The following is a 106,477-nucleotide window of genomic DNA, read 5'->3' on the forward strand; positions in this document are numbered from 1 at the left end:
TCAATGAAGAATGTTCAATTTTCAATAAATCATTTTGCAATAAAAATTTATATAGTTTATTGATATGAATTGGCATTAATTTGCAATATGAGAGATATTATTGGATGCCATGATTGATCCACCATATACTCCCTAGTTGCATCTGATTTTTTTTTTTTTTTTTTAATTATAGCTTAAGCATAAAGCATTGGTAAAGTCGTTTTTTCCAATTAGCGTGTATTTGCAATTAGTGTTTTTTTAATTATAGATCATATTTGATCATGATCACCACTTTATTTTTGAAATAGTTTCCTCAGAATAAAAAAAAAAATTGTATCCTAGTTATAAATTAATGGAAATCTATGCATATTAGGACCAATCTATATAAAAATTGGGAATCTAATTTCATCTTAATCTTATTATATACTTTCACTCTAATCTACTATATATTTTAATCTTATTATATACTTTCACTCTAATCTACTATATATTTTATTCATATTCAGATCCTAAAATCTTAAAAAAAAAAAAAATTGCTATCATAATACAAGGTATTTATTATTTTAGAGAATATTTTGTACAACATTTTATACATAGCACCGTGAAAAGCTATGAAAAATGTTGTGGTCTCGTGTTCATTTTATATCATCTTGATAATTGCCTCCCTCTTTTGGAGTTTTCATATTTGTTTATTGTAGTATAGACACCATGAAAGCATTGCATCTTCAGCCAATTTCACAAAATGAAATAGTAGTTTTCTGAGTAGACTATTCAAATTATTTGGATTAAATTATTTCAATTTTGATTTAATTAAATTGTATCATTTGTTTATTAAAATAAATTGAATTAATTATTTTAAATTTTATCCAATCATATTACATATAATTTAAAATTGATTAGATTAAATTTTTTTAAAAAATAATTCAATTCAATTTAATCCAATTCCATTCAAAGTTATATGTAAAATGGAATTTTATTGAACGTTTGATTTATATGTAATTTAAGCCGTGAGGAGAGAAAATTTTCGGATCTCGACTTTTTATTTTATTTTATTTATTTGGATGAGAAGGTTTGCATCGTCATTTGATAGTGACTTTCTTTGACATTTGAACATTTAAGAGACGAGGTTTTTTAATATGATGCATCAAAGGCAATGTTGGTGTGTAAAAATTTATACATCACAATGATAACGTTAAGACAATTTTATTGTTCACCAAAAAAGGGCAAAAAAAAAAAAAAAAAGATAATTTTCATAGGGTGATTATTATATCTATCAAATAGGATGGAAGCATGTGAACCACCGCTGGCAGATAATAACAAAAAAATAAATAAATAAATAAATAAAATCATAAAACGACAGGCAAAAATGTGAAAATTGGACACTCTTGTGGTGTACTGTGTGAGTGACCGCAAAAGAAATAATATTATAATATATTTAATTCTTTAATAAAATAAAATATAAAAAAAAGGAAAAGGTTAAACATGAAGACCAAATAGTGTGGAATCTATTGATTCTAGATAGCTTTTTATGGGTGCATGATGTTTGATGTAGATAGAGTGGGACCTCGAACCTAAGGCTATATAGGCCCACCTCAAGGAATCGTCTTACTCTCGAAAATTTCAAGGATCCAATTATCTATTATAGAATCTTTTTCACGGATATGACATCGTCAATTTATAACTTTAAAATTATAAAAAAAAAAAAAAAAAAAGCTAATTAATCTCAATTATGCAAATGGACAATGTTTGGGGTTGGTACTTTACAGTTTACTCATGCCCTTTGCCATGGCAATTTTCCTCTTTCCTTCCATATCCAGTATAACAGCCTCTTTGGTTTGTAAGCCAAAAATTTTAAAAAATAAAGAGAATGAGGTTTAAAAACACTGCCTTGATTTTCCAAGATGAGGTTTACTAATCCTTACATTAATTTTCTCTTGTAATCAATCAGTTGGAATGATTCAGTTTCAGATGACACTTCTAATTAATTGGAAAGATCGTGTTTCACATGACTTCTTCATTTAAAAAACTGAATCATTCCAATGAACAATCACCTTCATTTTCTATATCATTCTTTTACATTTAATTCTTTTTTCTATTTTAATTCCATCCTTTCCCATCCTTTTCTCAAAACCCCATTAATACCAAACTGTAATGTCCTGCATGATTTCCTCATGGGTATAGGGTAGAAGAAAGAGTGAGAAAGGCTGGAATTTATTGCAATTTTTTGTTTTTTGTTTTTTATTAGACATGGGGTATATACACTACGGTTGAATGAACAGGGTACATCTTTGTTTTGGATAAAATATGAGAAATTATTCTCCAAAGAAAAAAGGTTACTTATTGTATCTGCTAATCTTATTTGACTTCCTTGGGAAAAAAGATACTTAGAAGGTTAAGAAACTTTCAACTGCAATTAATACTACAATGCATTGCTTTGAAGAGAATAAAAAGATGCTGATCCGTTACTATCTCGATGGCATACAGTCAAACTACAAATTATATTTTTATTCTAATTTATCAATGTTATTTGTCATTTTTGTTGTCAAATATTCCATATAATGCAATTTGCAGCACAAACTAATGATATATAAGTTTATCTAAAGATGCCAAGAGAATATGGGTTGAGTTTATAAATGGTTTAGCTCCCACTATCCATGTTTAAAGAGCAAAGATGCTAAGAGAGCATCGATTTAGCATATAAGTGGTTTAGCTCCGTTGATCGAATATTACTATCCATATTAAAAGAGAGTGAGAAAAAAAAAAAAAAATCTAAACATTACTATAGTCTACTTTTATTGTTTCAATTATCTCAAATTTTTCGACGGTTAAAAATAAATTTATTGCATGCCTTTCATTTATTATTTTACCTCTTCTATGTCTAATTAGCAATTCTATGGATACAAGTGTACTATTTTTATGGTGCCATTTCCTTAGCATAATCCTTCCTATCCAAACATACATGAAATTTAAATTTAGTAAAATAAATAAATGAGACAATTTTGATAATACCTCTTTAATCCGAAGTGTTGTTTTAGAAAATTGAATGTCAATTATTATTATTATTCTTATTATTTTAATAAGAACTTGAAATGTGATTACTGTTTGAAAATATATGGCTTATTATTAGTATTATTATTATATTTTTTTGACAATTTTGTACTCCTCTTTCTAAACCACCCCCCCCCCCCAAAAAAAAAAAAAACAAAACAAAAACAAAAAGAAAATGCTTTAACCAACATGCATAAACTAATAATTAAAATTTCTTTTTGTCAAGTAATAGCAATAATTATATGTCTAAAAATATAAACCATCATTTTTTTCTTTTAAGCCAGCATTATTAAAAGAAAAAAAGAAAAAAAAGAAAAGAAAAGAAAACAGGAGTTTAAGAAATAAAAATTCAGAGATTTTAATGGGTACCCTTAGATACAATTTACAAATGGACGGTACAGATTAAATTTCATCTGGTTTTGCGCTACTACTACCGCTCCAAGACTGACACAGTTCGAATCCCACAGACACACAGAGAACGCGCCAACCCCTTCTTTCCCACTCGCCCACGCGCCGATCGGACTTGGGCTTCGGGTTCTCACCGGCAAGCTCTGATCCAACCGCCGGCGAAAAAAATTACCGAAAGCACCAAACTTGGTAAATTTATTATTTTTTTTTTCTGTTTTTTTTCTCATCCTCTTAATTTGTCAAGTTTAATTTGGGTATTTCGGGTTCTGCGGCCTTTGGGGTTTGTACCAGATTTTTAGGATGATATTTAAACTGTTTAACGTAACACGCCCAGCCTTTGTAATATATGCCTCATCGATAACGACAACATTTTGCGACAAACAAGATTGAAAAATGAAAATTCCACACTGGAAATAGAAATTTTTTTTTTCTTTTTTTTTATATTGACAAATTTTACTGAAAGTGATACAAACTTAGTAATTTATTTTTATATACCATCAACTAATGGCTCTTTTGGGCACTTTTAATATTTAGCTGCAACATCTTGGAATATAGTGAGACATTATTTCAAATGTCAATATAACTATAATAAGTAAAATGCAAATAGTCATGGTCAGGAAACAAAGAGTATTGGATGAATTAATATGCTAGTTTCATATTGGAAGCAATTGACAATGTACATTATTGATTGATAACATGTAACTACATTGCACAACGAAGAAATTAAACCCGAAAAGTCATACAATCATAATAACAGTTAAAAAAAAAAAAAAAAAAACCATTTGGAGGGAAAGTTTGGAATTGACCATAAGCAGCAGCAGGAAAATTCAAATTATTTGATTAATAGTAGTTTGCTGCCTGAAAAATAAGAAACACGAATGAAAACTTCATTTCAAATGAGATCATACAAAATTTTAACTATATTTTGTCGTCTGGACATTAATATGACCATTTTGTTTCTTTTCTTCTTCTTTGTTTCCCTGTTATTGCATGTATATTGTATTGAAACCAGAAGTAAATGAATTCAAATCTGCAGTTTCGTTAGTTTTAAATCCAATTACCTAAGATGTCATGTGTTTCTTGTATTTATTTGTTTTTGCTAATTTACATGAAGTGCATTGCTCATTGACTCATGCTTTGGTTGTTTTAGTTTTCGCTATGGATGATGTTGAACATGTAGGAGATCATTCTAAAGGAATGTCAGAACACTTCTAATAAGGTATATAATCCTCAAGTATTAGATGATCACAAACCAAGGATAGGTCAAGAATTTGAATCACTGGATGATGTTCATGAATTTTATAATAAATATGCGAAAGAAGGTTCTAGCAAAACGAATAGAGATAATGAAATTGTAAGAAAGGAGTATGTATGCTCTAAAGAAGGAAGAGCTTGTAAAGACGAGGATAGTGGGAAGAAAAGGCATCGTGGGACAGTACGGGAGGGTTGCAAAGCAAAACTAGCTACTGTGAAATTGAAGTCCAGAGCCTATGCAATTAGCATCTTCGCTGAAAGTCACTATCATCCTTTGGCAATCCTGCAAAGAGTACATTTATTAAGATCTCATCGAAGAGCTTCAAAAACTAAAAAAACCATTAATTGAAGAGCTTTCTGCAGTAAGTTTTCCAACAAAAAAGGATAAAGGGGGCATAGAAAATATTGGATGTGCACAAAAAGATATCGATAACTTTGAGAGAATTTTGCATAATGAGATGAAAGCGCATGATGTAGAGATGCTTCATGAACATTTTGAGTTTGAACAAGAAAAAAAAAAAAAAAAATTCATCATTCACTTTTCGAATGGAGGTTGATAATGAAAATTGTTAAACTCACTGTTTTTGGGCAGACTTATACATATTTGGTATGTTGTTGTGTTTGATACCACATACAACGCCAATCGAGATTACATGATATTTGTACCTGTTATGGGGGTAAATAACTATGGTCAGACAATTATTTTTGCATGTGCACTCTTTGAGTGATGAGACTGCCGATTCTTGTATTTGGTTGTTTGAACAATTTAAGAAAGCCATGTCCATCAGTTGACCCAAAATGGTAATTACTTGTGAAAATCCAGCAATGTCAAGAGCTATTTCTCATACCTTCCCGAATTCATTAAATATATTTTGTGTTTGGCACATATTGGACAAACTTTCAAAGAAGTTAAATGCTGTTATATACAGAGATCGTTATGAAGACTTTCAAAAGTGTATTCTGTAATCAGAAATTTCTGTGGAGTTTGACATCAAGTGGATAGAGATTGTTGAAAAAAACCGTTTACATGATGATAGTTGGTTGCAACTAATGTATGAAATGCGTTCGAAATGGGTGCCTGTATATGTCAAAACTCTTTTCTAAGCTGGAATGTCTACTGGTCAATGTGCAGAGAGTTCTCACATGTTCTTCAAAAGATATGTTTCCAACAAAAATTCTTTAATAGATTTTGTAACAAGGTTTAATGGAGCACTTGCTCACCAATGTACTAAAGAATTAAGCGCCTTTCACAGTGATCTGAATGAAAAGCCCGTGTTGAGATTGCCATTGGAGCTAAGCCAATGGCTGATTTTTATACATGTATAATTTTTTATAAATTTCAAGATGACTTGTGGGATAGCTTATTACATGTAGTTGAACTCACCAGGGAGGATGCCAATCAATATGTTTATAAAGTTGGGAAGAGAAGTGAAAAGGGCTGCAAGGTACTGGATATTGTTCTTGATATTAAAAATAAATAAATAAATAAAAAATAGATTTTCATCATGTAGTTGGAAGAAATTTGAGATTGAAGGAATCCTGCGTAGACATATTTTGGCAAATTTAAGGAATAAGCAAATTGTTTATCTGCCAAACCAATACATTTTGAATAGATGGGCTAAGGATGCAAAATCTAAGGAAGTCTGAGATGATGGGGGAATGAAGAAAAATGATTCCCATGATAACTCATTACTTTTAAGGCGAAATAGGTTGCTCCAACTTGCTTTGGATGTGATTGACAATGTAACAAGTGAGGAGGCAGGCATTCACATTCTTGACTAATAGCTCGGAAGCTGTGCTTGAGAAGGTTAGACCACTGTTTGAAAATTGTAAGAGTGAAAGAGGTTTGAAAAAAAGAGATTCTGGAAAGGACGGTAACCCTAGCGATCAAAGTTGCAATGAGCAACTCCAACTTGGAGTGAAAAAGTGTGGAAAGAGACTGAAGGCAGTAAGAGAAAGAGCTTAAAAGCTAAGCAAGGGACTGCTCAATGAACGGTATGCCATGAAAGTTATGAGTAATGTTTGTGCAGTGTTTTGTTCTTTTAAATGTTTCATACATATACATATTTATATATATATATATATATTTTTTTTTTATCAGAGCTTCAAATTCTTGTATATTACCTCAATTTTTGTACAGAATGGCATGTGGGATCTGTTTTGAGGTGTATTCTCATGTTAGGATGCTTACTGCTGCTGTGGCAATCCCTTTTGCAATTCATGCTGGTAAAGTTTGATCCATTATGATTTTGTCAATTATGGGCTATGATGTTTGGCTTGACAATAAATAATGATGGTTTATGATAAAATCATCATCTTTTTGAGAATTCAGAATTGCATATAAAAAAACACCTCTTTAAAGAGAGTGGCAGCAGCAATTACTGAGCCAATTTGGTTTTTGTTTTTATCGATAGTTCGGATATCTAGATTGGAAAGCAAAGAGTATTTCTTTATTTTGATCCAGTTTTGGGGTAATCAAATTGATTATTCACTAGATCTCAATATATTCATGGAAACTTTAGTCAGGTAAATTAGATGTGTGGTTTCTTTTTCTTGCTTAGAAGCTATCTTTCGCTTTCTTCTTGATATGAATGTTGCATCCTACTTGTGGATTTTCATTTCAGTATGGGTTTGAAATGTTGGTAGCATTTCCTTTTATAGTTTCTTAAGCCAAGGGAATGTAGAAAAGGGCCTTTGATTTAACTAGGCTTGTTTGGTTTTGGTGTAGGACTTTTCATTGGCACCGCTGCTTGGCAATACTGTTTAAATAAACTGAGGCTTTTGCTGTTTTCTGTCTAATTTACAACTTGTGACCGTTTCTGTAAGAACCAAATACCCATTCCAATGTTTTAAAAATGATAATCCATTAAATAAGCAACTATGGTCTTTGTCAAATGTTTACCATGCTTCAAACAAAAAACTGCAAATCTTTCGCCATTATTTTTGTCCAGTCGGAAAAATCATGGAATGATGACACAAATAAACAAAAAATAATGGGATAGTAAGTATTTAGAAATTAAATTAAACAAAGTATTTTGAGCGTTTTGGGGATGAAACAAGCTGTCCAACTTCACAAAATTGTCCATGAATTTGAACCTTTTAGTGTTCTAAATCTTGAAGCTTACCAGGGTTTTTCAATTTATTTTAGTATTAAAAAAATTAATTTAAAAAAAAAAAACACACACACACACACACATTCAAAACTTAGTATTCCAATACATTGACCCTAAGAGCGAACAGCCCAAAATATTTTTATCAGATCCTAATAAGCCCATTAATGAAAACCCAACTTGAAAGCCCGTTTAGAGCACCAACGGCTATAAAATTCCGAAACAAAAAAGCGTAACCAGCAAACAAGGAAAGGCTTCGATGCCGCTGGATTAGACAGCCATCCAACGGTCGAAATTTGATTAAAATACGACCGTTGGGAGAAGCGTCGGTTCTCTAGCTCTAAACAGGGACTATACTACACTTTCTTATAAATATTCCACAAAATCCAAAATATAACCCAGAGAAAGTGACTGTTATACAACAGCAAGAAATTCCCGAGAAAAAAAAAGATTGATTTACGAACAAAGGAAAGTGAGAGAGAGAGCGAAAGAGAGAGAGCTTGAAAGATTGCGGTGAGAGAACCATTGGCTGAAGGTGGCGAACAAAGACTCTGAAGGGGCAGAGACGCTCAACGGTCGTCTCCAAGTATTCTTCTCGTCTTTGTTTTCAAGCATCGGTGGAGTTTTTGGTAGTACCGCCCAAGATCGAAATTCACTTATGGCTTCCAGAGCTATTGCGCCTCAGCAACAACAACAACCCAGAGGTCTGTACCATCCCTGTCCCTCGCTTGTTCATTTTCTTTCCTCTTGTGGGTTTCTGTGAATTTATCTTTGATTTTTGATTTTTTTTTTTTCCGATCTGGGTTTCAGTTTTTCCTTGATTTGAGTAATTTATTCTTTGATGGGTTTTTATTCTTTGGTTTCTTTAATTCTTTTTTACATCCTTTAATATCATTTTATATCAATCCCTTTTCGAATTTACTTTCTGTTTATCTTTTTAAATCCTGCTAGGCATTGTTCTTCATAGATCATTTAAATTCTAGTGCTTTTTTTTTTTCATGGATATGTTAGATTTGTTCTGTGTGTCTATGTTATAACATCTTGTCATTTTCTGTATAATTCTAGTGCTATTTTCTTTTTTATTTTTTTTTATGGCCCTGAACCTTTCTTTGTTTCTTTAGAAGGAGTTAGGCAGAAGAAGTTACCTGTAGAAGGAAGAAACAATAGGCGAGTTCTCCAAGACATTGGTAACTTGGTTAGCAGAAAAGCCGCAGAAGGGAAACAAGAAGCCCCAATAGACAAGAACAAGGTAGAAATTCTACAAATAGATTATAGTTTTTTCGTTTTTAAGCCATTTTGTGGGTTAGATCTCAGATTTTGTATTCTTTCCTCAAAACAACATAATCGAAACATTAATGTCTGTCAATTTTGCAGAAGTCAATCGCAGAAGATGCAGTAACTTTGTTGCAGATCGGTGTAGGGAAAGTCAGCGTTGCAGCAAAGCCTGCAGAGACAGCAAAGATTGCTTGTGAGAATCCAAAACCTGAAGGATTTCAAGGGAGCTCAAGGAAATCAAAACAAGTGACCTCCTCAAGGAAGGATTGCAAGGCCTTTTCTTCTGTTCTCAGTGCCCGGAGCAAGGTAATAATTTTTATTTTATTTTAAATTGCCTCTTTTCATCTTTAATTGTTGCCCCTTTTGTTTTTTCTTCAATGTAATCTTTTCTATTTTCAGGCTGCTTCTGCAATCGCCAGTGAGCCAAAAGATCTAGTAGTGAACATTGATGCAGAGGATACTGATAATGAACTTGCAGTGATCGAGTACATCGATGAACTCTATGAGTTTTACAAGCTTTCCGAGGAAGAGAATCAAGTGAAAGACTACATGGGTTCACAGTCAGATATCAATGCTAAAATGAGATCAATACTCGTAGATTGGTTGATAGAAGTTCATCACAAATTCGAGCTCAATCCAGAGACACTCTACCTTACCATCAACATTGTTGACCGGTTCCTCTCAATGAAGGTTGTACCAAGAAGGGAGCTTCAGTTGGTTGGTATTAGCTCAATGCTACTGGCTAGCAAGTACGAAGAAATTTGGTCGCCTGAGGTAATTTTCTCTCTCTTCTCTCTCTCTCTCTCTCTCTCTCTCTCTCTCAAAGTCACAAACTCCCTTTTTGGTTTGTGAGGATTCTAAACTCCCTTTTGGGTTTGTGAAATTTGGCAGGTTAATGACTTTGTCTGCATTTCAGACAATGCTTATGCTAAAGAACAGATTTTGGCAATGGAAAAGGCAATTTTGGGGAAGCTTGAATGGTTCTTAACAGTTCCAACACCATATGTCTTCCTTGTTCGTTATGCTAAAGCCTCTTTGCCATTTGATGAGCAGGTAAGGAAAAAAAAAAAAAAAAAGAAAAAAAGAAAAAAAAAAAACACTCATCAGGGTTTTCTAGGATAAACCCAGATCATGATTTAATTTTGATTATATAATGATTGTTTGTTCTGTGTTTTTGTGTGCAGATGGAGAACATGGTGTTCTTCCTTGCTGAACTTGGTCTGATGAATTACACTACGATAACCAATTTCAGCCCTTCAATTCTAGCTGCATCAGCTGTTTATGCTGCAAGATGTACACTTGAAATAAGCCCCTTCTGGACTGAAACTTTGAAGCATAACACAGGCTACTCTGAAGATCAGCTTATGTAAATCCATCTCTATTTCTTTTTTAACCAATTCTAGTTTCTGTTTGATTAGAGCATTGCTGATTTTGGTGTTGTTTTTGTTTGTTTTACAGGGATTGTGCAGAGCTGTTGGTAAGCCTTCATTCTACAGCAGCAGAGAGTAGACTTAGAGCAGTTTACAAGAAATTCTCAAGTGAAGATCGTAATGCTGTTGCTCTTCTTCTGCCAGCTTCGAGCCTTTTATCCGAATCATCACCATGATTGGCTTTAGTTATCCTTTCATGGAGATTTTTTTTTTTTTTTTTTTAAAAAAATTTTATTTTATTTTATTTTTTTTGTGTGGAATTAATTTTTCAGGGGGGTTTGATCATTTAGCTATAATGATCTAGATGGTATTTTGTTATTATTAGTCCTTCTTGTCTAACGGGGGTATGGTGTGTGCTAACCATTCTTGGTGATTGTTCTAGACTGGAAAATCTTTCTTGACATTGTTTTAAATCTGATTGTTCTTGTAATATAAAAAAGAATTATGCTCCTTTTCTCTTATTTTGGGGCGGGGCGGGGTGGGGGAAGGGGGGGGGAAAGAACCATGCTTATTTTTTAACAACATTGCAAAAGCATTGACCCATTTCAATCGGACAGAAATCCAACTATTGCAAAAGCATCAGATATTGTGATTTTTTGGCATGAAATCAGATATTATATAGTCGACATTTTGATATATGAAAATTAAAATTTAATTTTACTCATAAATATTAAAAAAAAAAAAAAAAAAAAGCCTTATAAATTTCATATAATGTAAATTAGAAAAATTAATATTAAAATAATATTTGGGCCTTCAGTATCTGGGCCATGGACCTCTAAGCCTGTGCCAGAAATCAAGAATGAAATAAATAGTCAACGGCCTCAATTCACTAGCCGTTGGATTTATAATGTCGGACGACCATGGACTTTTCGATTTGCAAAGATCTAACGGCCCCAATTTACTAGCCGTTGGTTTTTCTTTCTTTCTTTCTTTCTTTCGCATAGAATCAGAGATCACTGAGGGTGAGCGTGAAACAGCAAGACTCTGAGAGAGAGAGAGAGAGAGAGAGAGAGGTCGTTTATGATGGAGTGTTTCTCTGAAGGTAATTCCTGTTGTTATTGCTTGTGTTTATGGATTTTTTTCATTTGGAAATCTGGGTGTCGTGTGGGTTCTTTGAAAGGTGGAGTGGTGCTTCGTTTTGATTTTTTTCGAATTTAATTTTATTACGATTTCGATTAAATTTCCATTGATGGTGGATTGGAAAGTTTCGCTTTTTGTTTTTTTTTTTTTGTAATATTTTTTTTATCCTCAGCTCTGGTTCAGAAAGGATTCTGATTTTTACTCTGATTGGAAATAACTAGATCGGACGGGAACAATCCGGGCGGGATTGGATCGGCGAATGTTCAAGGTAACTAACTTAAAATTTGACAGAAATGAAGTATAGTTTGAATTTATAAATCAGCGACTAAACCATAATTTAATGGTCTGAATTTATAAATTAGCGACGAAACCCTAATTTAAGCCCCAATTCGAGAATTGTATTCTCGAATTTTTTTTATTTTTTTTTAAAATTTTTAAATTGGAAGGGGGAAATTCGCTTTGGAGTTGGGACACTACCGGAGAGTATTGGGCGACACTAACCAGAACGTAATCGGACCTCTTTCATTCCTCTTCTGCAGTCAACAAGAGAGAGGCATTTTCGGTGTAATTATCTGTAGGCTCCGAAAATGAAAATTTTCGAGTGTTGTGTAAGTAGCTTTTTTGTGTCAAGAAAAAATGATTGATTTAACTCAACTGGGTCTAGTCTAATAGGTGCATTTTCTTTTTGGGTAGTAGTTCTAGTAGCTCTGCAAAATGGAGTTTCTGATTTATTATTATTTTTCAATTGTTTCTCTTATTATATTATTTTGAAATTTTTGAATATTTTCCTTGTCTTCCACAGCAACCAAATGGATAGTCTTAAATAAGGTCAATGCATACTGTGCGATAACAAAATCTACCCTAGGTACCATTATTGTGAAAAAGAAGAGGACTTTAATTATTCAAAATTATTCTTCTGGTCATATAGATGCATATAGGTTCAATGTGGTATTTGACCGATGTGTATAATTGCTTTAACAAGAAACTGAGAAATCAGTCTTTATCTGATCCCTAACACAATTGAATCTGAAGATTGTATGTACCAGCACAGAGACAATGAGGAAAATGGCATATAGGTTCAATGAAATATTTGACTGGTGTATAATTGCTTTAACAAGAAACTGAGAAACCAGTCTCTATCTGATCCCTAATACAATTGAATCTGAAGATTGTATGCACAATGATGGAACAGATTGATCAAATGGTATTTACTTACCCATCCCCAGTTTTGCTTAAAAATTTATATGGACAATTCTTAAAAGAATTTAACGATAACAAAACTTCTGAATAGATTGCCATAATAGATTGCCATTGTTATTTGTTTTCCTGCAGGAGGAAGTGGAAATGGGAGTTCATATTCTTGCTTCTTCTTCTTCTTCTTTTAATTATATTCTGAACAAATGTGAAGTTTTGGGAACTAAACATCAGATATTTGCTTTTTGATCTTTTAAGTTTTTCCAATGGTGTTTCTCCTTTCTTAATTTTCCAGGATCAAATTGGTCCAAATCGCCAAGTTTAGTCTAGTTCTACTATTTCTACCATATCTCTTTCTGCTGATGTTGGTTCTTTCACTCTGTTAAAATGCTTCTTTTTTTGGACTGTGTATATGATGAAACATGCTGGACTAACTGTGTAGATTACCAAGAAAGTATTTGTATATGCATTATTTGATTTCTTTTGTAAAATGAACGAAAAGCATCATTGCTTTCTTTTAGAGGACATAAGATCTGGGAAGCAATTATGCAAGATTTTCTATCTAAAAGCAAATGGTAGGCATGTAAGGCGAAAGTCCACTGCTTATATGTTTATCAGTTTTTTGTCCATGTTGATTTATATTTCTGTCATATATATGATCCTCCATGACTTTGCACGGTTTTATTTAATTTTACAAGGCAATGGATATTTTAATTTATTGAATTTAGATGGTTGTATTTAATTTTACAAGGCAATGGATATTTTACTTCATTCTATCTCTTCCTTAGGCCTTGCACAGGTTGCTCTGCTGGGGGCTTATCATCATTTTTGCGTTATGACAACTTCAAGAAGTATATTTATCAAGAAAGCTAGTGTCAAATGCTCGAGAATGACACAGTTATTTTATTTTATTTATTTTATTTTTTTTTTGTGGCGAGTAGATTCTTTCTTCTAATACACTTTTGATCTTACTGTCTTTAATATTTTTGTTGTTATATGAGAGACATAAGTTTGAACCACACTATGAGGTTTTTCTATAAAGATCTAGTTTCTCTAGGTACTTTCTCTTTTCACAAGTTATATTGTGAGGCATTCCTTTTGTTCTGAAAAATTTCAGTGAGCTTTTCTAGCTTGCTTTTAAAACAACACCATTCTTCATTTTGAAATCAGCTCCAAGTCGACAAATATTTTTCCATGCTAGATTTATCCAAGTTAAGCTAACAAAAACTTCCATTTTGAAGTTGAAACAACTATGAATAATTTCTTAGGACCATAATTTTTTATCTGTGACTCAGACTTTGGCGTGCCACCAGTCTATGAACTCGTATCGATGAGCTCTACACAATGGTAACTAATAAAGTTCTAATGTTTACAGTTCCTTCATGCATTGGTGCCTCTTATCCTCCTGAATATAGATCTATCCAGATAAGTATATTGTTAAGGTTGCAAGGGCCTTAGCTTTCAAGAATTTCGTACTTCTAACTTCATGATTTCTTTGACCAAGCCTAAGATTTGTTGATATATCAGAAATTGGATTTATTTCTTAATATGCCAGATTATTATGACTCCTTTCCTTGATGTGCAATTGCTTTTTACAGGTTTTTGGTGGCATTAGCTTCTTGCTTTTGTCATTCTTCAATTCCTCAAGAAGAGAGGGGGGGATGTTTGGTAAGGTACGATAATTTTATGCAAAATATTGTTTACCAAGTACTGTTGCATTAGACAATTGCATGCTATGTTTTCATTTGGAAACTGAAAATTTGTGAATTTTGAAGTTTTGCTGAAGTACATAGTAATGTCACTCATGAATTTATGTATAATACATTATGTATCTGATCCTCTACTCTCACATGAGGTTGTTAAACTGAAATGAGTGCTCTATATGTTTATTTTTGACACAATTAAAATATTATTTATGTACTAGTTCTTTAGATCATTAGCCAGCATTTATCTATCTGCATGCGGATAAATATTTTCCACCACATTTATGAGCAGTTGTAACTATGCACTAGTTCTCTCAGAGTGAGAGCATACTGCTTCTACAAGTGGGGCATATCAATTAATTCTCAACATATTCAATTGGACTTCTCCTTGTTTTTGACTGATCTTCTCGTTGGTTATGCATATTCTTTACTAATTGTTGCTTTTACAAAACAGAGAAATTTTGTGAATTCTATTTAGTATGGACCACTGCCCTGTAGCAGAACATGAGTATCCTTCTACTATGTTTTATTATTATTTTTTATCATATCTGATCGTCAAATTAAACCTTAGGTAACATTTTAGACCAAAATCCTCTTGAAGGTCTATAGGATGAAGCATTGTAAGTTCAGAAGATTTAAGGCAGCCAAGAAGTTTTCGCTTTTCTGCTTTCTATTTTTTAGGAAGTTTGAAGGTTAATATATTTGAAGGTCTTGCTTTCTTCCATTTTTTTATTTATTTTATTTTATTTTTTTTGTTCTTGGTGCTTTTAAAGAGTATATGTTAGATGTATGTGTATGCAAATAATCAAACCACAATCTCACCTCAAAGAATATGGTACAATAGTGTCAGTAACTAACTTTTCCATATATATTTAACTAATGATTTATGTTAAAAAGGTATAAAATATGAATATATTCACGAGACCAAATAGAAAATTTAAAATACTGTTAGAAAGAGCGAAAGTTTTCAACATTAGTGAAATGATTTAGTGTTTAATAATTTGCTCGTTTTAGATATAATGTGTTTTATGATACTGGTATGTGCTTGCTTGGCCATCTAATTTTTTATGCTAGCTGTTTTCTTTTATTTACATTATTTAGTTTTGTTATTATGGAGGACTCTCATCTTTAGTTTTGTTATTAATACATGATTGTTATGTGTATTTATGAATTATTTCTCCTACCAGGTAAAAAGGATAAAAGTGAAGACAAAGAGGCAAACTGCGTTTTATAAAGAATAAAGTGATATAATTAGAGCTGTAAACATATATATTTTTCACCAAATAAATATTTTTGACGTTAATTTTTTTTTTCTTTTTTCTTGACGTATTTTTTTTTAAAAATAAAAAAGTATGATGATATTAAAATAGTTTCAAACAAATAAAAATTAGAGGAAAAAATTTTTCACTGCAAGGAAATATAGTTAGAGTTATGAACATATATATAATTTTCACCAAATAAATATTTTTGAGGTTAAATATTTATATGTTTGTTATAAAGATCTTTTCTTGACGAAACAAAATAGAAAAATATTGTCTAACACAGAATAACAAAAAAGTTGGATTAAAGTATAAATATTGTATATTGATATGAATGTATAATAATTAGTAAACTTTAAAAATCATTTTATGAATACAAAAAATGAGGAATCGTGCCAAAAGCTAATTATTTTTTATTAATTTTAATTTTATAATTAAATGATTAATGGTGTGAACGATTTTTTTTTTTTTCCACCTGAAACTGTTTTTGATGTTTTTATAGTAATAAATATGCAAAACTTGAATTATTTAAGAGACTTCTTTGTCAACTAACACTCTTAACCTTCTTATATCTACTAAAAATTGTAATAATATAGTGCAATTTCATAATATTGTAAGATATTAAGTCATAATACCAAAATATTGTAAAAATTGTATGTGTCATTGTGAATAAACTAACAAAATACTAGATATACAAAATGATCTAATTAAGAGAAGTATTTCAATTTTTAGTATGTTAACAAATGTACATTAGACTTTTTTCCTATTTTAAAGATGATAGGCCTCTAGATTAATGAAGCTGATTAAAGTTAACGAACGAAAAAGAAAATATAGTGTGTTGGCATAAAATTAGAGACACGCACCGTAGGGGTTGGACATTGTTGCATGCATGTACATATAATTTTTTGTACAATTTTTTCATATATTTTCTGTCCAAGCTACATTTAAGGTCGCCACCTACTATGAGATCGTCTTGCCGAAGAGAAGCTGAAGCTGGGTGGAAATTGGTAGAAATTGAGAAGCATGGCTAATGTAATTTTTGCTATTATTATGTAATATAGCATTATGTAGTGTTATGGAAAATGTTATATGTAAAATTTTTTTTTTTTTTGGGCAATAGAAAATGTCACATATAATTTGAGTTTATGTTATTTATATATGTGATTATTATTATTTTATTAAAGGGCAATATGTAATGTAAAAACATGTAATATAAAAAACGTCAAATTGCAAATCAATAGTCATTAAGTGTAAAATTTGATTATGACCACTAAAAATTATGTTCATGGAAAATGAAAACGCCTAAACCACCAACCCAATTTCTGACTTTTTTATTATTATTATTATTATTATTTTTCTTTTTTGTATGGTAATTAATTTCTCGCTCATGAAGTCTAATTCACTAATTGACTACACAATTAGAGGTCAAGCAAGAGGGCTTTCAATTTGATTACACGACCAAGCAGACTACCTAATTTTCTTCAATTGCATAAAATCAAGAGGGCTCTACTTGGTTTAAATTGATTAAATTTAGTGATCATATAACATACTAAAAGCTAAAAGTAAATAAACAATTTAATGAATACTAACCATATAATTTGGACACACCCCCAATTTCGAAATAAAATTTCACACATAGACGAGGATGTTTACTTACATAAAGCTCTAAAAATATAAAATCAAATAGACACCCTCGAAAAAAAAAAAAAAAAAGAATTTGTTTTTATTAAGTGAATTTTAAGTGCTTTATTTATTTATTTATTTTATTCATTCATTCATTCATTATTAGTATTGCTGCAATTACAGAGTACAATTCCTACACAGAAAATAAAATAAAAAAGAAGATAAACTTGGAAAGAAACACTAGGAAATCTTCTTCCAACTCAATTTCATTGATCACTAATACGAGCATCTCCTTCATTGTTCACCTTAACCTTTGCTCCACAACAGCTCTTCCTATCATGCGCATCATTTCCTTCATTGTTCACCTTAACCTTGGTTCCACAACAGCTCTTCCTGTCATGCGCATCATCTCCTTCATTGTTCACCTTAACCTTAGCTCCACAACAGCTCTTCCTATCATGCACATGGTTAGCCTTAACCTTTTCCCCACAGAAGCTCCCATCCTTCCCAAGATCCAATCTCCTCTCCAAAAACTCTGAGTTCTCTTTCCAAACCTCTCCATTTGCATACACCTCCTTCTTCCAAATGGGCACCGATGCCTTCAACTCATCAATAAGATACTTGCAGGCATCCAATGCATCCACTCGATGCACAGCCGAGACTGCAATGAAGACACTTGTTTCACCAACTGGAACTGGACCCAACCGGTGGGCTACCGCTATGGAGTGGAGATTCCAAGATGATCTCGCAGATGAAGATATTGATTTGATGCATCTTATTGCCATTGGTACATATGCTTCATACCGCAGCTCCATGACCACCTTTCCATCGAATGTATCGCGGGTTGTGCCAGCAAATGTTGCTATAGCACCAGCCTGTGGGGCACTGACATAATTGATATATTTAGCAAGGTCAATTGGGTTGTGCTCCTCTAAGATTTCTACTAGAGTTTTCTCCTCATCAGCCATAGCTGTGTTGAGCGGGTGTGCAAATTGTACAGTAAAAGTTAGCCTTCCTTTATTAGCTAATGTTTCAGAATAAAAGCTAGTCCAAACTCATATCATCCACATCTTTGCATTGCATGGAATGGACCCCCTGCTGTATAAAATAAAATCTGATCATCAGTTTATATATGCATAAGAGTATCTATATGGGACCAATAGGCAAAAAAGTTAATGCAAATATCACAATCAAATAAAGTTTGACCCTTGGAAGATTGGAAGAGGCAGTTCTCAGCTTGGTTTACAATTATGGCTCATATGCTTTGCCAGATTGTTGGTTCAACCATTCACAACAAACAATAAAATCCATTTCCTTGTTCACTAAGACAATTTCACAAACACATACCCAACAAACGCTGAATCCATAACTTTTTTTACCGTCTTTCGCGTTATTTTATTTTTTTTTCCGCTCGTGACACATAACCCATTTAGATTTTTGGCAGGACCAAATTACTTCATCTGGTTTGTTCACCACCATAAAAAATGTTCAAATTGATATAAAATAAGGTGCCACAGCCATAGAAAAGAAAAGCCTCGGTTGGCCATAATAATAAAACAGTGAACTTTAACCATAAATCTAAAAAAAAAAATGGAAAAGAGATAGAGAAATTAAAGAGGAATAACAGTCTCACATTATAAGCCGGAAGATTTGCCGGGATCGAAAGAAGCTTTGGCAGGCAAATGAAAACCCAGTTGAGGAAGACTTTCAGATATCTCCGTCGGCGAAATTAGATGTCAAACCCATGGAGATATATAATATAGACACGCATATGCTTATTCTTGTCAACTGCCAAGTGCACACTTTGGCGGGTCCCATATTGCCACGCAGTATCAAATGTGGGACCCACCGACATGCTGACCCAGCAAAAAAGTTTCAGTCTTTTGAATTTCTTTTTGGTAGAAATCTATGAGAAAGAAAAGCTGCGAACGAAAATGGAATGGCCGCCTCATTCGATTCCTTGTTACTGAAATGCAGTTGTCTCTCTCACATCAAGCAGCTCCAAGCCCACCTCCTGATCACCGGCCAGTTCCAGTTTTGCCCCTCCCGCACCACCAAGCTTCTCGACCTCTGCGCCGTCTCTTCCGCCGGCGACCTTTCTTATGCGGCTTCCATCTTCCGGCGACTTCTAACTCCTTCCACCAATGACTGGAACGCCATGGTTCGTGGGCTTGCTCAGAGCCCCGAGCCCACCAAGGCCATCTCATGGTTCAAGTCCATGTGTGGTGGGCCGCAGAAGGTGGACGCCCTCTCTTGTTCCTTCGCTTTGAAAGCGTGTGCGCGCGCATTGGCGCGGACCGAGGCAAAGCAAATTCATTCTCGGATAACGCGGTCTGGGTTCGGACCCGACGTACTGTTGCAGACCACTCTGCTCGACGTGTACGCGAAAGTTGGCGATCTTGATTGTGCGGAGAAAGTGTTTGATGAAATGGGTAGGAGAGATATCGCTGCTTGGAACGCCTTGATTGCTGGGTTGGCTCAGGGTAGTCGACCCACTGAGGCTATAGCTTTGTTCAAGAGGATGAAAGAGGAAGAGGGTCTGAGACCTAATGAAGTAACCGTTCTTGGTGCTCTTTCGGCATGTTCGCAGCTGGGTGCTTTGAAAGAAGGTGAAAAGATTCACAGTTACATAACGGATGAACACCTAGACATGAATACAATAGTTTGCAATGCGGTTATTGATATGTATGGAAAGTGTGGGTTTGTGGATAAAGCACATTCGGTTTTTGATAATATGAAATGTAGAAAGTGTCTTGTGACATGGAATACAATGATCGTGGTATTTGCTATGCATGGTGAAGCATCTAAAGCTCTTGAGCTTTTTGATCAAATGACCAAAGCTGGGGTGAACCCTGATGCGGTATCCTATCTTGGTGCCCTGTGTGCTTGCAATCATGCAGGACTAGTGGAAGATGGTGTTAGGCTGTTTGATTCAATGAGGGATTGTGGGCTGGTACCTAATGTGAAGCATTATGGGAGTGTAGTTGATTTGTTAGGTCGGGCCGGGAGGCTAAAAGAGGCATATGAGATTATAAACTCTATGCCTATGTTCCCTGATGTGGTGCTTTGGCAGAGTTTGCTTGGGGCTTGCAAGACTTATGGGAATGTGGAAATGGCGGAATTGGCATCAAGGAAACTTGTAGAGATGGGGTCTAATCATTGTGGAGATTTCGTGCTGTTATCAAATGTTTATGCATCTTATGAGAGATGGGATGATGTAGGGAGGGTGAGGGAAGCCATGAGGAAAAGGGATGTGAAGAAGATCCCGGGATTTAGCTACATTGAAGTGGACGGCGTTATACACAAGTTTATAAATGGAGATCAAAACCATGTGGAATGGCGGCAGATTTATGCAAAGCTAGATGAGATTAAGTTCAAGATGAAAGCCTATGGATACGTGGCCAAGACAAGTATCGTGTTGCATGATATAGGAGAAGAGGACAAAGAAAATGTTTTGTACTATCACAGCGAGAAGTTAGCTGTGGCATTCGGTTTGATTAGCACAAGTGAGGGTACCCCAATTCAAGTGATCAAGAACCTTAGGATTTGTGGGGATTGTCATGTTGTAATCAAACTGATATCGAAGATTTATAACCGGGAAATTGTTGTGAGGGATCGAGCTCGATTTCACAGATTTAAACAAGGTTTTTGTTCTTGCGGAGATTATTGGTGATACAATTATTCTTTTTGAAGAGGTGTAGGTACAATTTTTCCCTTTTGAAAACAAAATTTGAACCTTCATTGAGAGGGGAAAAAATAAAATAAAAATGATTTTAAAAAAAAGGAACCGAAGGATTTTTTCTTCTATCATTGGATTAACTATCTGTAACCTTGAAGATATCTTACTTGATCAACTCGTTTCTATTAAAGGAGTATATATATATTCAATCACCTAAAAAAGAAGCGGAAGTTGTAGCGTGCATGTGATCCTAAAGTTCATAAAGGGAACACGATGCCAATGGGATAAGAGAAGTATGAGTGAGTTATAAAAATTCTCTGCTCAGGTAAATCACAAACAAAGGTCTTCCTATTTAAGTTTAAAAAACTATGTCAGAATGAGATGAATTTGATTAATTCAAATATCAATATGCACAGAAATTATAAAGGCTCCGAACTTAAGGAATAAATAAATAAAACAAAATAAAACCTTTAAATGAGGAGAAAAAAAGGATAATTATGGAAACTGATGTAGTTTTTTGAAAATCTTTCATAAATATATATATATATATATATATATATATATATATTTTGGTTTTATCTAAAAACTTATGTTTTCATTTTCCTTTTGAGTAATTTTTTTAACCTAAAATATTTAATCTAATATAAAATCAACAAATGAAAAGACAACAACCCCATTTAATCTAAATCCATTATTTCATTCATAATTTAGTCACTCAAATAGAATAGTATAAACCGATTGCCAAACAAGCAAAAATGAAACTAATAAAAGAAAAGAAAAGCACAAAAGGGAATTGAATGAACATTGAAAAAAAATCCTCCCGGACCATCTCCCCACATATTGAAACAATTTAATTAAGAATTTAAAAACCAATAAAAGCAAACTAGAACTTCATTTACTTAACCACTAGTGGATGTGCTAGATCAAGAACAATGCCAAAAAAAACCAACCAAGCTTAAAGGTTATGTGAAGGATTGTCTTCAACAACCTACTTAATCCAAGAAACAATAAAGAAGAAAGTCAGATTTCTCTTAGCGTATGTGAAGGTATTTTGCCAATCATGTGCTTGTTCAGAGTTGCTCAAAATCATAGATGAAATGTTGCATTTAGGTTAAATGGGTATTGCTGTCTTTTCATTTATTGATTTTATATTAGATTATTTATATTTTACATTAAAAAATAGCTATCTGAATAGAAAATGAAACTACAACTAAGTTTTTAAAAAGAACCAAAATAGAAGGATAATTATGCAAAATTCTCAAACGAGGAGGCAGGTTTTTGTAGTCATCACCAGAAAAAATATATATGTAACAGGATATGTAGGAGAGTTTTTTGGGTTGTGTGGTTATAGGTATGTATTTTGGAGGTTTTTAAAAATCTTTTAGGATCTGTAAGACTCTTTCAATTGAAACAGAAAAAGGGAGAATATTTAAAGAGTTCACCAAGTGAGAAGCTGTTAAGATCTCATCAAAAACAAAGATCACACTTGGACTCGGTGCAAAGGAGATAAATATATATATATATATATATATATATAATTAAAAAAGAAAAAAGAAAAAAGAAAAGTAAAACAGAGACAAATCACTAGGACATCAAATTAATGGCAGAGCAATTCACACAGGAAAAGAATTCCAACTTTGCAAGAACTTGCTTCAATGGAATCAATGCCTTGTCAGGTCCTACTCTCTATGGTTTAAGTCTTTATGATCTTTTTATTGAAGTTAGAAATAATATGGCATTACTAAAACCATGCTTTGAATTATTATTATTATTATTATTTTTTTTTTTTTGTAGGAATTGGGTTAATCACAATTCCGTATACATTTTCAAAAGCTGGATGGTGTGGGCTTGTGCTTCTTTTAGCAAAAGCGATTGTAAGTTGCCATACAGGAATACTGTTAAAGGAGTGTTTGAAATCAAACCAAACACTAAAAACATATTCTGATATTGGGTTTCATGCATTTGGAAAAAGAGGCAGAATTATAGTATCTACATTTGTGTATTTAGATTCATATCTAATCCCAATAGGATTTCTCATAATGGAAGGTGATCATTTGAATAAATTGTTTCCAAGTGTTCATCTCCAAATGGGAGCTGTATATATTGGAGGGAAACAATTATTTATAATCCTTATAGGGATTGTTATTTTGCCTTCAATGTGGCTCAAAGAATTAAAGTTTCTTTCATTTATATCAGCAGGAGGTGTTGTAGCATCTAGTGTCATCAGTCTTTGTATTTTGTGGACTGGTGCTGCTGAAGGGGTAGGATTCCATAATAAAGGAGAGATATTGCATATGGGTGGAACTCCCACTGCCCTTGGCTTTTATGCACTCAGTTTTACTGCTCATTCGTTCCTTGCTTCCTTATACTCTTCTATGGAAGACAAAACTCAATTTTATAAGGTAACTTCTCTATATCCTATCTCAACTACTTGTTCTACATTTTAATTGATAATTTCAAACATAATAACCAATTGATTAGCATCTTTCTATTCCAATGGAATTATTTTTTTGCAGGTTTTGATCATCAGCTTCAGTTTGAGCACCTTTGGTTATATTTCTATTGGAATTATGGGGTACTTGATGCATGGCAAAGATGTCTCATCACAAGTAACATTGAATCTGTCCAAAAACAAAATTAGCTCAAAAATTGCAATATACACTATTCTTATAATTCCCACAGCAAAGTTTGCGCTAATAATGTCACCTGTTGTAGATTCCATTGAGAGAAATCTTCTTACCCATTACAATGTTGTGGTTCTCCGACCACTTTAGAGAAGAAATATGAGAAAAATAAAAAGAATTCTATTACTCTCTTGGAAATAGAATACAAAAATAAAAAACTTCTCTCGTGGAGATTCTCACGTGGAACCTCTCTCTACACTGTCAAATTCTCTCTGGAATTGCTCACTCTTCTCTCAAGCTCTCTCTGGAACTTAAACACACTCTCTCTCGGAGTTTACTCTCAATACTCCTCACTTGGGATGATATTAAGCTTGCTCTCTTGGATTTTTTTGCATGCAACGGGATGAACCTATTTATAGGCTTACAAGGTCGGTTGCATGGCCACAATCTTCAACAGCTTCTAACAGTAGCCCACAATTGTTGAGCAAGTTGGAGTTCGTTGTTAAATGCAGCAACCATTGTCAACAATGATGGCTGAGCAGTCTTCACACTGTCGGTGCAGTGATGGTGCAGCTGGACTTCACAATTCTCCCCCTCCAGCCGCATTTAAACTGATGGTCATCTGCCATCCATACCGGCTATGTCTCTGCATAGCTTCAACTTCTCTTGAGCAACAACTTTTGTTAGCATATCTGTTGAATTCTCTTTTGTGTGGATCTTCATCAGTTTCAGCAACTGTTGATCTATTACTTCGCGTATCCAATGATAGCGGATGTCAATGTGCTTTGTACGGGAATGATACATTGAGTTTTTGCTCAAATCCATGGCACTTTGGTTATCACAATGTATCTTGTAGTCTTCTTGCTTGATACCCAATTCTGTGAGAAAACGCTTTAACCACAACATTTCTTTACCTGCTTCCGCTGCGGCAATGTACTCTGCTTCAGTAGTGGATAAAGCAACACACTTCTGCAATCTTGACTGCCATGACACAGCTCCCCCAGCAAAAGTGTAGAGATAACTTGATGTAGACTTTTTATTATCAGGGTCTCCAGCCATATCTGAGAATCCATTTGACTGCTTTCCAGTGTTTCTTTCCAGGATTTGAAAGAAATCTGCTCACAACACCTATTGCGTGAGCAATGTCTAGTCTGGTACACACCATTGCATACATCAGACTTCCTACCGCTGAAGAATATGGTACTGAAGCCATCTCCTCTATCTCTTCTTTGGATGAGGGGTACAATCTCTTGCTCAACTTGAAATGATTTGCAAGTGGAAGGCTGACCGGTTTGGCTTTATCCATGTTAAATCTCTTTATCACCCGTTCAACATACTTCTCTTGAGATAGCCATAACCTTCTATTCTTCCTGTCTCGGATTATTTGCATTCCCAAAATTTGTTCAGCTGGTCCTAAGTCTTTCATATCAAAGGACTTAGACAATTCTTTCTTCAGCTGACTAATCTTCATTGCATCTTGTCCAACGATCAACATGTCGTCAACATATAGCAAAAGTGCAATGAAGTTTCCACCTGAAAATTTTTAAATATAAACACACTGGTCTGCTGCAGTCCTTTTATAGCCTTGACTCACCATAAACAAGTCAAACTTCTTGTACCATTGTCTTGGTACTTGCTTGAGGCCATACAAGCTCTTCTTCAGCTTGCATACTAGGTTTTCTTTCCCTGAAACCTCAAATCCTTCTGGCTGCTCCATGTAGATTTCCTCATGTAAATCACCGTGAAGAAATGCTGTCTTCACATCCATCTGTTCAAGCTCTAAGTTTAGACTTGCTACTAAACCAAAAATGACTCGAATTGAAGTCATTTTTACCACTGGTGAAAAAATCTCATCAAAGTCAATTCCTTTCTTCTGAAGAAATCTTTTGACCACCAATCGGGCTTTGTGTTTCACCACCCTTCCACTGCCATCTTTCTTGAGCTTGAACACCCATTTATTCTTTAGTGCCTTCTTTCCTGTTGGAAGCTCAATCAACTCATAAGTATGATTTTTCTGCAAGGATTCCATCTCATCTTGTATTGCTTGCAGCCACTTTTCCTTCTCTTGATGAGAAACAGCTTTCTGGAAACTCTCTGGCTCCCCCTCTTCAGTAAGCAGAATATACTCAGATTCTGGAAATCTCTTTGATGGAATTCGGTCTCGCTCAGATCTCTGAACTTGTAAACCACTGGTTTCAGGAGGTGTACCATCATCTGATCGCTGTGATGGCCCTGCTGCTGCTTGAGAGGATTGAGTCTCCCCCTGCTCAATATCCTCTTCTTCCTTCTGGTCTGCTTCTGGTATATCTTCATGCACCTCATTATCCTCTGTGGCTATTTGTGCTGGTGCTGGATTAGGACCAAAATTCTCGATACTAGAACTACAATTAGGAGACATTTTGGGCTTTTCAATGTCTTCCATTGTTTGGTTTTCATAAAATACTACATCCCTTCTAATAACCTTCTTTGTTTTCGGGTCCCATAACCTGTATCCGAATTCTTCATCTCCATATCCTATAAAGATGCATGGAATAGATCTTGCATCAAGCTTCTGTCTGAGCTCCTTGGATACATGTACATAAGCTAAACAACCAAACACTCTTAAATGAGAGTAGGAGGGAATCTTACCCGACCACACTTTCTCTGGAATTTCAAAATTCAACGGTACTGACAGTGATCTGTTGATTAAATAGCAGGCGGCACGAACAGCTTCTTTCCAGAATGGCTTTGGCAGCTTAGCCATACTGATCATACTTCTGACCTTTTTCATAATGGTTCGGTTCATTCTTTCAGCTATTCCATTATGTTGTGGGGTGCGAGGGACCGTCTTCTCATGTCGAATGTCGTGCCTTCTACAGTAGGCATCGAACTCCTTAAAAGTATACTCGCCTCCATTATCTGAATGGAGACATTTCAGCTTCTTTCCTGTTTCATGCTCTACCATGGTATGAAACAGTTTGAAGTAATCCAATACTTGGTCCTTTGTCTTCAAGAAATATACCCATACCTTCCGAGAAACATCATCAATGAAGGTCAGGAAATACTTGTTGCCACCTAATGATTCCACCTCCATGGGACCACAAACATCAGAGTGCACCAGACTAAGCAACTCTGATCTTCTCGATGCAGAGGAACTGAAGGAGATTCTATGTTGCTTACCAAACAAGCAGTGATTACAAGAATTTAGCGCAGCATCCTTGCAAACAATGATAAGCTTCTTCCTTGCCAAAGTGAACAATCCTTTTTCACTCATGTGACGAGTCTCTGGTGCCACAGATTTGAGACGCCTTTCCTTCTGTAATATTGAGGCTATCTCCACATATCTTCACATGAGTTTTGTACAACATTCCACAAATATGTCCTTGGGCGACAACTATGGCACCTTTCGTCATTTTCCATGTGCCTTTGCTGAAGTAGTTGTCATAGCCTTGCTTGTCTAAGGCTGCTCCCGAAAGTAGATTAAGCCGAAGGTCTGGAACATGACGGACATCCTTCAAAGTGATTGTACAACCAACATTCGTTTTTACTTGAATATCACCAGTTCCCATAATCTTTGCAAAACTGGAATTTCCCATCTTTACCGTACCAAAGTCTCCTGCTTTGTACGTTTTGAAGAAATCTCTGTGTGGAGTGACATGGTAGGCTGCTGCAGTATCGACTACCCACTCAACATCTTGGGTTGATATATAAAGGCATGTCTCTTCTTCGGTGGAGCAGAGCGCCACTTCTCCTGTAACAGTGACTAGTGTCTCTCCATCCTTCTTCGGCTGATTATCTTGGAGTCTCTGCTCTCTTAACAACTTTCTGCTGTTCTTCTTCATGTGACCCTCCAGGCCACAATGATAACACTTATATGATAATTTTCTACCGTCTGTGGATTTGACTCTGCTCTTGCTCCTGCCTCTCCCCCTATCTCGACCACCTCTTTGATGTCTTCCTCTCTCTATGACGAGGGCATGTGACTGATCCATGCCAATGTCCTTTCTCCTGGCCTCTTCATTAAATAAGGCATCCTTAACCATAGACATAGTAAGTTTTCCATTCGGGACCGAATTGCTGAGAGAGACTACCAATGTCTCCCAACTGTCTGGAAGAGAGCTTAGAAGTAGGAGGGCCTGATCCTCATCCCCTAGTTGGTAATCCACAGCAGATAGTTGATTTACCAAGCTCTGGAACTCACTGGTATGCTCGGCTACAGAAGTTCCACTCTGTAATTTTAGATTTACCAATCGCTTAAGCAACAGGGCTTTGTTCCGAGCAGTCTTGGCCTGGTACATGTCCTCCAATTTTTTTCAGAGGGCATATGCATCTGTTTCCTTTGCTACATGATGGAAGACACTGTGATCGATCCATTGCCTGATCTGACCGATCGTTTTCTTGTTTAATTTCTTCCATTCTGCTTCTTTGCTGGGATCGGGGTTTTCTCCTTTAGCTTCTATAGGATCAAACAGATCCTTACAATTGAGGAGATCTTCCATCCGAGGTCTCCAAAGTGTATAATTTGTGGCAGTGAGCTTAACCATAGCTCCCGAAGATGATTCTTCCATTGACATTATGGCTTGACCAATAAATAGAGCCGAATTTGGCAAAACGGAGTTAATCGTTGAGTCCGGAACGGCCCTAAAATGGTGGACTTGACTCTTCCAGGGTCAAAATATAATTACCAGAATTTTTGGGGCAAAAACATAATTTCACAAAAATTCTGGGTCAACCTGTAAATACAGAAACTACAGGGGTCAATCTATAATTTCCAACAATTTAGGGGCTATTCCATAATTTCATAAACTTCTGATGACGTGCTAGATTATGTTGACGTGTCAACATGTGGTAGATGATGTGGCGATTGCATGGCTGACGACATGTCGGGTCGCGTGGCAGATGATGTGGTTGAGTGCGCTGACGTGTCTGCTGACGTGGTCGTCTTCAACCTCCAGACGGCACATGCGGCGTGTGAGCGCGTGAACTGCTGCAGAAAATTTCAGACGGCGTGTGAGAGCGAGTGAGATTCTGCATTTCTCTCCGGCGAACTTGGTTGTTCTCGTCTCGTTAAGTACTTTCACCTGGTATTGTCAAATTAATTATTTGAGCAACTTTTCGAAACACTAACTTGAAGAACAGAGGCTCTGTTTCTTCAAATTTTGAACCCAAGCTCTCGACCTGGAGCTCTGATACCACTTGTTGTGGTTCTCCGACCACTTTAGAGAAGAAATATGAGAAGAAAAATAAAAATAATTCTATTAATCTCTTGGAAATAGAATACAAAAATAAAAAACTTCTCTTGTGGAGATTCTCACGTGGAATCTCTCTCTACACTGTCAAATTGTCTCTGGAATTGCTCACTCTTCTCTCAAGCTCTCTTTGGAACTTAAACACTCTCTCTCTCGGAGTTTACTCTCAATACTCCTCACTTGGGATGATATTGAGCTTGCTCTCTTGGCTTTTTTTGCATGCAACAGGATGAACCTATTTATAGGCTTACAAGGTCGGTTGCATGGCCACAATCTTCAACAGCTTCTAATAGTAGCCCACAATTGTTGAGCAAGTTGGAGTTCAGTGTTAAATGCAGCAACCATTGTCAACAATGGTGGCTGAGCAGTCTTCACACTATCGGTGCAGTGATGGTGCGGCTGGACTTCACATACAAGACTAAACTGATATTGATCCTCATAAGAACATTGTTGTTGATCAGTGCAGTTATGGTGGTGTTTTTATTTCCATATTTCTCTGTACTCATGGCACTGGTTGGAGCTATTATCAATATGGGTGTTTCCATTGTACTTCCTTGCATTTGCTATATGAAGATTTTTGAACTCCATCAAAAGTGGGGACGCAAACTAATGATCATTGCAGGGCTTATAGTTATTGGAATTTCAATTGGAATTCTGGGGACTTACTCAGCTTTCAAAGAGATGATAAGGCAATTGTATGATCACAAATTTGAATTACTTACTATTATCGTGTATGATACATGTGTAACTTTAGGATTACAAGGGATTAGCAGCCTAGACAAAACTGTTTGCAATTTTTCAGCCAGCTCTGTTTTTTGACAGATTCAGTGTTCTTGTGATAAAACATCTTTGCTGTACATCAAAGTTAAAGAGTGAACACCGAATTAGAATAAGCGGTGAAACTGAATGCATAAAAGCTAAAAAGCAGTAAGAATTTTACCCAAAATGCAATCTTTCCCCTTCATTATCAAATCCTACGCCTTCAGCATAACCAACCCACAAAATAAAAACGGCAAATGCTGTAAAACCTCCTGCTGATGTAAACAAAGAAACTTTTAAGTCTTTGAGCCACATTGAAGCCAAAATTACAATCCCTGTAACCACTATAAATAATTGTTTCCTTTTAACGTGTAGAGCTGCCACATATATTATTTTTCTTCCCATAAAACTTTACCTTTATTTGGTAACTAGCATATATAGTAATTTTCTTGTCTAGGCAAATAATATGCATGGAATTATTAATGAAATCCCCACTTTATATTAAAGTTATCAATTTAATGCAAAGTTATAACACATTTGAGCAATAAAAATTTTACTGAGTTATAATAATAATAATAATAATAATAATATTTAACAAGCAACTGTAAACAGAAAATAGAAAAATATTAGTGAGGAAATAACAATATATATACATATGATGTTTTTTTATGTTGGGCTTTGTACTAATTAAACCTTGTGGAAAAATGAAATGCAATCAAATTTTGAAACTAATCCGAGGGATATGTATAGCGTGGGAGTAATATTAGAGGTGCCAAAATCTATCATCAAAATTATGTCAAGTAGTATATGTCAATATTTTATTAATTAACATATTAATATAATTTTATTATAAAAAAAGACATATTAATATAATTTAGTTACAGAAAAATAAGCACTGAATTTTGAAAAGATAACTATAATTAAATATATAAGTCAATTAAATATTAATACATAACATTTAATGTATTTACTTAATACCTCTAGTATTATTTATAGTTAAATAAAATCAAACAAAACCCATAAAAGGATGTGAAAAAGCCTAACTGATAGGTGTTCAAACACTTCTTTTTTGTGTGCTTTTTTCTTCTTTTGATCAATTTTTTTAGGTCAAGCTCTTTTGATGAATTGTTCAAACATTTTTTATATAAAAAGAGCAAAAGCAAACGGTTTCAATTTTATGATCAATTAGAAAACCCAATATGATTAGGGCCATATTTGGCACGACACACCTCCAACGATGTTAATTCACTTTCGGGTGGTGCGAAGACATAGAGCCTTCGTATTAAGTTTAATGGGCCTCTAAATGGGCCAGTGAAGTGGAGTCCATAAAAGACAAATATATATACCCACACATTGTCCAAGGTGAAAAATAATAATAACAATTAAATAAAGAAAATAAAAATATGCTTCCTGTTTTTCATGTCAAATTATGTCAATCTTAAACCAAAGAAGCAAAATGTTGATAATTATGTTAAATGACTTATGTATCTTTTTTAATAAATATAAATATTATTGAAGAATAACACAAAATTCGGTTACACCATGTCAACAAAAAAAAAAAAAAAAAAAAAAAAATCCGTTATACTTATTTGTGTCACAATTAGAAAAATTTATAAAACTACCTAATTTCAAGTCATTTACCGGTTGTACAACACAAATTGTTAAAAATCAAATTTGAATTTAGTTTACCAACCTAACAACATCTCTTATATCTTATTTTATATTAGCATTTAGCAAACTAATAAATCATTTAAATTCACACTATGTTGCCAAAATAAATAAATTTGCATTATATCTTTCAAGCAAACCCAAAACCTTATTTTCTTCCCAATATTAGGCGTTAAAGTCCATGTTTGAGCTTTCTTACTTCTCCTACAAGTACATTAAATTCAATTCACATTCAATTATATTAAACTAACGTTTATCTATTTTCTCTTTTCCTTTTAATTAACAGGGCTTTTCAATTCCATTGCACTTTTCAAAATGATTTTCAAAAATCGACCCAAAACCAAAACCTACAAAGGTATATTGCCACATTGACACAATAATGTTGTTGTAAAGAAATCTAAAATTTAAAATCTAAAAAACCGCAAGTTGTTGATCAAGTTAATAAAAATATAAAGCAGGAATAAAAGGGACACAGTTAGATTTTTTCGGAAGTAAAATAGTTTAAAAAAAAGAAAAAGAAAAAGAAAAGTTAAGTTATTAAAAATATAAAATAGGAAAATAAAAATGAAGATTCGTAATAAATAGACCAAACTGCATAGTTAATTTTAACCTAGAGACATTTAGAGAGAGAGAGAGAGAGAGAGAGAGAGAGAGAGTGAAGGAAATTAAAAAAAAAAAAAAAGGGGGAAAAGAGCTTCAATCCGTGTTATATATATATATATATATATATATATATATATCAGAGAGCCGCAATGTAACTTCAGCTCTGTCGGAGAAGCTAATCATGATGAAGGCGAATTTGCTTCATGGTCGTCGATCCCGAGTACGGAACAACAAGAAGGTAAAATAAAATCTATCAGGCGTATATATATATATATATATATATATACATACCTATAATTTTTATTTTTATTTTATTTTTACTATGCAGACATCTGACAAAACCATAAGTGTTTACATATTAGACGACGTATTGATTGAAAAAAATAAAATAAAATAAAAAAGAATCTCATAAAACATAGTATGTTGCCTGATGTGCATCTGCACCATAGATAGATTATACATATATGTATCTTTACTCCTTGTAACGATCTGTTGCTGATTTTTTTTTTTTTTCTTATTGATATATTTTGTTTTACAGAAAAAGAAGAAAGATAAGCAATTTAATAATGAGGATGATGATAGAATCAGTGAATTGCCAGAGGATATAATGGTGAGGATAGTTTCATTGTTGCCGCTGAAAGAGGCAGCGGCTACAAGTATCCTTTCCAAGCGATGGCGCAACATCTGGACCTTTACAACGAATCTCGACTTCCATGATGAACAAACTGTCAACTACTTGTTTAATTTACCAAGAGAAGATTATCATACACTAATCAACCACGCGAGGCTAAAATACATCGACGGAGTAAATAGAGTAATTACAAAGCTCAGCAGCAAAACCAACAACACGTTGGTAGGCGGCCTCATCAATCGGTTTAGGATCAATTTCGATCTGTGTCGTAGCTTTTCATATTCCATTGATAATTGGATTGAGTTTGCTATGAAAAACAGAGTTCAAGTTCTTGAGTTGCTGTTTTATAGATATGGTGGCCTTGCAAGAATGCCCGACAGCTTGTATACTCTTGGCAAAAATCACTTTGATCCCAAGACTCTTAAGTCCCTCAGAGTTCTTAACTTAGCATCCGTTGACATCAGTGGAGAGGTTTTGGAGTGGTTGTTGTCTAATTGTCCTCTTCTTGAACGATTACAAGTTGCTGGTTCTGACGGTAATTTGGTCAATTTAAGGATTCTGGGAGTGCCTTTGAAGCATTTAGAGATTCGGGGATGTTGTATCAGAAAGCTTGAAATCCTTGATGCTCAAAACCTTGTTTCATTACACATCCAAACCACTTATTGTTTTCGTACATTCGTCTTGAAGAATGTACCTAAGCTTGTTGACCTATTCTTTGATATCAATTTCAGTCTGGACGGCGAACATCTTGGCCGTAACTTCTCCTTACTTTCATCTTGTCTCTCTCAGCTGCAGATTCTCCACCTAGATCTTAGTATATACGTAATTAACTATCTATGATTTTGTTTTTCTTTTATTATTATTTCTTTAAAATATAATAACAATAATAATATTTCTTTTCAGAAACATTTAAGGAATGTCGTATATCCTGTCTTATCAAATCTCAAGCAGCTGAAGTTGATATTTGGTGCAACTAAAAATCTCACTAGCTTGCTTTCTGTAATTATTTCTTTTCTCAATGCGTCTCCTCGCTTGCAGAGACTTGAGTTAATGGTGTGTATGTATTCTTACTTGATTAATTTTTGTAGTATTTTTTTTTTCTTTTTATGCTTTTTGGATGATAATGAACATTATTCTTGTTATTCTTGTTATTATTATCATTATTTTTTTTTTTTTTCTCGATGCAGATGCTGTCGCAGAAATATTATGATCAAATGCGTAGATTTAAAATTGAACCAACAAATTGCCCTCTCAAAGAAGTGGAAATATTAGGCTATTCAGGTAGTCCAACTCACGATCAACTTATCATGTACCTTGCAGAGAATTTGGTTGCATTACAGAAAATCATTGTCCATCCTTCTGAATTTGATATCAACCAAGTCTTCAAACTAAACAAGGATGACAAAACCATAAGGGAGGAAGAGAAGGTCAGAGATCATGCTATGCAACATATTAAACAAGAGATTCCTACTACTATAGAATTCGTTTGCCTTTAATCTATTTTTAATTTATCAAGAGATTATATTAGTGATTAGAAACTACTATGGGGAAAAAAATTATTTTATATTAAGGTGTTTCTTAATTTTATTAAAAATAGTTACTTTATTTTAGTTATTTATGTTTCATACAAAAAATTATGCTAATTACCTATATATGAAAAAATATAAATTCTTTTATTGTTTTGGATATGTTATAGATAGGAAGCTAGATTCTTCCCAAAAAAAAAAAAAAAAAAAAAAAAAAAAAAGTAAGAAAGAGAATAAACATATGTAAATTATGAGTTTTATATTTAAATAATAGAATGACAACATTGTAATAAATTCAGAAGAGAATGTCAAATTCTTGTTTGAATTGTGCTTCGGTTTTGACAAAAGTTGGAGGAACATATCAGCTATAGAAGTTAGAAAGTGTGTGTTAGCAGATGTGCAAATTGAGTGTTACTGGGTCCGTAAATTTGATAATCCGGACAATAGAACGTCCATATATATATATATATATATATGATAACAACAAAAACAACAAAATATATATATATTTATATATGTAGAAATTTTATGGTGAGAACAGTCCGCATGAGGACCGCAGTATTAGTGATGGTTTTTCATAGTATTAATGATGGTTTCTTAGAAAATCGTCACAAATATTATGAAATACGGTCACCAATACTGTGGTCCGTATGAGGACCGTCCGCACCGTAGAAGGAATGCATATATATGCATATTAACATACATATATATAAATATATTAAAACAATTGATTTTTATTTGTGATGGCTAATTTCCAAATCTAGGCTCTTGGCCATATTGTACATGTAGCTAATGCATGTCTCTAGCAGGCTGTTTGTGTCTATGCCTTTTTTTCTTCTCTTTGGATTCATGGTCAAGAAGATCAAACCTTAGATCTCTGGCAATTTTCTTGAATATCTCATAGCATCCTTTAACGGCTGAAATCAATGGTGTCGGAAAAACTAAATTGCCTTAAATTGGTCAACTTGTTTATCATGTATATACACCATAACATCAGTATTCAACTAACCACCACAGGCATAATTAAGATCCACCTGGCCATGACTATTTCAAGCACTTCCAGAACCGGTGCATAATATTCTGTGGGAAATTTGGCCCTTTTGGTTGCTACTAAAAGCCAACAACATCATGCAAATCAAAAGGATATAGGTCACAAAACACAAAATTTGAAATTTATTATTAGCAATAGAAGATTAAAGGAATAGGAAGCCTAGATCTCTTTTTTTTTTTTTTTTTTTTTCCCTGCCGAACCATTGGACACAATGGACGCTCAAAATTAAAATTGCCAATCCTATTTGGTTTGGAACTCTGGACGCACAAGATCCAAGCTTAATAAACATGTCTTCTCATACTTAAAATTCTAAAAATCTTTTTTATAACTTATAATTATAAAAATAGTATTTTTCATGTAAACCATGTTTAAATTAAACTGAATTTGAACTTTTGAAATTTCTTTAAGAGAAAATAAATAAAAACAATCAATATAAGAATTTTAAAATATTATAATTTTTTATTGAAAATAAAAAAGGAAATTTAGTATGTGAGAAATGGTTTTAAGAATAAATTTTTAAAAGAATAGTTTGTATAAACTTTTTCTCTGAAATTTTTATCTCTGTTTACATATATATATATATATATATTCCAAAAAATTTACTACTTATTGAAATATTTTTCAGAAAATTTTATAAATTAAATATATAATTCAATATACAAAAAATAATTATTAATTTAAAAAGCATTTCACTTAATATTTAATAAAAATATATAAATGTATATATATATATATATATATTTTATCTTCTTTAATGCTTATTAATTATCTATGTCGAATTTAAATTTTGGTCCCTTCTACTTAAGGGAATTGAATAGGAAATTAACTAAGAACTAGTAAAAGAAAAAAAAAAAAAAAGACTTTTCATGAGAAAAATGCTATAATATTAAATAATAATAATGCGCTAAAGATTAGAAACCAGTTGTGCAAATAATTCTAAAATATAAAATGCTTTATTTGAATATCCAGTTTGGTTTTCCAGAAAGAAAAAAGAAACAAAAAAAAGTCCATTTTGTGAATTAGTCAGGTGCACCATGTCACCAATACAACTGTTGTACGCAAGTCTTTTTTTCCTATACAATTACCCAAAAACCAAAAAAATAAAAAATAAAAAAGGTTTTTTCTTCTATACGTGTTATATATATATATATATATAGAGAGAGAGAGAGAGAGGGAGAGAGAGAGGCGCAATCTATAATCTTTAGTTTGGTTTCAAAAAGGCAAAGATACTGAGTTCGGTCGATACAAAAAAATAAAAAGAACAACAATTGATACAATGGAGGAGAATCCGCTTCAACGTTGTGGAATATCTTTAGTACCGAACAATAAGGTAAATTGAACATCTTTCAATTTTTTTTTTTTTCATTTTTTATTTTATTATTTTTTTAAATTTTGCCATTGTATGTATCTCTAGCCCTTATTCTGATTTGTTGTTGTTGTTGTTGTTGTTGTTGTTGTTGTTTTTGTTGTTGTTGTTGTTGTTGTTGGAATATTATTATAAAGATCAATAACAAGAGAGATGAGTACTATAATAATGATGAGGAAGATGATAGAATGAGTGAATTGACGGGAGATATTCTGGTGAAGATCGTTTCATTGTTGCCGGTGAAAGAGGCAGCGGCTACAAGTATCCTTTCCAAGCGGTGGCGCTTCATCTGGACCTTTACCAAAAATCTCAACTTCGATGCCGAACAAACACTCACCGACTTGTTAAATTTACCAAACCCCCAAGATTATGATAGACTAATCATTCATGAGAGGCTAAAATACATCCACGGAGTAAATAGCGTAATTACTCAACTAAGCAAAAACAACATGTTCGGAGGCATCGATCGGTTTAGGATCAAGTTCGATCTGTGTGGTCGGTTTTCATCTGACATTGATAATTGGATTGAGTTCGCCATGAAAAACAGAGTTCAAATTCTTGAATTGGAGTTGTTTGAACTTAACTCTGGGCGATTTATGGTGGGTTCCAACTGCTATGGTCTTAGCAAAAAGCACTTTGATCCCGTTGCACTCAAGTCCCTCAAAGTGCTTCATTTAACAAGTGTTAACATCAGTGGAAAGGTTGTGGAGTGGTTGTTGTCAAATTGTCCTCTTCTTGAAAGTTTACAAGTTGTTGATTCATTGAAATTGACCAAGTTAAGGATTTTGGGAGCACCATTGAAGCATTTAGAGATTCGGGGGTGTATCAATATTAAAAATGTTGAAATCTGTGATGCTCAAAACCTTGTTTCATTATATTATCTGTGCTTTGGTTACGATCAATTCCTCTTGAGGAATGTACCTAAGCTTATCAGTGTCGGTTTCAAGGGCGAACATCTTGGCGGTACCTTCACCTTACTTTCATCTTGTCTCTCTCAGCTGCAGATACTCCACCTAGATCTTATTCAACTTCAGGTTAGGATATGTAATTAAATATTTACAATTCTTCCTTTCTTTCTTTCTTTCTTTCTTCTTTAATTATTATTTCTTTACGATAATAATAATAGTAATAATTTTTCTTTCAGAAACATTTGAGGAATCCCATATATCCTATGTTAAGAAATCTCAAGCAGCTGAAGTTGACAGTTTTTGCAAGTGAAAATCTCAATCTCTTGCTTTCTAGAATTACTTCTCTTCTAAACGTGTCCCCTTGCTTGCAAAGACTTGAGCTAATGGTGTGTATATTCTTACTTGATTAATTTTTACCGTATTTTGTATAGTTTTTGGATGCATGACAATAAACATAATTAAATCATCATCATCAAATAAGGTTGATTTACTTGATAAGTTATTCAAATCCTGATAAAAAAAATTATTTATAATTTATTATTATTATTATTATTATATTTTATTTTTCTCAATGCAGATATCGTTAAAGGGTTATTACGATGAAATGTGCGAATTTCTAATAGAACCAACAAATTGTCCCCTCAAGGAAGTGGAAATATTAGGCTATTCAGGTACTCCAAACCACGATCAGCTTATCACCTACTTTGCAGAGAATTTGGTTGCACTGCAGAAAATTGTAGTCAATCCTTCTACATTTCAATACTACCACCTGGCTTTCAAACCAAACAAGGATATTGAAACCATAAAGAAGGAAGAGAAGGTCAGAGATCATGCTATGCAGCATATTAAAGGAAAGATTCCCACAACTATAGAATTTGTTTGCCTCTAATATATTTTTAATTTATTTAGACATTTTATTGGTGATTAGAAATTAAGGGATAAAAAAAATTTGCTTATATATATTCGTAAGCATGTGTATATATATACACATTTGAATTGTGACGGCTAATTTCCAAATCTAGCTAAGCTTTTGGCCACAATGTATATGTAGCTAATTCATATCTCTAGCTAGCCGTTTGTGTCTATGCTTCTTTTCTTCTCTTTGAATGGCCACGAAGATTCAAAACTTAGATCTCTTTCAATTTTCTTGAACATGTCCATTTCTTTTTGTCCATAACGGCTGAAATTAATGGTGTTGCAAAAACTAAATTGCTTTAAATTGGTCACTAGCTTTATGGTGTTGCAAAAACATCACTGCATCAGCATTCAATTAACCACTAAAGGTAATTTACCTTTAAGCATGAAAAGAAAGATCCACCTGAAGATCCACCTGGCTATAACTATTTTAAGCACTTCATGATCTCATGAATAGATCCACCTGGGCATGACTATTTAAAGCACTTCATGATTTCATGCATAAAATTCATGGGAAATTTTGCCCTTTTGGTTAGAAGCCAACAGCATCCTGCAAATCAAAAGAAAAAGGTCATAAAACACAAAATTTGAAATTTAGTATTAGCAATAAAAGATTAAGGGAATAGGAAGCCTAGATTTTTTATTTTTTTTTTTCCCCACCGAACCATTGGATATAATGAACACGCAAGATTAAAAATGCCAATTCTATTTGGTTTGGAACTCTCCGCGCACAAGACCCAAGCTTAATGAACATGTCTTCTAATTCCTTTAATTTAAAATTTCAAAATCTTTACCATTTATAATTCTAAAAATAATATTTTTCATATAAACCATGTTTAAATTAAACTGAATTTAAAATTTTGAAATTTCTTGTAGACAAACTAAATTAAAACAATCAATATAAGAATTAAAAAAAAATGCTATAATTGTTTATTAAAATAAAAACTAAATTTATTAACATAAATAAAATGAAGAAAGTAAAATAAAAATTTAGTAGGTGAGAAATATTTTTATGACTAAATTATTAAAAAAATAGTTCACATAAAAATTGACTTTTCGGGATAAACGAAAAAAAAACCAAAAAAAAATCTAAACTATTCGTACGAAACAAACTAAAAATTGGAAACTAACAGTGAATGACCAATTTGTGAATTTTAAGGTGCACCATATAACCAATACAACTGCTGTAAACGAGTTTTTCTTACAATATTAGAATTGATATACCTATATATATATATATATATATATATACATTTATATACATAGAAATATAATAAAGAACCGCAATCTAAAGCTTTAGTCTAGTTTAGTTCGACCGGTTGGGGGAAACAATTTACAATTAATGGAGACGAATACGCTTCGGCGCTGTGGGTCTGTAGTACAGAAGAAGGTAAGTTAATTGAACGATATCTTTCAATTTTCTATTTTTGATTTGTTGTTATTTTATTTTTAAAATTTTTCGTACTTGTCTTGTTGTTTTTGGATTTTTTTATATTTGAAGGAAAACCAATAGCTGAGTACTACAATAATAATATTAATAATAATGAGGATGATGAAAGAATGAGTGAATTGCCAGAAGATATTCTGGTGAAGATATTTTTATTATTGCCACTGAAAGATGCAGTGGCTACAAGTAAACTTTCCAAGCGATGGCGCTTCTTCTGGACCTTTACCCAAAATCTCGACTTCAATGCCCAACAAACTTTCAACAGCTTTGATTCAAAGAATTATTCAAAACTAACCAAGCATAGGATATGTAAATTAACTAATCTATGATTCTATTTTTCCTCTTACTCTTTATTTATTATTTTTTAAAATATAATAATTATAATTAATTTTGTTTTCAGTTAAGTCATGAAACTTTTCTTTATATATATATATATATATATAATGCTTTTTATTGTTCTGGGTGAGAATAAAGCAAAAATAAATAAATAAATAAATTTATGTACTAAAATTATAGATTATGGATTGAACAAGAGAAGCACGTTAGAAAAGACTCCGAGTACTACTATAGAATTCATATTCCTCTAATATATTTTTAATTAAACATTAATTGCAATTCTGATTTTCAAAACTTATTAGAAATAAACTTGGTTACTTAAAAAAAAAATAAAAAAAAAAAGAGGCAAGCAAGAAATCCTCCTCTTGCTTCTCCCAAATTCAGCATTATTTGACAACTAAAATGTCAAAAATGAAAAGCGAAAATCAACCCAAAGAAGATCTAGCAAGAGAGTTTCCATTGGAGAGAGATATTGTCACAAGGGTTTTTGGACTTAACACTAATGTAGAGGAGTACTTTGAAAGAATTGCTTCTGAAATTGATCTATGAAGCTTTTAGAGTAGTTACGGGCTTGGAAACAATGTAGTAGTGAAGGGTACAACCAAATTCTTTATATTACTTTCTATTTTTTGACTCTCAAATTTTTACATCCCTACTAACTCCTGACACTCTTTTTACCTCTATTTTGTACACCATGCAGCGATGTCTCTCAACAAATGCTACACGTTTTAAAAAATTGATTAATTAAACTTTAGTATCATGTAGTTTGGAAGAATTAAACTCTCAGTCCTCAATTTTAAATTTGTTATATTTTGATCCAATTGAACTTTTTGGCTAACAGTGCTTAACATAAATCTTTTTAGCTCTTTTACTGCTTATTGCATGTGGAATCTTATAGCTAAGTTGAACTTGTGCTTTGATCCTCTTACTTAACAGAATTTTGGGGGGGAAAATAAAATGAATAAAATAATCCTAAAATATTTTATCTTTTGGACAACACGTAAAATATTTTATTTCTTATGTATTAGAGAGCCCCGCAATCTAGCTAAGCTCTAGTTTGGTTCCACAAAATCAGAGAGATATTAATTCATGCAGTTTGGCCGGAGGAAACAATACGATGAAGGAGAATCAGATTCAAGGCTGTGGAATATCTGTAGTGCAGAGCAAGAACAAGGTAAAAACTGATCATCTAATTTCAATTTTTTTATTTTTTATTTTTTGTTTTATTTTCCATACTTGTATCTTTGGTCCTTAAATCTGTTATTATTAGTTTTTTGGATTTTTATTTATATATAGAAAAACAAGAGAGATAAGTACAATCGGGATAGAATCAATGAATTGTCAGAAGATATTCTAGCGAAGATAGTTTGTTTGTTGCCGCTGAAAGATGCAGTGGCTACAAGTATCCTTTCCAAGCGATGGCGTTACATATGGACCTTTACAACAAATCTAGACTTCGATGCCAAACAAACTCTGAACCGCTTGATAGATTCAAAGAATTATGATAAACACAAGCATGAGACGCGAAATTACATCCACAGGGTAAACAGTGTAATTACTCAGCTTAGCAGCAAAACCAACAACAACAACAACAACATCATCATCGATCGGTTTAGGATCTATTTTGATATGTGCCGTAAGTTTTCATCTTTCATTGATAGTTGGATTGAGTTTGCAGTGGAAAACAGAGTTCAAATTCTCGAATTGGACTTGTTTGAATCTGGTGGCATTAGAATGAGCTCCGACTGCTATATTCTACTCAAAAAGCAATTTGATCATCATCCCGTTGCGCTTAGCATGTGTTGACATCAGTGGAAAGGTTGTGGAGTGGTTGCTGTCTAATTGTAATTTTCTTGAACGATTACAAGTCGCTGGTACAACCAAATTGATCAAGTTGAGGATTTTGGGAGGACCCCGTAATTTGAAGCATTTAGAGATTAGGCGGTGCTTCAATATGAAAAAGCTTGAAATCCATGATGCTAAAAACCTTGTTTCATTATAATCTCTTTCCAATTCTTATTATAATTTCGTCTTGAGGAATGCTCCTGAACTTGTTCATCTACTCATCAATGTCAATTTTGGTTTTAAGGGCGAATATCTTCGTCGTACCTTCACCTTACTTTCATCTTGTCTCCCTCAGCTGCAGATTCTCCAGCTAAATCTTAGCAATCAGGTTTGTATATATATATATATATATATAAATATTAACTATCTATGCTTTTTTTTTTTTTATTCATAATGATAATAATTTTTCTTTCAGATATATTTGAGGAATGTCGTATACCCTAAATTAACAAATCTCAAGCAGTTGAAATTGACAGTTAATGCAAATGAAGATCTCAATCTCTTGATTTCTAGAATTATTCCTATTCTGAAAGTGTCTCCTTGCTTGCAGAGACTTGAGTTAAAGGTTTGTATATATTATTACTTGATTAGTTTTTGCAGATTTCTTTTTTTTTTTTTATTTTACTTTATGCTTTTTGGATTACATTAATTATGAACATTATTATTATTATTATTATTATTATATTTTCTTCTTGATGCAGATGCGGTTAGGTTTTTATTATGATAATGAAACGTGTGAATATATAATAGAACCAGCAAATTGGCCTCCTCTCAAGGAAGTGGAAATATTAGGCTATTCAGGTAGGAGTCAAAATGAAGATCAACTTATCATCTACTTTTTGATTGCACTGCAGAGAATCATTGTCCATCCTTCTGAATTTGATAACTACGACCCAGCTTTCATACGAATCAAGAATACAGAAACCATAAGTGAGCAAGAGAAGATCAGAGATCACGCTATGCAGCATCTTAAAGGAAAGATTCCTACTGCTGTAGATTTTGAATTTGTTTTTGCCTAACATATTCTTGATTTTTATGCAGAGATTGTATCGTTGGTTGGAAATTTTGTTTTATTTTATTTTAGTTTTATAAACATTGGTCTTTGGAGATTAATAATTCAATTATTTGTTTATGGGACAAAAAATATTGCTTTATCATTGTTTTATTTAGCATCAGCTGACTTTCGGCCTCACTAAACTCCAATTCATCCATATATACCTCCACAATGTACCAATGCAAGAAAGCCTTCCACCTAGATATACTCATGAGCTGCTCAGTCAAAATATACCTGAACTTCTCCTGCATGGAGGTTGAGTTTTCTGACAAAGGCAGACAACATATAAAATGTTAGGGCCCGTCGAGAATTCCTCCCTGGAATCCTAGACAAGCCCTGATCCCAGGGAAATACCACCGAACCTTCCAACGGAAAATCCAGCTGCACCTCCCCTAAGGGTAAGACTTACCAAAAATTACCTGCAGTGAAAACACACTTTTATATTCATCCCCTTATTCCTCCCACAATACTACAAATTGATTTCCAAAATTTTACAGCACTTCACAAGAATAAGAGTAATCCAGTGCATAAATAAAACATAAGTGTCCAGAACAATATACAGAGCTTCATGAAATGCTATTCAATAGAAAATACAATAAAGATGAAAGAAATATTACAACTGAAACAAACGAGTACAAAGGTACTTCTCGAACTACGATAGCGGCGGAGAATTGGTTTGCTCTTGAAGAACGTCTACCACCCCTTGCACCTAAGGGAACGAAATTTAAAAACGTGAGATGCTAATCATCTCAGTGAGCGACCCTAGCTACAGAACACTTTTAATAATAATAATTACAAATAAGGGAATTTAATTAATACTGGCAATTAAATAGGTAAATAAATAATAACAGTTGAAAATAATAATTTCTCTCAAAACTCTCACTAATCACTCCATTGGAAATGTTCCTTTTTTAAAACATTTTCACAAAATCCGATATTTGTATTTCCCGAAAACCAAGGGAGCAAATAATTTAATAAACAATAAATAAATAAATAAATACCCCAAATGTAATTAAAATGTAAATACATATAATAAATAATTTTTGAACACTTTGGGGTTTGAAATTTTATCCGAAAATTTACACTTGACGCACCACGCCATATACCGGTGATGCCCTCCGATACCCAACGTCCCGAGCACCGACTGGCGGGGAGATTAAAGAGAGAAACTTGCAAACAGCACTTCGGCGTCCCGACAGTACCGCTACTGAAAACGTCATCCCGGCCAAGGAGGGGGGCGGCTGTGGCCAATATCAAACTTGCCTGCCCACGATCCAATGGCAACTCACGGGAGACATAATACTTGCGCACTAACCATATACATACACCAGAACACCAATACTGTATGAATGCGTCTAAAATAATTATTAAATAAATTATAACCGTACCGTTCTTTCCAAAATTACCGTGGAAAATATACCAATTTTCACATTTACCATCCCACATATTTTCTTTTAGCAACCCGGTACGAAAACATCGGTAACGAATAAACAAATAATTTTTCTCGTAACACAAGGTTCAACAAATAAAATACCAAGGGCATAATTATAAAAATTAAACCACCAGTTTAAATAAATATTTTCGCAAAATATTTAAACCAATTATGTTCAAAAATAATATTAAAACCACATACAATTTATTACTGAAAATACCTTGCTCATGCATAATAAATAAATTAAATCACAATAAAATCATAATTAAATTGCACCACATGAGCATAATTCAAATATCAATTAAACACCCATTAAATATAATTAATTGCCCCAAAATATTTTTAAAGGTGGGTCGCTCACCTTAAGTGCGTATATCAGCTAAGATCCTCCGCAGGATCAACTCCACTACTCGCACACGTACCTAAAACATCCACAGTACACCAACCAAATATATTAATATTTTAATCGGGTAACTCCCAAATGGATACCCGGGGAGCGAACACGAACGACAACTAAAAATTACGAGTAATATACCGAATCGAAGCTTGAGTGATGAGGATCACGGATTCGATCTTACTTCCCGGAGATCGGACCCGAGGTGGCCGGAATCTCATCGGAAAGCTTTCGGGATTCGACTCTTTAATTCTCCCAAACCATCGCGAATTGGAGGAAAAGGACGCCGGATTTGGATTCAGGAGGTCGGAATCAATGGACATGGACCGGCGGTGCAACTGGGTACTCGCCGGAATAGTGACTTCTGGCGAGTCGCCGGCGGCGGCGCGTGCGGTGGCCGTTGGCTGAGATTTTTTGGGGTTTTGTAGATCGAGAGGAGAGGATTCCAACAGGACTGCCAGTGAGGCAAACGGAGGCCGGACGGCGAAGAGATCGGGGTTTGAAGATTTTCGGCGCCTCGCTGGAAAATGCCTCGATCCCGGTGCATAGGTCCGGTGGCCGTGAAATTTGGTGGGCTAGCCGGAAATGAGGAGGTGGTGAGAGGTGGCTGGCGCTTGTGGCCTGAAAATGGCTGAAAAAGGGTCAACGGCGGTGGAGGGGAAAAATCACCGCCGAGCTTCGCCGGCTCGGTCTGGGCGCGTCCGACGACCGACGGTCGAGAAATTTCAGGGTTCGGTTGGAAATGGAAAGGCGCTCCCATCTGGCCGACGCATGTAGCAAGGATCGGCCGGAAAATTGGACAATTTCCGACGGCCGATCATTTTTCTCTCTCTCTCTCCTCTCTCTCTTTCTCTCTCCTCCCCGGTGTTTTTGCCAAATAAAAGCCACCGTGGGGTGATACTGTTCACCCACGTGGAACAATCAGGTGACGACACGTGGTATTACTGTGCACTTAAGCCAGATATAATAAAATATTACGGTATCCAACGAACTTCAAACATCCATAACTTTTCAACCAGATGTCCAATTTAAGCGTACCGCTAGTCTATGAACTCGTATCGACAAGTACTTTACAATCATACAAAAGTCAAAACAAAATTACACAACAATAAAAAGTCAACTCTCGGCATCTTTTGGACAGTTTGCACCTCGATTTGTTTTGCCCATAACTTTCAAACCGTAGCTCCGTTTTCAACGTGCTACTAATCTACGAACTCGGAGCATCATGCACTTCGCCATGATACCATGGTCAACTAGAAATTTCAACTGGAACAAAAAATCAACTTTTGGCCCATTCGGTCAACGATTAACCTCGGTCAACGTGCACGAATTCCGATGTGGTTTGAGTCGGGATGTTACATAAAATCCCCTTTGGAGGAATATCAGAAACATAGATTTCACTTTCTTTGTGGTCCACAAAACAAAGTAAGAAGCATTCTTGCTCTGCACATTGATCATCTACTCAACTAATGACTTTATAAGTTTGCACCGAGATAGACATGTCTTTATCTTGGTTTGTTTTTTGAGTATGAAACTTTTAAAAGAGAAAAACAACAGTATGAGAAACCTCAAATACAGGAAAATGTGAGTTAGCACTACTAAAACTAAATTACATCATTCCAACTCCAGGAGGATCAAAGCAACATGAATATATATATATTCAAAGTAAATGGCCGTAAAGACAAGTAATATCCAAAGCACATTTTCTCTTTACTACCCTCATGATATTCAAAAGCAATTTATAAGTCATACCAAAGATTTCATATCCTGTACTGCCAAATGAATTCAATCAAAACTTAACCATGTATGATAAGACTAGCATACAATTTCAATCAATACTCCAAATGTAAGTGGGGAATTTAGTTTACACTCAAACAGAAAGGCAAACAAAAAAGATGCCTTAATGTTGAAAAAAAAAAAAAAAAAAAGCAGAATAAGGAAAAGCTTGTGAGGCAAAGATCACAATTACACAAATGCCATACCCTACTATTACAAATATTATAATACAAAAACTCAATAATTACATTAGTGATAAGTGAGGATTCTCCAGGTCCATTAGGTCCCTAAAGAAGCTCTGTCATCTGGCCCAGCTAATATGATCTGGCATGTAAAAAATTTGGTGTTATCGACTTCTCTAGCAAGTCAGAATGGTGAAAAAAAATGGAGAAAAAAGGTACAAAGATTCTAAGGCTGACAGTGTTAAGATTATGCAGAATAGTTAGATAGACATACATTGCAGTCGAAAGCAAATCTCCGGGCAAGCATGATGGCTGCATTCCTCTCTCTTTGTGATTCAAATGCTAATACAAAGGAAAGCCCTTTCTTTGCTTGCCAATACAATGCTTGAGGTGCAGCATTGCCACCTCCTCTAACCCCACATAGCTAAGGCAAAAACAAAAAGATGAAGACTGATCAATGAAACAATGTAATAATTAAAACTTAATCCCTTCCATTTTTATTCAATTTGGAATATTCTTTTATGGTATCCTAAATGTTGGATGCATGATTTTATAAACATGAAAATCCACGGGACCAGAGATAGGAAATTAAATAAAAAATCATTCTTATGCCCACATTTGTTTCCATTTTAATCCATTCAATTGTTATCCATAGCCAAACAAAAGAAGAATATTTTCACTACAGTTCAATCTGAAATACCTGCATTGAAGCAGAATAGTATTCCTTAGCTATTGTTGTCTTTGCTTTGCAAAGCTTTATCCTCATCTTTCCCACATGAAAAACATGAATAGATTCTGATGAATAATTCGCGTCATTCATTTGGGTAATAACTACCTGTGAAGTAACAAAAGTTCAAGAAACAACAATGGTTACAGGTAAGATCAAAAGAAAATTTCTTCTTTTTCTTTTTCTTTTTTTTTTTTTTTTTTTCTCTATTTTGGACTTCAAAGCAAATAAGAAAAAGCCAAAAAAAATGAGTAGCAATTAATTATGTGTCACATTATGCAAGAAAATGTCAGTTCAAACTAATTTGAATTCTATTATGTTCCTTGTGAGCCCAATGATCAGGCATTACTAAAATTAAAGGAGATTCAGCTGAATGTTTACGATATACCTGGTAAATGACAACGGCTCATAAACTGTAATAAGATAAAATCACAAGTAACTTACAAAGCCCTGCAACTTTTCCAAAGTCCCTGGAGAACTATATCGACATCCAACAGACTTCTTGTATATTTGTAACACTTTCAATATAAGCTTCAAACCACAGTATTTAACCTTAAATGATATGGTGTTGTGCGTACATAGTTAGATATCACTTTCCAGAAGCTTATCTTTTCAGACTGATAGTCACTTAGCATGATATCAAAACGTAGGCTACTATGTTAATGTTATCATATTGAGCTTGATGACTAAACCAAAGTTTTTGTTAGTCCGGTCTCATGTTTAACTTAATATGATACCATCGCTTGTGGGGTTTCTACAATCTTATGTTCAAACCTACCCATTTCTTGTTATTTATTGTTCTACACATGAAGGCCCACTACTACACGAGCTTATACATGAGGAGAAATGTTCGTGTGTTTTTCTATCTATTTGGTACACATATTTGGATCCACTTCCAAACAACAAATTTTATCAATTCATGGTAACTTAGCAACATATATCTACCAAGCTTTGCTCTATATAACAGCTTAAAATCAACTGACAAAAATTAACCATGGCCATTATTGACCTCTACTTAAATTTACTTGTAAGACATAGGGAAGTAAATCTTTTTTTACAGCCATCATTTAAACAATTAAAAAATGATGTAAAACATGCAACATAAGAAAATCCATAGTCTGTAAAACAGTGAGCTATTTACACTAACAATTGGACAAGATTGGATGACATACATTAAATTCAACATCGTGTTTCCGAACAAGTGCCTCCACATAGCTTCCCAAGCCAGCAGCTGTACAAAAATCAAATAAGTACTTTCTTTTAATAAGAAAAATTAATAATTAAACATAAAAAAAAAAAAACCATTAAAACTCTGATTAAAGGAGATATATGACGTAAATGGAGAGTGAAGACAAAACCAGACCAGGATCAATAGGACCAGTTGTTGTCAATGTTATCATCTGGCCTTCTGTAGTAATATCAACTTGCAAAATTCGCCCAACATCAAAAGGTTCAAGAGCGTACACTGGTCTGGTAGCACCTGAGATTGGGCAAGTTGAATAAGAGAAAGGAAAATATACTAAACATAAAAACTAACTTTGACTGGTGTTATCATATTGAATGGCTATGTTAGCACATCAATAATATGTTACATGATATTTCAATAAAGAACTGATCCTTCACTTTCTTAGAAGTTGAGAATATAAAGCATGAAAAAACAAGTGTACCTGATATAAGCTCCTTTTTATCACCTTCAGATGAAACACGATACCATTGAATTAGACACTTAGAAAGGTCTGGAGCATTATCAGAGGAAGGTTGAATCTGCAAATATGAACCTAAAGCTTCATGGCCATCTAGTTCATATAGCTGAGAACTGTTATCCATGCCTCTCTTGCTCATTGCCAGCTGAAAGATATGTAGAGAAAAAGAGATAGTGCAAGAAATTAATCATAGAAGCCATATCTTAAATGCTTACATAAATTGACAGAACAGCAACAGTAGAAAATTTTATCTTTTTGAGAGAGAAAGAGAGGGGGAAAAAAATTGAATTTGTTGAAATTCAAAAGCAAACAAATTGAAAATTTTAGGACAAATAGCACTAAATTATCATTATGCAGATTTATGTGTTTTATCTTCCAACCTTATCTTCATAGATCTCCATAGGTATAAATCTTGTTAGCATTAAATAGGCCTAGAAAAAAGGGGGCTGAGCCTTGTTTCAACAAAGTAATGTTCATATTGCAGTCTAGTGTCTCAAGCACAACATGAACATAATGCCTTATGAGTTATTTTTCCATCATTCAATTGGCAAAGGATCTCCCATATCACATACTAATAAGCATACCTCTCTTTTAAGTCGAATAGATTGCTTAGCCTTCTCCATGAGCTGTGTCCTCAATGCACGTAGCTCATGTTCCATGTCCATAACCTACAAATTAACGAATGGTCATAAGTTAACAATAGATAACTTTCTTCCAGTAAATTACTTTAAAATCGACTATGAATTGGCATCAAACTAGGATGTTTTATGATCCATTGAAAGTAAAGCTTGCGAATAATTATTCTTGTCTTGAAAGTTCACGTATGCAATAATTAATTTAACAGATAGAACCTAACAAATTTTACCACAGTGAAACTCAACCATACCTTCTGAAAAATCTAAGCCTAGTCTATTGCAAGTCTACATTGCCAAAAATCAAGAATATTGATCTAATATATACCTTGCTTGGCTGATGCAGCATTTTGATCCGTCTAGCTTCTTGTACTTCCTTCATTAATTCTTCCAAGTCCTAATACACAAAATATATAATTGTCAAAATGCAAAATAGAAAATATAAGTCATATTAATGAAGCAATAATTAATATATGTCATATATGGTTCATCTTCACATGAAACACTGCTCAAGAGAATTTTTTTTTTTTTTTTTTTTTTTTTTTGGGGCAAGAATCCTCTGATATCCACTCAAGTCAAGACGATTAACCAGGAGGGAAGCATACAATTTCTACTATCATATGGTATATACGGTACAAGAATATGCAAAAACCAACAAATTAAGTATACATTAAATGTCAAAGTAGATGCATCAAGCATGTAACTTTACAGAAGCTCAGCTCCCACAATACAGCTGCAACAGTTGACAAGAACTCTTTATGCTAGGAAGTCTGCATTGTAAGAAAACACAAAAAACACCAACCTGCTTCCCTGAAGCCCGAGACATTCGCTCATGTTCCTGAAGGGCCTCTTCTACTCTCTGAACGGCTGCTCTAGCACTTTCAATTTCAGCACGAGCAAATGCTCTTTCCTCATCCACAAGTTTTCTAGCATCTTCTGAAGCCTACAATAGATATAAACACTATGTATTGAAAAAAAAAAAAAAAAAAGTAAAAAAAATTAAAAAAAAATAACACAGAAACAATAAACGAAAAAAAAGGAGTTTCTAGGTTAATTGTCAAGGTACCACATAGTATAAGCAATAATCTGAAGCATCCTTTTTAAGTTTGTGAACCATTATTCTAGAACATCCAGATCCCACATATAAATTGTTAATAAGTTTGGTGTCAATCAATAAGTATCATGTAGAGACATAAAGGATGATCCATAACTCCATAAGCCATTCTGGTTTCTCCACTTGATGTTCCTTCTCATAACATGACAACATGCTATGGGACATCAACTATCTTTGAGCAAGAAAATGGACGTATAGACTTATAAGAATGCTAAACAGAAAAATAAATAAATAAAATATTGCTCATTCAGCCAATTGTAGAGTTGCAGCTGCATGGAAAAAACCATCATGTTGTCTCTTTCTATTTGAGATATAATTTTAAAATGAAAATGAATATTATATCTCCATCCTCCATTGGTATAGTTTTGTTTACCATGAAAACAAAGATTGACACATAGACTATTGACAAAACTGATAAAGTTTTACAGATCCTTAATGGACTAAAAAGCATAGATAATATTGAATTTGGAATTTCCGGAAAGAAGCAGTTAATAGATTTTAGAGTCTGTTATGGATTGAAAATGTAAAGGGCGGGAAATTTATGTTTTTTCCTGTGACCATAAGAATTTTAGAAATCAAAGATTCAAAATTAACAAGGAAACAAAAATCCAGGACCGAGAGTGCTATGCTTGGCTGAGGAGAAACAATATTGCCAAATTTGTAGTTTTATGCTTCCCTTTGGAGTATATGGTGCAAACTATGGTAGGATAAATCACATACTGCTGAACTTTGTATAGGGTGAAGTGGGGTTTCAACAGATTCTTCGTTCGACTATAAACCATATGCAAAGAAGTAAGCATTAACAAATCTTAGACTCTCAATAAGGTCTTCAAGGCATCAGCTAGAAAAATTTCCAACACGACAGCATAAAAAAATGCAGAACTTGAAGAAATTTCAAAAACTCAAGGTCCCCTAAGTTATCATTGTAACACTTACTTGGAAAGGAGAAAATCTAAGATGCTTTTACAATCAATGAAAGGGACTCAAAGTGAATGTAAACAAGAAGAAAATGAACTATCCTTATAACCATCAGCTTAAAAATTGAAACAGCAACAAGTGATATACAAACAACACAGTCAAAATCCAAATCTTGAGAATTGTTATGATACTAGAATGATTTAGTTTTAAAAAGTATATCCCACAATATCCACAAAATAGACGAGAAATTTATCACACAGTTTAATCAAGATATTTACATTACCTGCTTAAGAAAATTTGCTAGCTTCTTCACTTCAGACTTTTCTTGCATTAACTCCCCTTCTCTTTGAGTCAACTGGACTGCTAAAGCCTCCACCTAGAGAAAGTGGCCACAATTTTCACAAAGTGATCACTGGCTTCACTTAAATGATGGCAAATGAAAAGGCAAGCTAAATGAATAGAAAGCTCAGACAAACAGTGTGATGAATCATTCTGGAGGTCAAAAAATTAAAATATATTATATAGTATATCTTATAAATATTTTGGACGAATAGTGAATTTATAAGACAACAACCATGAAGATATTAAATTAATATCACAAATTAGCAACACTGAATGAGGAAGATAAGATTATACCACCTAACACTGGTTAAAAAGGAAGCATCCAAATTATATCAACAGACACAAACACATACTAACCATTGCAATGGCTTCCTCTATATCATCCTTGTTTCTACCAGCCACACGCCCTTTTAAAGATTCCAGTGCATCCCTTAGCTTCTTCAAAAGGACATGCTTTTCCAATGATGCTGCCTCCCTGAGTCTAGCCTGTATTCAGATTGACTGGTTCAAAATTTTGGCAATCTATATTGCCACTTTCTTCACATAAATGTTTCACTATCTTCCAAGATTGGAACAGAAAAACATAAACGAAATAAGGATAGGTTACATTAAATAAAACCAAAAAGTTTCAAGTTATTTGCACCCGACACAGAAATTCAACTGCTAAAGACATTATCTTTTTCATATAAGAGAATCCATTACTTTGCAGCGAAAACACCCTGTTTCAACTGCGTTAATCACCAAATCCAACTGAGTTTTTTTCATTACATTTTCAAAATCATAACAATCAATGCCAGCTTCAAATAATTATTCCCATGATAAGCCTCTAAAGCATTAGAATATATAAGTTCAAAGATAATCAAACCACACCATATACTGCAAACACTATAGTATAATATACAATATAAGCAAAATTTCTAAAGAAAATAATTGAAACTATATTCGACCTCTTCAGATAATTTAGCGGCAGCAGCTAACCCCTTCTCAAATTTACTAGCAAGGTCACGAACTGAAAGGCGTTTCTGCTGTTCCAACAGTTGTGCAGTCTCACGGGCAACAACCTCCTTCATTGATAGTACCTTCGGATCATCCTTTGCCTCCATTATCTGATTGTTAGCACCAATTTTGTAATTTGGAAACCGACTGGAAGCAAATATTACATCAGCTGATACTGCAGGAACAGCTTCCTTTTGCATTGTGTCAGCGAAATCCCGGGTTACTCTTGTCATTGTTCCAAACTAATTACTCTGTCAATCCCCACAAATTAAAACTATATTAGAAACAAACTAAATGAAAAAAAAAAAAAAAAAATCTATCTTTCAAATGAGAAAACAAATGGGCATCAGAATCAACCAATCTATGCTACTTTCATTGAAAACGACCAAAAAAAAAGAACTGAAAACAATTCTAATGAAATTTCACCGTTTTAGTCTATTACAACTAAATTATAATGGCTAAGTTGCATCTATTGAAAGTCTCTCTTCAGTTTTCCCGCAACCCTTCTGCCGTCTACAATAACGATAACTCCTAGAAGAGTCTAAATTAGAATTTTCAATTTCAAGTTTCACATATGAAAAAGAAAACCCGATCACTCCTAATACAAACAAACAAAAAAGAAACAATACCCAAAAGAGAAAAAACAACGAAAACAACAAAAAGGACTGTAAGCAGAAGAATCAAAAACAACATAAACAACAAAAATTGCAGGCAAAGAAATCAACCATGATAACCCAACATAGCAAAGAAGTCAAAGAAAGCGAAGAACTTAAAAACAAACCAAAACCCTAGCTAAAAATTCAACCTTTATTCTTTTTTTATTTATTTACCTTTTTTATGGAGTATAAAAAGTGAAAGAAATGAAGACAAAAAGGGAAAAACTTGGACTCACAGATTATAGCCCAAAAAAAATAAAAATTGCAGAACTATTCGGAAATAGATAACGAATGTGGGATTTTCGGATCGGAACGCTAAGTGTTTAGTCCAATTGTTGTTGTTGCTGCTGCTTATCCAAAATGCAAGCAAATTGATGAACTTGCCTCCTATAGTTTTAGAGAGAGAAAGTGAAGGTTTTTTTTTCTTAGAGAGAGAAAGAGAATATGCAAAAGATGGTGTGGCCGCTTTTTGAAAAGCCAAGGGGGGAGAGAGAGAGAGAGAGAGAGAGAGAGAGAGATATGAGCCAAGCAAACAGTAAAAGAAGAAAGTCTTACCTGCTTCTGTTTGCTTATTTTCTTTTTTATTATTTTATTAATAAAAATAAATTATTTTAGTAAAATATAAAGACAGCTTTGTGAGTTGGAATGAAAAAGCAAATAAAATAATAAATTTAGAAAAATAAAAAATAAAAATACTATTTTTGTTTGAACAAAATTTAAAAAATTAAAATAAGAGGAACAGTGAGGTGGAATGGATGTCATGCACCATGCTTATTATTATGTCTTTAAACTCAAAACTCTTTGGCGGGTCCCAAGTGGCGTTCGCTCCCTTGCTCTTTTGATTTTTTGTAAATTTTTTTTAAGTTTGGGCTGGAGATAGACGACCGACCGTTTTACCCAATGAAAAGGACCAAGTTGGTAGAAATGAAAATTGACGAAAATACCCCTTCTGTTGGTTGACTAACAAAATGTGAGCGAATCTTGTCAGCTAACTACCACACAATGAGTGAAAACGAAACGAGATCAGTGTCCTTGCTCGTGGGATTTTTGAACAACTTATAAAACGACAATTTCCATTTCCTTTTTAGTATAAAATTATTTGTTTATTCCATTAAATCTTGCATTGGCCCAACTCGTATTGGGTTTCTTTGATAGGGCCAGAAGAAAAACTACAAGCCCACTCAAGTCTTATTATTAGTTTTGATGTATTGCTATTTCTTGATGTCTCATCCCATCTTTTTTATCCATGATATTCTAACTTTGTATTTTTATTTTTGGTAATATATGATCATTCAAAGTTCGTGTATCAAGAAGTGTTTGATTTACCCCTTCCACGATTGCCCAATGGAAAATCTAATGTTTCATATACATATAGTGATTATGAGTTCCAACCCTCCATATTACATAAATATTAATTGTTTCTATCGGATTTGATTTAACTACAGTAACTTTTGACTCCACTCTAATGAAAACATTGTATGAAATTACATCCTAGGGTTAAAATATTCTCCCTATCTATCTAATTAGGTTGTCACAAACCCCTCTTTTTTTTTTTTTTCTTTGTTAAATGTCTTGTCTCCTTTTTACTATTCATCTTTACCTTCCTTTCTTCCTTTTTTTTTTTTTTTCACTCTTTCCTCCTCTACTCTCACTATTTCTTCTCCATTTTCATTTTTTGCTAGTCCTCTTCACTTTCACTATTTTAATATTCCTTTGGTAAAAAGACGTAGTACTTGATGGAATTTAGAAATGACAGAAGAAAATTTCTTCATATGAAGATGAAAATTGCATAATCAGTTTATTTACATTCTAGAAAAGAAAAACAAATACAACTTCACTATTGTAATCGAAAGTTTAACTAATAACACTTTTAATCTTCACTTTTGTAGTCTTGAGGTGTTAAAATGCATCATCTTTCACTCCAAAATCATCTTTAGCCAAACATTGAAACATTATTGAAAACTCCAAAATAATTATAAAAAAAAAAAACCACAACAATAACAACAACAAACCGCGGGGTGAAGACCAAGTGACCAACTGAATATCACCTCAAAGAAAATCACTTTACATGTATCCAAATTTCAAATAATTACAGAACCTCATGGTCTACAAGCTCTCCTTGAAACCAAGGGCTGCCAACTTGATAGTAAAGGCAGAAGTACTTGATATTAAAGGCAGAAGTAATCATATCATCAATACAGACAGTAGAAATTAGAATTGCATAAATAAATCAGGAAATGGGCACAAAATAAAATAAACCAACTTGATATGAAGTCACACACACCTCTGAGTACAAAGTACTGCATGACCCACACAACTGAAGAATACTATAACAGCTTCCAGATACACAGCAAATGCTAGAGAATCATATTAAAATAAATAATGAGGGGTTGACAGATGAATGAACAAAGCCAACACTATGTATGGGACCACCTACATTCAATGTGAAGAAGCATATTGGTTCACAAGCAAACAAAATGCCAGTATTCATCCAGCTATGCATGAAATTTCCATACCAATAATTTTAAGAACAGAATTGTACCAGTCTCACATTGCTCAGAATCCACGGTTTACGTCAGACCAAATTGAAAATCGCATTGCTTATTGGCTTGCAATAGAAAATCTTATCAGCTATATTCATCACTGAGATATTATTACAAAGTTCAATGTCCCAAAAAAAAAAAAAAAACAAAAAAGAAAAATGATCTGTTGGAGCTGCTAACTTCTCATTTATTTAGATTCTGCAAGCCAAAAAACCTGAGTCAAATCCATCTATTCTCTCCCCAACGACAAAAGCATGTACCTGATCACGAATCTGAACCCAACTGCAACCAGGGTTCTTCTTCACTCCCCTTGACTTCATCAATTCCCTCACCTGAATTGCCTCAGCCCATCTCCCTGCTTCTGCATACATATTTGAAAGAAGTATATAGTACCCGCAATGCTGAGGCTTCAACCTAAATAGATGCTCAGCTGCCCACCTCCCTAAGTCTACATTGCCATGGGTTCGACATGCCCCAAGCAAAGCACCCCAAACATTGGCATCTGGTTTAATATGCAGGCCTTTAATTAGATTTGCAGCTTCTTCCATAAGCCCTGCTCGGCCAAGGAGATCAACCATACAAGCATAGTGCATTTGTGTTGGCTCGATATTTCGAGCATGCATCTCCTCAAAGTATTTCTTCCCCTTTTCAACTAGCCCTCCATGACTACAAGCTGATAAAACTGCAATGTATGATACCGAATCATACTCTATACCATCTTCCTTCATTGCTTCGAAAAGACTTATTGCAGTATCCAGTTCACCTAGCATTCCATATCCCAATATCATAGTATTCCAAGAGGCTACATCCTTCTTCGGAATCTGGCTAAAGACCTTAGCAGCAATATCAATTCGTCCACATTTGGTGTAAAAGTCTAAAAGTGAGTTTGCAACAAAAAGATGAGAGTGACAAAGCTTTCTCAATAAAAATCCATGAATTTCTTTCCCTTGCTTGCTTGCACCTAGATTTGCACAAGCGGATATAACACCCACAAAGGAAACAATGTCATAAATCATCCCTACAAGCCTCATTTCTGAAAACAACCTAAAGGACTTTGAGCAATCACTTGTTTGAGAATAGCCTACAATTAGTATATTATAAGATACCTCATCTTTTAGAGAGATATTAAACACGCTTTGTGCAAGTTTTAGGCAACCACATTTTGAATACATGTCTGTCAAAGCGTTGGAGACAAACAGGTCAGAGGCAGATCCTGTACGTATTGCCTTAGCATGGATTTCTTTCCCGCAATGACTGAAACCCAAACGAGCACAAGCCGGAAGAACATTTATGAAGGTGATAAGGTTAGGTGCTGTACCATGAGCTTGCATCCGTCTTACGAGTCCTACGGCTGCCAACGCAAGCTTGTTTTGAGCAAAATTAGCAATCATCGCATTCCATGAAACAATATTCCTTCCACCCATCCCATGGAACACATGGGATGCCTTAGTTGAATGGCCTGATTTGGCATACATATCAATTAACGAGTTTGCAATGAAAATATCAGATTCAATTCCTTTTCTTATACTAAATCCATGAATTTCTTTTCCTGCTTTAAAAAATCCTAGTTCAACCACTACTGGTACCATGCTAGAAATGGTGATAGAATTCGGACTAATCCCACAATCAATCATTAATTTAAATGTATTAAAAGCATCCTCGTCATGCCCAATATAAGAAAGACTAGTGATAGCTGCATTCCAAGAGACTTCATTTCTACAGAACATTTCGTCAAAAACAAGCTTTGAAGCCTTCACATTCCCACATTTCCCATATACATCAACTAATGCATTGCCAATAGTCACCTGACGATCCAAACCAACCTTAACGGTATAGCAATGAATCTGGGTCGCCATCAGCTCATCTTCAAGCCCAACACAAACGGGCAACACGGTGATCACGCTAACAAAATTTGGCTTAACCCAAAAACTGGAATTCATTTCTCGGTAAAATTCAAGTGCCTCCGTATAAAGCCCATTTACAGAAAAAACCCCAATAATCGTATTCCATGACACAACATCTCTTTCACGCATTTCCTCGAAGACCTTCACTGCCTCACTCAGTTTCCCACAATTCCCATAAAAGGAAAGCAAAGTGTTCCCAACAAAGACATCGAAATCAAAACCCAGCTTCAAAACAAACCCATGAATCTCCATCCCTTTCCGGACCTCCCCAAAGTCTGAACACACCTTGAGAACGTAAGGGAAGGTATGATCATCGAGTCCAACACCGCAGCGAACCATGCGATTATAAGACTCAAACCCATCATGAACTCCAGCAATCGAATTAGCCCGTATGAGTGTGTTCCACAAGAACGCGGTGCGACAATACCCAACGGTGTCGTCGAAGAGACGCAGAGAAGTTGAAGGGTTTCCAAACATGGCATAGTTGAGCATAAGGGAGGCAGAAAGAGAGACACTTCTGGGAAGCAACCCATTGAGAAGCGCAAAGGCATGGACTTGGTTGGTTTGGCGAAGGGAATGGAGGTTCGAGCAGAGTGTGAGGAGGTCGGAGTGAGCTTGAGCCGGTGATGAATGCGAAATGGGAGTGGCAGAGAAAGAACAAAAACAGAGAATTTGGGTCCGCGTTTTATGGGATGGAGTTGGTTTGCCTTTGCGGGAGATTATTAAGGGGGTCTGTAAGCATTTACGCGCATGGTGGGGGAACATAGAAAGATGCAAAATCAAAGCGTTCGGTCCCCTAGAATGTTGTCATATTTTCCTGAGAAAGAAAATTCTTTTTTGAATCAAGCAGATTAAAAGAAGAAAGAGAGAAATACGACGTAGTTTTTGCAATTAACATTTGTCCAAAACCCTATGTTTTATTTGGTCATATCCAAAAAACGGCGGCGTTTTAACTTCAGGTTCTTCCTTCTTCTTCCCGCTCCAGTCCTGATCCAGCTCACCATGACGCCTCCGTTGTGCATATTTCTCTCTGTTAGGAAGTTTACGACGGCGCGAAATCTCCCATTATAGATTTTTTTCTCAACGACAGTTTTTTTCGAATAAAGAAAATAAAAAGCTCTCTCTTCAACTCTTTCTCTCTCTCTCTCGCTACACGCTCCGTGTCTTCCATCCATATCCATTACGACGCCGTCTGGTACGTTTAGGATTTCTTCCAAATTCTCCTTCCTAACTGTATTCTAAATGTCTTTTTTTTTCCTTTTTTTTTTTTTTTTCCTCTTTTGATTTTCTATTCTTGAATCTTTGAATTACAAAGATTCAAATACAATAGTAGTTCTAAACCCCTTTTCCTTTCAATTCCAAAAGGTATCTGATTTTTCATTTGTATTGATTTAATAGATAATATTATATATGTTGTAAAATGGCGATGAGGAAGAAATCACGGGAGATTTTCAACTTAAATTTGAAAAGCAGCAGGCAAAACTACTACGGGAGGTTTTACAGCTCCAAGAAGGTGGATTTAAGGCAGCTTCGTTCGATGATACATGAAAGAATTGAAAACCGTGCCAAGGATTACCCAATCAAGGGTATGCTTCCTGTGGCCCAGGAGGTCCTCAATTCCAGGAAATTCCTTATCCGCGGCGTCTCTATCCTCACCAAAGTGTTCCCCGTTCTGGCTTGCAAGTATGTTCCTCTATTTGTTATTTGTTTTTACCAATAGAATATTATCAACTTTAAACCAAATCCAGTTATATCTTATCTTATTAATTTCACTGGGTTTTTACTACTTGCTTCATTGGGCTAATTCCCATGAGGGAAGAAAAGAGATTTCTGTGGAACATTCTAATAAAGCTTTGGATAAAGTCAATGATTTTTTTTTATTTTTATTTTTTTTGTTTTCGCATTGTATGATTTAGAAGAGGAAGTAGATGTTTTAGTTATTTAATTTTTTATTTAGTAGTTAAGATATTAATTAATAAAACAAAAAATGGAGTCTTGAAAGTATTTTAGTGTATGAATAGCAACTCCATCTGTGTGTATGACATCTAAAATTCTGTTGCTCTAGTGAGAAACTATTTTCTTCAAAACAATTTCATGGTTGAAACAAATCCTTTTTTGAAAAGAAAAAACAGAAGGAAAATAGGGAGTGGTTTCTTTTTATAATTTGGGAACGGTTGAAGAACTATCACCAGCCTCTTTAAAATTTCATATAGAAGCCAAATGCAATTTTACAAGCTGGCTTGTGTAAGATGAAAACCATATTGGTTAGCTTAATGTACCACCTTAGATTTAATCCAAGTCTTCTGCTTTTCTTTTACTCTTGGATAAGAACAGGCTCTATAACCTGCAGAAATACCCAGCTTTCCAATTATTCATTGAGTGCTTTCACAGGTTCTGTCCAGAAGTATATGTTGGTGAGAAAGGCCACTTAATTCAGACTTGCTGTGGTTATAGACGTTTTGCCAAGAATCGGGTTCATGAGTGGATCATTGGTGGTCTGAATGATATACTTGTTCCAGTTGAGACATTTCACCTACAACACATGCATCAGGATGTTATTAGACACCACCAGAGGTTCGACTTCGAACGTGTTCCTGCAGTTGTTGAGTTATGCTGGCAAGCAGGAGCTGTTCCAAGTGAGGAGGATTTGTGCCCCAGCACGCACAACATAGAAGGAGTTTTCCCTTTGTCACCTGATGAACTGAGGTTGATAGCCAATCGAACTTTGAGAGCATGGGAAATGCTTAGAGAAGGTGTACAGAAGTTGATTTTGGCGTATCCGGTAAAAGTCTGTAAACACTGTTCTGAAGTCCATGTTGGGCCATTCGGACATAAGGTTAGAATTTGTGGAGTGTTCAAGTATGAGAGTCGACGAGGAGCCCACTTTTGGGAGAAAGCACAAGTTGATGATTTGGTCCCTCCAAAAACTGTCTGGCATCGTAGGCCTCAAGATCCTCCTGTGCTTTTAAATGAAGGGAAGGATTTTTATGGTCATGCACCAGCAGTGGTGGACCTGTGCATAAAGGCTGGCGTTATTGCACCTCTTAAGTACCATTGTGCGATGAAAGTGCAAGGCTTATCTGGGCCTGTTAAGGCAAAAGTTTGAAGATATGTATGAGATCAAATGCAAAGGCTTATCTGGGCCTGTTAAAGCGAAAGTTTGAAGATATCTATGAGATCAAATGCAACAGAGGCTTGTTTCCACATACTCGATCTGGTAAACATTTGTGGGAAAGCTGAAACCTCTCTCCTCAAGCTGAAACCTCTTCCCTTGCTTTAAGCGGGAGACTGATTCATTCCCCGATTCAAGTGGTTCGTGATTTCTCTGTATGTATCACTTTGAGCCGCTATTATTATTTAAAATATATATATATATAATAAAATAAAATAGAATATTTTCCTGCTACCATGGATATTATCTTCTCATGAAATTGTGGGGCTTAAATAAGGGTTTTTAGTAGTTCATCTTGGTTTGATAAATTTTTTGGTTTTTTTACCATCTTTGAGTACATTTCTAAGTTTTTATGGAATAAAGTGATTGCCCCTTCATTATAATGCGGAACTGAATCCAGTGCACTCTTTGATTCTAGGATTCAAATTTTTCTGATTTTGAACTTTGTGCAAGTATAGCCCGTCAAAAAGTATGTGCTGTAACTCTGGATTAACATGTGATAAGTTGGCATTGATTCTCATGGATCATCAACACCGATCAAATAATTAGAGTGAAGATTACTGCAGGTCTAGTAAGTTGGAAGCTGAAATTATTGATAATTAAATTTTCTTTTCTTTTCTATAGGGAATCTCACAGGTGGAATGGGTATGCTAAAATCTTTGTATCCTGAAACGGCTTCATTCCAAGGTATGAGCTGTACTGCACTCTCACAGGGTTGTAGGCCTTTCTGGTATGTCTTACGGATCCCTAATTGGGTTGGTAAGAAAATACCATTACCAAATGTAATATTCAAATCTTGGATATTTAATTTCAAGTTAAGGAGATGGGATAAAATCGATTTTGTAAATACCATTTGATAAATGCTAAAGAATTTTGAGTGGCTGTTAAAATTTAACACACGTGAATGCATGGCAGTTTATAGTAGCAACTCTGTTCCACGATGACAATTCTGTGTTGATGAGAGTACTAAATATGCAAGCAAGGCAAATGCCTGTATGTTCTTGAATCTCTCATTCTAGTTGACAAAGAAATGTAACTTTCTCGAAAGCTTATTATGTAAATGATTTCGATCGAAGCTGTGGTCTTAAATTCGCTTAGTTTGTGTAGGATTCTTACACCACACATGGATACAGAGACACAAAAGGACTGGAATTTCAGAGCAAATGTATAAAATAAATTGCCAATATTTTAGGAAGTTCCCAGGTTGTGTCCAGTTTTCATCCTTGGTACAACTTGGCAAATATTCTAAGACAATTCAACCATATTGCCATGTGACTTTACTATTTAATATCGGATAAAGTATTACGTATATCAGTAACGTCCATATGAAATGTAAATTGAATAACATATAATTTTTGGCAACTTTAAAATAAAACATGTAGGTCCTAAAAAATAATTGTTGAGAATTTGATTAAGAATAATTTGTTATACCATATTACACATGTAATTGTTCCATATAAATATTTTTTTAAAATATCCATTTTCTTAATTCTTGTTTCTATTATTATCTTCTTATTTTCGCCACTTGAACCCCACCCAAAAAATAAATAAAATAAAAAAAACACCAAATAGTGGCTATGTCAGTGAATTAAAACACAAATACAGTGAAGCTCTTCGTAAATTAATAGAAATAGTGCTTTGAAATTAAGTTTCTTCTCCACAGCTTGGATCAAGAGAAATAGCATGGGTTTCCGAGAAAGTAAATGAAAACGAAGTCACATTGAGATCAAATCTATTTCACACTCACAGTACTCATAAAAGAAGCTTTTTTCATGATTTTTTTTTTTGGGTAAATGAAGCTATTTTCATGATTGTTGATTGATGAGGCATAACAAATGAATGAGACATTTGCTTAAATGAGGCTTCTTCTTTTTTTATTTATTTATAATAATGTGCTTGAATGAGGCTTTTTTTATGGTAAATGCTTCAATGAGGCTTTGGACGACTCATCGGGACCACCAAGAATGGGTCTGACAAAATTACCTGGGCTCTAGCCTCATTTTGCCCTATTTATTTTCTTTAGGCACGTGCACTTGCTTCACAGTCACGTGTATATGTGCATGTACATGTTACCATGTTGTGTGCATGTGTATTCCTGTTCTTCGTAAAGGTTTTCCATTTTGATATTAATTCCCGATGGCTGGGTAATTTAGGGATGGCAATTTGCTCCGCAGGCCTCATATCCATGGTGCACCGTCTTTAACGGGATGGTTTATCTCCAAAAATTCAGGGATGCGAGGCGGACTCAAGGCATATGCTTAAAAACCGAGTCGGGAATGGACCGGGGACGGGGAATAATAACTCCGTCCTGAACCCGCCCCGATATATATATATATATATATATTTATTTATTATTTTTTTTTTACAAAATTTCATTTATGTAAAATCATTTTCTTCTTTTTATTTATTTATTTTTTAAATATATATTTTATTATAATTATAAATTTGTTTTTTAATGTATTTTATTATATTTTTATTGTATTATAGTCATTTTCTTTATATTTTAATCATAAAATAATTTTTTTATATAAATTTTTAAAAAAAATATCGATTAAAAAACAAAATGGAAAAAACCGTCCTGCCCTGTCCCCGTCCCGCAAAACTCCCGATCCCACCCCGCATCTAAAAAAACGGGAAAAATCGCGGAGATGAATGTAAAATTCCCTGCGGGGACGGAGATGGAATTTTAAAAACCGGCTCCGCCCCGTGACATCCCCAGGGTAATTCTGTAATTTTATCTCTAATAATTTTTTTAATGAAATTTGTATGACATTATGACCCATTGAGGTTTTTTTTTTTTTTTTTTAATAGCTTTGTTACAAAATTAAGTCTAAACTTTAATTAGAATTTTTAGTTTAGTTTTTCTAATTTACTTTTTAGTAATGCGTATATAATTAAATTAGAGTTCTTGTATCTTTTTAGTAGTGCATATGTAATTAAGTTAGAATAAGTTGACCAGAAATCAATCTTTATACAAAATCAATTTAGCTTAGATTCCAACAGATAGAAATGACCCGACATGTTTGGATAAAAAAAAAAAAAAAAAAAAAAAGGTCAGAAGAGACGGATGATGAGTTTTGATGCTGAATTGCATGAGTGGTTAATGGTTGAAAGAAAATAATAATAATCATCTTTAAAAAAAATTGAGAAATTAATTGCATCGTAACATATTTGAATATTCAATTTTTCTTCTTTTTTTTTTATTTTTTTATTTTTGCCCCTGCATTAAAAACTGACACTCAACATAAATTTACTTACTGTGAGCTTCATTCAATTATTTATTTACTTTTTTTCTTAATGAGCTTCGTTCATTTTAAATATAAAAACAGAAAGAAAAGAAAGTACAATTAATTTTTATATGGAAAACAAAAATTATTCTGAAAATTATCTTCTAAATTATTGTGGATTATAGTAGATTATAAATGATATAAAAGACATATCAATTAATAATTTAAAATTATAATCTTAATTGAAAAATATGGCAGTGTCAGTATCAGCTATATCACAATATCTTTATGCATATCAAACTGGCTTTGATACAACCAAAAAGAGATAAAATAAAAGTAAAAAAAGAAAAACTTTGGATTTATTTTTGTTGGCACTAAGTAAATATTATTATAACATGAATGGTCCACAGGAAGTCTAAAAATATAAATCATGAGGTTTTATTTGCACATAGAAGCAACATAGAGGGTAGGGGATTAGGTGGCGATTGCAATGAGGAATGTGACATGATAGAAACAAAGAGTTGTTGGCAAGTCACATGGACAACTTTGCTAATTCACATGGACCTTCCATCATAACCCCACTTTTTTCTTTTTTTTTCCGCACTACTATAAGGTCCTCAGATTAAGATTCACCATCTAAATCCCAGACACAATTTAATCACAATATAATAAAAAGGGACCGACCGTATTAGCATATTTCTGCAGTCTACTATAAAATACCATTCTTACCCTTTTATAGCTATTTCAAATGAGACCAAATATATACATATACATATATATATATATATATATATATATTATGTTATTATTTCTATCAAATATATATATATATAGACAATTATGATGTCACATCTTGTTGGGTGAGAATATGAAGAACAAAAGCTATCTAAATAATGATGCACTATGTTGACGCTCTAATTTGAAATTTTCAAATTTAGCATGGTAAGAATTCTTTAATGGACAATGCTATTCATATTATAAGATATTTTTTATACATATTTTTTGTTTCATACTTTATTTGTTATTTATGCATGAATGTTATAATGCTCCAAAAATATGTTTTGTTCCAAAAAAAACACTTCATTTATTTTGGTTTTTTACATAACTCTTTTCTTCGTAATTTTCCTTCAATATTAGTGTGGTAATTAAAAAATGTGACATAAGAATCCAATTTAGCCGTAATATACAAAAACAGATAATATTTTGTAAATTTCTCATTGTCTTTAATATTTTATAATTTAATTTTAAAATTTATGTAAATTTAAATTTTTTTAAGAAAAAATTTCTTACAAAGATATTGATGCCTCGCTTCTTGACAAAGACAATCAAACAATTTAGGTTGATTTCGTCAACAAAATATCAAAAGAATCCAACCCGAAATTATCGTCTACAGGCAGAAAAAAAAAAAAAAGCTTTTTTCGTATATTCAAAAATAAAATAACCGACAAAATCCTAATTCCAATCTTTTACAGAAACAAATCCACAGCGTTCAATCCAATCCATCCCACGGCATCCAACGGTGGGATCTAAAAAAGGAGGGAAAAGATCTTGTCCGTCCCATCTCACAGCCTTGCCCTTCTGATACACCCTTATAAAGCTCCTCATTTCCAGTGCTGGTCCTCGCTATCCTCATCCTCTGACTCACTCTCTTACATCCTTCAATCGGATCGAGCAAGCTCTGCTCGGTCTTCGGAAGTTTCCTCCGGCGGACATCACCGGAATTATCGGAGTCTCGCTTCGGTCGTTGGAAATTCACTGGTATTTTGACTGGTTTTTAGATCTGATATGATTTTTTTTTTTTTTTTTTTACCCTGTTTGGTTGCCGAGAAAATGGACACTCATTGTATTGTAAATTACAAGTTTGGTAGTTTTACTTTAGAATCTTAGATCTGATAGCTAATGTAGTTTCACTGAAAATAATAAAACAAGCTTTTATGTATCGTTGTTTAGAGTTTTAGAACCAGAATGGAGTCGTTTTCTTTGTTATTTATTTTCTTGTTTACTTTCACTAATCTGCCTGATGTAGTATTAGGTATTAGGGTTTGCTAAATGTCGATTTTCTTTGCTGTATTGCAGAAAAAGAAAAATGAGAGAAATCCTTCACGTTCAGGGTGGACAGTGTGGAAACCAGATTGGGTCCAAGTTCTGGGAAGTGGTTTGCGATGAGCATGGGATTGACCCAACTGGTCGATACACTGGAAGCTCAGATCTGCAACTGGAGAGAGTCAATGTGTATTACAATGAGGCCTCCTGTGGACGATTCGTCCCTCGTGCTGTGCTCATGGACCTCGAGCCTGGTACGATGGACAGTGTGAGGACTGGTCCTTATGGCCAGATCTTTAGGCCTGATAACTTCGTTTTTGGGCAGTCTGGTGCTGGAAACAACTGGGCTAAGGGCCATTACACTGAGGGAGCTGAGCTCATTGATTCGGTTCTTGATGTTGTCAGGAAGGAGGCTGAGAACTGTGATTGTCTTCAAGGTAAAATGTTATTGTTCATTGTATTTGTGATGTGCTATATTTCTTGGCATTTGTTGTGCATTGATGGTATTAGATACTCTTATATGGATCCTTTACTTGGGTTTTTGTTACTTATTTTGTGCTCTCTTGCTGTGCAGGTTTTCAAGTGTGCCACTCACTTGGTGGAGGTACTGGTTCTGGAATGGGTACCCTGTTGATCTCGAAGATCAGGGAGGAATATCCTGACAGAATGATGCTTACTTTCTCGGTGTTCCCATCGCCAAAGGTTTCAGATACAGTTGTTGAGCCTTACAATGCCACCCTTTCTGTTCACCAGCTTGTTGAGAATGCAGATGAGTGCATGGTGTTGGATAATGAAGCCTTATACGATATCTGTTTCAGGACCCTTAAATTGACTACTCCCAGCTGTAAGTATTACTTTCTTTCTGTTTCTATTTCTTAACTGGTCTGATGCTCTATTTTGCGACCTGCTTATTCAAAGTAAACTTTGAATTGCATTAGTTGAGGTGGTTAATTTAAGTTTACAAAACATTGTCAGGGTAGTTAAGTGTTAGAAGGATATGCTGTTTTATCACATTCACAGTTATGGATGCTCATGTAGTTGGTTTTCAGTGTTGTCTTTTGTAATCGGGCTCACATGGTGAAAGTTACTGTGAAAGAATTAGAGAAAAGATGTAGTTTTTTAGTCTTACAGCACTTTCAGGTGTATCATAAGATTATTGCTATGCAGTATGGTGGCATCACTTTATGCAGCATCATGTTTCTAGTATTCTTGCCTTTTTGACTTATTGTTCTGGAAGCTGCGATTCCTATGCTTGTGGCTTGTGATTTCATTGTATATTGTCTTTTCTATGCAAGAATTTGTTGTCACTTAAGGTATTTAGCTTGGAATCAAATTTTTACCTGCGGCCCTAGAACTTGTTGGCTTAACCTCTTTGTAGAGCTGTGATATTTTATCTCTTCTGTTGAATGATCTGCATACTAGGATTGGTTGAACTGTTTTTGGTGTCATTGATGGCAGATGCTTGGTGTTTTATTAGCTAATAAAGGGATGGCAATTATTTTCTTTTGCAAAAGTACTGACATTTTTTTTGTTTGCCTTTGTCACAGTTGGTGATCTGAATCATTTGATTTCTGCAACCATGAGTGGTGTGACATGCTGCCTTAGGTTCCCTGGTCAGCTTAACTCTGATCTGAGGAAACTTGCAGTGAACCTTATCCCCTTCCCACGTCTTCACTTCTTTATGGTTGGGTTTGCTCCTCTTACCTCACGTGGCTCTCAACAGTACCGAGCCCTGACTGTCCCAGAACTCACTCAGCAAATGTGGGATGCCAAGAACATGATGTGTGCTGCAGACCCACGTCATGGTCGCTACCTCACAGCCTCAGCCATGTTCAGGGGCAAAATGAGCACCAAAGAAGTGGATGAGCAGATGATCAATGTGCAGAACAAGAACTCTTCTTACTTTGTTGAGTGGATACCAAACAATGTAAAATCAAGTGTCTGTGACATTCCTCCAAGGGGACTTTCTATGGCATCTACCTTTATTGGGAACTCAACTTCAATTCAGGAGATGTTCAGGCGTGTGAGTGAGCAGTTCACAGCTATGTTTAGGAGGAAGGCTTTCTTGCACTGGTACACTGGGGAGGGAATGGATGAAATGGAGTTTACTGAGGCCGAAAGCAACATGAATGATCTTGTTTCTGAGTACCAACAATACCAGGATGCAACAGCTGATGAGGAGCTTGACTATGAGGATGAGGAGGAAGATGTCCATGACATGTGAGAGGCTGTGGAGCACTCTATATGGTTTTATGATACATATAATCTGTTTCCTACCATGATGTTAAGAAAATCTGCATTTGCTTTCTTTCAGTTGTCAAAAGAATGCGTGCTTTGCCTATTTTTCCTTGGTAGTTTTTCAAGTAGCTAATATACTAGTAGCTGGGAGATGTGAAAAAAGTATTGTATGCCTGTACTGTTGCTGGCTTTGCCTTTCGTTGTGATTATCAATTTCATTATCATTTTCCGAGTCTTGGTATATTTGAAATAACTATCCTTGTCGTAATTTCTCTTGCAGTTATTTTCTTCAATTTATTAATTTGTCATTGCCAATCGTGAGGATTAGTTCTTGGTGTTTTATTTTAAATTTCACTTAAATAGTAAAATGTAAAACTTGTTATCAAATGGAATCTAAGAATTATTTATGAACTTCACTAAATGCTTGGATATGTCATTATAAGAGTCCTAGAATCAATTATAAAAAAAATTGGTAATATATAGGTGTTTGGTGAAAGTAAATGAGGCTGATTATTTGAGAAATATTGTAGTCCCATTTTAGAAAAAGGTCTAAAACACTGGAAAATTTTGCCTCTCTAGCTTCTTTCTGGAATTTCTCCAAAAGCTTAGAAGAAGGTTCAAATCTAATATGACCGCCAAAATCCTACTGACCAAACTCCTTAAGAAACAACAATTCACTCGAACGAAAATTAAATTCACCATTTCTTAATGTATTCCCCAGTTCTTTCTATTACTGAGCCAGGTAAAAACATCTGGAAAAGTACCACAGAGAAAAAGGAATACCGCCACAGTGCAAATCCATGGGATTTAATCTAGCTTCTTGAGTTGAAAACCACAAAAAAAAAAAAAAAAAAAAGTCTCTGTAAAAATTGGTGTGTCTCTCAGCTCTACCAGTTGACTTATAAAGAGCTAAGAAGAGGGAGGGTGGTCCCTTTTCAACGTAACCCCACTTTCTGAAGAGCCCATTTCCACTTACTTCCATCAATTTACAATGGAAAACGCCTGAAAATTTTATTAAACTACATAATCCGACCCACAAAACAACATTACGAAGAATTTTAATGGGTATTTTCCTGATAGAGCGTTTATTTTTAATGAGTATCTTAATGCGTATAAAGCATTACGCTCCATCAAACATATCAAAGAAACCCACAAATGGAACATAATGTGGGTTTTGCAGATTTAGCAGACCCTACTGCAAGGAATGGCTCACTGGTGAAAAAAATGCATCCAATATGTCATTGTTATTGATTTTTCTGGCTTAATTTTCTTAAATACCAATTTCATCATTTCCTTTGAACTATGGCAATGATACATATATGTTGCAGATGAATATGGATTACACCATTTGAGAACAAGGCCAAAATAAAGGAAGTGTAATTGGTAGTGGTATGACTGTTGAAGAGTTTTAGATCCGCCACGAGCTTGAGATGTACATATAGAGAGAGAGACTTAGAAGAAGAGATTAAGGATGGAATTTACCATCTTCATCAGAGAATGCACAGGCTTTGTCAACACAAAATTCAAAGGAATACGCAAGAGAGGAATTAGAAAACAGAGTAAAATTGGCCAAAGAAAAGAAGACGGTTTCTGAGATAAATATCAACATAAAAATGGAAGGAGGAACAAAAGTTGAAAGAAAGGAGACCAAGAAAGAAGCGCCAGGAAAAGAGTCAGCCTCAGGCGTTCTAGACCAGAAAATATATGCAGCAGGTAACCAGCAATAAGAAGTTTGATTGGGTGCATACTCTCCCATCAAGTAGTACTGGTACCAGTGCTAGTGATGGTCACCTTCCAAATCCTAGCCACGAAAATGCCAAGAGTCTTTTGTCTTTTATTATTTGTTTGTTGATGCACATGATATTCTTGGCCAAGGCCCATCAGAAGCTGCGGTTGATGATCATGATATTCAGGATGCCACAGCTTATGAGAAGCATGACTATGAGGATAAGAAGGAACATGTCCAAGAGATGTAAGAAAATGTTGAATGCTTTGGAGCACTCTGAATTATTTTAAGACACATAATTAAAAATCTTTTCATGTTAAGAAATTCTGTATTTTCTGTCTTGCAGTTCCAAAGAAGAGTTGTTAAAAGAATGCCCTGTTTTACCTTGTAGCTTAAGTAATTAAAAAGACTACTAGTACTGTGGCTGGCTTTGCCTTTCTCTGTGATTATCAACGTCTATTGCAAATCTTGATATATCTCCGCCTAAATTGTCACTTCAATAAGATACTTAATTAATGTCCACGTAAAAATAGTAAAATATTTTTCTATGGAGACTCCAAGTAATATAGAGTTTCATATTCTTTCGCAAATTAAAGTTCTGTTTACTATTTTTTCTGCCTAATAATTTAAAAAATATTTTAAAGAATAAGAACTCTTAAAACATTATACACAATTGTAATATTGTAACAACTTGTTCTGTGTTTTGGAAGTCCTCCCTTAATAACCTTTTGACACAAATTTGTAAGTGACAATGTCAGCCTTTGAAAAATAAGATGTACCGTGCTAAAAATTTGTTAATGTCAAGTAAAATTTGTTTAATGGAATTTATTCAAAAGGGAAGTCTTTCAGAGAAACGTTAATGCTGTTGGAACTTAAAATATTCAAGGGACTGTTTTCAATAGAGAACATATGGTGGCATTATCAAGAAAAGTGTTGGTCATATCCTGTTGTTTTTGCCCCTGCTTCCAAAATGCTCGGCTATTGAAGCTTTTATCTAAAATTGTAACTCATTTCTTAACTGAAGAGCAAATATAGTGCCTACTACTACTTTGAATTTACTAATTGGAGACCTTAAAATTCAATGCCATAGTCGGCTAGATACTAGCGGATAACATATTTTATAAGGGCTAGTTGATCATTTTTTCTTTATCGCTAAAGTATTTTTAGTATTTTTATGATTAGAATGATAATATATTTGAAGTAATTCAAGCCTCTTGTATACCTTATTGTAACTTCCCATATTTAGCCTAATGTCAAACTTTGTTTGCACACTACTCTAACAGATATTATATTTGAAAATGTGGTGATTAATTTTGTTAACTCCATAGTATGGTAATTCTTTTTGAAATTGTTTCTCAGGCAAGTCGAGTCCGCTGTAAAGATGCTCGTAGTTGGATATATTTTAACTTTGTAGTTTGTCTATTTGCCTTCATTTTTTTTTTCTTTTTTTTTTTTTTTGGGGGTAGTAGTGAGAAAGAAGGTAGGCAACAAAATCAAGCACAAAATAAGTAATTTCTTAAAAATGTTGCATTTGTTAAGATTCAAAATTATGTGAGAGAGAGATAGAGCTATACAAAATAGAGGATAAAGAGTTTCAAGAGTTTGTAGGGATGTAAAAAATAAAACAACTTAAAAAATGGTAAATTATATTCTAACAAATTCAGAAAGCAGAATCTGTTTGTCTATGACATTATAAATACCCATCACTACTACATTATATTCAAGCCATAACAACCTCTGAAGCAAAGTTCATAGCTCCATTTGAGAAGCAATTCTTTCTAGGTCCTCTACAATGGTAAGTCCAAAAACCCTTGTGACATTGTCTCTCCAGTGGCAACTCTCCTGTTAGCACTCTTATTTTCTCATTTTTGCTTCTCATCTTTTGCATATAGGAATCAAATACTGCTGAATTTGGGAGAAGCAATAGAAAAGGAGGATTTCTTGCTTGCATATTTGTTTTTGGTAAGTAACCAAATTTTGTTTCGAATAAGTTTTGGAAATCAGAATTGCAATGTTAAGTTAGTGGATGATGTTATGCTCAGTAAGTGAAGTGGGTGCTTTTTTTATAAACTTGTAGCGTTGGGGGCATTGGAGAACATGGGCTTTGTAGCCAACTCCGCGGTCATGGTTCTCTATTTTCATTATGTGTTGCAATTCGACTTATCTGCCTCTGCAAACACCCTTACAAATTTCATGGGTTCAGTTACCTTGCTCTCACTCTTAGGAGGTTTTATCTCTGATACTTATTTGAACAGACTCTACACTTGTTTGATATTTGGAACAATGGAAGTATTGGTAATACAACTGGCTGTGACTTTTCTTTCTTTCTCTCTTTTTGTGTTTGTATATGTATATATATATATATATAAATTATGTATATATATCTGAATAAGGTTTCATTTTGTTCCGAATTGCAGGCTTTGATGTTGGTTACTATACAAGCATATGACAAGGATTTGCATCCTAAACCTTGTGGTGGCAAGCCAAGCTGTATAAAGGGAGATAAAGCAATAATGTTTTACACCTCCATTTGTCTATTAGCACTAGGTGCGGGTGGTGTTAAGGGGGCTCTTCCAACACTTGGGGGTGATCAGTTTGATCCAAAGGATCAAAAGGAACGAAAACTTCTTGGACGCTACTTTAATTGGTATTTGCTCAGTACAATACTTGGTTCAATGGTAGGAGTTACGGCCATTGTATGGGTTAGCATGAACAAAGCTTGGTACTGGGGATTTTTCATTGGCACCATCACTGCTCTAATTGGATTCATTGTTTTAGCACTTGGGAAGCCTTTCTATCGCTTCCAACCCCTTGGAAACAGCCCAATAGTGAGGGTTGCACAGGTTTTGCTCTTTGATTCTTGTTTTTGTCTTTCTTGCCTGTTTACACGTAGAATTACAGCAGAAAAGAAATGAATTGCTCTGGCTTTTGCAGGTTATAGCGGTTGCAGCACGAAATAGAAAATTGTCATTACCACAAAACTTGAATGAACTTTATGAGAACAGTGACAAAATTGTAGATCCATTTGAAGAAAAACTCTTGCATACCAATCAATTTAGGTAATTTATAACTACTACCCCTGGATAGAAAGGTCCAATGGCATGACTGCATAAAAGTCCACACTTTGTAAAACATATTTCAAAGTGGTAATAACTCTAGACTTCTCCTAATGCCTATGATATGAATCATCTGTGTACATTATACCAGGTTTCTAGACAAAGCTGCTATTGTACCCAACGGCACAGCTCCAGAGCCTTGGAAGGTTTGCACAGTTACACAAGTTGAAGAAATAAAGATCCTAATAAGAATGCTTCCCATCATAGCTAGCACCATTATAATGAATACATGCTTGGCACAGTTGCAAACATTTTCAGTCCATCAAGGGTACTCCATGGATCCTTATATTGGATCATGGGAATTTCCAACAGCATCAATTCCTGTAATTCCACTAGTATTCATGTCGATCCTCATACCCATCTACGAGTTTTTCGTTGTCCCATTTGCAAGGAAGATTACGGGACATCCATCAGGCATATCTCAACTTCAAAGAGTGGGTGTCGGTCTTGTTCTTTCAATTGTATCAATGAGTATTGCAGGTATAGTTGAAGTCAAGAGAAGGAATAAAGGTATCATGAACCCCATTAGTCTATTTTGGCTTTCCTTCCAATATGGCATTTTTGGACTTGCAGACATGTTTACTGTTGTTGGGTTATTAGAGTTTTTCTACAAGGAAGCTCCTTCAGGGATGAAATCTTTATCCACTTGTTTCACTTGGTTATCCATGTCTTTTGGGTATTTCTTGAGCAGCATTTTTGTTGATCTTATAAACTCTGTCACCAAGAGGATTACTCCAAGCAAACAAGGTTGGCTGCAAGGAAGAACCTTGGATCAGTATAATCTGCATCTCTTCTATTGGTTCTTAGCTATCCTTGGTGCCATTAACTTTGCAAATTATCTGTTTTGGGCTTCATGGTACAAGTACAAGAAAGATGTTGGAGAAACTGGAATTGAACAGAAAGAATTGTCTGGCCTCAGGGAAGCATCCTTCAAGGAAGATGATGAATTTTGACAATTTGTGAGACACACAATCTTGGAGTGATGGAGCTAGAGATTATGACAATCCAAAATAAAGTTTCTTGGAGTGATGGAGCTAGAGATTATGATAATCCAAAATAAAGTTCTTTCTTCTTTGTATTTCGTTATTATACTTTGAGATATAAAATTTTCAAGAAATTAAATAATATAAGGATTTTATTGCTACTGGATTCATGAAGCAGAACTATGATGCTATTATGCAAGGCTTTCAAAGGCTTTTGTCATGTCTACACAAATGACACCAAAAAAACCAAATAAATAAAGGTCATACTAATATAATGTACATTAAAATTGAGATTAATAAAAATAAATAGATTAGACAAAAATGTAAAGAGGAAATATCAAATATATATATATATATATATATATATATATGAGAAAAACTAGAATTAAAATAAAAGTTGGAAATGAACAACTCTTAAAAATCAATTGGACAAAAATGTAAGGAGAAAATATCAAATATAAAATTAAAATTGAAATTCAAAATGAACAACAACTCCCAAAAATCAATAGGATTTTTGTTGAGAAACATATATGATAGCGGTGCGCAAACAAATAGTGGGAATGTGAAATTGTGGCATCCACATGATTTTGTGTGAAAAGCAATCAACCTCCTATCATGATCACGTGCCATACATCCTTCCAGAACCAACACTGCCTTTCTCTCTAAATTCTTTTCTTTTCTTTTCTCTCCTTTCGTTTCCTTCTAGACCAGGATAGGGATAAAGAGAACTACATTCCATGTGATCACTCGGACCCAATCAAAAGTGTATATGGTCTCCTAATTTTTCAATTTAGTCCTTATTTTTCTTCAAAATCAATTTTGTAAATTTGTAATTTATGATTTTTTTTCTTTTTTCATAAAAAAAGTAAATTTTTATTCACAAGCTACTTTAACAGAAACACTATTGAAGTGTAGGATGGTTGATTATGAAGAAAAAATGTGAGTATTCATCGCGTAGTTTTTGTCAAGAATACAAAATTCAAAGGTGACAAAATGAGATAATGTGATTTGGACCCATTTGGCAGTATTCAGGAAGGTAAGGTGTGGTGGAATCTTTGCATTTTGCATACAGCTACCAGCACATCTTTTTTTTTTGGGGTGGTGCATTTTTCATCATAATCAAACTGCTTTGTTTACCAACTCCCAATCTGGCCTTTCATTGCAATTTATAGTTTATGTCCCAAGTTTCTTGTATTCAGAACCTCACACCTCCTTTTCTTCTAAATTAGGTGAAACAAATTATGAAAATAATAATAAGATAAAAATTTGTAACATAAATAATTTTCCCCTTTCATGTATATTTTATTTAATTATGTTTCATTAGTTATGAGTATAAATCAAAAATATTGATTTCATGAAATATTTTTGTTGGAAAATTGAAGTTTCTTTATTATGGGTAGGACCAGAGGCTTTGGAAAATGGCTGATATTAAATTCAGAGTGGTTGAAGCCCCTTACACTTGTACTTCTGCTATTTGACCAGTTTTATTTTATTTTTGAGCAGAAATCGTACATATAGTTTCACTATGCAGTAGATAAGTTGTACACCATACCACATGCACTAAATCCCATTTTTCTTTTGGCCTTTCTGTCTCTTTTTTTTTTTTTTTAAATGGATGGATGCTTTTTTTTTTCTTTTTTTTTTTTGGGAACAAAATTGAAATTAAGAGCAAAATTTTACATGAACACCATTTCTATATCTTTGTAATTAAAAGGATTTTTCCTTTTTTTTTTTTTTGAAATTGTAGGCACAATTACTAATTTTGTCTCTTTGAGCTGTAATGTGTACTTTACTTTTCTTATTCACACAAAAAAGAGAAAAAAAAAAAGTATTTTACATTTCTTTTCTAAGCTACAAAACTAAATTCAGGTCTTCAGTTTAGTAATTTGTTTTTTCTACCTTCTACAAATTTGAGGAATAGCGTCCTAGAGTACTGAAAAACACATTGTTTGGAAACACAACACATAATTAACCTATAATACAAGTTGTAAAGTAAAACCTTGAAAGAAGAATATAAGCAAATCAAGAAAGGATGGGTGAACTAACATCATTATGAAATTTTTGCATGAAGTACAGGAAGGTTGACTTAGTTTGAAATGATTTAAAAATAAAAACCAATCCATTTTGAATTAACTAGAATCTATAATTCAATATAATTATCACCTACATATAATACACTTATCATTCATGCATGGACTAATAATTGAGACAGCCAGTTCCATTATAAACAATGCTAAAAAAAGGTTTTATATATTCTATTCTTTGATTATTGTATTTTTATTATTTTTTAATCTGGTTAAGTTCAATTGTAAACTTAGGACTGAAATTATTGGACCGACAAGTACAAGATATACAGAACAGCATTTTGGTAATTCCATTGAAAAAAGGAGGGCTATATACATTTAGTTATACAAGCACCAGTTTCCAGTGTTCTCATAATTTCCCTTTATTCCTTAGATCACTGAAATCTGCGGCGTTTGTGATCCACATCCAAACTAGCTAACTAAGTTTCACAAAATCCAAGAAAAAGAATGGAACAGAGAAGGAACAGTTTAGGTCTTCCCACATTCTTTATCATTCTGAACTGTTTTGTTCTTCTTCTTTGTTTTTCAAGATCTGTACAAGCTTACAAGAACTACACTGTTGGGGATTCTTTAGGCTGGTATGACAACCAAGAGAAGCCTAATATTAATTACCAGAAATGGGCTTCTGGCAAAAGCTTCAGCTTGGGAGATTTCCTCAGTAAGCCAAACACTCTATTTATATCTATATATGAGACAACTTTTAGTTATTCTTTCTTTTTCTTCATTTAAAATATCCCTGTTTCCTTATTGAAAAAAAAAAAAAAAAACAATAAAATCATATTTTCTTGCCAATTTCTCTTTGAATTTCTTGTTGATGATCAATGATTCTTTTCCTGTCTAGCTACAGCTTGTGGAATTTGCATGAATTTTTCCATTTGAAAGGAACAGATATACAGAATGTTTCCAACCATTATTTAAAGAAATTTGATATGAGAAGCTTCTTTTTTCGGATCTTTATCTTTTTTTTGGTATTCCTGAATGCCTATTATCTGAAATGCTTAGCTGATAATCTATATCAAATTCCTTGCTTGATCTGTTTTTCCAATATACAATTCTGAACATTCTTGTTCATTTCTACATGTTCTGTTTATATCTATAGTTTTTTCTCCATAGTGTTCTAGATGTTAATTTCCTGGTTTAGTTTGGGTTTATAATTCTCTATGTTTCTGGAAATATGGAGAAGTATGATGGAGATCTATCAAGAACAGTTGCTTTAGAAGTTCCAAGCACAGAATTTGATGCTTTTTTTCCCACAATAGCATCAATGTTAGTGAAAAAGCTAAGCTCACAGAAGGAAACAATTAAGAAAAGGACATGCTCCTATAGTTACCAATGGGTGCATAGATTTTTCCCTGAAACCCAGCTGCACTTCACGTGTAGCCCAAAATAAACTCTGCCCATTGGTTTATGGAACTCTAATAAAGTAATCCATTTAGGTCAAGATTTAGCCAATAGTTGGAATGTACTGCCTGTTACTGGGATATTCTTCACTGACAAACTTAAAGAAATTATTTAAAAATTATAATTTTTTTCTCATCAAGCTTGCAGAATAAAGCAGAGTTTGCACTAGGTTCAAATATACATGGACACAATTATTTCTGGCAATTGATGAAGCTCTGTTTTGTTAGTGGTCTGGTCTGCTTGAACATTATTTTATTCACATTATTTATATGTTAGTTTGAAGAACATTGTCATACTCTCATTTTAATTTTTATAATTAAATGGCAATTTAATGTGATATTATATGTTAATGCAGTTTTTAACACCAATAATAACCATTCAGTCATCCAAACCTACAACTTTACCACATACAAGCTTTGTGACTATGACAATGCCTTAGACAATGATACCACCCAATGGTCGCAAGACAAGCCATCGAACACCGCCACACATGGAGTGTCCGTGGCTGTTCCATTGCTAAAAGAAGGGCCCACATACTTCTTTTCCGGCGACTACGACGGTGAACAATGCGAGAATGGACAGCATTTCATGATCAATGTGACTCATGGCCAAGGTTTGCCTAAGAGCCTCCAAGACCCTTCAAATGAATCACCAGGTCCCACAAGTCCCCAGTCCGGTGATGATGATGAATCAGCACCAGACACAATTGTTCCTTCCAATTTCAATCATCCCCAAGAGGAAGAGGCTGATGATGATAAAAAAGATGCATCAGGGGCTTCTCTTCCAATGTTGTCTATGGAATTGAAATTGTGGAGTGCTATTTTGTCTGTTTTAGGACTTGCTTACATATTTTGATCACAATCTTTTACTTTTCTTTTCCTTTTTTTTTTTTTCCTTATCATTTTTTTTAGGTTTGTTTGGTTGTTTAGGGATTGATTTTTTACTTTTTTGGGCTTCATATTATATATAGGAAAAATAATCTAGATATGATATTCTTTTTATGGTGTAATTAAAGTATATCATTAAGGTCTGTGTTGTAGCCTTGCGGAATAGGTTAACAATTAATAATGCACTTTATTTTATTTTATTTTTTTTATTGGCTTTCACCAGCTTAGACAAAAGAATATTTATGAAAGGGTCAATGATTATAGAAGCAGATCGATTAGGTGGTGATCATTTATTGGTGGGAGACTATATGATATCACATGGATCACATGGGTGGTTGAGGTGTTGATTATTGACTTTACGTATCTTCGTTGGATTGTTGAATATAGTACAGCATGTAAGGTTAACTTATGGATTGTTTGATTGGATGGCTGGTCATATATTCTCATATATGGTGTTTTTCAGTTTAAAGATTGGTTTTCAATGCTTCCATATGATGATTGCCAAGAAGTATACGTGTGTTTCAGTACTCTTGCAAAAGAAAAATAATCTTTCCAATTTTTCTCATCTTTACTTTCACTAAACTTTCTAACTCTTTTTAACTTTGGATTTTTACAATCTTTTAGTAACCCAAATGGCTCATCCCACATACATAATGTATCGCAGCGCAGAAAAAACACTCTTATTCAAGACAGATCAAATCTGGTAGACTCATATATTTTCAAAAAAACAAATTATCCAAACCAAAACAAAAAAAAAATCCACTGGGTTCATCATTGATTAGGTTTAGAGGAAAGGATGTCCAAAAAAGCACACAATTACATAAGCTTACAAAATAGCACACAATCACACTCACATAATCTTTCACTCGAGTTTATATCTGTTTTTTGACCAACCTCTTAGCTATGTTTGTGAAATTTGGCACACTTCTACTTATTTTTTCCTCTTCATCAAGCGTCATTAATTTCCTTTTAACCTGCCTACGGTATTCCAACATGGTGGTGGTAGCATTGTTTTCACACCAAGCTTTCTTAAACTGCACGACCCATTAACATCTTCAGGCAAGTTCTGAATGCTGATGCAGTCAGAAGAAACAAATTAGAGAGGTTCCTGATAGATTCCGGCAAGCCACGCAACTCTATACAAGACCTAAGCCTCAGTACTTCTAGATCAACCAGCTTTCCCTTTTCATCAGGCAGTGCAGACAGCTGATGACAGTTTGTGATGCTAATGTTTTGCAGGGGTGTGATATCACAGACCCCAGCTGGCAGTTCCCCCAAATTTTGGCAATACTCCACGTATAGTTCCTTTAAATTTGGCAACATTGCCGAAATGTTGTAGGAATCATTCTTAAACAATGATGAACCGTCAGAACATTCTTTCATTTTTCTCATCCAAACATCTGCAGGCTGACCACTCAGTGATCCAGCGACAACTTTAAGGGCAAGAGGGATTACCTTATGGGAATCCACTATCTGCAATCCAAATAAAATATGGTTGTAATTTCAACGTTCATATAATTGTTTTCATGTTTTATATAGCTAAATTTCAAATTCTGTTTTCCAATCTCATTTAAAAAGGAAAAATAAACACACTAGCCCAGAATCACAAAATACCTTTTTCACAACATCATCAGGTATATGAGAGCTCTCATCTTCCATGGATGCCCAATGATGGAAAAGGGTCATTGCATCTTTATCATTCAATGAATTCAACTCATATTGACAAGCAATTGGGCCAAGGCTTGGTAATGGGGATCTTGATGTAACCAAAATCTTATAATCTGGTATTCGGAAAAGTACAAAATTCTCAACAAGGGACTGGGATGCAGGCCAAACATCATCCAGAACCAGTAATATAGGACTTCCTCCTATTTGATTCAGCAGTTGTTCCAAGTGGATGGTTGCATCTGCTTCGTTAATAAGAACAGGCACGTCCTGCCTTTTCTGCTTGTATAGTTGTTGTACAATAGCACTCAGGCTAGGAGACCTTTTTGAAACAGGAACAAAGAAGATGTTCTTCTTGAATTTTTCTATTCATATAGCAAATATAACAAAGCTCTTAGCGATAGGTATCATTAAAAGTTGTATGCAAACTGAATCACAAAGATTATACAATGAAATACAAGAAAATGTTGAGTATGTAACATGATATTTACAAGATTAATAAGTTCGGAGTCTGAATGCCCAAACTAACGATACATACAAAAGACATATAAAAGAAAAGGGGGGCTAAATTTCAACTAAATAGGGGTTAACTTGTCAAAATTGACTGTTAGTTCTTATTAATTATTTCACCAAGACTAAACGTGGAAAAGAAAAACTAAAATTTGAGAAATAAATTATAATGTTTAGAAAAAGTAATGCATATATAATATGTAAAATGGAGAGGACAATTTTAAGCTTATCTCAATTATAATTCATAAGATAATATACTACTACAAATATACTAGTGGAAATTGTAAAAGAATATTACAGATAAATAACTTGGAATATAACAAAAAAAGAAAAAATAGAGAGAGAAAGGCTACCAGGATCTGCCAGTGCTATTATTTCGTAAAATCATATATAAAAAGGTTCTCCATGTCTGCAATATCCCCCACAAAAAAAAAAAAAATTGAAATATTAAAATAAAATTGTATACATATATATAAATAAATAAATAAATAAAAATATGGAAATTAAAAGAAATGAAATGCACCTTGGACTTTGATGGTCAAGACAGAATTTTTGAGCTAAGAGGGTCTTCTTCCCACAACCTCCAGGAGCAGTGACTACAAGCAAGGATGCACCATCTTTAAGCAGTAGTCTCATCTTTAATTCCTCCAAAGCCTCATCCATTCCCATAATAAGCGGAGGGAGAACCTGTGGTACACCGCACGTTCTGGCCGATATAATCGAATCACACACCACTCGATTATTGCCTCCATTGTTTCTTATGAAACTGGTGTGGATCTCCCGCGTCAACTTCAAATTCTCCTTCGTATCCCTTGTTCCCTGCACCTGTAGAATCCGAATCAACCTCTTGAGAGTCTGATCCAGTTCTAGCAACTTGCCTGTGTAACGGCTTTTTTTGAAAAACTTCCATCGACTAACCTTGGAACACTTGGCCACCAGCTTCTCTCCTTGCTTCATTTCCAAATCAAAATCAGTTGTTTCCCCTTCTGGCAAATCCAACTCCATGTTCAATCCTTTTATGTCTTGGATCAGAGGCTGCAAACATTCTAGTGTGCCTTTGATGCTCTTCAACGTGGGTTTGAACATCACAGTTTTGTCAATACTTTCTTTTACAGTTTCCAAAAGCAACCCGAATCCTGCCCCAAGTGCAGCTCCTCCAGCATCCATAATTAATTTTCCTTCGGCAGCTCCACTCCAAATGTACTCAAGCTACAATAATGGTACTGATGAAGTCAACAACACTTTATTGATATATATGGATACGATCGAAACATTGAAAATTGGCCGGCTTCTTGGTTGTGAACGATGAGCAAGTTTCTTGGAAATTAAGTGCCCCAGAGATTGACTTCTAACTTGTCAGTATTCGTCATTTGACGAAGCTGAACGTGGAATTACCAATCTCATTATTGCTAACTAACTTCCTCTAGTTGATGTCACACTAGTACATGCATGCCCATTTTAATATTCTAAGTCTACTTGTATATAACTTATCCCTTAATAAATATTAATTATTCCAATTTAAAACATAAGATATGGATTTCATTGTCTGAAAATTCGGTAATTTATATCAACAAACAATCTAAAGAAGTTTTTGCTACAGAAAGATGGATATGCTTAAAATGTTCTCAACTATAAGCAGGAACCGAACAGACTTGGTTTTACATTACTGAAAAATATGTTTTCTTATCTCAAAAAAAAAAAAAAAAAAAAAAAAAGAGACTTTTCGTTCCATGGGTACACATATTATACAACGTTTTTTGGTTCTGGTTTTACACCCATTTTACTTTTTGACCAATAATATTTCTTAGTCGTCCTCAAATGAGCCTAACGCGGTTAGTGCTTTTTCGAAAGCTTTCATTAATTCCACGGCATCTTCCGCAACGGCCTTTATTCTCAGAAATTTATGAAACGTTTCTGATGGAGTCATCTAGTCAGAAAAATCCACTCCCAGCAGCGACGACTTACAAGTCCTTAGCTAGGAGAAAATGTTGGGTGCGTCGGTGGTACCAGCTCAGCTAAGTACCGCTCCAAGCCAATTAGTGCCATGTGTTTAAAAAATGGCCAGGGTTAGCTTATTATTCCAATTATTATTTATTTTTAATTTTTAATTTTTGATATGTAAAACTTTTTACACGAGTCAGTTCTGTGGCTTTTCGCTTCTCCATCGCTAACAGTCATACCGAACCAACTGAAGCTCCTCTTCATTGTGGCTTTCCATGAATAAATTCCCTTGTTCTTTGTGGAAACATTTCCAATTTGAATTTAGGTTGGACGCCCTTTAATGAAGTGGTATTATAATAACTCTATTTTTACATTCTTCCATACATATATAATTTAAATCTGAAATCTTCATTGATTATTTAATAATAAAAGCTAGAAAGTTAAGAAAAAATAATTTAAAAAAAAGCAAAAAAAAAAATTATTTAGAATTCTGTGAGTTATTAACTGATCGTTGAACATAAAAAATATCAAATTGGGATGATAATTTGGCTTATGATGTGGCTTTTTTAACACATATCAACAAATCATTTGGCGTGGTACCAGCCAAAATTTTCTCGTCAGCTAGGAGCTGATTGTTCAATGAAATTCCCGAAACAGATGATCTTTTTCTTTCGACCCCCATCATTGCAATTTTTTAAAGATACATTTGGGAGGACCAAAGGAATTTTGTTAACATGTTAATTAATTATTAATCCTCAAAAATTATAGTAAGTAGGAAGCACATTTTCCAACAATCTTAGGACTTGTCCATTATAGAAAAGATATTTTTCCATCTTAGCTTTCCTTGTATATTCCATCTTTACATTTTTCTTTATGTCTATAAATATTCCATTTTGTATTTACTCCCTGCAATTTCTCCCTAAAATTGAAAAAAATAAAAGATAAAAAATAAAATTGAAAGATGTTTTTTTACCTTTTTTTTCTCCACTACATATCCACAACGTTGAAGCGGATCAATCTATACAATAATTGATCTCATTTTAGAATTAAAACAAACTCATAAGAGTTTCATTCATGTATATATAATACGGACTACAGCTCCATTTTTTTTTTTTTTTTTTTTTGGGGGTAATAGACTACAGCCGGTTTGATATTAGAATCTTCTGCATCAACGCATTTTCACGGAATTTTGTAGCCGTTGATGCAGTTTAAGAGCTTTCGGGTCGATTTTTCTTTAATGGGCTTGTTATGCTCGGGTTTATGTGTTTTAGGCCGTTTGTACAAGCAAAGAACAACATTTTCAGTCTTACGGTCCTCCTAATTAGACTGTTAAACTTTTGAATATGTATGCTTTTTTTTTTTTTTTTTTTTAATAATTTTATATATATAATTTATTAATTTTTTTATTTTTACTAAAATAAAATTGAAATTCATGGAAATTTTTGATATAATTTATTATTATTTTTTTATTTTTACTAAAATAAAATTGAAATTCATGGAAATTTTTGTGAAGTTGGCCAGCTTTTTCCACCCCCCCCAAATACGATGAGGATTTTATTTAATGTAAATTCATAGATAGTACTTATTATTCCATGATTTTTTTTTATTTTTTTATTTTTTGGATCATCATTCAATGATTTTTCTGATTGAACAAAAATAACAGTGAAAGATTTCCAGTTTCTTATGTGATGTGTGCTAATTTGTAAACATTTGACCAAGATCAATAGTTGCTTCTTTGCTGGATTATATATCATTTCATATCATCTTAAAAGATTGGAAAGAGTAGTGCTTTTGGTAATGAGATTAGAAAGGGTAGCTGATTCTATAGAAAATTAATACAGGTAGGTTTCCTGAATTATTTTAACGCTTAGGTAAATTTTAAGCTTTTACTTGATAGGAAGAATGGAAAATAGAAAACATGAAAAATGAAAGAGTGAATTTTCCCTCTGTTTTGTACGGTATTAAGATAGATTTTTTTTTTTTTTTGGAAAAATAACTCAACATCATAAAAGGCAATTGGAGAATAAAGGTTGGAAAACTACAAAGTGAAAAATGGAATCAATGAAAAATTTTTAGATAAATTTAACTATTTTGTTTTCTAATCGTTCACTAATAATAAACAGCTTTTTTTTTTTTTTTTTTTTTTCAATTATAGCGAAGCTCATTTTTAAGATGCTGACGTGGATAAATCGTCCACATGGATGGAGCAGTCGGTATAAGTAGTACAAGGCAAGTCCTAAAGATTTCAAGCCAGTTTTTGTTCCACAACTCTCTCTTTTATTGCTCTATTTTGTCCGCTGAGGGGTTTCTGTCTTGCGAAGAAAGAAAAGAAAGTGGAAATGGCGGAATCATCATCGTCTTCCTCATCGGTAGCAGCCACTGCAAAATCGGACGCAGAGATTGAAGAGATGCTGGATCGTATGCTTACTCGCCTCGCTCTCTGCGACGACTCCAAACTCCAGATTTTACTTTCCAAGCTTCTCCCATTTACCATCTCCTCGCTTTCCTCTCAGTCCTCTACTGTCCGCAACAAGGTTTCTGTATTTGTATATTTTTTTTTTTTTGAGGAATTATGGTCATGCAAACACTGTATAGGGCATAATTTGTTAAAAGAATTTTCAAATTTTGTGATGAATTCTATGATTTTGATCTTTCTAAGTTTATGAATTGACTCCTGATTTTTGCCTTTTTAGGGATTTTTTTAACTTCTTCTTAATGCCGTGTATGAAATTATATGACCGAAGAGTTATGATTTTTTATGGAGTTGTGAAGTTTGAATGTAAGAAATAAATTTTCGTGGTGAAGTTATCAGTTTTCAGTTTTCAATTTTCGGTTTTTATTGTTAAAGCTTAGCTAAATTGATAGTTATACTGGATTTTAGGAACTATATATGCATATATAAATATGTAAAGAATAGCTGTGAATGCTAAATGCATGGTGTACTTTCAGTATCTATTAAATTTGGATTGTAATGTAACTTGCATTTTAATAGGTTCTTGAGATATTGAGTCATGTGAACAAGAGAGTAAAACCTCAGCCTGAGATTGGTTTACCATTGTCTGAGTTATGGAATATGTATTCAGAAGTTAATGCTACTCCAATGGTCCGGAATTTTTGCATTGTCTATATTGAGATGGCATTCGAGCGTGCACCAGTAGAGGTTTGTATTTTGTTATGGATTATTTGCTGTGTTTTGGACTTGATTACTGATAAGCTCATTCTTCTTTTGTAGGAAAAAGAAAATTTGGCACCCATGCTTCTGGTGAATGTTTCAAAGCTTCCCCATCAGCACCAAGAGATTCTCCTGAGAATTGTTACTAAGGTATTTTCAATTTATTTACTTGAAATATTGTTAGGTGCGTCTTTGAACTTCTAAAGTTCATGGAGTATTTTGTAAACCAAATTGTAACATACTTTTATTCCTTTTTAGTGCACGAAGAATGTTTTAATATGTCAATGAATTAGTGACTCAAGAAAGAAAAGAAATAACGAAAGAGGTTGATAGTACATAGAGCTTGAAAGTTTTGAACCTATTTGATTATAAATGTTAATAGATGTAGGGATGTTCAATTACTAGGTTAAAGGGCTAAGTAATGGTTAAATCCTTGTTTGGAGTTTAAAGTTTCAAACAAAATTTGCTTAGACCTAGAGTTCGACTATATGTGTGTGATTCTATTGGATTGATTGAATCTTATTAGAAGAGAGTATAGAACGAATCAGGAATGTTGGAAAATAATTTGATCCCGGAAAGTACAAGATGTTGGAAAATTTAAAGAAGATTCATTTATTATCTTAAACAAATCAAGGGAGTAGATTCTTTAAGGATAGGTAAATAAAATCTATGTGGAATATAATCTCATTAATTTAAGAGTAAAATAAGGTGTTGTTAATTGGTCAGTTGTCTTTGAATCTTCATCCCTTTCATTATGATGTATACAAAAATTTTCTTGTTAATGCTCTTATTCTTACCATTTGGTAGGATCCCAATTATTTAAGAGTAAAATGAGGAGTTTTTAAACATTAAGTAGTTCATTGACCTTTTTCCCTCTTATGACGTTATCTAAAATTTTCTTAATGCTTTTTATAACTTTGTCTTAGTGAACCTTATTATTTTTGAGTTAACTTAGTTGAATGTAGAAATAATTTGTATACATCTAATTGGCAGACGAGGATCTGTTTAGAAAATACCAAAATTTGAAATTCAGACTTACGAAGCGGCATATCAATTATTGCTATTTCATTAGTCCTTAGAATCAAATCGTATATTCATCTTGGTATCCAGTTTTGGATTCCTTTCAGAAATGACTATTCTTAATCATGCAGTGTTGCTTGGATTCAGGTTATTGGTGAATGTCACTCAAGTCAAGTTGATGACAAAGTTGCTGCAAAGTACAGAATTATGAAGGATTCTCAGGACAGGGAGTTGTTTATTGAATTTTGCCTTCATACAATTTTATACCAACAATCATCTCAAAGGTCTTGATTTAATGAATTTATTTGAGATATTTATCCGTATATAAAACATTAAAAATTCATCTTTTAGTAAATAGTTTTTGCACATCAAAATTCCTTAAGGATTCATGGACCTATGCAGTAGAGGATGCCCACCTGGACTTTCCATCGCTCAAACGAACCGTGTAATAGGGAAACAGCCTTTGGTTATTGATATACTTGTGAAGAGAAAGGTAAACTAGGGACAAATTGAACATATCATGAGTTTAATTTGGCTAAAGTTAGTCTATATGTCAACTTTTCGAATCCTTGTACAATCATTTCATACTTAACTTCGGCTCTATCCTGCATCCATTATTTCCTTTGGTTTTCTGTAAGCAGTTGGGAATCTTGAATGTTATTGACTGTATGGAGCTGGCCCCTGAGCTTGTTTATACTTTATATGTGGCTGCCACAGTAGATAGGTATATTTTGTTCTAAATTTTATTTCCATTGTCTTGTAAAATTTTGTTACTTTTATAAATGGATTATGATGCTTTTAATTTGAAATTTTGTTGAATTCCAAGTCAAGAGCCTGTTGCAAAGAGAGGGGAGGAGCTTTTAAGGAAAAAGGCCACAGGTGCTAACTTAGATGATCCTGCCATGATAAACAGACTATTTTTGCTCTTCAATGGTATGGAATATATTTGGTTCTTTTATTTGATTTGGAGTTGGTATATTTTATTTTATTTTACGTTTCTATTTTTTTTTTTTTTTTTTTTTTTTTTTTAATGGGAGGATTTCTCATTCTCTACCTTCTGTATTTTTTCCAATCAATAAATGTCATTTCTTACTGGAAAAATAAAAATTTTTGAGTTCCATTGCTTATTTTAAAAGTTTCAATTTTATACCCTTGGATACTAGTTTCTGCACAACTCATTTATTTTTAAAGACATACTTGAAAATAGGTATATGCACATTTTTTTTTTTTCTTTTTCAATTTCATTACACATTTTTTGTTTATCATTTAAAATATCCGCAGGTACTGCCGGATCTCAAAATACTCTTCCTGAATGTAGGGTCACCCCTGGGAATCTTGCTTTGAAAACAAAGCTGATGTCTATTTTCTGTCGGTCTCTTACGGCGGCGAACAGTTTCCCATCAACTCTGCAATGTATCTTTAGCTGCATATATGGTATGTATCTTGTTGTTTAGCTTTAAGCTATAACACTTAGGGCATAACTAGTACATTGTGTAGGTGGATGAGTGAAAGATTTTTTCATGGTTTGGATTTCTAGATTTTTCTTGGGGATAGCCGTTCCTTAATGTTAAACAATAACTATTGAATTAATTTGTTAAGGAATAGCTATCTAATCTATAATTGAATAGAATAAACCAAATTTATTGAAAATAAGAAGGTAGAAACTATGATAAGCATACAGTACAGAACCTTGTCTGCGAGTCCTTATTGTGTTTAATTTTGTTCCCTGCATTAGATGTTGTGTGTGTTGCATCTAACAGTTCAGCTTACAGGTGACTATGAGTTGTAAGTGTACATTTTATTTCTTGGAGGGTGGCTTGCAGCAAGTAATAAATAATGAATTTTCAGTATCTTGTTGGTAGTTTGCTTGGTATGCTTTTAAAGTGACGAATAGTGATTGGGTACTGCATTTCTTAAACATGAAGATTGTTTGCCATCTATCCCATAGTGATTGGGAACTGCATTTCTTAAACATGGAGATTGTTAAGTTGCCATCTATCCCAAAAGCTTAAGCTGATAGGAAGCGAGCCCAACAATGCATATCAAACATATTTTCTAATATACCCCCTCACATGTAAGCCCATTAAGAGGGAGAAGACATTGGGCTTTACACATGCCAAGCAATGCAAATGGGGGTAGCAAGGATCGAACACATGACCTCGGTCACCAAGGCTCCAATACCATGTTAAGTTGCCGTCGATCCCAAAGGCTTAAGCTAATAGTAACCGGGCCCAACAATGCATATTAAACATATTTTCTAATAAGTTGAATAAAATTCTTGTATACTTTTATCCCTTGGACAGTGCTTCGAATATCATGTTCTAATTGACATCTCTTAGCAAAATTCGATTGCAAATATAACTTAGCTAAGTAATCCCAGATTTCTTTAGCTGTAGAGAATTTAGCCAACTGCCTAATTGATTGCTCAACTGAATCATTAAACCATGTGATAATTTTGGCGTTTCATACCTCCCATTTGGACAGCAAAATTTTGTAGTTATCTATTTTTGTGTTTGCTGGTTTCTTTTCAGCTCCACTGACATAGCTTCACATGTCTTTCCATAGCAGAAAATTCTTCATAACATATGCCCAGTACACATAGTTTGGGCCGGTCAACTTTACACTAATAGACTGGAGAGTATTTGAAGTTCCACTTGCCATAGTTTCACAATACAAAGGAGAGAAAGAAAGGAGAATAGAGAAGATCAAACCAAGAAGCAAAAGGCAAAATAGATGATCAAATACTGGACCAAAATAGTTCTGATACCGTGTGAAAAATTCAACTTAAACTGAGAGAGAAAGAAGAATTTCAAGAGATGAGAATACTAAGATGTATTTCAGTGTGTAGACAATATACAGGGATAGGGTTAAATAGATGGCAATTACAAAAGGAAATAACAATTACAAGAGGAAATGATAAAATACATAAAGTTAGGCTAAATCTAAGTATTAAGAGTCAACTATCATAAATGTCAAAATAGCCTAAAGCCAAGGGTCAACTATTTATTAATTAGCCTAATAATTTCCCTAAAATATGCTAACAATGGTGGCAATAACACTTGTAAAAAATATTCATGGTTTTGAAACTTTTATTGTGTATGCTTTATTCTAAACCATGTAGTGGCATCTTGATAAGTTATGAAAAGGGATCTTCACATTTTTGTATTGTAGAATGCTTTCTAGAATTTCATAAGCCATAACTCATTACATTTTTTTGAATTTCTTGAACTTGATAGGAAATGATACTACCTCAAGGTTGAAGCAGTTGGGAATGGAATTCACAGTCTGGGTATTTAAACATGTAAGGAATTCATCCTTTGGTTTTCAATTTTATGATAACGGCAAGAACTGAAATCCTAGCATTTTAAAGATAGGAGCTTGAATGTCTATCCAAAACTTGCATATGTTGGTAGATGAGTTACTAAACTATATTCTGATTGTGTAGGTTTAAAATCCTTTTCACTATTGACATCCTTTCTTTGTCATGTCCTTCAAAATTTTTCTATGATTGCAGTCAAACATCAATCAGCTTAAACTTATGGGCCCTGTGATACTGAATGCAATTTTGAAGTCACTTGATAATCATTCAAGTGTAGAGTCAGGTTTGTTCATGTGCAGTGAAAGTTTTTGACTTCTGTCTTTGTGCTTCATATTATTGCATATGTTGGAATTTCTTTCTGTTTGATAAGTGTGCTAAATTCATTCAGATGCCACTGCTAGGGATACAAAAACTTTTGCTTTTCAAGCTATTGGATTGCTTGCACAACGAATGCCTCAACTTTTCAGGTTATTACCTTTCTGCTACTTTCATATGGTCATGATTTCATTGACCAAATAAGGATTCCTGTTTCATACCTGCACGTTCTTTAAGTTATTATATTCTCCTTTTATGTCCTCTTTTTGCCATTTTGTAATGATGTGAACTTAAAAAGGAAAACTTTTTTTGATGCTAAAACGCTCTGCTTTTCAGAGACAAGATTGACATGGCTGTTCGTCTTTTTGATGCTTTGAAAGCGGAGGCACAATCTCTTCGTCTTATTATTCAGGAAGCGACCAATTCCCTTTGTACTGCATACAAGGTGTGTTAATTTTTCTTAATTTGGCTAAATCTGTTAGCTTTAAGCTCCCTTTCAGCAATGTGGATATTTTTGTGATAGATAACTTTATCAAAATAAAAAATTGTATAGAGAAGGATGATAAATCCTCCGACACAGTCAAGAAATATTATAATAAAAAGTTACTAAATTACATCCTTCCAACTCATGAAACTGACTTGATGGCCCACAAGTTTGCCTACCTCTTTCTCTTTAATTATGCCAACATACTGAATCTGTATCTCATCATTGATACTGGTTTACTATTGAAACATTAGGGTGCACCATCAACTGTGTTAAAGGATCTGGAGACCATTTTGCTTAAATATTCTCAGGAGGTACTGCACTTATGCAATTTCATGATCTACTTTTCTCATGTATGAGCTGCTCCATAGTGGTGTTTAATTCTTGTGTTGACCAGGAACAAAGTGAAGTAAGATTCTGTGCTGTGAGATGGGCAACATTTTTGTTTGATATGCAACATTGCCCTAGTCGATTTATTTGTATGCTTGGGGTGGCTGATTTGAAATTGGATATAAGGTACTTCAATTTTTTTTATTTTAAACATAGAACATGATTGCCGTAAACTTGTCTTTGCTGCTAGTGCTCTCTCTCTCTCTCTCTTGTCATGTAGTTTACATTTTCCTGTATTTGAGGATTTCTCATCCTCACTATATAATGCTTTTTTAATAAAAGTTTCCTAGTATTCCTACCCAAAATCAAACCAAGATAAGACATGTATTTGAGTAACCTGTGTCATTCTATATGTGGTGGAACACTGATGATTATTATTATTTATTATTATTTTTTTGTACAAAGAGAGCATGCAGTTCCATGAAAAGAGAGGCAAATCATTACCAAAAACCCATATAATTGAATATGAATCTCCAAAACAATTATAAGGATGAACAATTTATTTGCACTTTCTGGTGAATTTGCTAATACCACCTTCAAATTTCAGTAAAATGTGGTTCAATATCATTTTTAAATTGTGGTTAAATGTCAGTTTTATCCTTGTTTCAGAATCTGGTCATTACATTTGTGTCAAACATCTAATTTTCCCAGAGGCAATGAATCTAGTTTTCCTCTCAGCCATAAATTTGGGCCAAGTACACTGAAAACATTATATCCCATTTTTCTTGAATTTGTTTTCTTTCCTTTCAATAATCTTCCACATTTACCACTGACCTTGCTATTGACTCTCTAAGTTGGTTTTTGAGAGTTACCTTCTCAACATTGGTGCAATAAGCTAAAGTTTGAGCTTATGCATATGCTTTCACATAAAAAGCTTAACTTTGGAATCCCTCTTTATTTTATATTTATTTTATCTGTTGTTTCAGGGAAATGGCACTTGAAGGGCTTTTTCCTAAGGAAGATGACAAGCAAAGCAGGGGTGAAAAATCTGATACGCTGTACCCAAAACTTGGAATCATTTTAGATTATATTCTTAGCCAGTGTCCAAAGTTGTTAGACTCAACTGAGATGAGGGACCAAAGGCTTGAATTTCATGCGAAAACATATGTGGTTATGATTAAATTTTTAATGAAGTGCTTTGAGTCAGAGGTGGAACAAAACAAATCTGTAGAGATATCATCTGCATTTTGGTCCTCTGTGGAAAAAATGTGTCTGTTGCTTGAACATGCAATGGCTTTTGAGGGCTCTATTGAGTTGCATGCTAATGCATCAAAGGCATTGATTGCAATTTGTTCTTATATTCCTGAGGTTATTATCACATACACTGATACTTTTTTGTTGTTTGTATATTAACATGCATTTTTCTTTATTTTCCCATTATATTTTTCTTACATGTTTCAATTTATTTATAGATGGTAGCTTCACGCTATTCCCAAAAAATTTCATGGCTAAAGCAACTACTTAGTCATGTGGACTTGGACACCCGTGAATCAGCTGCACGTTTACTTGGAATAGCTTCCTCTGCTCGTCCTATAGCTGATTCCTGTGATCTAATTTTTGAGCTAATTGCCATAGTTAGTCAAATGCAGAAGTTAAGGTTTGCAGCATGTATTTTACAAGGATTTTGTTGTTTGTAATTGTATATTCAACAAGCTGCCCTTTTCTTTTCCTTTACATAGATCATGACATAGTTTCTGATCAAGGGCTCATACGAATATTCTTCAGGTTTGAGACTCAGCATGGAGCATTATTAGCAATAGGATTTGTCACTGCAGATTGTATGTCAAGAACACCTGCTGTGAGTCATATATATATATATATATATATATTTTTTTTTTTTTTTTCTTATCTTATTTTTTATATCCTATGTTGAGCACTATTAGTGATCTTTTCTGAAATACCTGTTAGTTACCGGAATTAAGTAATTTTCTTGGTTGCATTAAACATCATCAGCATAGCATCATAGTTGCTAGTCTTCTCAAATGCAGCTGAGCTTCAATATTTATTAATGTTTTTGCAAGTGATTGAATCTGACATTTATATTTACACAGATTCCTGAGATGTTGTTTCAGAATATACTCAAATGTCTTGTTGATGTTGTTAATTCTGAGACTGCGACACTGGCTGCAGTTGCAATGCAAGCACTAGGTCACATTGCACTACGTATTCCATTGCCTTCACTTGTTGATGATTCTGGTTCAGGTAATTTGAATGCAGATTATTTTGACTGCTGAAGCATGGTTACTATATCTTTGCACCTACAATTAATATGTGGTACTAACTAATAACTTATTGTACTTGGTTTGTGGTATTAACTAATAACTGATTGTACTGCAGTTGATATTTTGACTGTTTTACAAGAAAGGTTGAGCAAGCTACTTTCTGGTGATGATATTAAAGCAGTTCAGAAAATCGTTATATCCATTGGACATATTTGTGTCAACGAAACATCACCTTCACGTCTAAATACTGCCCTTGATTTGATTTTCAGTCTTTCTCGATCTAAGGTTAGTTTCAAAATTTTTATTTTTATTTTTTTTTTCCTGCTTATTTGCTTGTTTCACATGTTGAATTGCTTGTGTACTGAATAGACCCTTATCATTCTGTTTTCTTTATGTATGAATGGTCAAACTAAGAATGTAATCCATTCCGGTTGAGATAGTTTGGTCTCTATCAAAACTTGAACAAAGGAGAATAGTTTTGATTCATACGCAGATAAGTGATGGATTGTATATCACTATCTCTTTCAGAGATTGGTTGGTTTTTGACGTTTAAGTAAGTTATAGAGACAAAAGTGAGAAGAAAATAAGAAAAAGAAGAGAAGTTTCTAGAGAGTCTTGCAACTCAATCAAAGAAAACATTAGAAAAGAGTGATTGTGGTGTGTTATTAAGCACAATGTAATCTACTGCACTCTATTCATTTCTTATCAATTAAGCTTATGTTTTTAATTTAAAAAATGCTCCATGCTGTAATGAAGCAAAATTGCTATTTGAAGCAGCCATGATAGGACATTGAAACATCTCTGAGTCCTGTGCATGATCACAAATAAAAAATGCTCTCACAACTGATGCATCTCACTTCTCCGTGTGTATGAATGTCAGATACAAATCTATCTCCATGGAAGGATACTTAACCGATGCATTTCCATTACTGTAGCAAGTTTCTCTAATTTACGATGTCTTTGGGATAGTTAGTGATATATGATATATCTAGTCCACATATGACAAGGGTACTTCAATAATAGGTTTGCCGGAATTCATGCTCCATCTAATTAGGAATGGATCTAAATTAGAGTGTTAAAACGTCCCTTATGTTGACTTTAATGGAGAGTCTTTTTCTTTACTTATTTTCAAATGTAAGGTCAAATAGTGAAAAAGAAGTCAGATGAGAACTAATTCTGACACTAATATCTACCATCTTAGTTTCTTCTCTGAGAATTATGAAAATACACTTTGTTATACTAGTGTTTCTAAACAATTTTCTGTGATATTAATTATATCCTTCAAATTTAAAGGGGAGGTTGCGAGGTGCTGATTGTGTATTTATAACCATCCTAATAAATGATAGCTCTTTTTTTTTTTTTTTTATATATATATATATACTTGTAATTTGATATGATGTATGAAGGTCAGTATAACTGTCATCTTTTCCTCAAATTGATATGTCAAATACATTTAATTTGGTTCTTTCCAGATCAGCACTAAGCCAAAATTAACATTAGCATTGGGTGATTTAGTCTTTTGTTATACCAGTCCAAGCTGCATATGCCTACAAATAGGAGAATCTCTGATCTTTGCATTTGTTGACTTGTGTAGGTTGAGGATATCCTTTTCGCTACTGGAGAGGCTCTGTCATTCTTGTGGGGAGGTGTTCCTGTGACTGCTGATGTGATTCTCAAGACAAATTATAGTACACTTTCTATGGCTTCCAATTTTCTTATGGGAGATGTAAGCTTGTCCATGTCAAAATATACTGCTAATGGGAACAGTGCAGCTGATGAAGAATACCATGCCATGGTTAGAGAAACTATTACCAGAAAGCTTTTTAAGGATCTTTTATATAGCACCAGGAAAGAAGAGCGCTGTGCTGGGACTGTCTGGCTATTATCAATTACAATGTATTGTGGCCATCATGCATCCATCCAGAAAATGCTTCCAGAAATTCAGGTTTGCCATTTGCAAGGATGAATATCTGTGATTTTTTGTTTTTGGTCAACCAAGGGAAATTTTTTCAGTTTTAGTATCAATTAGACATGCTTCATGGTTTTAGTTTCATCACTGGAAACTATACATTGTAGAGGGGTTAGGATATGTGCTTTTTCCTCTTTCCTCTCCTTTGGTTGTTATGTAAAGAATATACTGACAGAGTTGAAGGATTGATCTAGTGGGTTTAGGTTGCAGAATAGCTACAAGAAATTTTTAGCCTTGAGTGGGGGTGTTCAAAGTTGATCCTGAGATTCAAGGTTGACCTTGTGCCAATGGTGAAAAGTGTTTCTATCTTTGTATGACTTTCTTCTTCTCTTGTAACCTAATGTCATTGGTGAGGCCACTGTTGGCAGATAAAGATTTTAGAGAATTGTGTATTATGAACAATCAAATGATTATCGTGGAACTCTAAGAATTATAAAACCTAAACCTTACTACTGGTTCTTTATAGTGCTAGTTAAAAATACCTTTGAGCTTCAGCATGCCTTCTAAAGTACTAAAAATTATCCACTTTTCACGATTATTTATGATGGAATTTGGATGGATGTTTTGTTTAAAGGCAATTGCTAGTTTATGTGTTTTATTGTTTTTCTTTTTTGTTTTGTTTATGATCTTTGAGGATTACTTATCCTGATTTATGTACGGAATGGCTTTAGAATATATGTAATATATATATATATAAAGTAATACCATTACGCTTGAAGTATCTCACCAAAATGTTCATATAAATGCAGGAAGCTTTCTCAAACCTACTTGGAGAACAGAATGAACTTACACAAGAATTAGCCTCCCAAGGCATGAGTATTGTATATGAACTGGGTGATACATCAATGAAGAAGAACTTAGTAAATGCACTTGTAAACACTCTTACTGGTTCAGGGAAAAGGAAAAGAGAAGTCAAGGTAAGTTGGTCTTTCCTCTCTTTTTCCCTTATTTTTCCTTTCTAAATCTGAATTTGGAGTCGTTTTTAGCTCGTTGAAGACTCAGAAGTGTTTCAAGAAGGAGCTATTGGAAAAGGTCTTGATGGAGGGAAGCTTACCACTTATAAGGAGCTTTGCAGCTTAGCAAATGAGATGGGACAGCCAGATCTAATTTATAAGTTTATGGATCTGGCTAACCATCAAGCTTCTTTAAATTCAAAAAGGGGTGCTGCCTTTGGGTTTTCTAAGATAGCGAGGCTAGCGGGGGATGCTCTTAAGCCACATTTATGTTTGTTAATCCCAAGGCTTGTTCGTTATCAATATGATCCTGATAAAAACGTGCAGGTACACATACTTGTGCACTCTGGATAAAGTAAGAGACTGTTGTTTTCCAGAAAGCTGTGTTACTTTCTATTGCTTTCATGCAGGGTGTAGTTTGTCAGATGTTTGTAATGTGTATCTTTGACAGGAGAGAATTGTTTCTTTGTCTTTTCTTTTATATGTAAAAAACAACTTTTGGAATATCCCAACTCAATTAATTTACCACACATTTAGTATTGCAATTAGCTCATTTTCCTCTCTTGTTATTCTTGTAGGATGCAATGTCACACATATGGAAGTCGCTGGTGGAAGACTCGAAGAAAGCCATTGATGAATACTTTGACCTGATTGTTGATGATTTACTAATACAATGTGGATCTAGGCTTTGGCGTTCCCGTGAGGCATCCTGTCTTGCTCTTGCTGATATAATTCAAGGGCGGAAGTTTAGTCAGGTGGCAATTTTATTTTTCTTCATTTTTTTAATGGGTATTAATACTGATTTTTTGGTACTATTTCGTTGCTGTGTGTACTTGAAGGTTGCCTACAATTGGGAAGTGTGATCATACATGATACTGAAATAAATTTAATAAGGTTGCCTACAATTGGGAAGTGTGATCATACATGATACTGAAATAAATTTAATCTTCTATAGGAATTTTGTATGCTATGAGTTATGGGTTTGATTCTGGTTTTGATGAAGGGCAGCTTTTATGGTCATTGTATGTTCTTTTTCTTATCTGTTGTTGTTGTTGAATCTATAATCTGTCATAAACTGTTCAAAGATAGGACTATTTCTGCTCCTTTGCTTTAATTTAATTCAATGGAAGGCTTCCTTTTTATATGTGAAGGAGAATGGTTATGGAAAAATTGTAGTTGTAGATTTGCAGAATTTGGAAACTATATTCCATATTTCCACAGAAACACAGACCTGTTTCTGGCCCTAATGTGGGCCTATGTCGATCAGTTTTTCCATTGTCCATTCAATATGACTGATGGTAAAAACTTTTCCAACAACATTGACAATTAGTATAGGGAGCTTCTGCTTGCATAACCAAAATCTCTCTTTACACTACTATATTTTTGTTTATATATGTTTGGTACTTTATGACCAAACATTTTAGACATTTTCAGTCAGAGAGTACTGAACATAGCATGTTAGGTAGTCAATGGCCGAACATGTTTTAGTTGCTCAGAAATATAACTCCAAACAATTTCATTGTTAAGCCAACAATAACCAAACAAATCTCTGGTTGTGTAAAGCATTGTTTGGTTATGCAAAAAGAACAGCTACTTTCTATGTCTTTTGTATTTGTTTTAGGATCATGATTCCTCGGAAACTATCAAACTATGCTTGCATGCTTTGTCATCATTGTCCATCTATAATGTATATCATTTGTTTTCTCATTCTCACTATCATTAGATCAGCCTATCTTTTGCAAGTTAATATCTTCTCTGTTTGTTTATTGGGCTGTGCTTAGGTTGGGAAGCATATGAAAAGATTATGGTCAGCAGCATTCCGGGCCATGGATGACATAAAAGAAACAGTTCGAATTTCTGGTGAAAAATTATGCCGTGCTGTAACTTCATTGACAATGAGGATATGTGATATTTCCCTGACTGATGCCTCAGATGCTAGCCAAGCAATGGATGTTGTTCTGCCTTTTCTGCTTGCAGAAGGCATATTAAGTAAAGTTGACAGTATCCGCAAGGCATCTATTGGCGTTGTTATGAAGCTTGCGAAGGTTAGCATTTCTTTTCAGTATTATTTTCATTTTAAGGTTGCATTACTTGCTAGCAATAGAATATCAATCCTAAGGACTAGGTATCAGGTACATTTGGTGTTTTCTTTAAATTACAACACTATTCTTCTCAAAGTAAAGCACTCATGTCTTTTATCACCTTCAACTTGTTGGTTCTTTTGCATGCAACATTTTTTATCCTTAACATATCTTTTTCCCCCTCGAGTTTGATGAATATATTCTGGTCTTGTTTCGTTACTGTTATTGTTTCATTTTTTTTCCCCAATATGACTAGGTTGATATAAGCATCAACAGCCCACTTGAGCAATTTTCCATTCTCCCATTGATTCCTATGATATGTGCAGGATGTTTATCTTTTAGCCGTTGTCAAAATTCTTATAACCATTAGTCCCATACCCTTATTGAGATTCATTTAAACCTGTAGCATCTCTGTGCTGCTTTTAACTATTATTTCCTTTTAATGAACATTAATTTTATTATACACATATATATATATATATATATATATTTTTTTATTTGCCTTTACCAGTTTAGTATGATTGTATTCACCAAGAAAACCTTTCAACATTTAGGGATTTCTTTTTCTTTTACATTTTTCAGTTTTGGGCTTTTGCGATTTGGATTGAGTAACATAGTCTAGTTTTTATCATTTTATTTGTCTTGAATGTTGAATGGAACACTTAATAAGGAAAATAATCTTGATTCTCGTTTAATTTTTGTGGTGTGTTTTCTTTAATTAATTTGTTTATGTTTACATATTAAAGTTCATTACTAGTCAGCTATTGTTTGGTTTGTTTATAGGGTGCAGGAATTGCACTTCGTCCACACTTGTCAGATTTAGTTTGTTGCATGCTTGAGAGTTTATCAAGCCTTGAAGACCAAGGGCTTAATTACGTTGAGGTTTGACAAAATGCTAGATGCACTCTTGCATTTACAAATTAATTTATGCTTATGCTTTCTTTAAGTTTATTTGCTGAATTTCGTTATATCTTCCAGTTGCATGCAGCTAATGTAGGAATACAGACAGACAAGCTTGAAAATTTGAGAATTTCAATTTCGAAAGGCTCGCCAATGTGGGAAACTCTTGATCTCTGCATAAAAGTTCTGGATACTGAATCATTAGACCCATTAATACCTCGTCTTGCTCAGTTGATCCGATCTGGAGTAGGTCTTAACACTAGGTGAGTGGTAACTTTTTGACCTAAAAGATGATGTTGCTGTGAGAAATTCTGTTGAATAACATGTCATCTACACTGTTTCACTTGGACATAATTGTTTCTGATGCTGTTTATGATCCTTGCATATTCTGCAACAGGGTTGGTGTTGCCAACTTTATTACGCTGCTCGTTCAAAAGGTTGTGCTTGATATCAAACCATATACAAGCATGCTATTGAAGTTGTTGTTTCCAGTAGTTAAGGAGGAGAAAAGTGCTACAGCCAAGCGTGCCTTTGCTAGTGCTTGTGCTATCGTTTTGAAGTATGCTGCACCACCTCAGGTGGAGAAGTTAATTGAAGACTCAGCAGCTTTGCATACTGGTGACAAGAATGCTCAAATTACATGTGCGGTTCTATTAAAAAGCTTTTCATCCACAGCCTCAGATGTTGTGAGCGGTTATCATGCAGCAATTATTCCGGTTATTTTTCTCTCAAGGTCTGAGTCATATATATATATATATATATATTTTTTATCATCACATTATTGTCAAATCATATTCATTATAACCTGAGTCCTTTGGAGATACTATTCGGTTTACTAGAGACTATTCATGGTCTCAGATGTTGTTGCATTATGTTAGTTTGACTTTCATAATTGGTACTAATTATTGTGTTGACTTTATATGGTATATCGTCCCCTACTTTTTAATAGCTAAGCTTTTAAATTGAGGGTCGGTCGAACATCATGTAAGAATGTGTTCATTTGAGAATTGCTCTGATAATATCTCGTATTAGGCATCTCAGTCTATTTCTTAGCTGTAGAATTTGTTATTCTGTTTATAAATGGAATTCAACTCTTGCAAAGTGCCATGGGCTACATATGATGTTTAGTGGAACCTCCCCCTGCGAGAGTTGTGGGTCAGGTGCTTCGAGGAAAGATTCATTCTATTGACTGTTGTGGATTACATATGCAGAATGATAGGGAATTGAATCTATCCACTTGATGTGAACCCTGCAGGCTTCTTAATCAGATATCCTGGAGTATTTCCTTTCCATTTTCTGTATATATCTCAACTATGACTTTTGTACCTAAAATTAGGTACTTATCCAAATTCAGGTTTTTGGTAGTCACAACCTGGGTGATTTTTAAAGAATTGAGTTAAAATGTTACCTTTTAGTTGAAAACTACTCACTCATTACATCTCATTAAATAATTACTGACAGGCTAGTCATCTTCATATTTAACCTAAGGTTGTGTAAATGGTTTTTTATTGAAGTTGGAATCGACCTGTTGTATCACAGATTTGAGGATGACAAGTATGTCTCTGGCCTGTTCGAGGAGTTGTGGGAGGAGCATACAAGCAGTGAACGGGTAGCCCTCCAGTTGTACTTAGGGGAGATTGTCTCTCTTATATGTGAGAGTATTACATCTTCATCATGGTCAAGCAAGAAAAAGGTAGGTGTTATCTTTTTCCTTTTCCCCCTGCCTTCTCATTATTATTTGTAATTATCAATTTCTGCCACACATCTTGAAGGGTTATTATTACTTGACTTGCAGTCTGGACAAGCAATAAGCAAGCTTAGCGAAGTTTTGGGTGAATCCCTGGCCTCTTACCATCATGTTCTCCTTCAGTCTCTTATGAATGAAATTCCTGGTCGTTTGTGGGAGGTAGGAAGAACTTTTCTAATATTAGATGTGGAAAGAACTCAGTTAAACCACGCAAGATATTTGTCTCTGTTACCATTACAGTGAGGGCAGGGAAAGAAATAGAGAGGCATAAATGCCACATGAACAATTTTAGTATAGTATTTCCATAACACTTGTATGGCTGTAGGGTCCCAAATCATATCACAAAATGTTTTGTCATTTATATGATGGTTCATTGAATAATTGAATGTGACAGGGCAAGGATGCTCTTTTGTATGCAATCGGTGCTATTTCCAAGTCTTGCCACACAGCAATCTCTGCTGATAATCCTTCCACTCCAAATGCCCTTTTGTCTTTGGTATTGACTGCATGTACCAAAAAAGTGAAAAAATACCGTGAAGCAGCTTTTTCATGTCTTGAACAAGTAAGTATTCCCTTATGGTTCATGCATAGCATTTATTAAACCTTTTTTTTTTTGGGGACAATATTGACTAGTAGAATCTTGGGAGTATTTTTATTGCGGTCTGTGCTTCCTTGACACACTTACTCATTGCAGTTTATATTCCATGCTTAAACAAGTTTAGTGGAGTTCTGGTTTTGCACCCTTAGCTTCTGAGAGATCCAGTTATCCTGTAATTGCCAATATATTACCTGACAGTTCTTTGCACTCTTTGAAAGAATTATATGTTAGAATACCTTCTTTTGGCTCTCTTTTTTAGTTCATTGGGCAAATAATTGAATATTAATGTATTTAATGGTAGTGGAGACGGTTCAAGGATTAAAATTTTAATACATACAGAGCTGCTACAAGATGGTTTCTTGTACCATTAAGAATTTGAGCATTTCTAAGGGTAGCAATATCAGCGAAACCCTAACTATCAGGTTTCTTCTCAAGCAAAGATGATCGCTATCTTTTTACTTTGATTTATCTGGGTTATTGTCATGAAATGTCTGTTTGAACTCCTGTTTCTTTCCTTTTATCTTTTCCAGTCAGACTGTAGAAATTTGGTTTCATGATAATTGATCAGATTATACTTTTATTTATGTTCCGTCCTATTGTTCAACTCATATGGTTCATAATTTTTGTCCCTTATATCTTATGTTTTTGCTCTTATATTTTCTCCAGGTTATAAAAGCCTTTGGTAATCCGGAGTTCTTTAACTTGGTTTTTCCATTTTTATTTGAAATGTGCAATTCGGCTGCTCTCTCTAAGTCTAGGAAAGCAAGTTTGGGAAGTGACTCTACTAAAGCAGGTAGAGACATAAATCGTAGTTTTCATCTGAATGCTAAAATATAATTCTTATTCTTGAGATTCTTAAAGCTACATAAATTTAATGTGCAATGGTTTGAGTACATCTTATGTCTAGTAAATTTAATATATATATATATATATATATTTTATAATTTGATTTCCAATTTATGGCATCATAGCTTATTCCGTTTTATTTGAGAGATATACAAAATCAGTGAGCAGAAGTTCATTATAGGCTCTCAAAATAGTAGAATATGAGTTGGGGTTAATTATATGTATATTTTTTTGAATTTCCATGCACAATTATTTCTTAATTTTCCGCTGATTAGTTTTGTTCAGCAAGTATTAAAATTTTCGTCTGAGATTCCAACAGTCCGATATTGTTTGAAATGCTAATCATGAGGTGGATATGTATAACTCAAAGCATTCAAATTATCATCAGGAAATCTTATTCAATAAGTACCACAAGCATCATGATATTCTCACCAAGGTGGATCTTTCTGTTTAATTTGCTTTCAAATTGTTCACCATATGGAAGTAGTGGCACTTTAAATCTGCAGTTAGGTGGTTAGACTGTGTTACGAACTGTAACTTGAATGCAAAAGCTTTAAGCTGTACTTGTAGTCTGAGAGTAGCTTACTTTGGATGCAGAATTAGATGATACAGAAGAGATTTCAATTCCACATGAAAAAATTTTGGACTGCCTGACTACTTGCATCCTTGTAGCACACATAAACGATATTGTAGAACAGCAAGAGAAACTAATGCATCTCTTAGTTACTTCCTTGTCACCTTGGTTTCCTTGGACAGGTACGTGTTCTGTCTGTTTTCATCTATTGTGTGTCCGGCTTGACTAGGAAGAGGTCTAATTCCATTAGTAATTAAACTATTGTGGCAGTCAAAATATCAGCATTTTCATCAATCAAAGAACTCTGCTCAAGGCTGCACGATGTATTGGTTGATTCCGAGAAAAAGGCTGCACATGCTAAACTGGCCTCTGTAGTTCAGGAGGCAAGAGTCCAAATTTTCTATAATTATCATTATTAGTTGATTGAAACCTCAAAATTTTCTCATGGAACTAAAAGAAGGTTTTTATTTTTTTATTTATTTTTTTTAATTTTTTTTTTTCAGTTGTTTCAATCAGTATCGCCTAAAGTTGTCGAATGTATTAGCACTGTGAAGATTTCTCAGGTTTGTCATTCTCTCTCTAATATTCGTTGGAGATTGTAATTTGTTATGGTAGGTTTTTCACTTATGGAAAATCCTTATCTTGCTAATGAGATTTCGGTTTGTAACTTTTTTGCTAAAAAGATAAAAATATATTAATTAACATATCGATTGTCTCGAACTTTGGATCTACAAAAATACCTTAAGATTATGTACATTTTAGTATGTGTATATATATACATCTTTGCGTAAATATGGGTTTTGTATATATATATATATATATAGTCCACTTTGCTTCATATGCCATCTAATGTATATAATGTTATTTTCTGTACATGTGCGGCCAAGTTTAGGTTCATATCAATGCTTCAGAGTGTCTTGTAGAGATCATTAAGCTATGTGGTGACCTTCAATCAGTATGCTGGGCAAACAATGAATTTAGGGAAGAGCTTCGTCGTGTGCATGAGATGGAGAAAAATGATGCGGCAAAATCCTTGCTAAAGAAATGCATTGAGATCCTTGAAAGTCTGAGGCATAATGCTGTCCAAGACACCTGAACTCTAGTACAGCAACACTAATGCTCGGATAGAAACAGGAAGCCTTTTGTAAGATTATATTATTATTTTTAATACTATATCATTCTTCCATAATTTTCATTTAGCTAAATTTGAAACCTCAAATCACTTCCATTTATTTTACACATCTGCAGAGGGAATTCTAACAACTACTCATAGAAAGCAATAGCTTATATGAAGGAAAAAGACATATGCATTATATTGAATTTGTAATTTGTTCTATGGTTGTATATAAGCCAATTTAAGTTTTTAATGTTAACATTTATTTCTTTACACCCTAACTAGTATACCTAAAGATTACTTTTGTTTTCTTCCACTTTTCATACACGTGCATGTATATAGAATAGTTATCTAGTTAAGATATCCTGATTTTATAAAATTAGGATATGGTATAAAAAAATTAGACTAGAGGAAAAATAACCGATTTATCTTTACGGATTTAAATTATATTCTAATTTTATAAAATCAAAATATTTTAAAAGGATCAGCATTGTATATATATATATATATATATTGTGTTCCTTCAGCTTTTATCTATTTCATTGTAGTGGGGGAGGGAATGGAAATATCTCTTGATTGTATTCTATTTAAAATAAATTTGAAATTAATGTTGGAATTTGAAAAAATATTCAGTCAATGAGAGCTAAACATGTCAGAGATGCCCAATTGACAATTTGGCACTATCAAACATGATTTCAGTTGGCAGAATATGCATAGAGAATATCATGACAATGGAATTGAAATTTTTTTTTTTTTTTTTTTTAAATAGAAGTAGAAAGAGAATGAAAATTTTGGGTACAGTAAAATTGAGTTTTAGGGTACACTTTGGTAGGGTCTTTGTGAGAAGAAAAGAACAAAGAAAATTACAATGAGATGGACAGAAAAGATGGCAGTTTTTGGTTGTTACTATTGACGGTGCTCCAATGGAAAAATGTTTTATTGGTGAGTTTGATAAGAACATAAGTCCTAGCCATCCATGTCACTCAAAAAACTTTTATTTTATTTTATTTTATTTTGGCTAAACCTAATAAAAATAATCCTCGGGAAAACCTTTTTCCCAAGGCCAGGAATTCCCGACGTACGTCAGGCAGAGGTGGGGCAGCGTCACACTGAATATGTGAAAATATACATATATATATATATATATATATATATATATATATATATATATATTATTATTATTAAATCGCAATAAAAAATGGTGATGTTAGTAGAAGTAGCTTTCAACCACTACTCTCAAATGCACAATCTTCACCTACCACCACACCGCCATTTTCAATCATGCATTTCCCTTCTCCATCCCCACCAAACCCCTTTCTTTCTTTCTAACTTTTTTTTTTTTTTTCCCCCACTTTTTTTTTCTTATTCTTTTATTCTTGTTCGTACCACGTAATCTTGTTTATTACAAGTAAAACCCCTTTTCCTTTTCGCTATGTACAATTTCTTCCTTCTTTTTTG

At 34.0% G+C, this 106,477-nt stretch overlaps 16 protein-coding genes and 2 long non-coding RNA genes across 36 annotated transcripts; 13 read left to right on the forward strand and 5 right to left on the reverse strand.

Annotated features, from left to right (window-relative positions):
* The first annotated feature begins 3,237 nt into the window (after positions 1 to 3,237).
* On the forward strand, positions 3,238 to 7,218 carry LOC132799649 (uncharacterized). Its single transcript, XR_009634491.1, has 3 exons — positions 3,238 to 3,624; positions 4,586 to 6,684; positions 6,830 to 7,218. It is a non-coding gene; the product is annotated as an uncharacterized LOC132799649 (long non-coding RNA).
* A 960-nt stretch (positions 7,219 to 8,178) lies between these two features.
* LOC107410303 (G2/mitotic-specific cyclin S13-7) lies at positions 8,179 to 10,955 on the forward strand. 2 transcript variants are annotated; one of them, XM_048467977.2, is made up of 7 exons: positions 8,179 to 8,503; positions 8,924 to 9,048; positions 9,174 to 9,380; positions 9,474 to 9,848; positions 9,966 to 10,127; positions 10,259 to 10,440; positions 10,533 to 10,955. In XM_048467977.2, exons 1-7 carry the CDS (start codon positions 8,458 to 8,460, stop codon positions 10,678 to 10,680), a joined length of 1,245 nt encoding a protein of 414 aa, XP_048323934.2. In that variant the 5' UTR covers positions 8,179 to 8,457; the 3' UTR covers positions 10,681 to 10,955. The 2 variants fall into 2 exon arrangements, with proteins under 2 accessions (XP_048323934.2, XP_015873203.3); XM_016017717.4 differs by having other exon boundaries at positions 8,181 to 8,503; positions 8,921 to 9,048.
* A 293-nt stretch (positions 10,956 to 11,248) lies between these two features.
* LOC132799648 (uncharacterized) lies at positions 11,249 to 16,891 on the forward strand. 6 transcript variants are annotated; one of them, XR_009634488.1, is made up of 3 exons: positions 11,302 to 11,546; positions 11,806 to 11,852; positions 12,031 to 15,790. It is a non-coding gene; the product is annotated as an uncharacterized LOC132799648 (long non-coding RNA). The 6 variants fall into 6 exon arrangements; XR_009634486.1 differs by having other exon boundaries at positions 11,314 to 11,546; positions 11,757 to 11,852; XR_009634490.1 differs by having other exon boundaries at positions 11,372 to 11,546; positions 11,757 to 15,173; positions 15,669 to 15,790.
* Positions 16,892 to 17,445: 554 nt separating this feature from the next.
* LOC107410323 (molybdopterin synthase catalytic subunit) lies at positions 17,446 to 19,138 on the reverse strand. Of its 2 annotated transcripts, none has more exons than XM_016017736.4 (2): positions 18,997 to 19,138; positions 17,446 to 18,461 (listed from the first exon to the last, which is right to left on the reverse strand). In XM_016017736.4, exon 2 carries the CDS (start codon positions 18,329 to 18,331, stop codon positions 17,630 to 17,632), a length of 702 nt encoding a protein of 233 aa, XP_015873222.3. In that variant the 5' UTR covers positions 18,332 to 18,461; positions 18,997 to 19,138; the 3' UTR covers positions 17,446 to 17,629. The 2 variants fall into 2 exon arrangements, with proteins under 2 accessions (XP_015873222.3, XP_015873223.3); XM_016017737.4 differs by having other exon boundaries at positions 17,446 to 18,458; positions 18,997 to 19,110.
* Positions 19,139 to 19,291: 153 nt separating this feature from the next.
* Positions 19,292 to 21,168, forward strand: LOC107410324 (pentatricopeptide repeat-containing protein At1g34160). The gene has a single exon (XM_016017739.4). It carries the CDS (start codon positions 19,303 to 19,305, stop codon positions 21,034 to 21,036), a length of 1,734 nt encoding a protein of 577 aa, XP_015873225.3. The 5' UTR covers positions 19,292 to 19,302; the 3' UTR covers positions 21,037 to 21,168.
* A 2,012-nt stretch (positions 21,169 to 23,180) lies between these two features.
* Positions 23,181 to 24,592, forward strand: LOC132799794 (amino acid transporter AVT1I-like). Its single transcript, XM_060812467.1, has 2 exons — positions 23,181 to 23,444; positions 23,559 to 24,592. Exons 1-2 carry the CDS (start codon positions 23,199 to 23,201, stop codon positions 23,814 to 23,816), a joined length of 504 nt encoding a protein of 167 aa, XP_060668450.1. The 5' UTR covers positions 23,181 to 23,198; the 3' UTR covers positions 23,817 to 24,592.
* A 7,513-nt stretch (positions 24,593 to 32,105) lies between these two features.
* LOC132799623 (F-box/FBD/LRR-repeat protein At4g26340-like) lies at positions 32,106 to 34,051 on the forward strand. Its single transcript, XM_060811928.1, has 4 exons — positions 32,106 to 32,162; positions 32,463 to 33,377; positions 33,459 to 33,608; positions 33,743 to 34,051. Exons 1-4 carry the CDS (start codon positions 32,106 to 32,108, stop codon positions 34,049 to 34,051), a joined length of 1,431 nt encoding a protein of 476 aa, XP_060667911.1.
* A 2,599-nt stretch (positions 34,052 to 36,650) lies between these two features.
* Positions 36,651 to 38,468, forward strand: LOC112490766 (putative F-box/LRR-repeat protein At3g42770). The gene is made up of 3 exons (XM_025071268.2): positions 36,651 to 37,532; positions 37,643 to 37,792; positions 37,984 to 38,468. The coding sequence occupies exons 1-3, from the start codon at positions 36,687 to 36,689 to the stop codon at positions 38,293 to 38,295; spliced, it is 1,308 nt and encodes a 435-aa protein (XP_024927036.2). The 5' UTR covers positions 36,651 to 36,686; the 3' UTR covers positions 38,296 to 38,468.
* Positions 38,469 to 41,221: 2,753 nt separating this feature from the next.
* Positions 41,222 to 42,968, forward strand: LOC132799624 (F-box/FBD/LRR-repeat protein At4g26340-like). The gene is made up of 5 exons (XM_060811929.1): positions 41,222 to 41,278; positions 41,401 to 41,889; positions 42,194 to 42,277; positions 42,365 to 42,514; positions 42,804 to 42,968. The coding sequence occupies exons 1-5, from the start codon at positions 41,222 to 41,224 to the stop codon at positions 42,966 to 42,968; spliced, it is 945 nt and encodes a 314-aa protein (XP_060667912.1).
* Positions 42,969 to 46,636: 3,668 nt separating this feature from the next.
* On the reverse strand, positions 46,637 to 54,373 carry LOC107410338 (stomatal closure-related actin-binding protein 1). 3 transcript variants are annotated; one of them, XM_016017752.4, is made up of 13 exons: positions 54,112 to 54,373; positions 53,171 to 53,470; positions 52,581 to 52,709; positions 52,165 to 52,257; positions 50,652 to 50,792; positions 50,178 to 50,246; positions 49,802 to 49,885; positions 49,182 to 49,362; positions 48,878 to 48,994; positions 48,687 to 48,745; positions 47,488 to 47,622; positions 47,062 to 47,211; positions 46,637 to 46,929 (listed from the first exon to the last, which is right to left on the reverse strand). In XM_016017752.4, the coding sequence occupies exons 2-13, from the start codon at positions 53,450 to 53,452 to the stop codon at positions 46,885 to 46,887; spliced, it is 1,485 nt and encodes a 494-aa protein (XP_015873238.3). In that variant the 5' UTR covers positions 53,453 to 53,470; positions 54,112 to 54,373; the 3' UTR covers positions 46,637 to 46,884. The 3 variants fall into 3 exon arrangements, with proteins under 3 accessions (XP_015873238.3, XP_060668325.1, XP_015873239.3); XM_060812342.1 differs by lacking the exon at positions 54,112 to 54,373 and adding an exon at positions 54,050 to 54,069; XM_016017753.4 differs by lacking the exon at positions 54,112 to 54,373 and adding an exon at positions 53,945 to 54,011.
* A 2,115-nt stretch (positions 54,374 to 56,488) lies between these two features.
* LOC107410336 (pentatricopeptide repeat-containing protein At4g14170-like) lies at positions 56,489 to 59,087 on the reverse strand. Its single transcript, XM_016017750.4, has one exon. The coding sequence runs from the start codon at positions 59,085 to 59,087 to the stop codon at positions 56,610 to 56,612; it is 2,478 nt and encodes an 825-aa protein (XP_015873236.4). The 3' UTR covers positions 56,489 to 56,609.
* Positions 59,088 to 59,375: 288 nt separating this feature from the next.
* LOC107410337 (APO protein 4, mitochondrial-like) lies at positions 59,376 to 62,569 on the forward strand. 3 transcript variants are annotated; one of them, XR_001580803.4, is made up of 4 exons: positions 59,376 to 59,517; positions 59,721 to 60,005; positions 60,714 to 61,649; positions 62,119 to 62,569. XR_001580803.4 is itself a non-coding variant. In XM_016017751.4 (3 exons), exons 2-3 carry the CDS (start codon positions 59,743 to 59,745, stop codon positions 61,426 to 61,428), a joined length of 978 nt encoding a protein of 325 aa, XP_015873237.3. In that variant the 5' UTR covers positions 59,376 to 59,517; positions 59,721 to 59,742; the 3' UTR covers positions 61,429 to 61,821. The 3 variants fall into 3 exon arrangements, 1 of the variants encoding a protein (XP_015873237.3); XR_009634461.1 differs by having other exon boundaries at positions 60,714 to 61,634; XM_016017751.4 differs by lacking the exon at positions 62,119 to 62,569 and having other exon boundaries at positions 60,714 to 61,821.
* Positions 62,570 to 66,322: 3,753 nt separating this feature from the next.
* On the forward strand, positions 66,323 to 69,234 carry LOC107410332 (tubulin beta-4 chain). Its single transcript, XM_016017744.4, has 4 exons — positions 66,323 to 66,479; positions 66,798 to 67,201; positions 67,339 to 67,608; positions 68,312 to 69,234. The coding sequence occupies exons 2-4, from the start codon at positions 66,808 to 66,810 to the stop codon at positions 68,986 to 68,988; spliced, it is 1,341 nt and encodes a 446-aa protein (XP_015873230.1). The 5' UTR covers positions 66,323 to 66,479; positions 66,798 to 66,807; the 3' UTR covers positions 68,989 to 69,234.
* A 3,916-nt stretch (positions 69,235 to 73,150) lies between these two features.
* Positions 73,151 to 75,118, forward strand: LOC107410301 (protein NRT1/ PTR FAMILY 4.5). The gene is made up of 3 exons (XM_016017715.4): positions 73,151 to 73,571; positions 73,663 to 73,787; positions 73,936 to 75,118. Exons 1-3 carry the CDS (start codon positions 73,152 to 73,154, stop codon positions 74,795 to 74,797), a joined length of 1,407 nt encoding a protein of 468 aa, XP_015873201.3. The 5' UTR covers position 73,151; the 3' UTR covers positions 74,798 to 75,118.
* A 2,077-nt stretch (positions 75,119 to 77,195) lies between these two features.
* On the forward strand, positions 77,196 to 79,399 carry LOC107410334 (early nodulin-like protein 18). Of its 2 annotated transcripts, none has more exons than XM_060812268.1 (2): positions 77,196 to 77,569; positions 78,695 to 79,399. In XM_060812268.1, the coding sequence occupies exons 1-2, from the start codon at positions 77,359 to 77,361 to the stop codon at positions 79,165 to 79,167; spliced, it is 684 nt and encodes a 227-aa protein (XP_060668251.1). In that variant the 5' UTR covers positions 77,196 to 77,358; the 3' UTR covers positions 79,168 to 79,399. The 2 variants fall into 2 exon arrangements, with proteins under 2 accessions (XP_060668251.1, XP_015873234.3); XM_016017748.4 differs by having other exon boundaries at positions 77,210 to 77,569; positions 78,668 to 79,399.
* A 599-nt stretch (positions 79,400 to 79,998) lies between these two features.
* On the reverse strand, positions 79,999 to 81,232 carry LOC132799213 (probable disease resistance protein At5g66910). Its single transcript, XM_060812269.1, has 2 exons — positions 80,814 to 81,232; positions 79,999 to 80,672 (listed from the first exon to the last, which is right to left on the reverse strand). The coding sequence occupies exons 1-2, from the start codon at positions 80,883 to 80,885 to the stop codon at positions 80,229 to 80,231; spliced, it is 516 nt and encodes a 171-aa protein (XP_060668252.1). The 5' UTR covers positions 80,886 to 81,232; the 3' UTR covers positions 79,999 to 80,228.
* Positions 81,233 to 81,727: 495 nt separating this feature from the next.
* Positions 81,728 to 82,748, reverse strand: LOC112490706 (probable disease resistance protein At5g66900). Of its 2 annotated transcripts, XM_048468951.2 has the most exons (3): positions 82,293 to 82,748; positions 81,898 to 82,199; positions 81,728 to 81,783 (listed from the first exon to the last, which is right to left on the reverse strand). In XM_048468951.2, the coding sequence occupies exons 1-3, from the start codon at positions 82,539 to 82,541 to the stop codon at positions 81,759 to 81,761; spliced, it is 576 nt and encodes a 191-aa protein (XP_048324908.2). In that variant the 5' UTR covers positions 82,542 to 82,748; the 3' UTR covers positions 81,728 to 81,758. The 2 variants fall into 2 exon arrangements, with proteins under 2 accessions (XP_048324908.2, XP_048324907.2); XM_048468950.2 differs by having other exon boundaries at positions 81,898 to 82,735.
* Positions 82,749 to 85,559: 2,811 nt separating this feature from the next.
* On the forward strand, positions 85,560 to 105,292 carry LOC107410333 (uncharacterized). 6 transcript variants are annotated; one of them, XM_060811846.1, is made up of 36 exons: positions 85,560 to 85,849; positions 86,308 to 86,475; positions 86,548 to 86,637; positions 87,655 to 87,791; positions 87,910 to 88,000; positions 88,149 to 88,231; positions 88,334 to 88,440; positions 88,789 to 88,941; positions 90,744 to 90,808; positions 91,022 to 91,109; positions 91,215 to 91,293; positions 91,478 to 91,586; positions 91,880 to 91,939; positions 92,023 to 92,141; positions 92,942 to 93,323; positions 93,428 to 93,612; positions 93,741 to 93,813; positions 94,067 to 94,217; positions 94,353 to 94,522; positions 95,832 to 96,182; positions 96,956 to 97,123; positions 97,193 to 97,486; positions 97,738 to 97,914; positions 98,941 to 99,204; positions 100,024 to 100,122; positions 100,219 to 100,403; positions 100,538 to 100,873; positions 101,680 to 101,833; positions 101,936 to 102,046; positions 102,282 to 102,449; positions 103,152 to 103,278; positions 103,929 to 104,087; positions 104,176 to 104,288; positions 104,409 to 104,468; positions 104,798 to 105,049; positions 105,154 to 105,292. In XM_060811846.1, the coding sequence occupies exons 1-35, from the start codon at positions 85,655 to 85,657 to the stop codon at positions 104,999 to 105,001; spliced, it is 5,475 nt and encodes a 1,824-aa protein (XP_060667829.1). In that variant the 5' UTR covers positions 85,560 to 85,654; the 3' UTR covers positions 105,002 to 105,049; positions 105,154 to 105,292. The 6 variants fall into 6 exon arrangements, with proteins under 6 accessions (XP_060667829.1, XP_015873231.3, XP_060667830.1 ...); XM_016017745.4 differs by having other exon boundaries at positions 104,798 to 105,292; XM_060811847.1 differs by lacking the exons at positions 85,560 to 85,849; positions 86,308 to 86,475 and having other exon boundaries at positions 87,639 to 87,791; positions 104,798 to 105,292.
* Positions 105,293 to 106,477: the final 1,185 nt, after the last annotated feature.

The sequence above is a fragment of the Ziziphus jujuba genome, chromosome 10, assembly GCF_031755915.1.
Source record: "Ziziphus jujuba cultivar Dongzao chromosome 10, ASM3175591v1".
Lineage (NCBI taxonomy): Eukaryota > Viridiplantae > Streptophyta > Magnoliopsida > Rosales > Rhamnaceae > Ziziphus > Ziziphus jujuba.

Excerpts from the sequence above, each read along its gene's own strand:
- LOC107410303 (XM_016017717.4), top strand. The coding sequence starts at position 8,458 with ATGGCTTCCAGAGCTATTGCGCCTCAGCAACAACAACAACCCAGAG. Across the intron at positions 9,381-9,473 it reads TTCTCAGTGCCCGGAGCAAG|GCTGCTTCTGCAATCGCCAG; the intron begins GTAATAATTTTT and ends TTCTATTTTCAG. Across the intron at positions 10,441-10,532 it reads TACTCTGAAGATCAGCTTAT|GGATTGTGCAGAGCTGTTGG; the intron begins GTAAATCCATCT and ends TTTGTTTTACAG.
- LOC107410323 (XM_016017736.4), bottom strand. The coding sequence starts at position 18,331 with ATGGCTGATGAGGAGAAAACTCTAGTAGAAATCTTAGAGGAGCACAAC.
- LOC107410324 (XM_016017739.4), top strand. The coding sequence starts at position 19,303 with ATGGCCGCCTCATTCGATTCCTTGTTACTGAAATGCAGTTGTCTCTCT.
- LOC132799794 (XM_060812467.1), top strand. The coding sequence starts at position 23,199 with ATGTGGCTCAAAGAATTAAAGTTTCTTTCATTTATATCAGCAGGAGGT. Across the intron at positions 23,445-23,558 it reads ACAAAACTCAATTTTATAAG|GTTTTGATCATCAGCTTCAG; the intron begins GTAACTTCTCTA and ends ATTTTTTTGCAG.
- LOC132799623 (XM_060811928.1), top strand. The coding sequence starts at position 32,106 with ATGATGAAGGCGAATTTGCTTCATGGTCGTCGATCCCGAGTACGGAAC. Across the intron at positions 33,378-33,458 it reads ACCTAGATCTTAGTATATAC|AAACATTTAAGGAATGTCGT; the intron begins GTAATTAACTAT and ends ATTTCTTTTCAG. Across the intron at positions 33,609-33,742 it reads TGCAGAGACTTGAGTTAATG|ATGCTGTCGCAGAAATATTA; the intron begins GTGTGTATGTAT and ends TTCTCGATGCAG.
- LOC112490766 (XM_025071268.2), top strand. The coding sequence starts at position 36,687 with ATGAGTGAATTGACGGGAGATATTCTGGTGAAGATCGTTTCATTGTTG. Across the intron at positions 37,533-37,642 it reads TAGATCTTATTCAACTTCAG|AAACATTTGAGGAATCCCAT; the intron begins GTTAGGATATGT and ends TTTTTCTTTCAG. Across the intron at positions 37,793-37,983 it reads TGCAAAGACTTGAGCTAATG|ATATCGTTAAAGGGTTATTA; the intron begins GTGTGTATATTC and ends TTCTCAATGCAG.
- LOC132799624 (XM_060811929.1), top strand. The coding sequence starts at position 41,222 with ATGAAGGAGAATCAGATTCAAGGCTGTGGAATATCTGTAGTGCAGAGC. Across the intron at positions 41,279-41,400 it reads TAGTGCAGAGCAAGAACAAG|AAAAACAAGAGAGATAAGTA; the intron begins GTAAAAACTGAT and ends ATTTATATATAG. Across the intron at positions 41,890-42,193 it reads AGCAATTTGATCATCATCCC|GGCGAATATCTTCGTCGTAC; the intron begins GTTGCGCTTAGC and ends TTTGGTTTTAAG.
- LOC107410338 (XM_016017752.4), bottom strand. The coding sequence starts at position 53,452 with ATGACAAGAGTAACCCGGGATTTCGCTGACACAATGCAAAAGGAAGCT. Across the intron at positions 48,746-48,877 it reads AACTGGTCCTATTGATCCTG|CTGCTGGCTTGGGAAGCTAT; the intron begins GTCTGGTTTTGT and ends ATTTTTGTACAG. Across the intron at positions 47,623-48,686 it reads AACACGATGTTGAATTTAAT|GTAGTTATTACCCAAATGAA; the intron begins GTATGTCATCCA and ends GTTACTTCACAG.
- LOC107410336 (XM_016017750.4), bottom strand. The coding sequence starts at position 59,087 with ATGTTCCCCCACCATGCGCGTAAATGCTTACAGACCCCCTTAATAATC.
- LOC107410337 (XM_016017751.4), top strand. The coding sequence starts at position 59,743 with ATGGCGATGAGGAAGAAATCACGGGAGATTTTCAACTTAAATTTGAAA. Across the intron at positions 60,006-60,713 it reads TTCCCCGTTCTGGCTTGCAA|GTTCTGTCCAGAAGTATATG; the intron begins GTATGTTCCTCT and ends GTGCTTTCACAG.
- LOC107410332 (XM_016017744.4), top strand. The coding sequence starts at position 66,808 with ATGAGAGAAATCCTTCACGTTCAGGGTGGACAGTGTGGAAACCAGATT. Across the intron at positions 67,202-67,338 it reads GAACTGTGATTGTCTTCAAG|GTTTTCAAGTGTGCCACTCA; the intron begins GTAAAATGTTAT and ends CTTGCTGTGCAG. Across the intron at positions 67,609-68,311 it reads TAAATTGACTACTCCCAGCT|TTGGTGATCTGAATCATTTG; the intron begins GTAAGTATTACT and ends CCTTTGTCACAG.
- LOC107410301 (XM_016017715.4), top strand. The coding sequence starts at position 73,152 with ATGTTGGTTACTATACAAGCATATGACAAGGATTTGCATCCTAAACCT. Across the intron at positions 73,572-73,662 it reads CAATAGTGAGGGTTGCACAG|GTTATAGCGGTTGCAGCACG; the intron begins GTTTTGCTCTTT and ends TGGCTTTTGCAG. Across the intron at positions 73,788-73,935 it reads TTGCATACCAATCAATTTAG|GTTTCTAGACAAAGCTGCTA; the intron begins GTAATTTATAAC and ends ACATTATACCAG.
- LOC107410334 (XM_016017748.4), top strand. The coding sequence starts at position 77,359 with ATGGAACAGAGAAGGAACAGTTTAGGTCTTCCCACATTCTTTATCATT. Across the intron at positions 77,570-78,667 it reads CAGCTTGGGAGATTTCCTCA|TTTTTAACACCAATAATAAC; the intron begins GTAAGCCAAACA and ends ATGTTAATGCAG.
- LOC132799213 (XM_060812269.1), bottom strand. The coding sequence starts at position 80,885 with ATGACCCTTTTCCATCATTGGGCATCCATGGAAGATGAGAGCTCTCAT. Across the intron at positions 80,673-80,813 it reads CTGATGATGTTGTGAAAAAG|ATAGTGGATTCCCATAAGGT; the intron begins GTATTTTGTGAT and ends TTTGGATTGCAG.
- LOC112490706 (XM_048468950.2), bottom strand. The coding sequence starts at position 82,541 with ATGGATGCTGGAGGAGCTGCACTTGGGGCAGGATTCGGGTTGCTTTTG. Across the intron at positions 81,784-81,897 it reads CTTGACCATCAAAGTCCAAG|ACATGGAGAACCTTTTTATA; the intron begins GTGCATTTCATT and ends GGGATATTGCAG.
- LOC107410333 (XM_016017745.4), top strand. The coding sequence starts at position 85,655 with ATGGCGGAATCATCATCGTCTTCCTCATCGGTAGCAGCCACTGCAAAA. Across the intron at positions 91,940-92,022 it reads TGCTTAAATATTCTCAGGAG|GAACAAAGTGAAGTAAGATT; the intron begins GTACTGCACTTA and ends TGTGTTGACCAG. Across the intron at positions 100,404-100,537 it reads GGAGTAGGTCTTAACACTAG|GGTTGGTGTTGCCAACTTTA; the intron begins GTGAGTGGTAAC and ends ATTCTGCAACAG.